General features: G+C 39.5%; 6 protein-coding genes and 1 long non-coding RNA gene across 15 annotated transcripts; 5 read left to right on the top strand and 2 right to left on the bottom strand.

The window, feature by feature from the left end:
* Nucleotides 1–2651: 2651 nt before the first annotated feature.
* abch1 (ATP-binding cassette, sub-family H, member 1) lies at nucleotides 2652–34644 on the bottom strand. 2 transcript variants are annotated; one of them, XM_061040266.1, is made up of 20 exons: nucleotides 34508–34644; nucleotides 30831–30979; nucleotides 28583–28742; nucleotides 26719–26873; nucleotides 24345–24452; nucleotides 23196–23289; nucleotides 19624–19698; nucleotides 19125–19305; nucleotides 18170–18266; nucleotides 17881–18049; nucleotides 17240–17340; nucleotides 12917–12987; nucleotides 12542–12591; nucleotides 11989–12045; nucleotides 11677–11747; nucleotides 11327–11415; nucleotides 10695–10798; nucleotides 8572–8731; nucleotides 7252–7356; nucleotides 2652–4824 (listed from the first exon to the last, which is right to left on the bottom strand). In XM_061040266.1, the coding sequence occupies exons 1-20, from the start codon at nucleotides 34577–34579 to the stop codon at nucleotides 4718–4720; spliced, it is 2175 nt and encodes a 724-aa protein (XP_060896249.1). In that variant the 5' UTR covers nucleotides 34580–34644; the 3' UTR covers nucleotides 2652–4717. The 2 variants fall into 2 exon arrangements, with proteins under 2 accessions (XP_060896249.1, XP_060896250.1); XM_061040267.1 differs by lacking the exon at nucleotides 34508–34644 and adding an exon at nucleotides 33944–34180.
* On the top strand, nucleotides 29420–29957 carry LOC132976038 (uncharacterized). Its single transcript, XR_009673361.1, has 2 exons — nucleotides 29420–29551; nucleotides 29749–29957. It is a non-coding gene; the product is annotated as an uncharacterized LOC132976038 (long non-coding RNA).
* Nucleotides 34645–37787: 3143 nt separating the features above from the next.
* On the top strand, nucleotides 37788–48025 carry LOC132975594 (galectin-related protein-like). Of its 2 annotated transcripts, none has more exons than XM_061040264.1 (5): nucleotides 37788–37996; nucleotides 38572–38655; nucleotides 38753–38841; nucleotides 39563–39749; nucleotides 42534–48025. In XM_061040264.1, the coding sequence occupies exons 1-5, from the start codon at nucleotides 37964–37966 to the stop codon at nucleotides 42675–42677; spliced, it is 537 nt and encodes a 178-aa protein (XP_060896247.1). In that variant the 5' UTR covers nucleotides 37788–37963; the 3' UTR covers nucleotides 42678–48025. The 2 variants fall into 2 exon arrangements, with proteins under 2 accessions (XP_060896247.1, XP_060896246.1); XM_061040263.1 differs by having other exon boundaries at nucleotides 37788–37999; nucleotides 38566–38655.
* Nucleotides 48026–50472: 2447 nt separating this feature from the next.
* On the top strand, nucleotides 50473–53389 carry LOC132975593 (gastrula zinc finger protein XlCGF8.2DB-like). Of its 2 annotated transcripts, none has more exons than XM_061040261.1 (2): nucleotides 50473–50553; nucleotides 50982–53389. In XM_061040261.1, the coding sequence occupies exon 2, from the start codon at nucleotides 51034–51036 to the stop codon at nucleotides 52099–52101; it is 1068 nt and encodes a 355-aa protein (XP_060896244.1). In that variant the 5' UTR covers nucleotides 50473–50553; nucleotides 50982–51033; the 3' UTR covers nucleotides 52102–53389. The 2 variants fall into 2 exon arrangements, with proteins under 2 accessions (XP_060896244.1, XP_060896245.1); XM_061040262.1 differs by having other exon boundaries at nucleotides 50476–50575; nucleotides 50987–53389.
* Nucleotides 53390–54707: 1318 nt separating this feature from the next.
* On the top strand, nucleotides 54708–65083 carry aftphb (aftiphilin b). 5 transcript variants are annotated; one of them, XM_061040258.1, is made up of 10 exons: nucleotides 54708–54935; nucleotides 56193–57667; nucleotides 58375–58538; nucleotides 58780–58936; nucleotides 60188–60244; nucleotides 60432–60554; nucleotides 60731–60791; nucleotides 63666–63755; nucleotides 63949–64072; nucleotides 64201–65083. In XM_061040258.1, exons 2-10 carry the CDS (start codon nucleotides 56228–56230, stop codon nucleotides 64343–64345), a joined length of 2361 nt encoding a protein of 786 aa, XP_060896241.1. In that variant the 5' UTR covers nucleotides 54708–54935; nucleotides 56193–56227; the 3' UTR covers nucleotides 64346–65083. The 5 variants fall into 5 exon arrangements, with proteins under 5 accessions (XP_060896241.1, XP_060896237.1, XP_060896240.1 ...); XM_061040254.1 differs by lacking the exons at nucleotides 63666–63755; nucleotides 63949–64072; nucleotides 64201–65083 and having other exon boundaries at nucleotides 54734–54935; nucleotides 58378–58538; nucleotides 60731–62993; XM_061040253.1 differs by lacking the exons at nucleotides 63666–63755; nucleotides 63949–64072; nucleotides 64201–65083 and having other exon boundaries at nucleotides 54741–54931; nucleotides 60731–62993.
* Nucleotides 65084–65419: 336 nt separating this feature from the next.
* Nucleotides 65420–78716, top strand: LOC132975592 (actin-related protein 2-B-like). Of its 2 annotated transcripts, XM_061040259.1 has the most exons (10): nucleotides 65420–65575; nucleotides 68701–68811; nucleotides 69194–69208; nucleotides 70428–70643; nucleotides 71196–71268; nucleotides 71425–71561; nucleotides 71882–72031; nucleotides 73647–73792; nucleotides 74309–74441; nucleotides 77048–78716. In XM_061040259.1, the coding sequence occupies exons 1-10, from the start codon at nucleotides 65528–65530 to the stop codon at nucleotides 77216–77218; spliced, it is 1200 nt and encodes a 399-aa protein (XP_060896242.1). In that variant the 5' UTR covers nucleotides 65420–65527; the 3' UTR covers nucleotides 77219–78716. The 2 variants fall into 2 exon arrangements, with proteins under 2 accessions (XP_060896242.1, XP_060896243.1); XM_061040260.1 differs by lacking the exon at nucleotides 69194–69208.
* Nucleotides 78717–83308: 4592 nt separating this feature from the next.
* LOC132975590 (sprouty-related, EVH1 domain-containing protein 2-like) lies at nucleotides 83309–110776 on the bottom strand. Its single transcript, XM_061040252.1, has 6 exons — nucleotides 110197–110776; nucleotides 95517–95709; nucleotides 95235–95403; nucleotides 94402–94466; nucleotides 87539–87697; nucleotides 83309–87348 (listed from the first exon to the last, which is right to left on the bottom strand). The coding sequence occupies exons 1-6, from the start codon at nucleotides 110220–110222 to the stop codon at nucleotides 86557–86559; spliced, it is 1404 nt and encodes a 467-aa protein (XP_060896235.1). The 5' UTR covers nucleotides 110223–110776; the 3' UTR covers nucleotides 83309–86556.
* Nucleotides 110777–121896: the final 11120 nt, after the last annotated feature.

The following is a 121896-nucleotide window of genomic DNA, read 5'->3' as shown; positions in this document are numbered from 1 at the left end:
CATGTAATTACAGAGTCACTAACTGTAATCAGGCAGGGTGTCGTCACTAAGTTCACCAAACACTGTCATAATTGGCTGCGGATAGACAACCAGACTCTCATTTTACAGTGAACTAGAAGGGAATTGAAATAGCAGCCTGTCTGTAACGGGTGTTATCTTTTCCCATGCTAGCAATATGAGGTGTTGCATGCCCTTATTTGAATGAAAGACTTAAGAACACAAAAGAGTTTTCACCACTGTAAATGAACCCACATGAGCTTAAGGACACATATGTACATTTGAAATACACCGGAGCATCACTTGTTTGTTGAAACCATTTGTGAAATGGTAAATGGACTCTGTACAGTATGGCACTTTACTATTTTTCTGACTACTCAAAGCGCTTTTTACAAAGCCGTACACATCTTCTTATTCACACAGTGATGGTAAAGTGTGCCATGTAAAGTGTCCATCAGTATTAACAAATGTCATTCATACACATTCAAACACCTTGGGGTTAAGTGTCTTGCCCAAGGACACATCAACATGTGGCTGCAGGGATTGAACTCCTTCTGGATGAGAGATGACTCTACCACTGAGCCACAGCCTTCCATGATGATTAAATGAGTGTGAATTAGTCTCTGTGCTTGAACTAAACCATCAGCTTCATTTCATGACAAAACCGTTTTTTTCAAATTTATACTATTCAACTTCAGCAAAACATATTTTGCTGACAGTAAAGTTTTCACCACTTAACTGCAAATACATTTACAAATACTAACAAAAATGCAAAACAACAAAAACAACAAAGCACACACAAGCACACACAAGCACACAAGCACACACACACACACACACACACACACACACACACACACACACACACACACACACACACACACATAAATTCAACCAGTCATTCAGGATCAAGGATTTATTTTAACTGAAGGCAGCAAGGTCATCATCATCACCATGGTTACAAGCAACATAGTGATGCAACTGAACATGATGTCATCAAATAAATCTGTCATTGTTGGCCTGCCGGTGTTTTTGTAACCACAGGAATTGTGGGGTCTTTTCACATACTATTGGTGTTGAGTAAAATCTGGCACGGCTCTGAAATGTAGCACGAGACAAAGAGGAGGATTTCTTAAGAAGGTTTATTTTTATTTTCAGACTTAATAAATACAAGTTTATCAAAGCAGGGCTATCAGAGTGAACACATGTCACAACAAAGCAGTGTAAACAATCTACATGCCTTTTGTGGAAAGACAGCAGAGATAATTTGGAATTCCGGGAAACTAAGACAAACTTTATAACGTGTTTACATGAACTTCAATATTACAGTTTTAATCAGATAAGGGTGCACTATAACTCATTATTTCAGCTGATACTAAATCTGATATCCTTCTTTTCATGATTATAAATAAGGTTGGACTTCGACTTGTATATTAGGTCAATGATAGTTCTTTGTTTTGGGATCATAAAAAAACAAACATTTACTCTGACAAAGTTTGTCCTTCTCATCTATGCTGAAAGTCAACCAGAGTACAGAGTGTGATATCATGAGCATATTAGCATCATGTGCTTCTTCTTCTCCTCCTCCTACTTTTTTTCTTGGTCTTTGTATTTCATGCTGCAAACCATCAAGTTATTAAAGATACATTTTAAATATTTATTTATTTACATTGTGTATAAGAGGAACTGTAAGGGCTGGATTCCCCCCGGGGATAAATACAGTATTTCTGATTTTGCTGATTTATTGTCACTGACTTTACCACAGAGTGTGTAGATGTTGTGCTTGTTTAAGTGAACAAGGCTTAATTTAGCCTGTCTTTGTCGGCTTTAACTTCATTTTTTTAAATATAGAATAATTTAATTTCCCAAATGATGCCAACACTATAATGGCTTTAAATGTATCTTAAACACCTAAATGGTACGGTAAGGAGAAATTTACTTGGGGCGCAGTATAGCCTAGCAGTTATGACGCACGCCCCATGTTCAGAGACTATAGTCCTCGTCAAAATGCCCCAAAGGCATATTTTTAAAAATGAATATGAACTTACAGTAATGGGCATTCTAGACTTGTATACACTTTAACGCCCCCAACGTTTAATAAAAACTTCAGATACTCTTCTTCATCAGGACTATTTCAATTTTCCAGAAGATGTCCAAAAGGTTTGCCCACACTACCAAACAATATATGTGTTTTTACATAAGAAATATCACTTTTTCTCAAGCTTGCTGAGTATATTACACTTATTTTATGAAAGGTAACTTGTTGTGCATTTGGAGTCAAATGAGGCACAGAGGTTATCCCACCAAGATCTTTTTCTTTCTGCCAAGGTAAGAACATAGACAGAGCTACAGTGTACATTCTCACAGTTTTATTCTATTAGGTCCATTAGGAGTTTGTGTGTTTTGAAGATGCTAAGAAGCTGTATTTGTGAAGGAACGAGGCTACTTCTCCCCTATTTCAGCCTAACAAGAGCACAAAGCCACCTAAAGTGTGCGTCATGAACACTGATGAATGTAGAGCAGAGCAACAGAAGCTTCACAAAGCAGGGAAACCAACATGTAACAGCGCATGCGGCATACTGTACATCTTTAACATTAGATCATGATGTCATCCCAGGGAAAAGAAAACAACCAGAGGAAATTAGTCATAGGAATTAATTATTAATCCTGTTTAATGGATACATACAATTTTCACAACATTGATACAATTGCCAATTGCAACATGTAAAATGACGGCTGCAAGACAGAAGGACCATTCCTGCCTCTTCCAAACACAGCACATGCTGCTATATGTGTTTAGTCCTACAGCCAAACTGGGTTAAATATTTGCTAGTAATAAAAAATATATTTTGATTTATTAGGCATTCTTCCATGTTCATGTAAACATTTAAACTTTTATAAAGTTGGCATAACATTTGGTTATGGAATGAGTCGACATGTTCAATCTTAAAGAAGTAGCTTAGTATGTTGGGAAACACTTTTTTGTTATTGATTAGCTTAGCTTAGCATGATGAGTGAAAACAGTGGCAAACAGCTAGTTGACAAGCACCTCCGAAACATACTTATCAATGTGTTACATCTCCTTTGTTAAAAAAAAAAAACCCAAAACACTGGACATTATTTAAGCTAAGCTAAGCTAAGCTAACTGGATGCTAGTTGTAATTCTTATAATGTTGTTGGCACGAGGGTGATACTGAATCTTCTCATCTACAGTATAATGGCAAAAAATATATATATTTACCAAAATATCTGTTTACTTCTAGTACATATTACCATTATCCATATTACCTTGTGTGTTTAATAAAAGGGAAAAACTTTTTAATATTACTTATAATTAATTTGGCTACTCGTCCTCAATTAGCTCTTTATTTCCCACCAATTCTACACTGATAACTACATGGCTCTTAGTTTTTATAATTTTTTATAATTTCTGCAGTTGTCCGCCCTATTCCCACAGTTTGGACACTACAACATCCCAAGGCACATCTCAATGATGAAATGTCAAATCCAAAACAACATTGCTGCCGTGTGTTTTTATTTTGTGTTATCGTCGGTTGAAGCTTCACAAAGTATAAAGTATAAGCAGTTTGAAAGGTTTGTGTAAAAAAAACTATCACAAGTTTTGTATGTATGCAGAAAGCTTGAATAGCATGACACGTTTAACCTGTGACAATAGACTGTCGAATATAATCCGACAGTCTCCAGTCTGACCAGCAAAGAGGAGAGTCATCAACAAAAAAATGATACAGTACCAATAAAATACCTCCCATCCTCGATATCGAACCCCAGGAGAAGCAGGCACAAAACAGAAACCATGGAGGACACCATCAACCTGAACAGCGACTGAGCACCAAGATGAGACATGGTCACCACTTCCTGTCCCACAGCAGACAGGAAGGACATAAATCTGAACAACGATATAACAAAGAAGCAGCTAGAAAAGATACTCCTGCTGTGGGGGAGAATTTCCTTCACATGATGAAGAGATCCGTTTTTTTTCCAAACCTCGTCTTGGTTCCCACGAAATAATGCAACCACTTGCAACCACCTTGAACCTTGAACTCTTCTACTGTTCTAAGTGTTTCCTGCTTGTATAGGAACCATAAAAAAAATCACATTTTCTTGTTGTGCTGACTCTTTTTCTAACATTTTTAAAGTGTACATTTACACATAGTTTCTATATAATAAAAACTTTACGTAGGCAACGAATACTGTACGGACAAAACATCTGTTCAAAATCTAAGGTCAGTATTTGCACACATCACTCTATATAGCATTAAGACCAAGGGCAACAAAAAAAACAAAAAGTGACCCTGAGTTGGTGCAAGGCCTTTTCCCTGGAGTGACAAGTTTCAAAAAGCTGCACAAAGACTGAAAACAAACACAAACACTATATACTCTCCTCATTCGTGCATGTTCATACTCTGCTTTGTGAACTTTATCTTGCAGCTTTTTGAATTTCACTCACACTTGAACAGTCCAAAGAAACTGTTGCAGAATCAGGCAACCGACTAAAGTGTTTGTGTGTGTACATGTTGATTATTTAGAGAAGGGAGACTGATGCATCCTCATCAGTTCATTAAACCACAGAGACTCCCTTCTCTCTCTGCTGCACCCGGTCCATCAATTAAACAGGAGGCCCCGGTGAGTTGTCGGCCGGGAGGCTTCACCTGACGACTCTGTCCCCACACTGAGATAAATTCTCCCAGGGGTGAGTTTGTCACGTCCTCAGCTTCAAGATAACCGTGGCCAGGATGAGGAAGAAAGTGTTCCAGCCCAGAGTGACGGCAAAGCCTCGCCACACCATCATCCGAGACAGACCCCAACCTGTCAGAAAGAGTCATGTTTACATTCACTGTTTGGACTCAGCAAATGTCATATATAATGTCTTAACACATGCAGCCATACAGGAGTTTTTGGCAATATGAAATACAGTTTTAAACCATAAGTTAGCTTAACAGAGCAAAATAACAGACACAAAGTTAGCCTGGCTATTTTAAAAGGCAAGTACACTCACCAAAAAGCGCATTTATAATTAAGTTAAGCATTACTGTTGAATTTATACAACAAAAAACAATGTTCACCTTAAGCTAACATGCTATGATTTCATAATTGTCTAACACTTGAGACAGCAAAGCTGTTTTTACCACAATATGATTTCTTTCAAGTTTTTCAAGTTTATGAATCCGACCAAAGCCGAGATTTCATAAATATTCAACATCCTTTTGAATTCATGTGTGGGTTTGTAGCCTTGTCTTTGTCTTATTTTCTATAGCCGTTGGTCTTTGTTAGCTACCAAACATACTTTCATTGTACTCCTCTTATGTGTCACAATAAGAGAGATCAACTGTAGTGTAAAAAGAAGGTTTTGTTGGACTAAAAGACATAAATAAGACAAACTGTTCAGCTGCCAACAACAAGCATCTGTCTACAAATACCCGATATAATCATCCACTGTGACTCTATAATATTCAAATATTAAAGTATGCTATTATTTAGTGTGGACACTAACTTGTTCATGGCATACTGAATCACATCAATGAAGTCTGTTATTGGTGTTGGTTTGGTAAATAAACTATACTGCACATTCTTTTAGGTGTCACATGTGCATGTTCGGTTAAATTCTTGTCACACTATGTTTCAACTCCTGGTGTTGTTAAACTGTACCATATCCTGGTGGAAAGTATCATGTCATATTTTGTTGAACTATTGTGTTGTGTCTTTTTGCACAAAGACTGCATAGAATTGTTGCTATGCCATTTACTTGTGTACCCGACATTCAAAGTACCTAAGTAACTTTAGAACAGGCAGATGAGAAAACAATACTGTCATTCCAAGCGAAAACAGCAACTAATTGTGTTAGCATTTTTACCTTCCTGATACTTGTTGTGATACCTGGACTTGGCCAACACTGAGCTATGAAACCTAAAATGAAGCTGTGCACCTTGAAACAAGCTAAGCTAATGCTAGACGCAGCTCAGATCATGGCATTGTCAAACAAAGAGTGTAAGGGAAACCTGGGTTTTTAACAGTTTTATGTGGTGTTTTTATCATTTTTAAATGTTTGGCTTCAGATTTAATAAAACGCTGTGCTCGCAGAAAACTGTGTTTCTTTTGCTTTAAAGGCTTTATATGCGATTTTTTGATCCAGCAGATGTCGCCCTTGAGCACCAGCATGAAACCAAAACAACTTGCGCTGCATTGTTGTGTTAGCATGCTAATGCTAGCGATCTTTATTATGCTCGTATCTTCACACTGCATGTAAATTTACCCGAAATGACCCTGATCTAGAAACGCTTACATGACATTCAATTAAGCAGTGAGTACAGTATCTTATTCTTCTTTTCCCTAGTCCCTCAATTAAACAACTTTTATACACAAGGTGATGAGCCGGCCGGCCGTCCGGGCGATGTAAACAAACTGAAGATAGGACTCGGAAAACTCGGAAAGCATCACAGACAGTGGGACTCGGGTGTTACACCCATTGTAGACAGTCATGACTCACAGAGTTATTTTCAGAGGATATACTTGATTTCTATTACATTTATGTTTGAAAAATCACATATTAAGCCTTTAAAGTATTAGTGGCTGATGGCAGCCAATACTAATTACTGCTGTGTAAGCTACAAATGAAGAAATGTCAGCTCCTGATAATACTGGTTTCAGTATCTGAACAGCAATGCTAACAACATGTTGTTATTATCTGGATAAAAAAATGATCCAGACTGTCATGAATGCAAGAAGCAAAACATGAACATAATACTTAATATGGGGTTTGACACTCAAGTGAATCCAATCAGTGACTTTCAACACAGTTGTAAGAAAGTTTCAGTTAATCTCCCAGATTACACTGTGACACTGTTGACATCTGCCCTTGTATCATCTTCCATTGCACTCCACTCTGTGGTAAGGTTTTCAAACAGGAAATAGCTCCTCGGACTTCCTGTGCTAAGTGTGTATCTAATAACACGGAGGAGCTCAGGCTGTCGTCGGGTTTATTGTTCGGAGTCGATGAGGTCAGGAGATGGAGAAAGATTGGAAAACAGAGCGAAACCACTACACCTTTCATTCCAGGAAGCTGAGCTACACAGGATCCAGGCTGATTAATGATTTAGACAACTGCCTGGCACACAGGATGTGTTGGATATAACAATCTGAGCCATGTGCACGCTAACTACACAGCAGACATGTTACAGCGGCTTGTATTATGCAACTGATGAGTGTTGTGTAACATGTATAGTACATGTGCATTACCTCTGTACATGATACAGCGAAGAGCTTCTGATGCGTACGTCTGAGGGAGAGCGAGGCTAATGTAGCGCAGAGGATACGGGATACACTCCACGGGCCAGATGATACCTGCAGCACAGGACAGAGAGGATGCTGGGTAAGACATCATTTACAAGAGCTTTTGAAATTCAGGAACTTGAGTTGGTCCATTTATTAACTGTCACATGGAATTCAGTAATATCACACAATCATCATCAGCACAGAGTTGAGCTGTTATGGTATTTTACTGATTATCAAATTTCCATGTTTGGATTTTAGGGTCAATAATAAACTTTGAACTCATGATGCTAGACTGCTTCAACTAAAATGATATGTTTAAAATCATTAAATAGTCTTTTGACCAGGCAACTGTTTAAAAGGAAACTGTAACGAGTAAAATGCAGGGTGTTAAAGTGTATATGTATTTATTGCACATTACTGTGTTCACTAAGGTTAAATATAAGAGTTCAGCAGCTGGATGGAGGCTGTCAAATGATAGCTTCAGTAGGTTTTATTTACACTTTGGCACACAGAGTCATCTGAGAGGGGACGTTGAGAGTCTGTGATTTATGTTGTTTGTTTTAGGACTACCAGGTGGTGCAGGTTCTGATCTGGCTCATTATTTTATATCTAATGATGCTACGTAGGACTACCTGGAGCCGTCTTTTCTGTGGTGTAGTTAATGGGTGTGAACGATAGACTGTATTGAAAGATGGACGTCATGACAGCTACCAAAAGGTGAAGCCAAAACATTTGGCGGCCCCCCTACAGACTGAATGAGGTATAGGTCATGAGCTCTGCCTCCTCCATGTTGACATATAGGATATATTTCTAGGATATATAGTCTGTTTTGATGTGGACTGATCTGATCTGAGGGATCTTTTCTGCTCTATGCCTGAGTTTAACGTTCAGTAAAAGTGTTTGGTTAGAAGAAGGGGTGGGACGTCAAAACCACTGCTCAACCAGCTGATCCATAATTTAGATTGTGCAGACGCTGTCTCCAAATGATGTCACCAGCACAGGATGTCAGCATCCTTCACAGGAGGTATTTCGACTTCACTTTTGTAGAACAGCAGGGGTGTTTGAGAAGGATAAAAAAATAAAAAGGTCTTCTGAAGCAAAAAGTTTAAGAGGTATTATAAGTATGATTTCCTGGTTAAATAATGCTTCACCTATTCCACTTTTTACATGTTTTCTATATAACTTTCAGGCTGCCTAGGCGGCTGGTTATACCAAAGGATAGACAACATAATGGTGTAACTGTACACAAGTTTTAAATGAACTCAAACAAACATAAAGTCCTACCACTGATGATGAGGTTGGGGTAGAAGACGCCCAGGGCGGCCTGGTTGGCATTCTGCTCGTCATCGATTGCGGCTGAGATGACGAGGCCAAACGATATGCCGGTGATCCCCTGCAGCACGATGATGGTGATGACCAGCACCAAGGAGCCTTCATTAGGAATCTGCAGCGAGAGAGAGAGAGAGAGGGAGATGGAAAAGGAACAGTGAGAAAACAAAGCAGGCTATTATTACCCATGAAGCTGCAGTGGACGTCATAGTGAAATACAACCAAAGTCAGAACTCATGAAATAGATACAAATAATAATGTCATATAAATCAGTAAGCTCCACATATTCCACACGTGCAAATCGGAACTTTTGTCATAAATGGTTTCAATTCATGATTAAATCCAACTAAACTTGAGTTTATTTTTGTTTGTTAGAATCAGATTTTTTGGCAAGAAAGTTCCCACAAACACGTTTTCTTTGTTGCCTCGACTGTTCACAACCATAAACAGAGAAATGAATGACAATAGGGAGCAAGTAAACAGCACTGCTTCAACCATTGAGGAACGTCTATAGAATTAAATGAATAGAATAGAATTGAATACAGTGTACAATAATTTGATATCACACATCTTTACAGTATGTGCAGGAAAGTGCATTGCAATAATATTATCTTATTAGCTCCAAAGAAAAAACTTTAGTTGCTTGATAATATACAGTAACATTAAAGAGTCATTTGTACTGAAGAAAAATACAAGGAACTGAAATACTCTCTGATGTTTTGCACTGTTCTTCAGCCAACACGAACTGGAAAAAATGTCACTGCTGATTAAGTTTGGTTGTAAATCACAGAGACAGAGAGGGAGTGGAGACAGGAAAGAGGCTTTACGAAACAGATAATGTTAAAAAAAAAAGTCTGCAGTCTCAGCTCAGAAGATATAAAGCCGATAACTCTTTTAAGAGAATCTGAATTCATAATAATGCATTGTGTGTGTGTGTGTGTGTGTGTGTGTGTGTGTGTGTGTGTGTGTGTGTGTGTGTTCCTGCACTTGCTCTCAGTGTGTTAACACACTATCTGTCTCCAGTGGCAACGTGCAAAAATAGACCTGCACTGAGAGGCCACATGACTACTCGGTTGCCACAGCAATCATGGACTGTTGTCGTGGCGATCCCACAGTGATCCCTGGATACAGGGGCCAACGAAGGAAGTGATTTATGCAGCGGTGGTCTCTTTGGACTTCGGCACCTTAATTAACACACACACACATGGATGCTATCACACGTGCACACATACATCCATAAAACCATGTCCCTGCGCAGACTAGACACAAAGATACAGGTAAAAACACATACACACACATGCATACTTACACAATATCTATCCTCCCATGTCTGAGTACCTTCTCCCTGTATTGATTCATTTCACACGTTTATTGTTAATCAATAATGAACAGAATTCCCTGCGTACTCGTTGGTTTGCTGTTCTCACAGTAAACATGACCCTGTTGACCTTCAGTCGGTACTTGACTCACACAAGATTTACACCAAAAGGACCTTTACGTACATGGTCAAGAACAAAAAAAAAACCCTGCTTCATGGGTATCAAACTAATTATGGCTCTAATGTGAAGTAGTTTAGGTCAGATTTTGGATGATGTTGTAAATAGGCTTCAGTCTGAACTGCAGCTCCTTTCCCTCATGTCATTCATCACTCTCTATCCCTGATTTCCAACTCTATCCACTGTCCTTTCCAAATAAAACAATCCCCCCTCGCCCATATCTATCAACTCTGTTTTAACCTAAATAAGAGTAAACAGAGCCTGTGGACTGTTTTCCAAACGCTAGGTACTGATATTTTAAACAACAAAGAAGAATTACAGTTGAACGTGTATCTGTGTTTAACAGAAAAGAAATGGTTCAAAAACACCGTATAGAAGTCTGCTGTCTTTTTATGATCAACTATTTTTTCATTGACTGTTTTATTACTTTATTATGTTTCTGCTGTGACTTTCCTCTCTGCTGCTCTTAATGTATTTATGCTGCTGCAAAGCACCAGCTGCCAGATCAATAAAGTCTCATCTTATCTGGAGAGTGTGTGTGTACGCTGTGTGTGTTTTATTTCGCATGTCAGGGGGACAAACCTTGAAGACAAGCAGTATGAAGAGGAGCAGCAGGAGGATCTGAACGCTGATGACAAACAGCTGAGAGAAGAGGTGAGCCAGCATGGTCTCCAAGGGGCTCACACCTGATAGTGAGACAAAAACCACACACACACACATACAGGAAAAAAGTGAGAGAGTTACATTTGGGATTAGCTCTGTCAAACCTGTAGACATAGCTAGAGGAAAATGCCACTGAACCAAGTTCAACTGATCTCATCGGATATAAAAAGCCATAACAAAGCATCCAAGTATATTTCAAGAAATAACAAAGTATTAAAGTATTAAATCGAAACAAAGTAACTCCTTCAGTGTGTGTGTGTCTGCTGGAAAACAGCATCTTCTTAATCAGCACCGATCATATAACTCCCTCTACTGGTCATGTATCACATTACACTTTAATAACCGTTTCAATTCTTGTGAAAATGTCACAAATTATTTAAATGGAGCTTTTGATTAGTGGCAGATATTTTTTGCAATATTTTCAAAAATATGACCAAAATAGGCTTCCTGAACTGATGTCATAATGTTTTTAAAGATGCATTTGAATACAGTCTCAGCATTCATTAAGTAGAGATGTGATATTACAAACTTGCAAAGAAATTTGCCCTCACCTGCGACCCAGCATCGATCCAAAAGCCCTTCCTTCCTCTCGATGACAAAGGAGAGAGCTGTCAGACCCACGGCCAGGTAGAAGGTGATACTGAAGGGCCGGAGAGACAGAGGGAAATCAAATGGGAGATTAATGGCAGGTTGTCATGTTGATAAAGAAAGACCGTCTTGTTAAAAAAAAAGGTTTCCTGAGCAAACACATATATTCAGTTACTCTTTGCAAATAAATTGTACAAGAATAAACAAAAAAGGGAAAAGAAAAGCCAATAAACAGTTTCATTCAACTTCTTAAATTCTCTTGCTTCTGTTTTTTCCGAGCTGCAGGACGTTAACCAACTCACATCAAACTGACCTGAGCACAGCTCCAGGCGTCACAAATGTGGTGAAGTCTGTGTTAAGGTCTCCATATATTGGCTCTTCAAACTACATGATGACAATTACCAAGAGATTCAAATCAACTTCGTTATCAAGAATGTAACATCAGCAGAAACACGTCAACACTTCAATTACAAAAGTGCATTTATTCACTGTTGTTAAATTATTTTATATTTTTAATAAGCATATCTTTTTAAATTACAGAACCATTTTTCAAAAAACATTTATGTACAGTATTACTCATACACTTTTTAATTCATACTTCAATTTAATTATCAGTCTTTCTCACCTTTATTGGCAGGGCAACCAGGTACGACATACTGCCCAACTTATTGTCCACAAAAGCCTGCCAAAGGAGTAACAATTAGTACAACAAGTCTAATGATACCAGTCAAACAAATAAAGTATAAGACTGTTCATGGCAGATTGTTATCTATATATACAGTATTTGGGAAGGGAGAGGGTTTAGTGATGTTGTTTAGGGTTTCAGTGTTATCTTAAAGCTGATTTGATAAGAAAACTGTAATTAACTATCAACAAAAGAAGAAATGAAAAAGCTTTTGTGTAACACACGTGATGTTTTTATGGATTAGAGTGTTATATAATGTTTGAGTGTTTACAGTTTACTGCACACAGTGTTGTAATTATTACATTTTATTTATGAGTGCCTTGCAAGAAACCCTATCAGATAAGGCAGTCATTGCATTATGAAGACAAATATGGAGAAAATACATTCAGCGTGTATCAGATCCAGCAAAGGTATACTGCACAATCCTTTATGTGTTTAAAGTTTATCCCTGACAGTGTGTCAACATGACAGAAAATTAAGATTTATTTTTCACCTGAAAAGCCTCGTGTAGTTTCTTCTGCAGCATGACGGCAATTTGTCTATCTGAAGAAAAACATTAACAGCAAAATAAACACCTTCAGATAAAGTGCAATGTGTTTGTTGTGTTGTGACTTTTACTGTAATTTTGTGCATGACCAAATGTTGTTTGATTTGATTAGAAGCATTGTATTTGTAAGCTTAACAATTCAATAAAATTTAAGGTGAATTTAAAGACGTAATTAAATAATCTCATGAACCTTTGAAATATTTTGTTCTGTACTTAAAAACGCTTGTAAATTTAACCAACAATCATTTGATTAAATTGTAATGAAATCGGCGTATCTTTGCAGAAAGACGATAAGAGTACATGAAAAAAAATGCATCTTACTTGTCATGTCGAGCCATACATGAGCTGATCCTCCATCAACCACCTCTTTGGAAACCTGCCGCTGCATCATCCTGTAAAAGCAGGGATATTGTCAAAGGGTGGGAAACATCCCTGAGCTAACCTCATCGCTGTAATATTCAGCAACTGTAAGACTTCAGCGAAGATGTTTCAAAACAAGCAAAAATCTGAGAAATTAGATGCAGTTTAATTAGATGCAGTTTCAGATAAAGTATTCTTTATAAAACAAGTTGATTACATTATAAGACAGGTTGTGAGATATAGTGACAGAGATGTAGCACTGCAGATGTATGTGATGATAAAGGGGGAGACACACTTCACTTTGTACCTTGGTATTTTTTGAAGGCGCCCCTTTTAGTGCCATTATTGAGGGGAAAGTACAGATGATGGAGTCAGAAACAGAGATAAGAGAGTGGGAGATGACTGAGAGTAGGAGTCCAAACTGTGGCTGCTGCTGCTTTGAGGGCTATTGCCTCTTGTTCATGGGACGCTTGATTTAAAGCACCAGTATGTACATTTTCTGTCTTAAAATCAGTACTGACTTGGATTTAATAGTACAATGACTTTCAACAGGGAGAGATGTGTCTCTCTCATGACCACATGGTCGCCTGTTAGTAGCACTATGTGACTTTGGCAGCGGGCCATGGCATAATCGTGAGAAGTGCGTACGGCTTTACGGCACTACAGTAGTTCAAAGCTGCCTTCAGCCTTCTCGGTACTGTTTGATACAGTGACAGAGGATAACAGGACTAGGACGGTAACAGATGAAGCTAAGAAGAGAAAAAGAGAGAGTGACCGAGCAAGAAGCTGGACTAGAGTAAATGTTGGACAGGCTTTAAAATGTTGGCGAGAGCTTCGTGAAACAGCAGTTATGCATAAACAGAATGTTATAATGTGACAAATTGCCAAGCAAGTAGGTATTATGATCTGTCTCAGGGCTAATGGGGAAGCAACAAACCAACAGCAGTGTGTACATTCCTGCAGATTTATTCACAACATAATGTAACTTTAGGCTCTGGTGTTATTGGTCTGTTGTTTAGCAGCTTAACCAGGTGCAGAAAGTCATCTAACCCAAGTGATGTCAAGGGCTTAAATACAAATTGAATACAAAAATAAATCCATCTAACGCTAAAAAAGTTCATGTCCATGTCAATCTTCAAGTTAGCAAGATAACTTTATAAGATTTAGGTTTCTAAGAATAAGCTTTACAAACCAATTCAAAACTAGCATACAATTAATTAAGCTTCTCCAATATATACATTTAGTGTCGACCATAGACATCATGGTAACAGTTAAATACATATACATATACTCCACATGCAAAGAGTTTGCAACTCAGCTTGCAGTCTCATATTTGCTTAAAATCCGTTAATATTACTGTACCCTGATATTCAACATGGTTCTTTGGATTCTTACTGTGTCTTTGCCCTCTGTTCATCAACAGATGCACATTGTCTATGATGGGGAGACAACAGCACGTGTGACATAAGACAGTGCAGTTGCACTCAGAGAACATGTGACGGAGCCAAAGCTCACCAAACCAGAATTCTACATATTGTTGCTTAAACCACTGAGCTAAACTGGCCCCAACTTTGTTTGTTATTCACATTCAGAAATCAGTCCCTGAAGAAAGTTTGACTCTAAATTCTCGATATTTTTGGTTAAAAGAAAAAAAGATTTCTGTAGGCAATACTATGAACATTTGTTGGACACTCTTTTTTTGGCCTTAAAAGAATCTACAGCAAGTCAAAGATAAGAGATAGTAAATGCCATCATGTGGGTTTATCTACAGAAGTGAAATGTAGCTGGCAGCAGATTTAGATGTAACAAATACCGTTGTTGTTGTTCAAATATTCATAAATATTTACTGACGGCTTCCATAAAACTTGGAAAGCGGGGCTGCAGCTAAGGGTTTCTTAATACTGTAGATTAATTTCCTAGATATTTCAAAGATTATTAAAATAACCACTCAATCTTTAATATTAATTGCTGAATTTACTGTAAATAATTAAATAGTTACTGTACAAATGCCTTTTAAGATTTCATGAACTCTTTGGGCATGTTTTTTTAATTGCAATTTCAGCAGGAGTCAGGAATCATTTATTGACCACTATCTCTATAAGGATGTATTTTATTTTACACAGCGTAGGGTTGCACAGACTCATTAATCATCATGCCTTGTCCAAAAAGATATTAATAGAAAATTACTGGATGCAAATTATTTTCTCAATTCTTTCTTTTAATTGAAGCAAGGATATCATATTGTTTTTATCTGGATAAAGATGTTATTGAGTTTGTGTAATTACATCATAAAAGGTAGTTATTGCAGACACAGTAGCTCTCAGCTTACGTAACAAAGAAATTAAACAGCAGAAATTATTTTTACACTACGAGAAGACTAAGAAGCAAAACCACCTTTTGTCTCCCTCAGGCAGATCAGTCGTATGAACGGCACATGATGCAGGAGGTATGAGCGTTTGTTTGGTCGTTTCTAAGCTTTGACCTGCTCAGGTGTGTTAAGGACAGGAAGGACCAGACGGTCTACCCAGTCATCACACACACACACACGTATACAAACAACTGTGATTCAAACCTTAAAAACAACTCATGCCTTTCATTCCAAGGGTTGACTCATCCTCACATGTTTCTGAGGTTTGAGCTGGCGTGGTATGTTTTGTGTTTGTTTACGTATGTTAAAGGTTAATATAGTGTGATGCATTTAGATTAAACTAGACTGTATGGAACTGAAAAAGGCAAGACAACAATACTTGTTGAGATATTTAACTAAATTATTTTTTTTTGTATTACTTGAAGGATCTGCAGCAACAGGACAGACAAACGAACACAAGTTGTGACGCTAGCATCATAAAAATAGTGCTATTTTGTTTAGCAAAGTCTTCTGTGTAACCTTGTGTCACCCTTCTAAATCTAAAGACATGAATCCACCTATATTTTTAAAAAGTTAGATTTTCATGTCAGATGTTATCTTTGGGTGCATTGAGGTAAAACATTTTGTCTCTGTGTGTTTATTATGTGTCTTTGTAAGATAATTTTGTCTCTGTGGCCAAAATGCTGTCTCTGTGTCACACAGGCATTTTGCTGGAGCCGGTCTGCTTTGTTGTGGTATCTGTGTGATTACTTTGACGCACAGAAACAGCCTTCTGCACTTAGAATTGCATTGCAGGTGCATAACAGCATGAGCATCTGTCTATGCTATGACATGAATAGAAAGGAACTATAAAAGAGTAGACACCAAAAAAACCCTGTGTGTTGGATGTCACCAGAAAAGAGAGCAGAGGAAACAGAGACAAATAATAAAAGTCCTATAACATCAGACATGTTGAGACATGTCTTCTCTAATATGGAAGAGATTATAGCTTCTGGCACAAGTCACATACAGTACATCATCAACTATACACAAAATCATTTTGAGTTTTAAGTGGATTTGGCAATTGGGGCTTCCATGACAGAAGTATGAGCTCAAAGTTTCAGCAGCTTCTGTGAAGGATAGTTTTTGTGTGCATCCAGTCACCAAATTCCCACAGTTGCCATATTGCTGAAACATCACACTCAGGGTGGAATCTCAAATGATGTTTATATGTGCATCTGTGTTCTTGGTATGAAAATTGTGTAGAACCTGAAAAATATGATAATTTACATTCTCTTGACTGATCAACAACTAATCTGACAGTTGATAGTGAACATTTGAATGGACATTGGATCATATGCCGAGCTAAAGCAATAAATCCAGTAAGAAATTAGCTACTGTTAGAAAATAGCTCATATAAGCATTTAACCAATTAGCTATATCACTGTTAACTATAGATGTACACCTCTCCTGTCGTATCCTGTAGTGTTATCACAATATAACAATTATGTAATCCTGAACCTTTTTACAAGTCTAACTTTTGCTCTTGTCAAAATCATTTCCTAGCTAACAGTGCTGTAAGAGCAGCTAACAGTGCTGTTTGTTTGCTAGCTAAATTAACTGACACCTGGCTTATATTACCCACCGCATTGAATTAATGCCTCTTCTATCCTATCATTTGAGGTTATCAAACAGTAACGTTAGCTAGGAGATGGTTGAATGCTAATGTTAGCATTGTCATCAAATATCTTGAATATCTATCTAAACGTGTCATATAGCTCGATGTTCTTTGGGATTTCAACATCTATTGGCTTTTCTGTTCAAGATCAAAAGTGTCATAGCATTCGAATGCAAACAAACATTAACATTTTAAATTTTTTTAATAAGGTTAATTACTGAATGATGACAGTGACAAAGAGAATAGTCTAGTTTTTCACCTTTTTGTCAAGTAGCTAGTGAAGTTCTTGCCAAAGCCGATGACACCCCAGTACTCTCCGTTATAGATGCCTTCAAAAGCGTCTGTATGGGACAAGGGCACCTGAGGATGAACAGACATCATTTAAATAATACCCACCAGTTCATCTTTTTTTATATTAAGTGGCTACTGAACTCCACTTAACAGTTTTTTTGTGTGTGTTTTGGTCATTTTACTTAAGGTTGTGTATTGGTTTACCACATATGGTATACCACATTTTTTACTTTCACTGATTTCCTAGAAAATGTGAGTCTTAGAGTTTGTTTTCCCAGTAAAAAGGAAGTGAAACTTGTTTGCTTAAAGGCAAAAGTAGAACAACAACTGTGAGAAAGGCAGAATATAGAACAGACATTCTAAGCTGCACAACTAAACCACTGTATACTCTGACTGTTAGTATCATTCATGCAAGAACATACATAAAATAATGATCAACAAAAAACAAACAAACAGAATCTATTGATAGTTTTTATGTATCTGCAACATCTACAACAACAGCTGGTGAAAAAAAGAACAGAAACCACCTGGTTCCTCTTTTGTTGTGACAGTACAGAGCTGTCTCATCCGGACTATGATCAACAATCTCATGAGACAGAATGAATGTACCTGGTGCACGCTGGAGTTGTCAAGGAAGGAGAGCAGTGATTGGCTGTAAGCTGAGGGAGAGGTCTCGTTGTTCACCACAGCGACCTGGATCCCCTGTGGGTCTCCTCCGACACACAAACAGATCAGAGAGACCTGGATGACGGGCAACAGGAACTGGAAACACAGCGAGCTGCCATGCACACAGGAGGGAAAAGCGGCACAGTCAGAGCAGCTGCACAAACATTTACTTATTGCCACTTCTGCTGTTAATTACTCGACATTAACTTCAACACTTTTTACTGCAACATACCCTGGCATTCTCTTCATCCGCACCATTGTCTTGATCATCAGGGCAGAAATGTTCCTCCACTTTGGCACCACATGTCGGGCTCGCACCTTCCAGTCCGCTAAAGGAACACAACCCAAAACACACTCTTAAAAGTAATCTTCAATCAAAAAAGTAACTCCATTTCTCGAAGTACACATTTGGTTTACTTATTCTTAATGTAAGCAACTGTATGCTTATACTCCTGTACATTTCAACTACAAATATTGCACTTTTTATTTCACTGCAATAATTGACAGCTTAAGTTCTTATAAACTGTAGATATTTGCGTGTTGCATATTTAGTGTTACTCACTCCATAAGTTGATCAACTGAAAAATAATTGTCAACAACTTTATAATCTTGTTAAAGCAAAGGCAATTCATGGTTCAAGATTTTCAAATATGAGCATTTGCTGCTTTTGATGTATCTGTGATAAATCCTGTACTTTATCTCAACCAATTCAAGCAGTTTTAGGAAATCAGTTTAGGCTCTGGGTATAACTAGGCATATATTTGTGGAAATTTAGAGACAATCCTATAAACCAACGGATAATAATCAGCCATTAATTAAACATAAAAAGTCATTAGTCATAGAACTTTTAGATGTTTAAGTTGTTGAATTGTTCACACTGTAATATTTTCATAATCATTTAACCAAAGGACCTGAAGACCACCTCCACCACTAAGTAATGTGGTATTTTTGTACAGCGCTTTATATTTCTCAAGCCACAAATACACTATAATCCCTCTTATTGTTTTGTGATATGAATCTTTGACTACTAGGCCACGTTTCTGACCAACTATTTCAAAGTTGGAGTTATTGCAAACAGTAATAATTTAAGTAACAGTGAAAACTGAAATAGTGATAATATATAACGGCCACAATGGAACAAAACGCAAAAAACCTGAAATACGATCAGGGAGTGACAAAAAAAGTACCCGAATATTTTGGAACTTCATCCGCAGCTCCTGATCCATCCCTGAGAATTGGTCGACTCTCGTCCCGTCCGCTCTCGAATGATTGGCTGTTCTCTAAAGGCCCCGTCTGTGGACTGGACCCTCGTTTAGAGTCAACCTGGTCTGAGGTCTGACACAACTGCAGGAAGGCGTGCTCCAGAGTCTGCAGTAGAGGGTGATTTGGGTAAATTAAGACTGGATCACTAATTTAGAGTATTTACACACTCAATAAAGCCTACTTTCTTTTATTTTTATGTCTTTCCTGTTTCCTATGATGTTTTATTCTATAATTCCCACCCCAATGTTTCTTATTCTGCTTAATACTCTTGATGTGTCAGAGATTATGAGGCACATGAAAAGGCCATTGTTTCTGAAATAATATTGCCTGGCTTATTTGTCCCATGAACAAATTCCCTATCCTGACGACCACAGACACCCCTGGGTGTCAACATGTCCAAAGGGGGGTTTTATGAGTACTCACTGTTGCACTGTGCTGCTTCATGACTGCTTCTGGAGGACCTTCAGCAAGCAAACATCCATTCCTCATGAGACCGACCTGAAAATATAACACAATTAGCATTACATGAACAGAATATTCATTCAATATATCTTATTTGTGGAGGATTTTCTTTTCTTTATAAATGAAAGAAGATGAATGGTTTTTGTCTTTTGTTTTATTGTAAACTGTTTTTTCAACCTCTGTAAAACAAGAGATGAAATCTTTGAATCCTATATTTGGTTCCAGCTCACACTTGATACTGATTGAATTAACAAAATTCATATTTTGTTCCCTAAGAAAACACTAAAAATCATGAGGGTAAAACATAGAGGACATATGGTAGACTAGATAAGAGTACAAAGCTTTAATTTACAATCATACTTAAACATCCAAACAAAACTAGCCATACAATACATTACATTTTCTCACCTCAAAAATAATAATAATGAATCTTGCTGAGAGGGTTATGGAGTGTGAAGGATTTTTTTTTTTTCATGACAGCCACATGTTCCTATGCACCTCCATCTCACACCTATTTTATTTTAATTATTTATTATTTCAGATATTCTGCCTAGCTATCTTTTAATTTCTATCCGGTGTCTGTGTGAAAGTCCCATTAAACTCCTTAGTGAGTCAAACAAGCTAGAAACAAATAATGGTATCAGTTGCTACACTATCAAAGTCTACCTGTTGTTAAAGAGAGTTAAAGAACAACAGAGCATGACCGAGTAGAAGCTCATTCTTTGGCACTGGAGTGATTCATTGTAATTGTGATTAATTTGTCTGTCCGTGAGGAATTCATTGTGACATGGGCACCAGAACGTCTCCAGTACACTGGATCCAGGGACCCTAAGATGTGCACTGGGGGGATCGCTTTGAAAACAGGGAGGAGTGCAATGCAGCTGAGGCAGTCCAGCAGGCAGAAGCTCGGCTGAAGCACTCTTCTTGGGAACTTCTCGCAGGGAAGGTCAGGACTAGAGAGTGCAACATCAACCTGTTTTGACACTGTTAAACTAGGCAGCAAGATAACTGGGAAGCAAATGTGAAGCATTGATCACCTGACAGACATGTATACACTGAAAGTAGCGAACCAGCTCAAAGCAGACACACTGCACCCTATTGAACTCTTGACTTCAGGGCACAGGTACAGAAAGCCCAGGATGAGGACAAAAAGAGGCGTGACTTCCTTTGTACCACACAGCATTCAGCTGCTTAACAATCTCGGATTATACTGAACTTGGCACTCTGCACTTTACTGAACATGCACCTGACACCCCTTACATGTAATCATGCAATGCTTTAATCATGTAGTTGAGTGATTTTTGTTCATGATGTCATTGTGTACTGTCCAGTATGGTTTTTGATGTCTTTTGTCTCATTTATGTTGTTACAGTATGCTCTTGGTGCAAGACAAATTCCCCTAGGGGCAAACAGGTTTCATTCATTCATTCATATATTCATTCAACACAACCTCCAACTCCATAGGCTAGATAGTGGCTAATGTTAGTAAGCTAGCTGAAAACATCAGCCATTCAAATAAAACCAATCTGGCATCACAGAAAGTAGTATTTCCCCTCTTTTTTATTTTGACCAACTGAGCTGGAGCTGAGAGTCATTCAAAGCTTTCTAACTTCCAACTGTTGTGGGTGACAAATCCACAGGACCAGCATACAAATGTGAAGCACTATACGTTCAAAGGACTACATATGACGAAGATTACTGGTGAAACAATAACTAAACTCATGAAATGAGCGGAATTGTGCTGAGCAAAGCATTAGTTTGACAGGCTGTGAACTTGACGGGTTTGAACAGTAAATGAACTGTAAGAATGTGGAGCTATAGACTTAGTGGGTGTATAGAGTCCATGCTGTTTATGTGAGGCTCTGTTGTGCATGTGTGTGACCATAAACCCTTTCACTTTTAGTTGTCAGTGGTATTCTGACATGGAATTTATAGATTTTTATGCTAACCCAAAGCACATTATAGCCTCTTATAGAGTCTTGGTGAATTCACCATATATTTTTGTGTCCTCTATATTTCCTGTTCTTTCTCTGTCTCTTGACATGTGAGCTTTATGGTGTTCAGACATCCAGACTTCCGCTTTCACTTTTGATCTGTTTTCAGTTTCACCATCGGTCACCCACAACCTTTACTAGCCCAGAGCCCATGTTCCTCTGTAATATTAGTTGCTATGTTGCTGTTACGTGCCGTAGTGTTGTGTGTTTATGTGTTTGTTTTCTCTCCCTCCCTCCTTCTCTCGCTCGCTCCTGTGTGCTCCCAGGTGTTGCTGATCAGCCTCATGGTGCCCAGCCACACCTGTGGCAACTTAGCAATCAGGGGCAGCGATATAAAGAGCAGGAGCAGCCAGTTGTCAGTGGACCATTAGGCTGTGTATTATTCTGAGAACCCTGTTGTAATCATACTCCTCCTGTTGAAGGAGGGTGTTTTTCCAGTGGGAAAGACTTTGTTCAGATAGTGTGTCTTTTGGTATTTTGTTAAAGATTGTTAGGCTTCTCTTCAGTTGTGTTTTTAAAAAGAAGCTTGTCCTTGGTTGTTTAGTTTTTGTGATTATGTAAATAGATGATTGTTAAATTTGCTTGTACTTAGTTCCTCCTTCTTTTCCCTGGGTTTTATTTTATTGTTACTTCCCTCATCCCCTAGCCATCTCGGGGAACGTAACAATTGCTCATGCCCTGTTCTCAAGTCTGTGTTAAGTCTCTATTATAATAACTTTAACTGGATTGTCTGTGTTTGAGTCCTTTTTGCTTCCCAAATGAATCCCCATGACAACATTTTGTATGTATGACACCACTTGACCATAACTTATCTGAACAAATTATACAAATCTGAAGTGTGTTTCAACACAGCCTGCACCTAAAGGAGAAGTAAGGCATTATTAAATATTCCTCTTTTAGAAAACAGATCCAACTGAAAGACCAAACAACATTGAGTCAGTCAATAATTTCCCTCTTTCTCTGACTTCTGACTATTTTACATTCCATACTAATTCTAAAAAAGTTGTACATCATACATTTGTTTGGAACTTTTTTCAGTAGCAGATTAATGCACATTTGTTGCTCTAGTGAGTATTTATAGACCAGGCTATATTTGTTAGTAGGTTCAATTATTTTAGGGTTTATGTTTGAGTTTTTTCATCAACAGACTTTGGAAAAGGAATGAACCAAACACCAAAGTTTTTGTTTTGACAGTAAAAAGACGCTACTACACAAATTCTACAGGAAGATTTTTGCCCATTAATTCTCGTTCATTGAGATCTATTGTTTCTGCTGTCAAAGATAATTAGATTAAACTTCCATCTCCCATGTTTACACAGCGCAGATATCAATGGACTCACTGTTTTTATAAGAAGGGGCGAAACATATGAAGTGCTTTGTTCTTTTGATGCATTCTTGTTTTTGTGTATTTATGCTTCATTTGTCCGGTGTTTATACTCATGTGTGTTTATGTGTGCTGTGGGCTGTGTGTGTGTGTGTGTGTGTGTGTGTGTGTGTGTGTGTGTGTGTGTGTGCCAATGCATGAATTAATTATCTCACCACATTGGCTTGCCTGGCCTCTTCGATGTAGTGAGTAGTGATGATAACAGAGACTTTCCCAGTTTTCACAATCTCCACAAGATGCTGCCAAATCCTAAAAAAGAGACCAAAAAAAACCAAACAAATTACAAAAGTTTACAGATGTTTTTTTGAATCAAAAAGGTGACATCTTCGCGAGCAGCTGTTTTTCCTGCCAACCATCTGCTTCTAACAGGTTACTTGGTGCTTTTAAAAAATGAGATTTCAAAAAAACCTACAGAGGGAACACAGCATGCTTTCAGACTTTTCACACTACTCTTTAAACACCAGTTCCAGTTCTGCTTTGGTCGTAAAGTTGTTATAATGAAGCAATCATCTTGTCATGTGAGAAACTTGAACACAGTTTAATGCGATAATGAAGCTGTGTTTGATATAATTTGAAAGAATGATCTAGCTTTCACATGCCAAAAGATTGAAAGATAACATAGAAATAGTAATGAATATAAACCGACTTAATTATCAGGTTTTCTTTATCTTAAACTTTGCTCCTGGTTAAATTAAGCTGAATGAAATGGAACAAAAAAACATTACACAAAAGGTTATTCTGCAATGATGAAGAGTCCATATAGGTTCCAACTTTTAATGTCACTGTTTGACGTTCAACTAAGCCAAGTTATTTCATTACTTTTTTTCACGCTTATATGAGGGGAAATTCTGGTTGTCAGAGAGAGACATGCTACTCCCACACATAGGCCAGTATGACACACATGCACGAACAGGACCTGTGGACATGCATTATTGGAGAGATGTGAGAGTGGGGCTGCTACACACTGCTACACAGGGAGCGCTCCTGTTGAGGGTTCGGTGCTCAAGGGCACCTCGACAGTACTTGGGAATTGACTTGCCACCTCTCCATCAGCCAGACAAACATATTTTGGTCCGCACTGGGACTTGAACCAGTGACCCTCCGGTTCTACAGACTGAGCTGCTGCTGCCCCTTATCTTGGACTACAGTAGCAAATCAAACAAAATGAAACTCACTTGTGAGAAATTGCATCATAGGAATACCCCACTATTACGGAAAGTATTGCCACACATATCCCTACAGGTATTAAGATTCTGAAATCGTATTTTGCCAGGATTTTACAGCTGTTCTGGTGGGTTACATACTTGGCCCTGAGCACAGGGTCGACTCCAACCGTGGGTTCATCAAGGATGAGCAGCTCTGGATTCTGAAGTAGAGCCGCCCCAAGAGACACCCTGCGTCTCTGACCTCCGCTGTAACAAACACACAAACACGAAAACAAGTGAGATACAAAACCAGGTCAGAGGTGAGTCTTCTCCCACGTCCCTACAGTTCATTACTGAAGTCTCACTCCAGAAGTGGAACAGAAAAAAAACCTGCAAGACAAACCTGTCAGACGACACAGAGGGAAACAGTGCGACCTGGCAATGGGAGGAAGGGGCTCTATAAAAAATTTCATTTTTTTCTGAATATATATAATTTTTCTATAGTGCATATTTTTGAATGTTTCACAAAAAAGAAATACAAATTTAGGATGATAGAAAGCAGAAACAGAGGATGAGTTTACATGCCAGAGTGTGTGTTTTTTCATACCAGGAATATCTTTCATTTTATGTAGGCTACTGGGAACAGTTTAACAACTTTTGTGTCACAAACAGCTGCAGTGTTACACGTGAGGACATCATTTACACATTTAAAAATTAATATAACACTATAATGAAAACCCTGAAACAAAATAAATCTCCTCTACATTGAATTTTCTCTTCCTGAAGGAGTTTTGTTGATCTCAGTACAACTGACTCCTACACCCATGATGATCTCAATAGTCCATGAACGTCTAGTGAAAGGTGGTTTGATTAGCCTCTTCAGGAACAGGAAGCTCTTTGTAATGATTCAGGGATTTAAATAAAGAGCTGCAACAAAAGATGCTGATTGTTCTTTTTTTGATAACAGCAGAATATTAAAAATAAAAAAAGTAACTGAGCACCTTTATTGGTTTTATGGGTGGCTTAAAGACTACACTGTCAGTTTTCTTTGACATATTACAGACTGGATTTGACATTTATGTCTTCAAAAATAACTCAATGTTTCAGGCTGAAATCCAACAAAAATATGTGGTCAAATCCCAAACACTTAACATTTAATTTCCATTTATGGTAAGAGAACAAGCCTTTTGGTCTTTGTAGGATGTTCCTTTGTTAAAAGGATAAAAATAGTTTTAGCTGATGTTAGAAAGTTTATCTCAAAAATTAGAGCACCGAGCTTCATGATGTCGCGGGAGCAGAATACTGGGGAGAGAGCTGATGAAGGCACTTCATATAAGATCAGTAGTTTAATGGGATAATAAACATGTTGCACATAGCAAACTGAGCAGCCAATCAGGTCATGGGTTAAAGCTAGAATATTGGGTGAATAACAAAAAAAAAAGAAAGGAGACATTTTTATACAATTTCTTAACTACACAGAATAAAGCCATCTAGTGAGACTTGATCGTTTCTTGAGGGGATCTTTGAAGGACTCAGGTGACTCAAAAAGCATGAAATCCAGTACATTTTGCACCAAAAGGGAGAAATAAAGCTTTTTTGTATTCCATCTAGGGAATTTCTCCTGACAAAAACTAGTGAAAGAACTCTCTCTTAGTTATGACATTGAGTTCACTCTAATAACCAACAAATCCAAGTTTCATTTTAGTTTATATTCTTAAAAACTTCTTTCCTATTGAAATAATGAGTAAGTTCAAACTCATAGCTCTCTAATAACCTTAATAATTGGTTATGATTTGTTACTTATATCTAATAAATTTTTATTTTCAATGTATGTTATTCATTAAAACTTGTTAGAGGTACCATCAATTTTAAGTGCTATGCATTTGACCTTCAATAAATACAAAAAAAAAAGAAGCACTTTATTTGTCATCTTGTATTCGTGAATTAGGTGATTTAACCAAATATCTTCCAAGCACAAGAAAAATCAAAATAGGACAGCTGAAGAGGGACATGATATGTTGGAAATGAACTGCAGGAAAGGGCCGAGTCTGGATTAAAACCAACTACCGCGGTGACGAGGACTATGACAAATTGTTTTATGAGTCCTGGGTTTACAACCTGCAGAGAAAAGTGGGACCATTTTTCAGGTAATTCAGGTCAAAGTCCACTGGTAGAGAGCAGTAAAAAACATTGATCTCAGTTCACCACACTGTAAACCAAGACCTAATCTAATATAACACCTCAATTACTGCCCAAAACAGATCTAATGTTGTGAATATGCAGGTATGTTTTCAATAAGTGGACTTCAATGAGTCAAAATACATTCTTAGTATCCAATCACTGAAGCCAGTTGATGATAGCTGAAAGTGCCTATGTTTAATGTATTTTTGTTGGCGTACTTTTGTCTATTGTTTGACAATGTTGTCCAAAGTTCACCTGCAGTAAATTAAAGACGTTTCATGTTTACACAGTTTAATGAGGCACAATAAAACTGAGTTACATTGCTCCTGCTATCACAAATGTGTGTTTTTACCTGAGATTACGGACCAGACTGTTCTTCTGAGGTAGATCCAAAAAGTCAACCAGGAAATCCATGCGAGCCTTCCTTTCCTTTGATGTCAGGCCATGGATTCGGCCAAAGAAGGTCAGGGTGTCGCTGATGGTGAACTCATTGTACAATGCGAGCTCCTGTGCAAGACAGAGAGTATTTTTTAAGTATTTTTTTTATTTTATCACAGTGATCAGAAGAGAAGGATATCACTTACTACATGTTTGATTGTAGTTTTTTTTTTAATTAACAGCCGTTTTTACCTCCCAAAATTGACCTTCTTATTATCCTGACTTCAACCCTAGATGTAACTTGCTGTGGTTGAAGTAATAGCCCTATTCAGACTGCCGTTTCCAGGTGCGATATTTACATCCCAACCCCTGTATTCATAGGTAGTAACGGAGACGTTACAAAAGCGAGATGGGATCAGCTTAGCCGGCGAGTGAGCACAACGTTGTGTGTGTGTGCATGTCTGACTGTGTGTGTATGTGGAGTTCCCGCTGTGCAGAATGAAAAGGACTATCGTAGCTGCAAAGCATCAACAATGTGCAAACCCTTGATCTCTTATCTGTCTATTTGATGGATTATAACGCCACAGATCACGTGTCTTCCACAACGAGTTTTAGTACAAATACAAAAAATGTTTGGCGCATGACTTTGAGAAATAACAACTTGATTCCCAGAAAACTTTTTTTATACCTTAAAAAAAACATGTAAATTCAAATGTTAAGCGTCCAATCACAAGACAATTTACAAGATCTGCATCAAAATGAAACACACACAAAAATGGTACACATAAAACTGCTTCATGACAGAAAAGAAACAGAAGATTACAATTCTGATAAAGTATGTCAATCCAACTTTTGCCCATTGACGTGTCTCAATACTGTGCAACAGAACGAGTTCATTCAGAGCTAAAACAGAATGCTAACCATTACCCAGCCCTTTGGTCTGCAGACATCTCTCCCCAATAATCCCTTGATGATAAATTGAACGATTCAAATTAATTATGGTAAATGTTTAATGATTTTTCTGGTAACCCACAGGAAAACAATATCCACCACAAAACAATGCTTCGGAAAAAATGTATAATTCATTAATATTTCAGATGAACATAATCTGCCGAGCTGCGTTCACTCTGCTGCCCTCTGAGACCTTTGACTTCACATTTTCTTAAGAGTTCGGAAGGATTACTGCCCAGATTTCTGAAGGACGTTTTTAATCTTAAAGGATTAACGGCTTAAATAGTGGTACATATGCACATTTGTTTATTGCATTGAATGAGTTGCATTGTATATTTTCTAGCGTCTTTGTGTGAGACAAAAGTCACGAGTCAGTGGAGTTTATTACATTGTGGCTCCAGACCGTGAGAGCCAAGTTCATCACAGCAGAGCGACAGTTGAAGAACAGATGAGGTGTCACATTTCCTCCTCTCTGGGTCACAGATCACTTCCGACAGAGATGAATGTGATGCTACAGGATACACACGGCATGTGTGTGTTATCAGGTTCATCAGATACCCAGTGTGACGATAATGAGAGTACAGGTACAGACCACTGTTTGCAGCAGAAGCTAAATTAAAGAAGTCCCTGAGTGAGACACTTCAGGCTGTATAGAGAGCAGCTCCCTGATGTGAATGTTGCGGTGAGAGTTTTCTTGAAAAACCCCGAGCTAGACAAATAAACAAGGCTTGCGGTTGAGCTGAGTGACGGAGTAATTTCAGTAAATTCTGACAAAGAGCAGTGAGTAAGAGCAAGACAGTCCTCACAAAGTGGTTCATTTGCATAAAAAGCACAAACTTTATATCTGCCTAATGTGTGAAAGACATATTTGAAGATGTGGTGTTTACCTGCGGCATGTATCCCACCATCCTCCCCGGCACTTCATGACCCGGAAACGCAGGTGGCTTCCCCAGCACAGTGATGTTACCCCGCGAGATTTTCAGAGTTCCCACCATGCATTTGAGCAGTGTTGTCTTCCCACATCCACTGGGCCCCAACAGGCCATAACTGCAACGCAGAATCAAAAGCAATGACCAGATAAAACTACAGCAAGTTCACGACAGCTTTACAGGTCTGATCTGTCAGATTGGTTTATTTCTTTAAAGAAAACTGCACAATCACAGACTCCAAATGGTATGCTTACTTTTAAACTTTGAATTTATATAAATAAGCAGACCATACAGGAGAGTTTTCTGCACACATACAGTATGCTCAAAGATGCAAGCAGCTTAGTGAGTTCCACAACGGAAACAGATACAGTCCATGTTTGTTTATAAGCATGTGAAGATAACCAGATGACCGTATTAGATAAAAGCCAACAGAGACTACATACAAAGGCTTTTAGAAGCCCTTCACTTAGACAATGTAAACGATTGTCAAGCAAGAGAAGTTAACTCTATACTTGTACATTTCATAGAATGTACAGCCAAAGTTTTTGAAAGCTTTTTGTGACATTTTTGGAGACACACTTAGCTTTTTAAGCTAAGACTGAAATGAGACTGATATACAACTCTAAACGTGGGAGTACTGAGCTGCTAAAGAGTCAAGTATTCCCCAGAGGAGTTGGCGGAGACCAAAAATAAAGCTGAAAAGAGAAGGATTATTGGATTAACATTCATCAGCTGACTTGAAATATGTTTGCTTATCTTTTGGCAAATGTAAATAGGCAACAGTGTGTTTACTTGGTCCCCAAAAGCCTGTGTTGATTTAAGTACGGACTGTGGAGCTATGACAAGAGAACTAGCTGAAGATCAGCTTAGCATGAAGGCTAAAGGAGAGGATACATTTAGCCTGTGTCTATATCCACATAAAAACAGGTCTATACTGGGGCGCTGGTGGCACAGTGGTTAGTGCACACGCCCCATGTATGGAGTCCCGGGTTCACATCCCGCCTGTGGCCTCCTTCCCGCATGTCATTCCCCACGCTCTCTCTCCCTGATTTCCGACTCTATCCACTGTCCTATCTCTCCATTAAAGGCACGAAAAGCCCAAAAATAAATCTTTACAAAAACAGGTCTACACTGCCTACGTCAGCACAAGAAACCGCAGCTATCAAATTCAATACTTGAGGTCAAAAGTTGTGGAAATATTTGCTGGCTGCCAGAAAATGAAAGAAAAGGAAGTTAAGTTAATGTATTGTGAGACTTTGGTACAACTAATTAAGTCTCATTAGCAGGCTGATAATGCTAAATAATTTTGGAATTCGAATTAAACAAACACCAAGCCTCTAAAAATGTAACTGTGAGCATTTCTGTGTAACAGTATAACAGATTTGTCATTTAACTCATTTTCCGCCTGTTAGGAAACATTGTTGTCTCTGAAAGACTCCTACAGGAATCACTTCCCCATGGTTTGTTGTGCACAGTTCAGGGGGGAAAAAAAACAATCTTTGCAGAGATTTGAATATTTCTGAGTTATGGTTTTTGTTTTACCCCAGTCTTCTTCAACTAGAGGGTCATTTCAGGAATGCAGGTATGTGTGAGAAAGGTGATGTTGTAAATGCCTTAGGCCACATAAATCCTTCACTATTAAGCTCACGTGCTGCGAGACCACATAGAAGGATGACACACATCGACAACAAGTTAAAAAAAAAGTAGAGTTGGACTACAATGTCCATCTAGAAACCTTACTGTAAATGTCTTTGCAACGTGATCAGAAACACAACACTTACTGAGGAATTTATGGAGAGTTAAACTGACCATCTTAAAGGACATTTAGGATTTGTTAACTGAACAGCCAGCCAATACATGACAGAGGCGACCAGACTGGTTCCAGCCAGGTCAGGCAAACTTCACTCAACAGTGCTATCCTGATTAGCAAGTGGACAACAAGTCCTCTGAGTGGGAAGGCTAAGTTTCAAATTTGTGCCTGATTAGAGCTACAAAGTGGTGGTATAAGGCTTTAAAACGACTTTAAGTATTTCTCATTAAAAGCCTTGTTCCTGCTTTGTGGTTATTTTTACATGATACCCTGTCAGTGTTTTCTGATGACTCCTCAGTGTAAAAATATACAAATGTCCAAAAAACAAGAAGAAGAAATAAAGAGATGTGGCAGTTAAGAAAATAGAGACACAGATAAATTCATAGCTTCACTCACATGTGTCCCTGTGGCACAGTCAAGTTGAGGTTGCTGAGGACCTTCAGGTTGCCGTAAGACCGGCACACGTCTCGACACCGGATCGCATACTCGTCCTGTCCAGCAGGCAGAGAAGCTTCCAAGTCAGCCTTCATAGTCCCATCTTTCAGCTGGAAGAGAAGACAACACACCGTTCAAGATCGATAGAAATCTTAAAGGACTGTCCGTCTATCCACCACAGCACAGAGCGTGAGATGCCGTTGTCCTACGTTGTCTCCTATATGCACATTCAGTGTAAAGGCTACTACTAATAACACTAATACTTATAGACTGCACCTCATATCTCACACTTTATCTTTGTTTGAATAACTTTTTCCTTTACTTCAGAACAAGCACCGCAGCAGGTACTCTTGTTTGTTTCGTGGCTTTAAGACGTGATGCTATGTTTGAGATGTATGTTTTGCAGGCCTTGAGATCGGTTCAGAGCCAAAGAAAGTTCACATATCAGCCACTGAACAAATTGATATATATCAGTGATGCAATCGCTCTTTACACTCTTCCTCCAAGAGGCATTTGTTGAAATGTTTAAATAGTGTGAGCTTGAAAAAAGTCACTGAATCAATAAAAAATAAGCTTCCTGAAACGATAGAAGAAAATCTTTGGAATGACTCTTTGTGTGGCAAAAAGATCAAAACGTCATACGATTGTATTGCAAAAAATACTTTACGCTCAACTGACCACTGTGATTTATTTAGGATCCAAAGTGAAGACAAAGGCATGGGGAACGTTCCTGAGATCATATTCTCATTGCATTTTTCAATCTTCTACTTCCTATTTATTGCGGGGGAAGGCGGGGGGGGGGGGGGGTTCAGGTTGTTCCCACTTGACGCGGTTTCATCGTAAACATGTAGAAAAGGAAGTCATAGTGAACTTCTTTTTTCTTTTTGTCTCATCAAGCAGTGCGCCTGTTTCTTTCTGATAAGAAAAAAACAGATTTGCACCAGCGGTTTACTGAAGTCATGTGGTTTCTTATGGTGCTAAACAGAGCGCTCTCCTAAAGTGCACTTCTCTGGTGGCTCAAGCTTCTTTTTGTGTGTGTCTGAAGTCTGAAGGTTTCATCGTAACACAGCCATTACTGAAGGGCACAGGTTTACTACTTTTCCTTTTTGTTTTTTTCGAGGATGCAACACGTTTCAAACATGCCTTCTTCAAGATATTATATATCAAGAGAAATTGATCTCAGACGAAGGCAGAATCAGGTTAATTAGCTGAATGTTTTTTTCTCCCTGCAATTTGGAGGGAATTTACCATTTCTTTAAAAATTTATGTTAAAGAAAAAATCTTTGTCACACATATTCTCTGGCAGTTCGTATTTTCCTGTGTCGAATATAAAGGAAAGAGTGGTGTATCAAATGATATCAAACAAACAGGATGGTACTTTAAAAGGAGGGTGTCACCTGCAAATAAGACTTCAATGGTAAATGGTAAATGGACTTGAGCTTATAAAGCGCTTTTCGAGTCTTCAGACTACTCAAAGCGCTTTTACACTGCATGCCACACCTACCAATTCACACCCATTCACACAATGATGGTAGTGGTCGCTATGTAGTCGCATCCATCAGAAGTAGCTAATCCATTCATACACCGCCACTGAAGCCGCGGGAGCAATGTGGGGGTTAAGCGTCTTGCCCAAGGCGAATCGGACATGTTGCTCAGCTGGAGATCGAACCCTCAACATTCCGGTTGAGAGGCGACGACTCTACCAACTGAGCCACAGCCGCTCAATAACAACAACTTGGGTAGAGATCCTACCGTGCAATAAATCACAGTAGTTGAACAACCAATAACACCTGACTTCAGGTGATCCCTGTCAGAGGTGTGTAGCTCCATCAGTAGGAGTGTTGGTGGTGTGAAATGGCTTCACACTACAAACCAGGTAGGCACTGGATTCAACTTTTTTTGTGTGAAAAGAAATGTGTTCGCCTTTTAAACTTCGAAAGTCCAAGAAGAATCTTGTTTCTGGCAATAAAAAAACAGACTGAAACTCTCTCTCATACTCTCCTGTTTTTTTGGGGTTTTTTTTTCAACTCTACATCTTGTCAGGCTGCAGCAGACTAAGTATTTGGGTCGTAAAACAATCCTTTGCCCAGTAATCTCTTATAACAGCATTCTTTTATGGGTTCCCCCCCATGTCTCCAACTCACTCCCGCTTTTAATCCAGCATCTCTCATTTTCCAGCGAGGAGATTAGGGGGCGATTGCATTGCGTAATCTGACACATTTGGTCTGCCTCACCTTTGGCACTATAGCCTACATCTGCAGAATACAAACAGAGAAATGATCTATGCTGGGATTACCCCATGTTGTGATATACCAAAAGCTAATTCAAGATCAGTTCAGATCTATCTCTAAGAAAACTCTTGGGCAGGACCGTTAACTTGATGGAGGATAAAGGAACAACGTAAACAAGCACTCACCCTGGGAGAAAATGGAGACCAAAAAAAGGGAAGAAGTAAAGAGGATGAAGAGCTGCTGATGAGTGACTGAGGACAAGGACTAAAAAGCATGTGAACATCAGATGACACAAACATCTCTGCCAACGCCATGCAAAGTGGAGGAACAGGTCCAGTTATGTCAGCAGGTGGAGAAATCATTAAGAATACCCTATAACTCATACACACACCCTCCCAGAATCCTCGGCTGTAACAGGTGTCAGAACTCAGAGAAGATTAGGAGGTGTTTTTTTTTTTGGAGCTAATTCATTTTTGCACAATACAAATATTGAACAAATGGTTACAACTTGCCTGAAAAACTTGCCATGACATAAAATGATGTCCATGTCTCCAAATTAAAACCTACTTTACTCTGGGTTATGTAAACTTCTGTTTGAAGAATTTAAGCCAAAACATTTAATCCAAACGCAGAATTGTTAGGTAATCAGCAAATGAAGAGACAGTCGCAGTCCCACGTTCCTGTAATTATAGAAACCATCATTGTGCATCCTCAGGCTCCTGCTGGACACTCTCCTCTGATAATGACCTCAATCAGTCCCACAAAGCCTCTCTTTCCATTCATCCATTCATTCATTCCCGGCTCTGCTCTGTTGATCAGGAGAGGGAAAAAAAATGCCTCTACCTTTGCCTGCCAAGTTGTTGCCAGCTGGCGTCACCGCCAAGTGGAAGAAAACGGGCAAAACAGGCGCGTTCAAATCCCTTACCGGGTGGGGGGAAACAACCAGGCGAGTGAGAGAGGCACAATCCGTTAAAGAACGGCCGATCTGGCGGTAATATGTAAACTGAGTTCCGGTAGCTCCACATCCACCGAGCGACCAGCTGCTGCCGCTGCTGCTGCTGCTGCTGCACTCTCACTTCTCCCCTTCACACCATCGCGTCACACAGACAGGATGTGAGCTCCTCCGCAGCTTCAGCTCTCCAACATCTCACTGAATACCAAACATCTCGCCCCCCCCCCCCCCCCCCACCCCTCCCCCTTTTTCTTAACCTTATTTCTTGACTTTAAAAATGCACACACAACAGAAATGCATGACGTCGCAGCGGCCGGTGTGCGTCTCGCTGCAGATCGAGTTTCTCTCCATCTTGCTGCTGCAGCAGCGTGTCACGGCAGGGCCTGCGTTCAAGAGACGGTCTGAAACCTGAGTTACGCTAGGACAAGCACCCGAAATGATCGAGGTCGACTTACCCTGTCCTCCATTTCCGTAAAGTCCGCAGGGCCTGTCGGCACATCATCCTGACCTGCAGCCTCCGCAGCCATGGCAGCAGGGAGAAGAGCGGACAGCCAGCTCTGCAGAGAGAGAGAGAGAGAGAGAGAGAGAGAGGGAGAGAGGGAGTGGGAGAGAGGGAGTGGGACTGCTCTCGACACACTGTGTGATTTAAATGCCATCAAGAACAAATACTGAATAGAACTCACTTAGGCTACATCTTAATGTTTTTCTGATCTGTTATACTTAATTTCGTGTCAACGCTGCTCCAGAATGGATAGTTCATCTTTAGCTGCTGTATCTTTAGACAACTTGAACCAACCTGTAGGAGGAGTAGGCCCAATTGACCTGTAGATGCAGAGTTATTTTCACACTGGGAACACACAAAAAAACTCAAATAAACACCAGATATATTGATCCTATAGAGTGATTTACCATGCTACACATGTTCGACTCAAATAAACACCAGATATATTGATCCTATAGAGTGATTGAATTGTCAGAAGGAGAGTGACAGCTTTCACTAATTTCCTTTATGGCCAATAGTAGCCTACAATGTGTTTCAAGGGGTGTTGTTTGCTTGAAATATTCCTTTGCCTCCTGAAGGTGTGAAGATGTGTCAGCTTGCTTTTATCAAGGAGGGTTCAATTTTCGCACCTTGCCATCAAAGAAATGTCCAACATTTCTCCTTTTTTCAAAAATTGTACAGCCTTAGATCCCCCAGAAAACCACTAGAGGGAAGCACAAGACAAGATAATCACAAGGACTTCAACAACGGGTGAATATGGTTTATTAGAAGGAAGCTATTTGAACTCGATTTTAGTACTCAGCATTCTGTTGAATACCTTAAACCACAGTTTATGTCCCATATAATTAAGTTTTATTATATAAAATACATATATTAAATTTAATTAATTCAGGCTAACATGTAAAAAAAAAACATTTAAACATGCAGAGACAACAGTGGATCAATCCATACATAAACAAGCAAAAAGGATGTTTCATGTTCCTCTGCATTTGAATTTTTTCACTTTCTCATGTCTTTTTGTTTCCTTTAAAACACTGAAGGTCGATGCATTTATGACAGAGGCTCGACTTCCTTCATGAAGCTACAAGTTTACAGTAGGCTATATTCTGTACTTCAGGCAGATGCTCAGGCTCTCACACTGTACAAAAGGAGTGGTTGAAGTCACTACTATGTTATCTATTGATGTATGTTATCAGTGTGTTGGTCACCGCCTTGTTTTTTTTGTTGTTTTTGGTTTTTGAGCCAGAGGTGCAGTAATTGAAATGTGAGGGGGCTGGACAGCAAGTGGAGGATGGAAAACCCTTAAAAATGTCAATGTAATTTCTGTTGAGCCAACAAGCCCTAACTTTATGCCTTAATTGCCTTAATTTTTTACTTCTTACTGTCCTTTTATTTATGGTCTTATCTCGTATTTATGCTCATATCTTAATCTCCTCTTGTGTTTTAACTTGGTAATTTCTTATCTTACTTTTGTCTATTTATGTTTCATATTTATATTTACTTTGTATTTTTATTAATATTATAGTTTTGGGTTTTTTGATCCTTTAACCACTTGTTTCTATTTCTTTTACTGCTCTTACCTTCTTATTGCTGTTATCTTTTTGTTTGCTTTTATCTCTTTTAGTTTCTTACATCTTTTTAAATCTTTGGTCCTCTTGGTCTCAGCTCGTGTTGTTGGGTTCTTGTGTTGCCTGGGTTCTTATGATGGTTCTTGTGATGGTCGGGTTATATATGTCTGTTGGGTATCGTGCACTTTGGGTTCTTTTCTGTTGAATTGTATTTAATTATTCTTAGTATTTTGCATGTGTTTGTTCTTACTGTTGTTAATGTTCTTCTGTGTTTGCTTTAGTTTGTTCTTGTTTTTGCTGTTTGTCAAAACACTTTGTAAACCTGTGTTTTTAAAAGGTGCTATATAAATAAAGTTATTATTATTATTATTATTATTATTATTAATTAAATTAAAAGTGAAATCGCATGAGTTACAAATTCATGATCACCTAACAATTTTGTACCATGTTTATTTCTGCTGTAAAATGAACATTTGATTAAAGGCCTTTAAGGGGGATGACTCCCTTAAGTCTCAATTGGCCAGTCAAGAAACTGCAGTTTTGGCACTTCTGTTACTTTTGCTTCATTTTTCAGCCCCAGGGGTTTCCATCTGGTCTAGCATTGCTTCCATTCAGATGGTATAGATTTCAAACCAGCCTGAATTGGGTTGGACCAATCTTAACCCTTTATTCTATGTCACTGACTGAGCAGCGTCTCTGAGGTTGGGAAATTAAGGTTTTTTTTTTCTCTTCAAGTGTCTTTTTTGTTCCCGTAAGCAGGACACAACTCTTAAGTCCAGACTTAATCAGCTAACAAACTATAAAGTTCTAAAATGTAAACATGAATTTGATTTTGACACTGTGAAGGTAGTGCATGCTAATACATCTGCCATAGTTTTTTACTTCCTGTCATATGTCAAATCAAGTTGATGTCGAATGGTAAATGGCTACACACGGACAAAAGCAGATATAATGTCCTTATAGGACTGTGTGATGTAATTGGATGTATTCAATCCCTGGTATAAACGGCTTTGAGAGCGTTTAATTGGCTGATGCATCAACAATCTATGGGAAAGGACTTTGAAAGGTTGCTTCTGGCTTGTAATACCTTCAAACACCCACAAGGGGGCAGAGTGGACCGGTCAAACACAGTCGTGCTGAGCGAGAGACATGCACACATATGGAGAGAGAGATGTTAGCACGCACAGGAACGGACAGACACACGGAGACAGAGATGGAGGGGGCGGCCTGAGCTAAAGTCAATGAAAGGGAGACAATGTGAATGTACACTTCATTCACTGGAAGGCAATTAATGTTCGGAAGCTGGTCTATTCATAGCCTCAAAGCCTGCAGTATTATTCAATCATTCAAATGTATTGAGCGTGCACACTTTGCCCAATTAGGCCAGAGCCCAACTGTGTCACATTTGAACATTTTTGGAGCTGACATACTAACCAGTTGCTGAATGTAAATTATGAATTTGACTGTTGTGACTGTAAATAGAAAGAGCAGATAAGGAGTGTCGTTGCTTAATTGGGTGAAGGGTTGGAGGAAAATCTGTGTGATTAGCCTTGTCCAACAGAAGGGGATTAAGCTTTTAGGCAGTAATTATTATAAAGCAAACGTCAGCAGATATCCACCCATTGCAGGCGGACAGAGGAGCTGGAGGGGGGTAGGGGGGGGGGGGGTGTCCTGCTCGGTGCGTGTGCTCTCTGTAGGGGCCCAGTCAGACGCGAAGAGACCAAGGAACAGAGGCAGGAACAGGAATATCCTCCTGTCAGTGCCACGACGCTGACACACCACACTCTCCGGCAGGGCAGCCTCTGCTCCGATAATAATCATCCTATGCTATTCAGCTCAAGATGGCGGTGCAGGCAGCGGAAAAGGACGGAATAGTGAGTATTTTGGAGCTGCATGGGGACCGGGTGGAGGGGGTAAGTGAAGAATAAAATTACTGCCGAGTGGATAAACGCACTTGGAATTTCAGCGTTGCGACGATTATCCGGCGCTTATTGACAATGCAGAGGGGGGCTACAGTGTCTACAGCGTACTGCAACGCGACTCCTCTTTCATGTGCAGCCGGAGAGGAAATCCAATACGTGCGAGGTGAAATGTACCGGTGTGTGCTCACCTAAGCTGGTCAAGCGGTGTACTGAACGTGAGGTTGATGTGTCACATTGAAACTGCAGATTTACGTGGCTTATTATGAGCTCACTTGGTTTACGACACGGATACCTGACGGCAACGTGACAGGTCCTCTCTGCCACCTCGTTATTGTTGAGTTTCACCGCGTGCAAGGCCACACAGTGTGTATGTGTGTGTGTGTGTGTGTGTGTTTGTTTGTATTGATATAAGGGCCTGCAGCCTTAAGGTGTGTGTTTAAACCAAGCCAGGTCACTTTATTCCTTTACCTAAGCACTCTATATAAACGACAGTCCGCATGCTGTGTCTTTTGTCACTGGTGTTGCAGACCGTTGAGGACGACCACCTGAACGACTCGCCGGGGAACCCTGGCCTCATCTCACCTGACAAGGAGGACATAGCACGTCTCCTGGTAGGGAATAGCCTCAACTACCTCCTGAAAAAAAAAGTGACCTTGTTTGGCGCTCGTCCCGGGCTGTGCGCTAATGAATTTAATGTACTTTGCGTAGACTGTGCCATTCAGCGGGCGGATCCGGGGCGGCATGCGGCCAGGGAAGAAGATCATAGTGATGGGCATTGTCGACCTGGAGCCAGACAGGTAAGATAACACTCAACAATGCATGAACACTGTCCTTATCTGTGGGTCTTGCTTTCTTTACACTATATTTAAATCACTATTATGTCATGCATATGCACAGATAATCCGGGCATGTGTTTTCTGTTCTGAAGGCAGTCAGACTTGCACAGCCACCCCAGGACCCAGTGAGTAATGTGTGGGCAGCCAGAGAGAGAGAACAGTGGCTTGTTAAGTATGCAGAGACAGGGCGTTCCCCCCCAACAAGCTGGGTGGAAAAAGGGTAAAAGGGGAAAAAGAAGACCATGCAAGGCAGGCTTGTTTGGGTGTGCCCCTTACACTACATGGAAACTTCTGTCAAACTTGGAAGAAACCCCCCCGCCCCCCCCCCCCCTCCAATGACCTCATCCCGCTCAGTGGCTGCTGCTGGTAGTGTTTTCATGGCAAAGTTCATGTGAACGTCCTGTCCAACAAAGCAGCGCCGAGGCTCAAAATACACAACTGTTTCCTCAGCAAGTTGGAGACTGTAATCATGTCTACACACTCGCACAAAGAGGGTTGTGTGTAAACAGCACAGCTGCAGGGGAGGGGGCGGTTAACCAAACCCAGCAGCGTGGATTATGCATAATTAACAAGCAATGGTTGGGTTTTACACAGCAGCAAAATTTGAATTAATCCTGATTAGTAATTGGGCTCATGTGCTATCTGTCGACACCTCAATCCTCTGTTTACCTTCCTCGTTCAGCTTCGACGTTAGCCTGAGCTGTGGCCGGGACTCGGAGAAGGAGGAGCCTCCACATGACGTGGCCCTGAAACTGACTGCCCGCTTCTCTGACCGCCAGTTCCTAAGCAGCGCCCGTGTCTCTGGAAAATGGGTTGGGGAGGAGGCATCCACCTCCTACTTTCCCTTCATCCCTGATCAGCCTTTTAGGGTAAACATCCTTTTCTTACTGAAGTGATTGTGGTGATCTCTGTGTGCAGGCTGAGAGTTTGTTATTTTTTGTTGTACTTTTATAAATATAGGGGGGGAGCGCTCGTTTCCTCCTGCTTCCAGCTTCTATGGTGTACTTCAATCTTTTTTCCTTTGGATCTGATTTGGCAAATACTTTATCATATTTTTGCTTTGATTCAGCTTTAAACAGCCTTGCAATGGTCCACCATGCAAAGTAAAATGATGTAATAACCAAAAGGACTAACAGTCAGAACGTTGTACTGTAGTGTGCTTGAATAGAAGTTGTTTGACCACATCACATAACCTCACGTGTTGTCATAGCTGTTTCAAGCACTGTTCTACTTTCAAACTGTTACAGCAGTGGAAAGAAGGCGATCATGAAATTGAGCAAAGGAAATAAAAACCATGCAAAATCAAAATGAGTTAAAAAAAAACAAGACACAAGTGTAAAGATTCACTGTTGGAGTGTCGGTGGAAAACAGTTGGCGGTGAGTTGAGATTGTTGGTTAATTAAAGAACATTGTACATAAGGGAGTCCTTTTTGTACTGAACATCAGCACAGCTGTGATTTGGCCTGCAGCCTCATGCTAATGAAAAATCTCAGTATGCACCATCATTTCCCTTGTTTATTTCACTGAGGCTTTTACATTTTTGATTTTTAAATGTGGACAGAAAAAAATGCCTATGTGGGTTATAAAATTGTAAAGATAGTATTTTTTTTTTTTTTACATTTATGGAACATTACTGATGAAACAATGAATTGATTACTTAAAAGGACATATTCATCAGTAATTTAAAAAACAAGTTATTTTCACCTCAAATAGGAATGTTGTACATAGTTTATGTCTTTCCTAGTAATTGCCCTTTGCATGTAGAAATAAGATAAAAAAAACAGGAGATGCTTTCCATGCTTCATTTTATCCATCCTCTGTAGATTAAGGCTGTGTTCTGTGTAGCGGTCTGTTAACCACATTAGCGGCAGCATCAGCTGTTTATGCGTGTGGATGAAGTAGACGACTGAGCATTATAATGCAGGATGAGTAGTTCTCATATGACCAGAGGGACTCTGTAACGTCATATTCCGCTCTAATAATTCTGAATATGAGTAAGACATATGGTGTGTGACAGTTTCTAAAGTGACGTCACTGGACTTCAATTCTACATTTAAAGTCATTCATGATAAAAGAAGGACGGTTTAGGCCGTAAAGAGAGCACAACGCGCTCAACAAAACAACCACTAGCTTTGACCTATTTTAGGAGTTGATCCCTGTGTCTGGTTATGTAATGTCAGCTCCCTGATAAAGTGTCGTTGTTTATTGTCAGAGCGTGACCACGCAGGTTAGCACATTCATGACTCTGCTAAAAAAAAGCTGGAGGCTGTAGATTGAAGCTACCGTGCAGATTGCTGCCTCACAAACTCTCAGGCATGTGGACGGACACATGATGAGTTGTGGTTTCAGAGCAGGACGGCGAGAGTTCAGTGAAACAGTCAGTGTTGGGAGGTGGGATCACATCTACAGGATTGGTTGTCTATGGCTCCAAACACACTGTAGGGAAAGTGATTTGGTTGGTTGAGGTTAGCCAGAGCTCTTATGGAAAAGTAACATATACTCCCTTTTGCTTATTTATCAGACAACATTTGGATGTCTGGATACAAAAAATGTTTTTTTAAGCATCAGTCTGGATTTTGATTTGGCTTTGTTAAGCCTTCGTAATAGATTACAAACAGGATTAGCAGCCGGCAATAAAATGTTCACATTCTTCTCCTTAAGCGTTCTGATTGTTTCCTGTATTAAGGTAAGGCTGCTGGGATTAATATTGTCACATCAACATTCAAAAGTGTGAAAAGGTTAGCATCCTGCTGTTGAAATGTACAAGCTAAATAGCAAGACATTTCTTTTTGGAGTTAGTGGCGATAAACAGAGCTACTGTTGAATGTTGGACTAACATTTTTTTTGGGTGGTGTGAAAGATGATGAATGACATTAGGAGGCTTGATCGTGTTTTTTTTTTTATTGTTGTGGTTTGGTCTTTTTATGCAGAATAATTCTCTGTTGGATTAATGTGTGAAAACAGATGTTCAACTAAAGCAGATTATCAATTTCACCCCATGCAGTTGCTCATAGTTTAAATAAATCTCTGATTTTTAAGTGACATATTAGAGTTAGCGCATCGTACATGTATTAGCTGACTAAATTTGCGTCGCTAAGTCATCATCATCATCATCAACTAATATCAAATGTGAAGGAGTGTTTTGGACACAAAGTGATTTCAAATTACAAAAAAAAAAAAAGGCAGAGATCTGCTTCAAGGAACGCTGCAGCATTTGTTGATGACGGCCTAATGAGATGATAAATATCACAATGCATGTCCTTTAGCTTTAATGCTACAGCAAGCGGTGTGTTAGCAAAGCATACGGATTAGAAGCCGAGGACCAGTGAGAAACTTGACATTTTAACAGTTTGTTTTTGAGCAGATTTAACTAATGTTAATGTGTTGAAAAACCATAGAGAAACTTGGCAGATGATTATTTTTTGCTTGTGAAGAAGATGAGAAGGCACCAACATTGAAGCTTTCCTTTCATTTCTTCGATGCACTAATGCTAATGTCATTGCTTCCTTATGCACTGATATTTTCTTTAATGTACTTTACTTAATCTCAGTTTATAGTATTGATGATTTCTGACGTCTAAGCTTCTCACTGTCTCCCTCTCCTTGTTTGTCCCGTCCTTCTCTCCGTCCGTGTCTCTCCTATCGTCGCTGCAGATTGAGATCCACTGCGAGCACCAGAGGTTCCGGATATTCGTGGACGGACACCAGCTCTTTGACTTTTATCACAAAGTAAAATCTTTGCCCTCTATCGACACAGTACGGATACAAGGTGATCTACAGATCACCAAGCTGGGTTAACTTCCCGCTCCTCCTGTTTCTGCAAGTGAGTGTGAAGCAAGGACTCGATCAAAGAAGACCATGCACACACACACACACACACACAGTACACGCCTGTTACGTCATTGTCCGTTACCCATCATGCAACACGGCAGAGACAAAGCAACTGGAAAAGGGCTCCGGCTGTGACAAGTTAGAGTTCATTCACTTCTTTTCATTCCTTTATATTTAATCGGGATCTGATATGATGAAGCTTTGATGGGGAATGTCTTCGCTCCATTTTCAGGTTTTTCCTCTTCGTAGCCCCAGTTCTGTCAGTTCAGGGATCTTATGGTTTATTAATAGCAACTTCATGGTGAATCCTTTTGGGATGCTCAGGCAGAAGCAGGTGTGAAGAACACTTAAGTGATGGGAACATAATGAGGATATCATAGAAACGAGTTCATCCGGAACAAACTAATATGATGACAAAATGTTGATTATGGAAGAATCTCAAATTCCAGTGGCTGATTAAAAGTTTGAACTCTGCACTTGGACTGGACTGTTACATGTCTGTGATTAAGATTAAAAGCAGAGGATGCTAAAAGAAACTGATTAAAGGTGACAAATATTCTGTCAAATGACGCAGTATTAGACTGAAGAGGTGCTTACATGATGAATCTTAGGTTCAAAAACAGGATTTTTCAAGTTCTACTTATTCCACTTATCTTCTAAAAGTCGTTTTCTGATCTGATCACAGTGGAGTGCAGAGTTACACCCTGTTTTCTCCGTAGGGTATTCCCCTGTGATCCCTTCAGTTGTCATGGCAACACGCCGCAGACTCATCGACCTAATTTCCCAAAATTGAGGATTACGTCATGAAGAGATGTATCTGAATCGTCCCATGCTGTACTCTCTATGTGTTGGTACTTATTTTAGGCATCGCTGCAGCCGCTTTCGTGTAGAGGGATTGTCCCGGCATGAAGTCGAATTCTGACTGTTTTCTTTGATGGGCAAGAATATTTTCAAATTAGTTTTAGAATATGATTCTTCTGTCACACTTGCTGATTTTTCATGCAAGCCTCATCTGAAATTGTACTCTAAACCAGTATGCAAGTTATTCTCATTTAAAAAAAAGCACTGGTTTTGTAGAAACGGTGCTGTCAAGTGTGTGCTGAGCAAAAACAAAACTAAAATCCTTAAGTCACATCCAGTTGCAGCAAGTCTTTTTGAGGCAGGATCAGATCCTGATGGTATTTTGAATGTAAAGTATCCATGTTTCTACAGTAGAATAGGAGATATAGTGATGCACAAAATGATGAAGTTAATGTCACAGTTTGTTGGTGGTCCGTTTTCAGTCCTACAGTATGTCTTGTGTGTTTTATGGCTTTTTAAAATTGTTTCCTGAATCATTCCAGGTAGATGTCATGGAGCAGGTCCATCTGTGTTTAATTCAGCCAGCAGGTCTAATAATTGTAATTTTTTTTGTGTCTTAAATTCATTACATAGTTTTGTCTCCATAACCCCACCCCCTTCACACAGCATGTCTTATCCTTTAACGAGGCAGAAAGGAAGTTATAACAAACACACTGTAACAGTCGAGATTATTTTGAAGCATACCGCACAGTATCACAAGTTCTGAAGCTGCTCTGTTTACACCTCAGTCTGTATCAGTGCTCAGTTTACTTTGAGAACATCTTAGAGTACTTTACATTAGAATTTCACTGCATTGATTTTTTTTGGTACCACTTTTCAACAAAGGGTTTATAAGATGTAACCTTTGGCATCATTAGGTCTGCAACTAACTTTTTTCCATTATCAATTACTGGAAAGGCTATTTTCACAATAAATGACATTTTTCAAAATGTTGATAGATTATTGAACTACATGGCAGTTACCTCACTTTTATAACATTAAATCAACTAGTGGTTGCAGCTTAAGGCTTTAGGAATGAATAGTAACTCTGTAAAATGATTTTCTAGGTTCTCTTAAAATGTGAAAATAAGAAGAACTTGCCTATTAGTTTTTTCCCTTGTGTTAGGTAATTATGCTTTCATTAGTGTTGGAAAACCTTTACTTATGAAAACCTTTACTTATGAAAACCTTTTCTTATGAAGCTATGAGTGGTAGTTATAACATAAAAGAATCTTGAATTTCTTACTAAACAATAATGGATCAACTTCTCAGCTGTCAGAGCAGGCTTATAAAACAAAAGACTTTCAAAGGCAATTGAGCATATCATTTTCTTACACAAAGTTGTTCCTGTAATTGTAATTTACATTATTAAATATTCATTAGGGTAGACACATTTTATCTGTCACATCTTATAATGCCTTTTTTTTTTCTTTTCATTTTTTTTTTATAGAGAGGTGACGTTTTAGAAAGCTAGAAATACCAACACAACTTCAACTGGGTATGAGAAACTGTGACCATATTTGGTTACTGAGGTTATCGTTCACATCAAGCAGAGAATTTGAGGCATACTTTTCAGTGCTGCCATGTTTTGGACATTTGTTCTTTCAGTCTTTAGCCAATCAGGGTTTCCCGTCTCGTTCTGCTGCTGTGAATTGGGAGTAAGCCATGACATCTTGAGACATGAAGAGGTTAAGTAATTATCATCGTTACTTTGATATAGCAATAAGTTTCACTGCTCCTGGACTGACGGCTCTGGAGCAAAACTTGTTTTCTCCTGGTTGGTCAGACAGGGTCTTCCTTGTTTTCGCTTGGCAGCCGCTGGTTTATTTTGGTCACACACAGGAAACGGGTACAGTTAGTTATGAAGGGAAGTGCAGTTTGGGAGAGATATGAGCCAGTGTGACGCACCATTACTCCAGTATTACATCCAAACAGAAGTGTACAAAAATCCAGTAAGAATTGTGTCTGAAGGGTGTGTTTGTGTGTTCTTTCTATAAACTGGTGACTCTACATTTGTAACACTACATTTTCTACAATCTTCCTTTAACAATATGTTAATATTACCCATGTTAAGTTGTGATCATTACTCAGCAGTGTGTGTGTATACGGTGTAATGTAGGTTTTTGGCGTCAGTATTGTTTTTGTTTGGAGCTTTGCAGGAGGGAGATGAACGATTCAAGACTTCTGAATTAAAGGGCTCTAATCAGGGAGGGTTTTTGTGTTTGTGTGAGTGAGTGTGTGGGGATCTGAGCTGCCTATGTGTTTACTTGACATCGAGCAGTGTATAGCAAATTATGTTGGGACTATTTTGAGTTTTCAGAAACGGTGTGTTTGAGGTTTTCTGCACAGGTGGTTGTGGTGCAGGTACATGAGCTGGCACGGTACTCCAGCTTACCTCATCAGGTACTGGCACACTTTGAAAAAAAAAAAAAAAAAAAAAAGGTTGTCCTTTTTAAAGAAGCAGAGTGTGGGATTTAGAAGCTACTCGTGGTGAACTTGCAACCATCTTTTTTCCCTAAAGTGCCCCTTTCAAGCTGAGGGAGAAAATTTGGTCGCTGCAAAACTTCAAAAGAATCCCAGAGATTCTCTATGGTGTCAGTCTTTGGTTCGGAAAGAGCTGGTGGACTCCATGGACGAGGACCGGTTCCCTCACACACACTGCCAATAGACGCCTCTAACTCCTACACACTGGTCATTTAAGGGACTCACATTCTAACAAAACACACCCAGCCTTGGTACATGTACTTAAAAAACCTCACTATGTATTAGAGTTGTTGTGGTACCAATACCAGTATCTGTATCGGCCTCATGATAATGCCTCAAATGTTGTATTGGGTATCCTTGAGTATTCCAGTCAACGCTGCAACCTGACAACATCATTTATCGGCCCTCCAAAAACTCACTGAATTCAGGTAAAGCTAGCAAAACGTCAACAATCAGTGTTTCTCCACCAGTATATTATGTTTATTTTTTTCCCGCTCCTATCGATGCAACTCTTGATATTGGCCAATAAAAAGTCTAAGAATCCGAAGCAGGAAGTAAAAATGGTATCGGAACTTCTCTAAAAACATTTGTGTTTCATCCTTTAAAATGATGTTTGAAACAACAGGCCCCAGTTCCTGATGTCCCTGTGATCCCTTGTCTTTTGAAGAACAACTCTTAAGAAATAATAATTCTTCTTTTTAACTCTTGTTTTAATTTTTCTCAAGCCATTTGGAAAGGCAACTGAATGTTATTCTCCTTCTGATTGTAATCTATTGATGAAATCCCAGCTTTGTGTGTGTTTTAATAAAAGGTGAAGCAGACCCACCCCCCTCTTCTTCCTACCTGAAAGTAAAAATGAAGAGTGATTTAAGAGGAACATGACCCTGATCATGGACTTTGGATGTACATATTTTGGACCTTGGTCTCCTTTTTACATCAGGCTGATTTACCAGCAGAAAGCATTTCGTTGTGCATGTAAGCTACCTGGCATTTTGTAAACATGAAAGGTTGAGGTTTTATATTGTCAGTGTTTGGTCCATTTAAGCATGCTCTTTCTTTAATGCCATCAACTGTGTAAGGCGTGTTTTGAGGGCGGATTCCCCCTTGTGGTTCCATTTTATGTTTCTTCTGTTCAGCCTAGTATTTATGGAGGTTACGGTTTACCACATGATGAACTTTGACCAAACTAACCCTTTATGGACCAATCGCTTAAGTCGAGCTTTTCTTTTCTGTGCAAGACTTTAATGACTTTCAAAAAAGTGCTAAAACATACATGACTGTTGTAAGAATGGCCACATCATGATATCCATATACGGTATGAAGTGTCTGAGTAGAAGTAGGCTGAAATGTTGCTATTGTGTTGTGTGGTTGTACAATCATGCTATTATTTCTATTTATTACAGTGTAACCAGCAGGGTTGTGTGTGGTAACGTCATACCTACTGTATTGGTAACGTACTCATTTTTGGCTGACGTTTATATGAAGGCATCTTGAGTAGAGTTTTTTTATAATGATGAAAGTGTATTTGGTTCAGGGCTGACATATTCAAATATAACATATTGTACTTTCCTGTATGACACGAGAAAACTTGATAAAGGTGTGTCAAAACGATAATGATTTTCTTTTAACCATACAGCAAGGCGAGCCATCGTTTTTAAAAAAAGATATACCAAGTCTGAGGATAACCAGGCTGTCCCAAAGCATCATGTTGTGTCTCTTCTATTTTTTTTTTCCAGCTGAGCAGCTTTCAAAAGTCTGCTTCACAAATAACAGAAGCACTCTCGTTTATGACGTGATGTAAATTCCCAAAATATCCTGAGCTGACCTTGATTTTGGGTCTCACTGAAAATGTGCACCGGACCAGTGTTTAGATGAAGACTACATTTACCACCCAGGTGAAAGACCCCTCCTCTCAAAAGTGTTTCTTTGTACCGCCTCATGCTTTTGTAAAAACAGCTACTTTGCAAAACCAATAAACTTCTCATCTTGGAGATTTTCTCGTGCTCTGTGTCCCTGACTGTAAACTAACTGTTATCACTAGGTGGCTGCATCTGTGTTTAACTAAGTTCTAAATGTTTCTTTAACAAGTAATTACCTGAAGTTAACTCTACCTTTACCGGCTGCATCACCAAAGTTAAATATACCTTTACACTAATGCATCAAGAAATGCAATCCAGAACTTGAATGAATATTTCCCTGAAACATGTGATTCTAGCCAATGAGTACACTTACTTTTTGCATTTTAGATGCTCTTACTTTTTCTCTTGCTTTAGAAATATTTTGAAAGCAACATGCATGAGTATTTCTACACTGTACTCATACTATCACTTAGGTAAAGCTCAAAATACTTCTTGCAACAATTCATTTTAAGGGGGAAATATAGCCCTGTTAATAGCCTACTACAGTATGACTTTTTATTCACTTTTATTCATTCACTGTTCCAGACATGTTCCAACTGTTTACATTTGAACTGTATACCATTTTTTTTTACCTTTAAAAATATATACTTTTTGACAATCATAACTCATAACTGGCAGCACTAAGGAAAATCATCCGCGTCAGCAGGGGGCGCTGTTGGCTGATTTGTGTTACTGTGCTAAAATAAGTCTCAGCTCGGGGATACCTTCCAGGAAACATTCAAACATCTAATTAAATCCTCAGAAGAAACATGATTATTTAGAGGGGGTCTCTCTCTTTATAATTATTTCAATAGTATTATTTGTTTATTGTTTTTTGTGCTATTGTTTACCGCTTCACACTCCAGTCCAGTAGGTGGCGGTAATATACCTTTAAGCTGTTTTGTCAACCTTAATCAAAACAAAAGAGGAAGAAGAATTGAGTTTCCTATTATCAGAGCCTTAAAATATGTTTCCTACGAGTTAGTTTGTTTTTTACATGTGTCCTTTCTACACTTACCGAACAGAGCCCACCGGAAGTGTTAAATGCGCTTGCACACTAAGTGGAAATAGAAAGGGTAAAAAAATTGCTTTTGCTATTAATATTTCAATACTTACCAACTATCAAGTTAAAACATGTTATATAACTGTAAAGCATTTAAATCTCTTCACTTAATTCTCTAAGTACTGAAAAATAAGTATGTTCAAAGTCACAATTTAAAGTATGTTCAACATTACAGTTTAAAGGCTGCATTGAAATGAAAATAAAGCTGTATGCAGCCCGGCATTCAGGCTTGTAATATCTTTGAATGGTTGCTGAAGGTTAATGGCAGAGGGGTAGGTGGAGACAGCTTTCTGGGTTTGCTTGTATTTGGCACCAGCAGTGACTGTTATTCTTTAGCAGAGCTTGGAGTTGGAGGCGGGAGCTGCACCTGTCTGCTCAAAACTGGACTGGAGGCTTAAATGAACAATATGTAACTTAAATATTTATTTCAAAGGTTGATCTAACCGGTAGGTTGCAATCCTGATGCCGAGCTGGATATGTTGAGAGTACATCCAGCAGATATTCATAACACGTTGGGACATATTAGGCTGTATGATATTGGTATGTCATCGTTGTCTCATGTTTAGCAGCTTTACAGGGTGCCAGAAAGTCATCTAATGCAAGTTATGTCTCAGGCTTGCATACAAATAAATAAATCCATCTCGTGCTAAAAAGTTGTGTTTTTGCTTGTCAATCTTTAAGTTTGCTTTAAAAGTTTAGAACCTTAATTAAATCAGGAAAGTAGAGGTGATGAAAAGACGTGAATTAAAAGATTAAGTGATACAAACGCATGTGAACTTTAAGATAAAGTGATGAATGATGAGTTAGTTGATTACTTTTAGGTCAATTTGATTTAAAAAAAAATGCATTTTATTTAATAAACATAGAGCCACGTTTAATCATCTTGATTTTCTCTTATTCATCATTTATCATTTAACTTTTTTTTCGTTTATCATTTTAGGAAAGGGGCCTCAAGGGTATATTCCCAAGTGTATGGAAGCCCATTTCCGCCAGTTAAAAAAATAAAAATGAAAACTTTGTTGAGATTTTTTTGAGATAAAAAGTCATAATTCTGAGATAAAAAGTCATAATTCTGAGATAAAAAACCCAAAATTATGAGATAAAAAGTCAGGGACACCATCTACTACACCATCTACTACCGTGGGTGGGGGGGGGCAGTTTTATTAACTGGCGGAAATGGGCTTCCATACAAGTGACATCATAAACACTGATGTTTTTATTATTATTATTTTACAGTTATTTTTACAGTCTATGTTTTTATTACGGCTCTCAGTCCTCCACGGCAGCAGGGGGCGCTGGTGAAGATTCGTTATGATTTTGAACAGGGACCAGTGAGCTCGGGCTGTTTCCTGTTTCCTTTTTATTTTAACTGCACTGTGCTGATTTCTCTTCCAATATTTGAAAGTTCGTGTATCAGTTTATCGCCAACATTAAGCCGAAGCCTCGTCGTGTTTAAAAAGCAGTTTTTAAAGGCTTTACCAGAGAGTCAGGAAGAGGCTGCACGCCAAAAGAGGACTCAAAAACGAGGAGCAGATCATTTCACATGCGAAATAAATGTGTAAGAGCAGGTTTAAGAGCAACTCTTAAGTTACATCCAACTTCGTCTGCAGGTATAAGACTTTTAACTTTCCTCTGCAGATGCATAATTACTTAAAAGTGGGCGAGGGGCTGAGGAAGGAGGAGAGTGGGGATGTCTGAAGTAGGAGTTAAATAGAGGATCTAGCTGATCACTTCACTGGGTGTTTATGAAGGATAAGGCAATTTTAAACCTCACACTTTAGGAAGAGATGAGAAGCTAAAAATGTTTGCTTTAATGCCCACGCCAAACCAAAGCTTTATGAACATGAATTGAAGTTTAATAAATGAAAACTGATTGACTGCCTTGGCAGATGAAGTGACGTTTTCACCTTGCAGACATCATACTTGTACTAGTTGTTATAATTGTGAGCCGGATATTTACCAGTTAATGTCTTTTCCTTGATTTAGACAACCAGCTCGTCTCTGAGGAACTGAGCTCCACACATTACAGTGAAGCGTCATGAAGGAGGAGACGGAGATGAGAGAGCACCCACGGGTCAAAGAGGAGCAGGTGGATCTGTTTATTAGTCCGGATGTGGAGGCTGTTGCGTCAAACGGGGCTCAAGTAAGACTTCCTAAATCAGAACCGACCGGTGACTGTGAGCTATTCCCGTCTACCACTGCTGCATCAGTCAGTGTAACGGAAAGCATGGGCGACGACTGTGATGAAGGATCATCGTCGCCTCCTCAGCGTCACAGCATTGAAGTGATCGTGGAACTGGAACAGCCTTCGAGGGATGAAAAAATGTGCCGCTTTTGTGGCAAATGTTTTAGGAAGGACTCTTTTCTTATAAGGCATGTGGACAGGAGTCACAAAGGCAAAAAAGCCTTTAAATGCCTTAAGTGTGACAAGGAGTTCGACCAAAGGCCACACCTTGTTTTGCATACAAGAATACACACGGGTGAAAAACCGTTCAAGTGTGATTTCTGCGACAGAACATTTGCGCAGAACTCAAGTCGAATTGTTCATATGAGGGTGCATACTGGAGAAAAGCCATATTTTTGTAAGAATTGTGGGAAAAGTTTTTCTATAAGCAAGCATTTAAAATTTTGCAAAAAGCAGAACAATTGCCAGAGCCCGCAAGTTAAAGTGCAAACTGAAGATGATTTAAAAGTGGAGAAACGCTTCAAATGCTTTGAGTGCCACAAAGAGTTTAGGTATAAGTACCAGCTCATTCAGCATTCCAGAGTTCACACCGGTGAAAAACCTTTCAGCTGTGATTTTTGTGGCAAGACCTTCACGCAGAGCTCTAGTCGCAACGTTCACCTGAGGGTGCACACTGGAGAGAAACCATACTACTGTAAGAAGTGTGGCCAGAGTGTTTCCAACAAAACGCATCTGATATACTGCACGGGCAACCAAAACAAACGGAAAAAGAAGGCTTTTCGCTGTGAAACATGTGGCAAAACCTTTTACACCAGTTCAGAGCTGAAGGTTCATTTTGAGGTTCACGAGCAGTGGAAACGATACGTCAGTGAAAGACAACAAGGACCAGAGGTTGAGGAGAAAAAACCTATAGACATGTAAGACAACAACGGTCTATCTAACACCAAATACTTTTTTTTTTAAAGATAATGACTATTAAAATGAATCCTTTGTTTTGGAATGGTAGGTTCAACAACAATATCTTGAATGTTGGTAATAAGAGTCAAACGCTGGAATGATTTGGCTGCTTCAGCTTACTCATTTTCCATTTTTGGTTGAGAAGCAAATAAACTATCTCAAATGGACCCCCCTGCCTCTCCGTGGACTCTGTGCTCCTGTATTCTCCTCAGATTTTATTAAGACTAGCACTTGTGCCAAATTCCACTCAAACTGCTTGTTCAGCCATACGCACTCATGTATTAGATTTAGACGATATACAGTTTGGTTGTAGCATCAATGCTGCTATAAATACCAGATTGTGTCTTAAATGTTAGGCATGAAGAATTAGGCAACATACTTCCTAGCTCTCCTATCCTTGTTTGACCTCAAGCAGGTTCCCACTCCTCCTAGCCACAAAGCAGGCGATGCTCTTGATTTGATTCCGACTCAGAACTGCTCGACGGCCAACCTGACTGTCACCCCTCTGCATCTATCAGACCGCTTCTTCCTTCAATTCACCGTCTCCTTACCGATACTCCCTCAGGCACGGCCACAAATGGTTTCATTTTAAACCAGTTTAAGGGATTGGATGTTTCGATGGTATGAAACCATTTTTGGCTCAGCTGTCTAACGAGGTCTTGGCTGCCATGGCTGCCCATGAGGATTTTGCCACACACTCTACAGATGAGGCTTCAGACACACTCTGCTCCTCTCTAGCCTCATCTTTGCTAATTTCCCGGAATTCCTCTGTTTTATTAAATGGTAAATTGACTTGAGCTTGTAGGGTGCTTTTCTAGTCTTCTGTCTGCTCAAGTTGCTTTATACACAGCTGGTCACCCCCAACCGTTCACACCTTTTCACACACAGACGGCAGAGGCTGCTATGTAAATTGTTCATCAGTATTAACTAATCCATTCCTACACATTCACACGCAGCAGAGGGAGCAATTTGAGGTTAAGTGTCTTGCCCAAGGACACGTAGACGTGTGGCTAAAGGAACTGGGGTTTGAACCCCCGACCTTCCGGTTCACAGACGACCGACTACCTTGATGAGGAGGTTAAGATTTTTTTGGACTATAGGTGCACTAAAATGTTGAGTAGATAGTTTGTCCATGTGATCAGAAAATAATTCATTTGTGTCTCTATTTTATGTAAACTGTATGTTGCTTGTACTTAAAGCAAAAAACAATAAACAACTGATAGAGGGGTCTGTCTCTCTCTCTTAAGGTCCACGCAACAATTCTGTGCCATCTTTTTTTTTTTATTATAACTGGCTGGATAAAGAACTAATTGTTTTAAGGTGTTTGTATGATGCAGATGGAAAGTAGCTCTAAGCTCACTCTGGTGTAACCTAATATTTACAGTTTATGGGTGTAATGCATCAAATGGCAACATTTATGTTTCAATTTAATGTTTAATGTTATTAAAATACATTTAATTTTTTTAATTGATACAAAGTGTTTTGTCAATTACATTTTCTATAGTGAATGTTCTAGGTTCCTAATAGTGAGGTGTAATGTTAAACTTAGTACTAAAAGAAAAGCTGGATATCCAGCAACCAAAGATGTGCTTGTTCTTATAACTGTTGCATATTTCCTTTGAGCTTTTTCTTGGGACATTTGGTTGGTGTGGTGCTTTAGAGATCTCTGCCACAACCTCCGATTTTTGCTGATTAAAAAAAACTTTATGTGAGACTTATAGCCATCAAGTTACAAACCTGTTACTTACAATATAAATTGCAAAAATGGGTTTCATGAACTGTAATAAAAGAGCATATGTCTTTCACAGCAATCCCTTTAAATACTAATGTTGCATCAATGTTCTTTGTTAATTTCCCAAAGACTTTGAGAACACTGTATTCTACCTACCTCACCCTGCCATCCAAACTGGATACATATCAGCATGGGGAGTAGTTCTTCACGTCCCAGCTCCATACAAAAAACCAGGCAGCCTCATTCCTTATGTACCCTTTATTAAACTTACATACATTATAAACACTGCACGTCAAGATTCCAAAACACAACATTTGGGTCATTATTTATCTAAGTGCTACTGCATACAGGTTGGATTGAATGCTTTACCTTTTTTGGCACAAATGTAAGGACATGTAGTGCTTCTCTCAGTAGTACCCAAGAAAGTAATAAAAAACACTGAAACATAACATTACTGTAGTAACTTGAACAAAAAAAAGTATATCATTGTTATAATATAATAAAGAATATAAAAAAGTTAAGTTATGCTGGTATATTTCTTTATTTATCCCAGTATATTAGTAGTACATTTTTGCATGCCAGGTTATTTTTGCACAGAAATACAACCAGATATTACCATATTATGGTAGCTTTAGTGTTTTTCAACACAAGTACAGATCTTTGATGGCACTCTGGTTAACTGTTAACAAAATCCAAGTCATAACAGTAAAGAAGCAGAACAAAGTAAGCAGAAAAAGTATCATCAAATCTCGATTTTCCCCCAGGAATTGAGAATTGATCTAATCAAGTATTTTTGATTCTGAGGTCTCTCCAGCAGATAGTGCTATTACACCAACGCGCTTAACATCAAAGATCGTCTAAAGAGAAGAAGCTTTCTAGTAAATGCAAAATGGACGCTCCCAAATGCTCTTCTTGGTACGTAATTACAGGATATGAAAAACGGGACGAAGTGATACCTCTTGATTTTTTTCCTGTCCCATTAAATACTTGGAGAGAATGATGACAGAGGATGGAGAGCAAGGCTGCGGCACTGACAGACAAGAAGTAAAGAGACGACAAAGTGTAGGTAAATAAAAAACTATAACTTTATGTTGCCATCTCGCTGTTTGTCCAGTTTAAGTAGCATGTCAGCCTTTTGTTGTTGTTTTTTTTTTTTTTTTTTACGAAAGCTGCCGTTTAGCTAGGCACTGGCTGTACGAGCTAGCTGCTGGTCATGTAAGCTAATCAGTCACTGTGAGGTATGAAGGCAGCGGGATGAGATGTGGGTTTCTCACCTCATATGAAACCCTGACGCCCTGGTAATGATGTACGACTACCTAGTTTTACTTCCAATACATCGTTAGGTAAACAAGTGTTCAGGTTTTATCAACAAGTTCTGCTTATATCCCGTGATATTCAGCTGTTTATGTCATGGAAACACACCTGTCTGTCTGTCTGACAATAATAGACAGGAGAAAATGGCATCAGGGCATCAGGGCTTGTTTTGGCTGTTTAAGTCAAACAATACGATTAAATAACCTGTTTTGTCAACAAAAAACAAAACAAAAAACTATTTGATTTAATGCAGCTTGTTGGTTTTCTTATGAAACTTGTGTATTAGTGTGGATAGTTTTAGGCAGACACTTATCCATGACCGTGAAGTGGCTGCTGTGAACTTGTTATCTAAGCAGTACAAAGCTGCGGATAAAGTTTCTCTATCAGTTTACTGACTGGACACTTTTTTTTTTTTTTCCACAACAGGATAAGTACTGGAATGGGGGCAGGCTGTGGTTTCTCAGATAAATATTAGCATTTGACTTGTGAGACAATAAAAGGGGATACGACAAAGTGAAATTGTGTTTTAAAGGTCAGATTTTACATGCGGAACGACCATGTGTTTACTTTGCAGCTTCCTCTATTTCTACTACAGTCTGTTGAATGTTTCAACCAAAACATAACAAATAAATGTGCCTTAACTATAAACCAGGAAATAACCTGTGACACACAGACTATTTGGAAATAAGTTGCAGTTAAGGAAGTATTATTCAATCCTGAGATCTTTTGTTCACTATGGGCCTCTTTTCCCAGTGTTGTGCTCGCCTGTCTTAGCTCCTAAGTAATAGAAGCAACCAGATATCTTTGACCTCATGCCCTAAACTATTTGGAATGAAAAAAATCTGCTATGTTCGAGCTCTTGTTTATTAATTACATTTGAGGATTGAAAAGATTGACAATATTGTGCTGAGTACATACCCACATCAACACACTAAAACGTTTTGCACATTCACAAAAATGAATCGATTGTTGATGCTCCTCTTTCTTTTGTCTTACTCTGCTCTTCTAGGTGCATGAGGCCTTCAGATCCCAACAGGAGAACCCATGGAGCCACACATCATGCCCCTGTACTCCTCCTCCCCTCCTCCACTGGATGATGATGATGGTGAAGCGGGATCAGAGGAGGACGAGTTTGGAGATTTTGGGGGATTCTCTTTAGGGGCGTCCTGCTCTCCCCCTGGCTTTGTTGATTCTTCCGGTCCACCATCCAGCCTCAGATATTCTTTTCCCAGCATGAAACCAGCCACCCACCAACCCCACTGCAGCTGTAGCCGCCCAGTAGGACAATCTCAACCCACTTTTACTGGGACCTCAGGGTCCAGCAAGGGCCATAATAACACGGAAGAGCAGAACTGTGACTCTAAGTCACTTTTGCACCTCACAAATGGGTACTCAGAAAGAGACCACAACTCTGCAGCCTCTGCAGTGGATGCATTCTCTCCCAGGGAGGAAACAGGCTTTGCTGATTTCACCGTGTTTACAGAGCAGGCTGCTCATCCCTGGTGCTGTGGTTTTACTCCCTTAGTTGGAATAGATGAGAAAAACTTTTCCAACAGCTTAGCTGAAAAAATCAGTGATCCAGATAAGGAGGTCATTATGGAGTCAGAGCCCAGATCTTATTGTAAATCCAAGGCAAAAGAAAACATTTGCACTTTCCAGCACTGTGAGAAAAGAGATGCAGCATGTGTGCAATCATCTCAGGACCAACAACAACCTCAGGAAGCTGCTGCAGCAGCTTTGGATTTTCCATCTGAACAGCCTCTTTCTGGAGAGGAGGACATAGGTGATCCTGGAGACCAGGAGACCAGAGGGATGCAGAAGGATGGAGAATCAGGTAAAGACGGAGAGGATCAAGAGAAGAGAATTTATACTGTCACCGAAACATTCAGTGGGTGTGAGTCCGCTTCAGACGTCTCCCTCTATGATGATTGGTCGTTTGACGGTCCTTCTGCTGACTTGGAACCAAATGTTTCATCTCTTGGTTCACCAGAGGAACAGACCGACTGGGACCAGACTGATGATGAGGAAGAACTTGAAAACTTCCAGCATTCAGACCCTTTTGTAAGTAACAACACTGCTGATCTTCGAGAGTCTGTCACAGGAAAGGGTTCTTATTATTTCAACCAATCTGCGACTCAGGAAACTTCTGCTACCTCACATTCTGGATCTCACTCGGAAAACAAATGTGCAGACTTTAAAGACAGTGGGTTTGAGCACCGCAGGGACCGAGGAAGAGTCCAAACAGCTGATGCAGGGGTGCAGATTCTGGGAAACCTCCCACCGAGTGACAGCTTTGCAGATTTTTGCTCAGCACCCACGCTGGAGGCTGGGGAGGAGGCGTGGGCAGATTTCAAGAACCCAGAGGAGGGAACAATTTTGAGCCGGTCCCAAGAGCAAGTCAACACCCTAGAGTTTGATGGGAGCATAGAGGAGGAGCAAGACAGGGAGGGACAGGATGGAGAAACCAGGAGGAACAGCTGTCAGGTGGGATATGTTTTCCCTGAAAACTGGCCTTATTGTTGTTGTGGTTGTTTTTTGAGTCAATTGGTGCTCACAGAGGATATATTTTATTATTGACAAGAAGCTGTCTGTTGAAAGGTTTTCAAAATGATCAGTACTTTAAAAGTTTTCAGTACCATGTGTTTTAAAATGATACAATCTCTGTTATTGTTATGATCAATTGAAAGTACCAAAGCTTTTTTTTTCAGTCATATTTTTAACCAAAGGTTGCCACGTGTGGAAGAGGGAGAACTTTCTAAAGTCCAGAAAAGTAATATTCCCTTTGAGATATACAATCTTTTTTTTACAAGGGAGTCCTGGCCAAGACAGCGGCTCAACATTTTCACACACAGCAAACAACAAATGATTAACAGAATGTACATCAGATACCAAGACCAAGATAAAGGAGCAAAAAGATTTTTATTAAGGAGACAGTGTGACAGTGCAGATAGCTTGCAGGAGTTTGCTTGCAATATTTGGTATTTCAAAACAAGTAATGACCCAGTATTGTGTTGCTTTGGTATCAAAACTGGTATTGTTGGATTTGATTAGTATCCTGTCTAATTTTCAAATTGTGGTTTTGTTACAACCCTGATCTGTTGTTTTTACATATCACACAGTATTTCAAAATGCATACCATAATAAACTAACAGGCCAGTAAGAACTCACCATATTCTCTTAATTCTTGCTAGAAGTCACTGTCCGACCGTGTCCAGCAGCTCCTGCTTGCCAGTTTCCCAGAGATGGAGGTCCCAGCTGTGGAAGGTGAGGTCGAGGTGCTCGGCCTTGGTGCTCTGCTTCACTCCCCAGAGAGTGAGGAGGAGGAGACACAGCCTCACTGTTCAAGATCTCAGTGGTGAGGATGACTTCTTAGAAATTCACGATAGCTGGAAGAAATTTGCAACAAAACATTGTCAGCACAAGTGACTCATGAAGGAGCAACAAAAACAAACGCAGTGTTAGGTTCAGTGACTAAATCTACCTGGATTTTTTTGTACGTTATATGGCCATCCTTGGCATTTCAGATTTACAGCAGTTCCACTTGTATTTTCCCTTGTCCCCTTTTTGTTTGTACTGCGTCTGAATACACCTTAAAGCTCTTTAGGTATTTCCTCACTCTTACGCAGGACTCAGGGGGGGATGTGGTGGCAACATCCTGACCTCCACAGTGCAGTTGGCCTCCAGTTTCAGTGGGGAGGTTCCCACACAAACACGACTCTGCTCCGGTGCCTCGGTGTGGACACAAGGAACATTGTGAGTTTGACAAAACATGATAATAACTTTAAAACAGCAGATATCAGCAAGCCCAAAAGCATCTTCACAAGTAACTGACCAATTGAAAGCCAGAGGAAATCCTTCACCGTTGGTATATTCCTAATGAACATAGAGCAAAATAAGCTCGAAAGTTGTAACGTTCTGTTGATTGTGAGACAGCAAATTATTCAGTTTTTACATGAATTACATTAACATTATTTATTCCAGTGTGGTCTGCAGATGTAAGATGGACTAGAAAAACACAAAGACACCAAAAACATCTATAGATCATGTAAACCTTCACTGTATAAACGAAACAACAAAATCTTAAAATGCAACATGTATTAGATAACATTAACATGGACACCTCAAGTAGCAATGTCTTTCCAAATGGCTCCTTAAAAAGTCCTTAAATACGTCATAAACAGACTTCTATAATCCCCTGTAACATCTATAGACATGCCTTTTTCTTTCTTTTCTTTTTCTTTTTTTTTTTACATTAAAGTCAGTTTATTTTATGTGTTATCAGCCAGTAACTCATTAAAAGATGAGTTTGACGTCTGTTACAACAAGTATTTCTTAATGTCATTTTTGCGCATGTTTTAGTAGCATCTGTCTTTGCTTTATTCTGTATTTGGGAAGTAATTGCCATGTCTTTCTAACATTTATTTCAAAGATAAAATAAATAGAAAATGTAACACTGACAGAGCAGAAGGCAGCAGATGTTCAGACTGCTGTCACCTATTTGTGCTCTCTTTCATTTACAACATCTGTGAACTGAAGCATACACTGTATGAGTATGCTCAAGATGACACAGGAGTGTTTATTCTCTTAGCAACGCTGTAATATATAGATTTGATGTTTTTTTGTTTTTTTACATTGAACTCACTTCTGTTTAACGCCATTGTTAAACAGAACTGCAGTAGCTCAGTCTGTAGGGACTTGGGTTGGGAACCAGAGGGTCGCCAATTCAAGTACGGACCGAAGTATGGAGGTTGGTCTGGTTGCTGTATTTGCCAAGGTGCCCTTGAGCAAAGCACCAAACCCCCCCACCAGCTCTAGCGCGCTCCCTGTGTAGCAGCCCCACTCTGACATCTCTCCATTAATGCATGTCCACAAATCTTGTTTGTGCATGTGTGTATTTTGGGCCTGTGTGTATGAAAAGAGTGTAAACCTAAATTTCCTCTAGGGGATGAATAAAGTATATAAAAATGAAAATAAATACATTTGTTGGTGTTTGCCTTTTGAAAGGTGTACATGGGGATGAAGAAGAGGCCAGTGGCCGTCCCTGCTTTTGCATCCAGCCTGGTGAGCCAATTGTTAGATTGAAGTAAATGAATTTGGTCTTATTGGAAGAAGAAGCATTGTCATGGTGTAGGATTACAGGTTTCCATTTGCTGTATATTTTACTCGGCTGCTGTTATCAATGACAATCCGTGCTACAAACCTTTTGCTTAGAATTGTTTAGAATTGTTCCCCCCTTTTCACTCACCAGGGAATGCTGGAGCCAACCAAAGACTCTGTGCCAGCCGTCTGTTCTCCTGGACACATGGTGGTCACAACACGGACATCTCCAGGGCCTCGGGTCACATCACACCCCTCAACAGATTCAGTGCTGGTAAATAAGTTCATTTTATTTGACAGATTAAATATTTCAAATGTTTAAAACATAAGATAATTCATGCTACTAGATATTTCTAAAAAAAAAAAAAAAAAAAACATGTATTCAACCAATAACAAACAAAGCTGTTGTATTCAATTGCTGATTTATTCAGTTTTCTTCTCTCTGTGAAGGAGGAACTTCCCTCCAGCCAGTTGGACTGGAGCAGGCGTGGCCTTAGCAGCTCTCAGGATGGTACGTCCCCTCGCCGAGCCCCTCACTTCTGGGGTTGGAAATAGACTTCAGTCTCAGCCACCCCCTATGTGGCTTCTTCTTATTAGCCAAAAATTCTTTAAAATCTCTTCAGAGTTTGCTCTTGACTCATCTGGACGACTCCTCAGTTCCTTTATGGCATGTTGTGCTTCTTTTTTTTTTTAAGCTTTGTTTCCCCTCAATTACGTCTGATATAAATGAGTTCCCTCTCATAAAAAACAACAAGTAATTTCATATTAATTTCTCTGAAAAAATAAACATATAATGATGTAAAAAATTCCTCATACCCAAACCTGGACTCAAAGTTAGACAGCCAAACAGATCTTTTCCCCCGCTGGTCACAGAGGATGAACAGGGGAAACGCTGAACTCTCCCTCCTTCAGCTAATCTAGTGTCTCATCTTTACCTATTGTTCCCTCTTTATCTCAAAATCTATCAGTTCCACTTGTTACGAGGTAACCGTGTGGTCATGTTAATGTGGTAAAAACGGATAGTGGTAAAGACTTCTTAAAAACTTATGTGCAGAAAAAATGTGCATAATGTTACTATGAATCATTCTGATATTAAAGTTGTGCTAACAAAAAAAAAAATCAGTTGTTAATGCCAAATTCATGTCACATTTTCAAAGCACCAAACACTGAACCAAATATTTGTTAACACAAGAAGCAGAGCAACAATATGTGCTTTGTTGATTGAATATATATGTTTATCTAAAGGAGCTTTTAGTTAAATTTATTACTGTGAACGCCAAACTCGTGCAGTGTTAATACTTAAGTCAAACGTTTGCCAAGTGCATGAATGTATTATTCAGCTAAAGTTATCCTAAAGATCTGACAGCATCATCTTTTTTTTTTAAACCCTTACATGTCCTTGTTTTAAAAGGTATTAATAGTTTATATTTACATGCAAAGGGTTTCATGTTCCCCTCAGTTATGTTAGACACAAGTTAGAAAAGAGAGATCAGAAGAAACCAACACAGTAAACAGTCATTCTCTAATCAGGAAAACAAAAAACAAATATTTGTTTAAAACAGTCACATTTGGTGCAGTAGTTTTTTACAGCTATAATAATTTAATGAAGTGTCAGATCTGACACTAAAGTATCATTCATTTCTTTTAAGGGAGAAACACTGTAGTGTATTAATTGCTCATAAAGATAACTCTGATTGATTAATAAATTTGTAGTTATGGTTTGGAGCATGCAGACCGACGCGCTGTTTGTCAGAGATCAGAAGCTTTACCTGTAGTTTCTTAAAGACACCGAGATGAGCTGGGTCTACAAGTTAAGACAATATTAATACTTAAATTGAATACAAGCACCTTCCCTCCTAGGTTTGGAATAAATACTCATTTAAAGCGAATTCTCATCTTTGCCAAGATTGGTTTGTTCAGTTTGAATAACCTAAAAAAAGTCAGCTATTTAGGGATCAGTCAAGATCAAGAAAACAATTACTACACATTTACAACAGTCAAGTGTTGTAATAGAAATGTATGCCCAGCAGAGGGCAGAGTATTTTAAGCCAAAAATCTTAAACACAGTCACAGTATTTACTGTAGGAACAAAGCAAAAGAATCAAAGTCCCTCATTTCTTAATTGTGCAAGTGGCCACTAATGCATTAAAACATTAGTTTTAGTCAGTTATATAAATTCCATAATGTTATTTTTTGTTCATATGACATCTGTCTTTGAGTTTTGTCTTCCTCTGTGACATGATTTGAAGATTTAAAGTGAACAGAGCAGAGAGAAGGCAGCAGATTTGCCGACTGCTGTCACTTATTTGACTTATTTATACCTTTTTTTTACTTTTCCGTCCACTGAAGCATACACTGTATGAGCATGCTCAATATGATAAAAGAGGTTTTATTTCCTAAGCACTGAAGTAAAAAGAAATGAAAGAAAGAAAATCTGCTTTTGAGCATTTCATTACAAACCAACAGTGTTTCCACAAGTCTTCTGTAACTGCATTTACAGTATTTCATGATGAGTTGTGCCTTTATACCAGCAATTCTTTAAAAAAAAGAAGTATTTTTTTGTTTCAAATGGTGAGATTCTCTGGACCTATAGTTTGTTGACAAAATTGTTTATTTATTTCTTCAGATGTACTGCTCAAATCCAGATTGAATGCACTGCAATTAAGACTAGTTTGAAATCCTTGTAAATACTCAAATAAACCAGTTGATCCTCTCGGCTTTGTTTTGAAACTTTCCTCCTCCGTTTATTTCTCTTGTTGAAGGCTGTATTACTTTTCTCTGTGCTTTAATGCAAAGTCTGAGTATTTTTTTATTCCAATGATAAAAAACAGTTCAGAAATACAAACTGACCTTTTCAGTCCTTACAGTTTTTCTAACTTCATAATACTGAATGTAACATTTTTACATTATAACAGATACACGTTGAACTTGTTGCTGTATCAGCAGACACAATATCTTCAAACATGTGGGATTGATCCCTCCTTTCTTAGAATCAGATGTATCCTAACTGTGTGTAAAATTGTTCTGTTGAAAATTGGTTTTAAAAATACTTATTTTATGCAGAGGGTTGAATCAAGTTAAATTATTATCATGTCAGACTTTGTGATATCCTTAAATATCACATAATTTGAAACAGAATGAATACTGTGAATTAGGCCCTCTTAATTCAGATATAAATGATATATGAAGTTTAATAACAGCAGCTTTGCATTAAGCTCCTGAGTTTTCTGTGCTGTGTGTGTCTCATCACTGCCTCAGTAAAAGGAGAAAACATCACGTGTGATAAGTAGATGCTCATTCTCCTTTTATGAATAAGAAATCAAGTCTCCCTGTCCCTCCTCAGCACACAACAAACCTCAGCCTCTGTGTCTTCTTGTTAGCACAGACTGCTCTGCACTCAACCTGGATTATTTTGGTCCTGAGGAGGAGAGTACTTCCCTTAACAGCAGCAGCGGTAGCAACAGTCCTCCTCCAGGTCAGCGTGTGATTGTGTAGAAATGCTAATTTTGTGTCATTTATGAGGTCTATGATTTGAAGAAAACAGCGTTGCATCCTTTGTGATTAAAAATAGACTGATGCTAAATTTAGCTAATATTGTGGGCGTGTAAGTCCTCTACTCTCATTGTCTCTTTGATATGTGTACTTGGTGTATACACTTATATGTGAAGGAGTTGACCGTGAGCTGTATGAGTTGACCATCAACAAACTGGAAACCAGCATTACCAGAATCCACATGGAGGACACTTTCAATCGCCTGATGTCAGCTGCAGAGAAAACTACCACTTCAGTCAGGTCAACATGTGCACATGTTATTATCATAGTATTGTGTGTTTTTTTTTTTTTTTTTAATAATTAACAATGTCATTGTCTTTTCTGTGTACCTTAATCTCTGAATATAATTTGTGTGTCTGTTTTTTTAGGAAACCTCAGAAGGATGAAGAGCTGAGTGAGGAGGCCAACAGGGTGCTCTCTGGACTGCCTAACCTGTCTTTCATGCGGGCCAAGGTCTTCATGTTCCCAGCCGTGCTCGTACCCAAAGAGTGCTGTTCACCTGAATTACAGTGAAGTGTGATGTTTGCACTTAAACTATATTTAAACAGTACGTAAACACTTCTTTTGGAAGCAAGGAATTATGGACTCACAAACAGAGGGCTGATCCTGCTTTGGTCAAAATACTCCACCTACTGGCCATTTTCAGCCTTAAAAATTCTCTCTTTGTAGCAGGTCCTTGCTTAAATTCAAATGTACATTAATGTTTTAAATGCACAGAAACTGTTCTGCAGTTTTACTATTGTTTGTGTGCACTGTACAATGTTCATGTTGAAGGTAATTGTTAAAGTATGTTTAGGTTTTAACTAACTCACACTCAAACTCTATAGAATCTTAAATCAAGCTCCCTGCCGTAAATTATGTTTGATTATTTATTGTTTTTATAAAAGAAGTCAGCTTATTATAAAAGGTTTAAGTACTAAAGGTGACCGAGAGAAGTTACCTTTTGGATGTTTTTGAAAAGTGTTTGGTTGTTTTCTTTTAAAGGTTATTTAAAAGGGTTCTTCCCTTTTTTTTAAAAATCTTATGCTGCTACTCGGCCATCAAAGCTGGTTACTTGACTTTTGATTCCACTTCTATCTTGCAACAACCTGTGAGAGATACATTTCAGCTTCTTTTGTCTGAAACTCTGCAAAAACACCTTTCTTACATTTATGGTCATTTAGTAGTCAGTCATGATTTTGCTACGCATGATCTTTCTGTACATCTTGTTACATTTATTGATCACTCTCTGCCCATTTATAGAACTTTAAACCTACAAAATAAAAATGCATAATCAACAAATAATCTTAAAAAAATACACTACAATGATTAACCAATAATGTATCTTTTTCAAAATCATAAATTAGGATTTTTTTTTTAGACTTATTTATAAGTTATTATGATGATCCAGATTGTTATTGGGGAAAGAAATTACATTTAAACCTCAAAACAAAGAGACATAACTCTTTTTGTATGTGCAACATTGGAAACACGGCCGAAGTCGTAGATAACTTTGAGCTTGTAAAATAAAGACTTTGAAGTTGTGCATTTATTTTTGAGTGAGTGACTGTCATCTGAAGTGCTCTGTCACACACACACACGCACACCGGATGAGCACCCTTCCCTTCCTCCTCTCTCGCCCGGGTTGGTGTGTCTTCCTTCCGGCTTGCTGAAGAAAGTTGAGGAAGGTTCAGCGGCAACTGGGGCTTTTACATAATGGACAGCCAGGGAAGGAAAGTGGTGGTCTGTGACAATGGGACCGGGGTAAGTTTACTGCTTTGCTTTGACGCGCTATTATAAACCGTGGCTTTCTTCAAACGGTGTCGGTTATGTCGAACGATTTGCTGAAACAGGAAGTGAGGCTGTCAGCGTCTGAGCCAGCGAGCTAGCCCTAAACTGGGTGGGTAGCTAGCGACACTGTTAGCGAGCTAATTTTCATTCAATCAGACCTGACACGGAAACAGCACATGTGGAGTGTGTACTTGTGGGGAATAGAGGTTGAACACGCAACTCTGACTATATCTAACACAACGACTCATCCATACAAATATAAGTCAGACCAACAACAGCTCATTATTAACCAATGGTTAGTTAGCTGTGTCTGCTAACTGGTTAGCCTGCTAGGCGTCTGAACTCACCAAACAGCTGTGTGGTTTAGCTCTGCTGTCTGCGTCGCTCGTTTCTGTGATTTCATTTGCAAACAATGCGGAAATCACATTTAATTCATTTCCGTACTGCATATGTTTGCGATTAAAGTATTGCAATGAAAATTGCCGTCGGCTAGTTTATGGTAATGTTATCTAGGACTTGTCAGGTTGATTGAGGAATCTGTTTTTATGTCACAAGCGGATCAGTGCATTTTATGGCTTTATGGGGAAACCAGCCCGTGTACCCTTTTCCACACATGCATCCATCCTTAACCAGCCTTTTATACAATCACAAATCTCGTACTCAGATACATTAAGTAATTATAAAAGTGTTTGTCAAGTGTTTATGTTCAGGGGCTAGTAGGGACTTTCTTTCTGAACCTTGTCAGCAGTCAAAGAGGATGTTGTCTCAGCATGACTAATAAGGCTTTCTTGAGAGACTATTTCAAGAAGAAGAAAACTGCCTTCTGTCAGGGTTGAATTGAGAAGTCAAGAGGAAATAAGAAAAAAAAGTTAACCACAACCGCATAGGTCGCTCGAATTTTTTTTTTTTCCAAAGCCTTTATATACACATACTGTTTCACATCCACGTCTACTGAGATATCTGACAGTGCAGATTTGCTTTGTATGCAAATACAACTCAGTCTGCTGTCATACTGTGCAATATTTATTTTATATTTCTGCATTATTTTACATTTCATACTGTGCAATATTTATTTTTATATTTCTGCAATATTTTACATTTCATACTGTGCAATATTTATTTTATATTTCTGCAATATTTTATATTTCATACTGTGCAATATTTATTTTTATATTTCTGCAATATTTTACATTTCATACTGTGCAATATTTATTTTATATTTCTGCAATATCTATTTATATTCTGTTATGCTACTACCTGTAAATAACTCCTAACATACATTGCCCATCTTACCTGAATGAGAGTTTATTTTTTATTTTTCTTTTGTTGTTTTTTTAGCTGTGGATGCTTGTATGTGTGTGCACTTTAAGGTGAAGTCAAATAATTTCGTTGTAGAATTATATAATGACAATAAAGACATTCTATTCTATTCTAAACTTTACAATCCTCTACCAAAAGACACAATAGAAGGTGATCTAGTTCTGTGAGATGATCAATCAAGCTGCAGCTGATTTGAGTGGCATTTCTTCACACAGGGGGTTTGGCCTCACCTGTTACTCTTAAAAATCTTTTTTAGGCAAATTCCCAGGGGAAACAGCCCAACATCGACACATTCTCTTTGCAAAGTTTACTTTAATTATTGAATAAGATAAGATATGTTTATTGTCATTGTACAAGTACAATGACATATTGTTGGAGCAAGCCTGTAGATGCCTAATATCAGAAATATACAAATACTAAAACCAAATATTCAAATAAGAAATACAATCTGAACTTAGTGGATATTTTTTTAGTTTATCCATTTACACTGGCAGGTTGAACAAAAGGTTTGACTCCTGTAATTAATTCATCTTTTAATCAGTAATTTTTCACACAAACATGTCGAACATTTGCAAGTGAAAGCTTCCTGAACTTTGGGATTTGCCGCTTTTCTGTTAGTTGGATAAATGAAGCAATTTGAAGACGTTTCTGTGGGTATGTAGGAGTTGTGATGAAAATGTTCCATTCTATAGACTAAATTATTAATTGATTATTTGTTAAAGTAAATGTATATCATGATAGAGTAAAGAATCCTCACTAGTTTCATCACTAGCTTTTTTGACTGTTGTCTCAGCACTCATAATTCCCCAATAATGCTTTGGTGCTTTTTTTTTTCCTGCTCTTAAAAACAGTCTTACAGTTCAGTGACTTTAATTGTCTGAGCTCTTGTAACTGTTTTAGCCGAGTGCATTGAACAGTAAGGGCCTTGACCTGCTCTGTCTTTCTGTCCATGCAGCACCGAGGAGTTTCTCTGTGACTGTAAATTTTCTGAAAAGTACTGTCTCACTATTTATATAGATCTCATATAACTTAATTAATATACCCTAGTCATATGAGGGATTTTAAAAATTAAAAACATTATCACAATTAAAGGCTTTATATGCGTTTTTTTCATCCAGCAGATGTCGCCCTTGAGCACCAACATGAAACCAAAACAACTCACAACATTGTTGTGTTAGCATGCTAATTCTAGCGATCTTTACTATGTAAATTTACCCGAAATGACCGTTATCTAGAAACGTAGTTAAGCAGTGAGTACAGTATGTTATTCCTCTTTTCTCTAGTCCCTCAATTAAACAACTTTTATACGCTAGGGGTCTGCCTGCCGTCCCGGCGATATAAACAAACTGAAGACAGGACTCGGAAAACTCGGAAAACATCACAGACAGTGGGACTCGGGTGTTACATGTCATGACTCAGAGTTATTTTCAGAGGATATACTTGATTTCTATTACATTTAAGTGTGAAAAATCGCATATAAAGCCTTTAAAGACATCAATAATTTGTCCAAAAACAGGCTTTGTGATTTTAGTGCCTGGATAAGATAAACTCAGTGCAATTTATTTTTTAACATAAAATGTGTCAGTTATTCTTCGAAGCTGTAGATCATCATTAAAAAAAGACTCTTGTTATCTCACACAATTAAAGCTCACCGTTATCAGCGGATGACAGTAAAGTTGACTAACTTATACTTCAAAGTTAATCTCCTCAGTATTTCAGTGTATTTCCTCTGCTCATCATTTCCTCTATGGTAACTGGTTCTCGTGTGTGTCTTTTAGTTTGTCAAGTGCGGCTATGCAGGCTCCAACTTCCCAGAACACATCTTCCCTGCGCTTGTTGGGAGGCCAATCATCCGCTCAACGGCCAAAGTTGGAAACATTGAGATCAAGGTAAGAGCTGGTCCACCTGCTGCTCCTGAAGTGAATGTTTCTTGGTCTTCAAAGTTGTGATTTTAAGGATGAATCTTTTCAGGAAATCACTAATGAGGCCCTTCAGTTTCACCAGGTTATTTCAGAGCTCCTCCTTGTGGAAACAAAAGTAACTCCAGGGCACTACCTCCACTAAGATATCTTTCAGAAGATGCTGTCATTTGGGTGAAGATCTGTGGATTACACAGCAGAGACCTAAATGTCTGAAATATTCCTCCTATTTAAGCACAAAGCCTATCTCTCTTTCTGTCTCTTGTTCTTCCAATTATTTTCTTTACTCATCTTTTTATTTTAATATCTACCTTCCTCTTCCTCCATGTTTTATTCCCCCACGATGAAGTAGAATGCCCAGAAGATGGTAAGTTCAGGTCGGTGTGTGCCTTCTAGTCCTGCCTGCTCCAAGAGTCATGTCATGATTTGATCTAAACCAAAGGCTACTTCTCTTTGTTTGAAATTTTTAATGTGATTTCTTCCATCTCTTTTACTTACAAAATGTTTTCATTCTTCTTCATCCCACATAGTTTGATGATTGAGGTGTTGTTGGACTAATGAGTGTCAGAGAGTCAGAAAGATGTACAGCTCTTACTTTACTGCACTCCTCTTCACAGGCTGAACGTGTTGCAGAAATGTTCTGTGATGAATCATAGGCCAGCTGCTATCGATGCGAGTACTAAAAGAGATTTTGGCCTGATTCCATTTTCACAGTCTCTCATCTGCTGGTTCATCCCGACAGCTACACCTCCCCTAAATCCTGCTGCTATTTTCGGAAATAATCAAACACCAAGCTAACAGAACTGAACATTTCAGCTGCAGCTAGAATGCTGGCTGTCAAATGATAAATGTTGTGTTAATGAATCACAGCTCTAACTGTAATCACTTTAAGAACATACTTGATATAAGAAATCTCCTCTTCTAAGCATTTTACCTATTACCAACAAGTCACCTTTTCAAGTGCAGAGGACGTGTCCAGACTCAAGGATGCATGATGGCAAACAGCTGAAAGTTGTAGACGGAAGCACATCTGCTTTTCTTTTTACTTTTTTGTTATGGAGACCACATGGAGGCAGAGCCTTTGACTGGTACTTTGTTTAATGCCAAAGCACACAGGATGAACCAATAAAAAGGCTGCCTCCAGTCGTCTTTTGATGTCTCCAAATGGAACGTGATATGCTTGACTGTGTGGCTAACACTGAGCTCTAACCCAGCCGTTGTTTACATTGCAAGGCTGCCTTGCATGCAGCTAGTTGAATGGTGCTAAACTTAGTGGTCTACTGGTGCTAGAGGGAAACACAAGTGTTTCCACGTGTAGTCGCATGGAAAATAATGGCTTGTTGTGCATGCTGGGTAACTGAGTTTTAAAGCACAATGGTACTTTGTGTAAGAACACCTGATGGATAACTTGATGATCTGATTTTATGGGATCAGCAGGCCAAGGGGGGAAAGTTAAAATGCCTAACTATATTGCCCAACAGTGATACTCAATGATCGTCCCCAATCTCAGTGACAGTGAATGATCCAGTGGGTTCACTGCACTGCAGTGCTTCTAAATATTGTTGCTCTTTGACCTCTCACTCCAGGACCTGATGGTTGGGGATGAGGCCAGCGAGCTACGCTCCATGCTGGAGGTCAACTACCCCATGGAGAACGGCATCGTCAGGAACTGGGATGACATGAAGCACCTGTGGGACTACACCTTCGGCACGGAGAAGCTCAACATCGACTCTCGGAACTGCAAGATCCTCCTGACCGAGCCCCCCATGAACCCCACCAAGAACCGCGAAAAAATTATTGAAGTATGCTCGCATTGATTTCTGTCAATGGATTCAGATTTATTTGTTAAAAGGGGTCTTACAGTATTTTGTACTGTGCATCACTATTGGATGTTACAGTACACACAAGTCAATCTCTCTCTCTCTCTCTCTCTCTCTCTCTCTCTCTCTCTCTCTCTCTCTCTCTCTCTCTCTCTCTCTCTCTCTCTCTCTCTCTCTCTCTCTCTCTCTCTCTCTCTCTCTCTCTCTCTCTCTCTCTCTCTCTCTCTCTACATACATGGTATGTTCCTAAAACTGTGCACATCTGAGATATATAAGCTATGCACGGGGTACAGGTTGTTGCCAGGCAGAGCAATAGATGTCTGCGTTTGATAGCAAAAACATGTGTAGTTTTTATTTTATTTTTGATGCCACTTTTTAAGTGTTCTTATCGTACATTTAATTTTAAGTTGTTGCAGAAGTGCTATTTAGCTAAGCTTCATAATGCGTTATTTATTTTTGTGCTGTATTTGTTTCTACCAATAAAACAAAGGCCCTCACTGTTTTTTTATTTTTATCCGGCTTTTTTTTTTTCAGGTAATGTTTGAAACCTACCAGTTTGCAGGAGTCTACATTGCTATTCAAGCTGTGCTGACACTGTATGCCCAAGGTAAGTAGACACACATTCAACAAAACACTTGTTTATATTTTGCCATTCTCTTTGAAAGTTTTCATACTAAACCTCTTCTAGACATGTCCCATCAGAATGATGCTGGTACCAGAGTTATATTTGTTATAACTAGAACTGATGGTGTGTGTGTTTTAGGCCTTCTGACCGGTGTGGTAGTGGATTCAGGTGACGGTGTGACACACATCTGTCCAGTGTATGAGGGTTTCAGTCTGCCCCACCTGACAAGACGCCTGGACATCGCAGGCAGGGACATCACCCGCTACCTCATCAAGGTAACAAAGAGCATCATGTGGCCTGCTCTTCAGATATTATCTGCACATGATTAAGGCTTATTGGCGCCATTACCTCCAAAGTAAAGTGTTTAACTGTTGTTTTAATGAATGTTAGGTGTTACAAACTTTATAGAGTTAAGTAACTTTGAGTTAGGTTGTAATTCTATCCCACAATAATTTGGCATGTTCATATTATAGCTTCTTTAATTTTGAGAATACGAAGGTGTAGCTTTACCATTAGCTCTATAAAGGTGTTCCAGTAAGTAACTTACCCCTTCTGCTTTTTTTTACCATTCCCATGTCCCCTTTCTCTTTTGCAGTTGTTGTTGTTGAGGGGTTACGCCTTCAACCACTCTGCAGACTTCGAAACGGTGCGCATGATGAAGGAGAAACTATGCTACGTTGGCTACAACATCGAGCAGGAGCAGAAGCTGGCGCTGGAGACCACCGTGCTGGTGGAATCATACACGGTAGATATTGGCCATTGTAACAAAATAAAACCCAATTAAATCCAGAATGATATGTGATTTACAGACATGAATAAGATGTGTTGCATCAGAGCACAGGTTGTTTATAAAATAAATCTACCTACATAAGCAAATAGGAAGTTTCTTTTCTACAATCGTTTCACTAAACTGCTGCTGAGCTCATCATCTGGTAATTGTCTTTCATCCAGTGTGCAGATTTTTCAGCCTTAAAATCAAGTTGCTGCCCTCACCTGGACAGGCTGAGCATTATTGTCTCAGGTTTGAAACCAATAGAGGAAAAATAAATTAGAGAGACAATAATAGATAGTGCCAATATTTAAACAATCCTTTGTTCAATCAAGGTTCCCCAGCATTCCTGCACACGTCATTTCTTCCCACTCACCGTCCCCTTGTTTCCTGCCACATTTGATGTCACTGCTCATGTAAATATGCTACAAATGATTAAAATAAGAACATCTGGTTTCTCAGAAAAAGAGAAATTATCTAAATCAGACTCATGAATTCAAAATGAAACTTGTGTGATGTGGTTTGAGGATACAGAGGGCAATGAATGATTTTTTTTTTGTACTACGACTGTGGAATAAAAGGTAAAAAAAACCCATTTAATTTACTCCTCTTTATTTAGTTAGACAAATTAAGCAGCTGCTTTTAAGTTTAGCCATCTGTACATAAAAAAAGCAAAATATTTCCAGCCCTCAAAAGATTCTACTTTTTTTTTTACACACCACACACACGCGTTTCCCATTTCTGCTTAAAATAGTTTTGTAGAAAGAGAGTCCTCCCAAAGGGTTTGTTTCTCAAAAGTGGCAGTATTTTAAAGTAATCAAAACTAACAGGGTAACTAAATCTGTGTTTGTGCTGAGCTAAGTAGACTAGCATGTGCCAGTTGTTGGATCTGTTGGCAGCTTGAGGACAGGGGAGTGCTGATTAACTCACTAACTGTTTTCTCTGGGACTCAAACATATGAGCTTGCAGCGCTCCTCCACCCAGCTTGCTTTTCTTTCCAAGGCCCTTTTTCCCCATAGAGGGGACCACAGAATCTAAAAGCAGGTCCTGAAGTCTGTGCTACTGCACGCCTTAGCGAGCACATGTTGTGTCTCAGAGCTCACTGACCATGAGTGTTTGGGTTAGTGTAGGCGACTATGTGTGTGTAGGTGTATGAACATGTAAGCAGTAGTATCGTTTAGTGTGCAAGAGTGTGCCGAAACAAGGAGGGCAATGTAACTGTGGCCGAACAGGCCCTGAACTTAGCGTTACATCATTTCCTGCGCAGCCACTCTGTGGCTGGGCTTCACTTCCTCTCACTGCCCTCAGCTGAATGAAGCCTTTTTATAGTCACACACACACACACACACATGCACACTCTGCTCAGTTTGAAGTCCACACTCTCTGGGCTTTAACTTAATTTCCAGTCTTATCAGAGCCTTCTTGGATGTTTATTTTCAAACACAAGAGGTTGATTGAGAAATGTCCTTGCATACATTGCGCATAGATTTCTGACTCTCCGTTGAGTCATCCATTAAATCCTACCTCTTTATGTGTGTCACATTTTCTTCTTTCCTTCTCTTTTCATCTCCTGCCTCCCACACATCTCCAGCTGCCAGATGGTCGTGTGATCAAGGTGGGAGGAGAGCGCTTTGAGGCCCCGGAGGCTCTGTTTCAGCCCCACCTCATCAATGTGGAGGGCGTCGGAGTGGCCGAACTCCTCTTCAACACCATCCAGGCAGCCGACATAGACACCAGGTGAGGCCAGCCGAAGTTCACCCAAGTGTGGTTGTGTTTCAGCTTGAGCACACACACACACACATATATATATATATATATATATATATATATATATATATATATACACACACTCAACATTAAAAAGCACACGGAACAGAGAGAAATGTGCAAAATTGGTTTGTATTTTGGCCAGCTGAGCTCTCACTGGTGCAAAATAAGGTTTTTAGACATCAAAGTCAATATTGCTTGTGCCGTATGGAAATAATAAAAATTGATCCTTGGGTAAGAAAAAGAGTGGACATTTCCAAGAAAATGTAATGTTGGAAATCTAGTCAGTCATAATTTATGCCTTGTTTGAGCTGAACAATCTGTATTTTAGATATCAACTCAATAAACTGAAATACTTTAATATGCAGTGTCTATAAAGTAAATTCTAAACATTTGTGGCGTTAATAATGGAGAAATGTGCCCTTCGCATAGTAAACACGAAACATTTCTTGTAGGATTCATGTCTTTCTGTCTCCCCGTCATCAGGCCTGAGTTCTATAAACACATCGTGCTGTCAGGAGGATCCACCATGTACCCGGGCCTGCCATCCCGGCTGGAGAGGGAACTCAAGCAGCTGTACCTGGAGCGTGTGCTGAAGGGAGATGTGGACAAGCTTTCGGTGAGTACATGAACATTTACAACTCTTCTTTTGACTCTGCGAGAAGCTTTAAAGAAGGACTCTGAGCTAAAACTGGGCAGATGTGGTTTACAGTGTGAATGAAAACTGTCCAAACTACAACAGATATTGTCCTTAAAAATATTGGAGTCTTTTGAACATTTAGATGAGACAAAAGTTAACTTTACAGCACCTGGCCTCTCAGTTGATGTGGATCAGTGTTTCCATCTGATTCTCTGGGTTTGTTTAAGTTTGCCTGGGCGGGGTTTCCCATATGTGAGGGAGCAGTAAAGGACCAGAAAGGGAACATATTTGAGTCAGTTGTAAACAATGACTGACACCTGACAGTATCTCCTTTGTCCTGATGAGGTTAAACCCCGGACTCTGGCGGTTCATATTAAAATAAATTACACATCTTGAATTATATGCATTCACTACACAAACTGTCTGTCTCCAAAACATCTGGGGCTGTATTCACAAAGATTCTTAAGTACAAACAGTTGCTTCTAGTAACACAATCCTTAGAATCAAGACATTTTCTAAGAATTTCCCCTTACAGTTAGGACCTGATCTCTGAAAAAAAAAGTTATTCACAAAACATCTCAGCCTTTTAAGAGAGCTCCTAAGGTGAAAAACTGTTAGGAGTATTGAGGAGGACTTTTAAGAGGCTTAAAAGTTTGTCAGGCTGAGGAGAAATCGGAGAAATGTTTTACAAACAATGAATGAAAAATATTTTTATTAAACCACAGTTGGGCTGAACAGACAAAAAATATTTATGCAGGCATTTCAATCCATCTTGGACTTTCTTTAGTGCGAAGTGAGACATGCACGGCGAGTCTAAATGTGGTTTACTCCACAGGTGCATCTAATCACTGAGTAAAGGCTCTCACATGCTGTTGCAACTCTCAGCATGTGAAGAGTCTGTTGCACTACTGGCCATGTGTTTTCAAACATTTTGTAAAGTACGGCTTACAATTTTTTCAACAGAGACGTTAATTCTACAGTGGTTATAATTATTACACAATGTCTGACTAGATTCTATGATTGAGCCCAATCAATTTCACTGGCCTTCTTCATCCATTATCAATAACAGCGCATCAACGGTTGATCCGGTTTGGATCAACCGAGGGCTTCTGCAAAAAATGTCATACCAAGCAAATGGGTCGACTACACCTCCTCATTAAGATAAAAGTTTCTGATACTTCCTTGCTCAGAGTTGCCCTGAGGAGGTTCTTGAATCACTTCTAAGCCAGGACAGCTTAGTAGGATTTTTTTAAGCTACCTTAGGTGTTTCCTGAAAGGATTATCTGAATTTTGTGAATACGTGCTGAAGTTTATCATTGATGCCTCATAAGGCTGCAGTGTATTCAGACAGCCACCAGGGGGTGCTATGTTAAAAGCCATTCGTTTAACTTAAACAGGGGACTTTAATAACACCATATGAAGGGTTCACCTCCAAATGATAACTATTTATTATGGAAAACTTTCACTGATTAAATGTTCCAAGACAGCGTCCCCAAAGACAGATTATTTTACACAGAGCCTTTCTGTAAACAAAAGGTCTACAGATGACTCATAAGTTAAATAACTCATTATGTGCTTCACTTTTTCTGCCCACAACTGCAGCTGACTTGAGTTTCTCTTTAAACAAACTTATTTCAAATAAAAGTCTCTATATGCAATGAAGGTGTTTTTTTTTTACATTATGCAGGAGAAGATGTAAAAAAAAAAAAAAAAATCATCCAGATGGATCCACAAATAGTTTTGATTTGAAATACTCAACAAACCTGTTGGATTGAAAGCTGTCAGAAGAGGTCCTAAAAAGCTCCATTAAAACCTTTCACTCTAGTCCAGTCCTGTGCTATTGCAAGTGATCTTATTGTCCAGAAATCAAACTATAGCCCAACACACATCATTCACTCGTAGCTCGCATCATTTCAATATTTGTTTGTTTATTGCAACTACTTTGAGAAAGTTTCCATGTGAGCGAAAAACAGAAATCGCGTCTTTTGCCATATTTAGTTAAGATGTGAGTATTGAGACCTCACAGCCTGCTTACAGCACAGACAAACGAAAGAAGAATTGATTTGAATGGATAGATCTGTGGATTTTTAAAATAATAAATTATTCTTAATTTTGGAGAATCAGGTGTTGGGGTGCTGGTTCCTTAATGGTTAGTTAACGTGTCCCATATACAGAGGCTGTCTTCACTGAAGCGGGCGACACGGGTTCAATACCGGCCTGTCGCGGCTTTCCCATACGTCATTCCCCACTCTCTCTCTCTCATGATTTTCCAACTCGATCCACTGTCTTTTCTCTACAGTAAAGTCATAACAAGCCCAAAAATAGATCTTTCAAATTGAGAGAGAAACTGGTGTTTCAAATTCTTGTATGTGGTTTAAATTTAATTGAATTGTCCATTTTTTTGACAAAAATTTGAAGCGTCCATTTTTGGTCCAGACTGAAACTGTAAATTGAGGTTCATTTTGACAACATATATGTATGTATATATATATATATATATATATCATATCAGAGCCTTGGACTGCATGATGTTTCTTTGTTACATGGAGTCCTCTAATATGTCTCTTTGTGCTCTTGTCTCTTAGAAATTTAAGATTCGAATCGAGGATCCTCCCAGGCGAAAGCACATGGTGTTCCTGGGTGGAGCCGTGCTTGCCGACATCATGAAGGACAAAGACAACTTCTGGCTGACCCGGGAGGAGTACCAGGAGAAAGGAGTCCGTGTGCTGGAAAAACTCGGAGTCACCGTCAGATAAAGTACTGAACGGACAGACCACGCACGCACACACACACACACACACACACACACACACGTGCACACAAATGCACATATACGAATACACACACACACACACACACCTACACAAACATGGCATATACATATTTCTCTCTTGCCCTCATCGCAGAGTATATATCTATTTATCCCTCTTCTTCTCTTGGGCTCTTGATCCTCGTCTAACATCTGAGGAAATCAAGCCTCCACCTCCCTGCTCTCCTCCTCTGTCCTCTCTCTTCTCTCCTGGTTTGGGATTGGCTCACACTTTCTCTTGCAAGCCCCCAAGAACCAGTTCCTCCTTCACACTGAACCCCCTCCTTTACCTAAACTAGGAAATGACGGGGTTAATGCTGCCCTGCTGGTGTATTTAGGAGTCTATTTTTCACAGAGTGCTGTGGTTCAAACTCTGCACATTTACCTGCTCATAGGTTTTGCTGTGGGTTAGATTCTGCAATTAAACCCAGTGACTGCAGTGAAAAGCTTCTTTCCTTAGATAAACCTCCGGGGGGGGGGGGGGGATAAATTGATGCAAATTTTCTCGCAAGCATCTTTAAAATCACAATCAGGGTCCACAACAAACAGCCACGGGCCGCATCTGTTCCAGGTCAGCGAGAATTGATCACATTTTTATGTCGATTTTATAAACGATATCATGACTTTTCTTTTCTGGGGGAGGGACGACGTTTTTGTTCTGCTTTTTTTCTCATTTTGTTGGATGTATGATTTATATCTTAAAATGTCTTTCTTTAACTTTTTTCATTGACTTTGTTGCTGTGCACTACTACCATCGTTAATACGAAGTGTATCATTACAACAGAAGTTCCTCCATGTTTTTATGAAGAATTGATGGTTGATTCATAAAGGGACAAATACACAGAGGAAAAGAGCTTGACATCAGGGGCGTGTGATGGTACTTTTGTCTTTGCGGGTGGTTAGACAATGATGGGATGTGGGTTGGGTTCGGGTGGGAGTGATGCTATTTGTTCCGCATGCGACAGCCTCCTCTCTTTGTGTCAGCTGATTGAAGGGCTATGAGCTGGTGTAGCAATATTACAGGCCATGACATCGCCATAGCATCTAATCCATAGCATTCCTTCAGATGCACCCAAAGCTCGGAGGCAGTCCCGGGTTGTCTATAAGATAGATTTGAATCTGGGCCCAGCAGGGTACCTCAAAACCGGCGAAGTAAAACGGTATTCCATGAAGTTAAAACTCTGCGGAGACCATGTAGAAGTTATCCGGTGTTCACTCCTAACGGTTGACTTAAAGATTACTGGAGGCACTTCTATTTTTGAGTATGACAAATGTGTATATTATTTTCCTTCTTTCCATGAACGCCTATCCAGTGCCAAGTGCAGTTAATGTTAACTGGATCTCATGTTTTATTGTCTTTCTTTTTGTCACTGTTTTTATCTTCCTGTGTTGTTCATAGCATAACTGCCTAACGCTGATTTAAATAAAGAAAAGTGATTTATAAATATGTGGAAGTGGATTTATTTGTATAATCTGTAACGTCAATGTATGAACACAGTGACATAAAAGAACTCTGTTGTATACTGAATAGGTTATTTATTAAACCTACTCCCTGAATCGGCCTTTTAAAGTACAGTTCACGGCAAATAATATGATTATCAATTAATGTTTTCATAAGGCTGCAAGAAAAAAACTGTTTTGCCTGGTCCAAAGTGAATGTATTTTCAAATACAAAGCTTCAAAGATGTTCCTTGGTCCACTCTGAACAGTAGCCGAGAGTGATAAATGCAAGCTAATGTTTAAAGACGTCTTTCCTCAAACGACCACAGTATGAAACTTTACTGTGTGCACATTGCTATATTTCCTTCCAGCTCTGCAACATGCGGACTACCTTCTAACTGACTGTCAGGAGGGTCTATTTTCTGCTTAGGTTGTTCATTTCAAATGTTTTTTTGTTGAGCAGAGGTTTGATATCAACTTATTATAATCCAAATCTGTAATTAGAGTTATCAAAAGCTTTGGTTCTGGGTTGGTTTGGAATAAAACGGGTTGTCTAAATATTCAGGAGATACGCGTTTCTTGGTCCTCAACCAACAGCAGTTTAATTCACCAGTTATTTCTTTGATAAATTGATGGATCATCAAGAGCAGAAAGGACTAAATTGAAAGCAAAAATAAACTCTCATGTAAGGACTTGGTTACATCACAAATAGGACATTTATGTTTGACTGTTTTAGAATAACCTGTCACTATATCATAGCATAACTAGTCTTTTGCATTTGAGCGAGAGATGAGCTGTGTTGACGGATGAACTGCAGCACTAGAGGAGAGGATGGAGCCATGGAGATGACACGGAGGAGGAGGAGGAAGAGGAAGAGGAAATGGAACAGTCGCAGAGCACTGGCGCCACCAAAGGAAGAGGCTCTCTTTCCGTGGCCCGAAATAAAGATCTCACCCAGACCCTTCCGGACTTGTTCCATTTTAATCCCTCGACTCTTGCCACTTCCCTCTTAACCCTGAACTGTTACCTATGAAGCTGCGTTTGATGTTTCCTCCCTGGCTGAGCACAAACGGAGGCATCAACAGGTTTAAAGAGAGCTGGTCCGAACAAAGAACATGAACTACAATAATATACTTTATATAAGATTTAAGAGAATCATTCTTTGCTTTAAATAACCTTAACTACCTCCCTGGAAGAAATATTGTACTTTAACATATTGAATGTAATTTCAGATATAAAAGCCTTATCAGGTAAAAATCTCACATTTGTTTCTCCACAAACTCAACCAAATGATCACTTTCCATGTACCTCAGTTTGGCAATAATTCTCTATGATGGTTGTACTTTCTCTTTTAAAGTTATGTTTTGGGCCTTTGTTGGAGAGGACGGCTGAAGAGTGACCAGAAATGTTGTGAGGAGAGAGTAGGGAATGACATGCAGCAAAGGGCCGAGGTCAGATTCAAACCCACAGCCACTGCGACGAGGACCGTAGCCTCTGCACATAACCCCGAGGGTATTAGCCCTCCCGATGGTTGTACTTTAAAGTCAGGAATTCTTGACTGAGTTCTGACGCCTGGTTTTAGGGCTAAGTGCATGAAGAAAAACATCTTTGAAAACCTGCTAAGCTCCAGGGGCCGTATTCCCAAAGCTTCCTAAACACTAAGAGTTGCTCCTAGTCACAAAATTCTCTGAAAATTATTGGAATCAAGACATTTTCTAAGAATTTCCCCTTAAAGTTAGACTACATCCTTGTGAAGATGAAAGTTATTCACAAAGTATCTTATCCCCTAAGAGAGCTCCTAAGGTGTCAAACTGTTGGTAGTGAGAAGGACTTTTAACAGGCTACTCAAGCTGAGGAGAAAACAGAGAAATGTTCTGCAAACACTACATGAAGAATATTCTTATTGAATCGAAGTTGGGGCAAACAGACAAATATGATTTGTGCAGATCATTTCAATCCCTCTAGAACTTTTTTCAGTGCCAAGTGAGACATGCATGTTGAGTTTGTCTACGTGTGGTTACCTTCACAGGTGCTTCCAATCACTAATTAAGACTCCTCAGCACGTGAAGGAGCTGCTGCACAAGTGGGCATGCGATTTCAAACATCTTGTAGGCTGTATACTTTAAAAGTACGACTTACAATTGATCACACAGTTAATTTCAAAGTGTTCTTTTCTTTGAGACAATTCTTTTGGATCAACCAATCACAGCTTCTGAAAAAATGTGTCATACCTAGGAACGGGGTCAACCCCGCCTCCTCACTAAGATAAAAGTTTCTGTATCTTCTTTGCTCAGAGTTGCCTTGAGAATGTCCCTAAATCACTCTGAGGCTAAAAGATCCTTGCTAGGAGGTCTCTGAGAGGATTCTCAGAATGTTTGCAAATACTGGCCCAGAACCGTAACTAAATAGACCTTGTGACATTGTTAAAGAGCTTTAGAGAGTATTATCTTCAGTCTTTTTTCAGACTAAGAAAGAAAAAAATGTCCCTCCCTCTAAATGTTCCTAATCTTATATCTCAAATGTGGAGGTTTTCATTAGTTATATATATATTACAAAGTGGTTTACTCGTGTTTAAAATACATTAGTAAGCCGACACAAGATTCTAAATTCTTGACAGTGTGAGTTTAAGATTTAGGGCCTGAGTGCATTTCCCCACTAACAGGTTTAACTAAGATATTAAAAAGAGGACTTTTGTGACAAAAGGAACATTTATTTGTCGTTTTTTTCCATACTGGTGTCGCCTGAATGTATGTTTTCTTTTTTTTTAAGTTGCTTTTGCAAAACCCGTTAACACAAGCTAAATCCGTTTCCACAGGGTGGGAGTAGAGAGATGTTTAACTCTGCAGCGGTTTTATCTCAGGTGCAGGGTTTAAACTCAGGCAGGCAATGCTTAAACAATTATCTTTCTCCTTCTAATGCCTCTGCTGCATATCTACTCAACATGAGTGTATCGGGCAATTTAGACCTGACAAGAGAAACAAATGACAACAACTAAAAAGGCCCTATTGGAAAAGTAACGCTCACTGGGCGCAAACAGCACAATATAAAAGTTGTAAGGAAGAAAGCGGCACAAAAAAAAAGTCCTATCTGGCGGAACGAGCCAACCCTTTCTCTAAACTTCACTGGGAAGTGAGCACTGGTTCTCCGTGCACCCAGAGAGGGGCCACGCTGACCCCATTACACGAGCAGATATCTTAAATGTTTGCACATGTGGACTGTGATGCTGTTTGCAGCCGTTGAGCTGCTTAGCAGGCCCCCAAAAAGCCCTCAGGGACCTCCTTTTTTTTTTTTCTTCTCTTTTTCTCTCTCCTCCTCCTCCCCTCTCTCTCTCTTGCGCTCCATCATTATCGCCCACATGCTTTTCCAGAGACATCCTGAGTCAAACAGCTCGACGTCCTCGATGGCTATCACATGTTCTTGCTGAGGAGGAGGGCAGCTGGGGAAAGACATCTTGAAGAGAATGAAATGGTGTACTAGCACAGGATTTTTTTTCTTTGTGGTTAAATACTTTACAAAGAGTTTTGTGCACCAAAATAAATACGTTTCAGAAAATTCAGGCCTTGATTGATGTTTTTCAGCCCTTAGCGATCATCATGGTTGACATCCTCCATACTTTAATTTGACATTTAATACTTACATACCAGAAAATTCTGCTTTACATTCTGTTATTGAGTGACATGCTTCTCACACACATTGGACTGAAAAAAAAAACACAAACACAAACAGGACCTGTGGACCAGCATTAGTGGAGAGAAGTCTACACGCTGCTAAGCAGAGAGCTGTTGGGGGTTTAGGTGCCATGCTCAAGGGAGCTTCAACAGTACTCAAGAAGTCACCTGGCACCTCTCCAGCTGCCAGACCAACTTCCACAGTTTGGTCTGATTTGAACTGGCAACCCTCTGGTTCCGACCCCAGTTCCTACAGACTGAGTTACAACCAACACACTCCATGTGTGTAAACATGTTTTACCTGTTGGAGCTTTATTTGTGGCTTCAAACTATTCAGTGACTCTCTTCAAGTCTGTTCTTATACACATTTTCTGTAGCTAATTTAAATGACCCAATTACTTATTTTTACCCTTTAAAATGCACCTCATTACAATAAAACATTATTACATTGGTGATTACAATTCCTTAGTTTTAATCACCAAACATTTTTGATTTGACTTTCTTTTTTCTTTTCTTTTTCATATAATTGACGAAAAAACAACATTTCTAGGAACTTTACTTTGTGTTTATTAACGGCAAATGTTGACAGCTGCATTTTGCTTAAAGCACTGCTGCGTGTAATCACAAACCCAGAAAGGAGGTTCTGTGATTGCAATTTTTACTCTTCTAAAAAATGATGACGCACATCTATGTTTCTTTTTTTAAACTGGTATCCATTGACATGAATCATATGGCACATTTCTTTCGTTTATGCTTTTATTTGATTCCCTCACAAAAATGGGAGTAACGCAGACATAGTTCACGCAGCAGAAGAGCTGTGGTTTGTTAAACAAAAAAAGAAGCATGGTCCCCTTTATCTTTACAGTACGTGTTTTGGATGCATGTACCATCATCGTAAGTGTAGAATTAAGAAGCTGAGTCTTGTGTGGTTTCACTGTTTTTTTCTTATTTTATTGGAGGCGGAAGGTAAGACACACGTTTCATTTTAGTTTTCTCACAGACCTGGCCACCCTTCAGTATCTACAAAGTACTTCCTGTTCCTTCTCGAAAAAAGCAAGAGCTACATCCATCGTACATGTTAGAAACAGCAATTAAAAAAAAAACAAAATAGAAATAAAAATGTACAACATACACTTGATATATATAATATAATTTTTGCTCTTTTTTTTTACAGAGGTAAAAATACTAAGCGTAAAAAATGGGTCTAATTTAGTACAGGGAGTTGTTTCTTTAATTTTATCAATTTAAATACACAAGGAGAAAAAGAGGATGTGTTCAGGCACTTGTAAATGGCTCTGACATGTGAGAACACACTCAACACCAGACGAGACAGAGAAAACAAACGCTGACACACACACACACACACACACACACACACACACACAAATGCACGAACACACTCTTTAAAATCTGATTGGCTCTGTCCCTGATACATTAAGGATCATCTTTAAAGGATCTGATTATACTGAAAAGGTGTTAGTGTGTATTAGCATACTCAGCTGATCCTAGTAGCTTTGGATCAAGGAGCAGGAGAGGGGAAAGGGATGTGGGATAAAAACACGCGCACACACACACCAAGGACGTACAACTGGTACACAGGACAGGATGTATGAAACAGACACAACCAGGGGAGGAAAAAGGACATCCTCAGGCATTCTGCATTTCAACTACAGTAAGTGACATTTCCTTGGCAAAACAATCAGGGATGGATGTTTGTCTTCAGGATTTCAGCTGTTTTTTAAGGCTCCCCTTCTTTTCCAATGGGGCCCTACTCAAATCCTGCTTCTTTTTTTTCTTTTTTTTTTTAAAAAGGTAACTGTGTTCCTGGTCCCATGTGTGCAATGACCTGGGATTAAACAACACAAAAAGCACCGAAGCAGCTGTCAGTTGTGTGTTGTCCTGTCAGTGTGAAGGGTCCGATTGGTCGGCTGTAGTGTCACTCAAACGGAACAGGCAGATACGGATAGTGTTTTCATGTTCCTCAAATGCCTGAGTTTGAATATAAATACACCTACTATAACCCTGAATGAACACAATTTAACTGTTACTTTTGCTTATTCAAACTAGCTGTTGTCAAACATCTGATGTTACTATTTGTAGGCATGATGCTGTATAAGAAAAGAAAATATAAAAAAATATTTGAAAGGAAGGAAGAATGGAGCGCACCAGTAGCATGTATCTTTGGATCCATTCGCCTATAAAAATTAGGGGCTGAAAACATCCGTTGACACTTTTGGAAGTACTTGCTTCCTGAAGCCTGAAGCTTGGCGATGTCCAAAGGCGAGAAATTTTTTTTTAACCCAAAAAGAAAATTCTAACCAGTAGAGATTCCAGGAAGTCACTGCACCCAGCCATGAAGTAGTCCAACGAATAGCCTCCTATAAAACCATTTTTTTTGTTTTAAAAAAAAAAAAAAAAAAAAAAAGACAGACTACATAATTTGAGTTAGTAAGTGAGCTTTGGAGGTGCTGTTAGATTTTACAAACTTGAGACAAAGCCAGACTAAATTTCCCCTGGTTTCCGGTGTTAATGCTAAACTAAGCTAACTGACTGTGGTAGCCCACAAATTTCCCAAAATGTCAGATTATTACTTTTCCAACTCAGGAAGGACATGTATACTTATAATAAATATGTGTGAAATAAGAATTACTACATAACTGTAGTGACATTGAACACGTCAAGTTCAGTTTTTGTTCAATTGGCAAAAGGAAAGAAAGCAAATGTTTCATACGCATTTTCCAAACTACAGAGAATCTAATGTTGTTTTTTTTTGCCGGGAATATGGACATTTGATCATAGTCAGAAACGTATTTCTTTAAACTATCAGCTGAGACTTTGCTGTTCCACATATATGACTGGTGGGCTCCATTGAATGGCAGGGCTTAAAGAGGGGAACTGATTGTACATCGCAAGCACACTGAAGTCCTTCGTTTTAGACACTTGATGAGTTTCTTTTCACCACAAAAACAGTAGAAACCCGAGTTTTAAAGAGTATTTGTTGAGGCTGATTGCTCTGAGCCGTAGCTCTGCTCACGCATTTCTCATTAAAGAAGACATCTTCAGACGAACAAGGGCGAAGCTTGGAGCGAAACCCCCGCATTTTAAGGCATAACGGGCACCAATTTCAACTGTATCTCTGATTGATTTGTCAGTGCTGGCCTGACCTTACACGGACTGCTGACTGAGGTCTAAGACTGGATGAGTTCCTGGTTTAGGTGAAAGTTTAGGCACTGTTTGAAATAACATGAGAGGAGAAGGGAGACGGGTGCTACAGCATCTCAGTATATCTTGAAGCACCGTCTCGTTCAGTGAGAAAATCACAACCCAGCACCCTTTTGCTGGTAGATCAATTCAGAGAGGAAAATAAATAAGATAAAAAACACAAATCTTTGGGATATTAGAAGTAGATGAAGATGAGTACCACATTTGTTTCAGTGAACAAATGATGTTGATGGTGGAGCTATGCAGTCTATAAACATTAGCCTTACTATAAGCTGCAGAACAGACAACAAAAGGCCTTGGCGCAATTTTCTAAGCATGTACATATACCATACACACATTCGCACACACACACACACACACACACACACACACACACACACACACACACACACACACGCGCAAGAATGTGTAGTGTTTGATTTCTCTTGTAGCTGGGGTTGAGCTGAGCAGGCCTGATATTGGAAGAGAATATAAACAAAATGGCAACACGTACATCAAAGGAGAGAAAAAAATAGAACAAAGGAACAATTCAAGTTCTTTGACGCCGAGTCAGTGTACAAAGTATAAAGTACCTGCATAAGTGATACATGACATATAGGTCAGCTATAAAAAAGGCCCCCTGAAAAAGAGTGCTCTCTCACTATAAACAGAGCATGAAATGGCCATGTGGAGAGCTAAGAGAACTGTCTGCCGTGAGGGGGAGCTTATCTTCCCAGGCCGTTTAGAAAATGCACCAACAGTTTTTTTTTTTTTGGCTTATTTCAGTGTCTGGAATTTGTAGAGAAACCAAGAGTAACCAAGGCAAGAGAGCCAGCAGCCGTGACCACTTGCCCCCTCTGTGTATTTCCACGTCCTTCCCTTTCCCTGTGCTTGCGTTGGGTTTTAGCTATTCATTGTTTCCTCTCAGAGGCTTTTTTTTTCTTTTCTTTTTTTTCCCCCCAAGCGCAGCAGCAGCTCAACTCAGGGCCTTGTGTCGGCCTCCGCAGCAGCCGCACCTGAGCCCCGCCCGGTGGCAAGCGTGGAGAGGCGGGTAGAGGCAGAGGCAGGGCGCTACCAGAGACAAACCGAGCAGCGCTAACCAGCGAGAGCCTAGTCGGCCTCCCCCGCTGCCCTCGCCCCCATCACACGAGCACGGGTCTGAGTAGTCTCCCTCTGGGTCGGACATGCAGTGGTAGAGCATTGTGTCTGCCAGCCACATGCAGCTGACTCGCCGGATGCAAGCCCGGACAGGATCCGGCGCATCCTGGCACCGGCCTCTTCGGTTGTCAGAGATGTAAAAGGCCTCTCCGCAATGCTCGCACTGAGCACGCTCCATCCCATCATCCTTCCGCCCCTTCCCACCATTGGTGGATGGTGACGAGTTTGGGAGAAAGGAGCAGGGCTGGCTGGACACCACAGAAGGGAAGCCTTGGCGGTACGACCCGCCCTGGCCCTTATTGACCATTAAGGGTCCAAGTGCGGGGTCAGAGTCTGAGGGCGACAGGGCTGGTGCCAGCGGGTAGGTGTAGTCATGTTTCTGTGCCTCTGTCTTGGCAAAGTGGACGTAGGACTCATTGTCATCCATTTGGATAAACTTGTCACGTACAGTGGCGTGGCGGTAGTCCTCATAGCCTGTAAGCCAGGAGCGATCTGACTGGCGGCCATGATGGCGCTCGGTAGTTCCTTCCCAGCTGCGCTCCCGAGGGTTGATTCGCACGATTTCCTCGTCTTCCTGAAAGGTAACATGGCGAGGAAGCCGGCACAGCGGCTAGGGAGACAGAAAGAGAAACTTGAGCACCGCTGGCAGAACTCGACCCACACTGCTAAAACAACTATGATAAATTAAAAGTAAAACTAAGACTACCTGAATACCAGAATCATTCATTTAGGAACGAGAACCTGTTTCTCCAGTCTTGTTAAAATCATTGCGTGATAAAAACCAGCATTCCCTGTCTCACCTGGTCCAGGAAGTAGTGGTCCGACAGCCGGTAAGGGTCGTGGAGGTCGTGGCGATGTGTCAGCACGCACTTATGTCTCTGCGGAAGGGGGGAGGACTCAAGCTGCTGCGAAGAGCTCTCCAGTCTCTGGGAGGAGTTGGACGAGCTGTCTGTGGTGTACTGAGGGGACAAACAAACACAGGATGCAGGCTGAGAGCGGCACTCTGATTGAATACGCCAAACAAACAGTTAGTGCGAGAGGACGACATAATTGGACAAACAAAAACAGGAAGCTGCAGCGCAACTTGGATTCGACAAAACAGGAAGTGTGAGCTATGTTGCTAAAGCCACTTGATCCACATTTTGGATCAATGTGTGTGTAAGTTATTAACATCTGCCATAAATCATCAACAACAGCAGACGAGAAAATATATAATTACCATCACTTTGAATAAGACCACATTTTGTCCCATGGTGATTTATACTGTAATTACAATGGGTATCATTCATGTATTACCTTCAAAAAGGAAGGTAACTGATTGCAAAACTAAAGTATTACACTCAGTGAGTTTAAGCTAAGTTCATCTAATGAATGTAAAATAACTTATCTTCCATTTACATTGCTCTATCTTTTGAGGTAATTTTGAGTTTTGACTGTTTTTCCACCATTGCGAAAAGAACCCTGCACATAGTCTAAATGCATTCATACATTAACGTGCTGCATTTCTGGACTAGATCAGGCATCAGGCAAATTGAACCGTAATTTTAAATGTAAATGGTACCATTAAACAATGTTGTACACCTGATAAAACAGTGGACAGGATTTAATTGATATTGAATCCCATCCATTAGAGAAGCTAAACCAGAGAAAGTTTTGTGGTTTTTGTTACTCAACGATGACTTAAATGATTAAATCTTTGATAAATAATGTTACTTCAATATGACGTTTTACGCTTTCACCTGTATTAGGCCTCTCCCCATCCTCCTCCTCCTCCTCCAACCTGTCTTCCTTCTCCCAATCTCACTTTCTTTCCTTCTCTTTTTACAACTCTATGTTTGTGTGTGTGTTTGAACAGTATCCTGTCCCCCTTTCCGCTAAAGTCGGTCAGGGCTCCACTCCAACTCAAACCTTGGCCAGACACTAGACAGTCAGGTTACTCGCTGTGCAGCACTCAGGCACACACATTTCAGTCGTGCACACTGGGTGCCAGACTCACCAGGGCCAGGTAACAGCAAGTAAGAGGAGTACATACTGGGGAAACCAAAAACATAATGAATCTGTTTCGTGATGTATAGTGATCAGAACCAGTCTCAAAATAGAAACATCATCACCCTCTTCCACTCACATGCGGTGAATTTTCATGAATATTACCTGTTGCATTCACATACCATCCGGACAACACACAGAGATGTTTTCACATATGCACTCCTGAAAATATCTAGATAATTCCAGGATGACTGCTTTGGAAATTCTCCTAATCTTGCTGTTTACATATGCACCTCACAGCGGGAGACTATTACTGTCAGATGGGATGGGTGGCAGGGGGGTCTCCTGAGGTAAGCAGGACATAAAAAAAAAACAACGCGGAAGTAGCGGACGAAGCAGACCGCTATACGACGCTATAACGGCAATACTTGCCTTTCTATCAATACTACTCTGTATAATATCCTGCTGTGTTCTCACATCTGCTCACTCTGACTTGCTGAGGGAAAAGTACTAGGGGGTCTGGCAGTAGAATGTGGCTTTTTGTGTTCACAAATCTTCAGGAAGTGTGAAGCAGCAGGACACTGGATGAAAATTTTCAGGTACGCTACTGTCATCATTTTACACATGCAGCAGCAAACCCCAAAATTGAGTGTTGCGCATATTTCGATGGGGCTTATGACGCTGTCAACATGCTGGTATTTAGGAGGAAACATTCACGACTATCGCTGTTTTAGTTGAACATGTGTCTGAGGTTGATAGAAATGTCATAGGTTTTTTTTTTTTCTGTAATAGACCAAAGTACTTACATTAACATATTTCAGTCTGAACCCTTTAGTAAATGTGTTGTTGTGGAGCTACTTTGCTTTGGAACAAAAGCTATGGGTTCAATTAAGTCAGTAGGAATGATCCTCTGACAATTCCCTTCAGTAAACTGCTCTGGATGACACCAACTTTTAAATACCTCACAGAAATGTTTTTTTTTTGCACTGTGAACATGGGTCATTTTCAGATCACACATATCCCTGGAAATCCTAACTAACCTAAACTTTAAAACAATGTTCACCCTGTGTAAAATCTGGAATCCAACAAGCCTAAAAACAAAGCTATTTATTATAATACCCAGATCTGCTTTCTGTCTGTCTGTCTGTCTGCTGAAGCTATCCCTATTATATCCTACTCCCCACATGGATACCGCCATGCTGAGAATTTCCCCCAGCTTTCTTACAAAGCCCTCAGAGCAGCCGGCCAAAAATAACAGAACATGCTGCCTCCACTCCAAGCCCCGCCCCCCTGGAGAAGACATTACCGGGGGGAGGGAGGAGCTGATACGGTACAACTTGGGCCTCCACGGCTGCAACTAATCCAAAACACAGACCAGACTTTTTGCTGAAAGCAGAGGACGGTGAGACAGAGAGGAGTTGAGGGGGAGAGTTTATATTTCTGGACATCCTCTCCCATATATTCTAGCCCAAGGCTGCATGGAGGGCATTTCAAGTTATTTTCTGACACAAAACATGTCCAGACTCAAAGCTCAAGAGAATTCATCCTTCAACAGGCCTGCCTCACTCTCCTGGGATGAGCCCAGAATTGCTTCAATAGCTTTTTACTCCCCCTTTTGTGAATGAGCCAAAATAGAGACAGAGCAAGAGACGTGCTGGGGGTGGGGTTGGGGGCAGAGGAAGGGTCGGGTTATGTTTAGGTTTGGGGAATGAGAAATAATTTTGGGAAGTATTAACATCCTTGCTCTTCCCCCCCCCCCCCCCCCCCCCCCCGCCCCATCCCCCCCACCTCCACCCCCAAGGCTGTAAATCTGCTGCAGCATTTCCCCCTGTCCACAACCTGCCTCGCTAACTCTCCTGCCACCGCTAACTTTAGGAAAGGTCATAAGCATATTCTAGGAGAAAAATAAGCTGTGCGTGATCATGAATGCATCCAGGATTTCTCAATTCATTGTACAAATGTCGGACGACAGCTAAGGTTTGTTGAATCACCATAAGGAAAATAAATAAGCATTAACATTGTTCTAATTGGGTTTTGTCATTTTCCTGCCAAACAGCTATACTGCCCCTGCTCATCAGTCAGGTCTGCCATGCGCCTTATTATCAATAACTCTTATCCTTCATAAAATCAAAATAGATGAGTTATTAAAAATGCATTAAGTGTGTTCCGATAAAGACATGAGCTATGTAGACCAAATTTGTTTTTTGAACCAGACTGTAAACATGTTTATTTCTGTTGTAAAAACAGGCACTTTTGAATTGGTGTGTCTATGACGACTTGGGCTTCTGCAGCCAGCCTCAGGTGGAATGCACTTCAGCATTTTCAACACCAGAGGTTGCAGCTTGGCACACACATGTGCCTTCGAAACTTTAACCAGAAGAGACGAGGGATGTGTCAAAAATCACACACTCATTCCTTCACTCACTATATAGGGAATTATATGTAGTAGACTATATAGCGCACTGATTTGGGACAATTAAAAAACATGTTGGACACTAATCGCTCACTCGCCAGCTTATGCCGTCCCATAAATAAAATGTGCAGCCTAACACCCGTCAAGGATCAATAATAATGGTAAACAGTGGCATGAATTTCAGTGATGACTTATATTATACTGACTTTATTTTCACACAAAAATGGTTAGAAATAATAGTTTCAAATATTTAATCTATTAAATATATTGAAACACGTTTCCGCACCAAGCCTCATTCTTTTGTGCTTATAGACGATGGTCTCGTATTTGCATTTTCATTAGGAAATGTTACTCCAATGAAAATCCTTTACTAAATTTCTGTAAAAATGTGCCCAAAATATTAACGTTTCTGTTTTGTGTATTCATGCTGGTCCCTCATGTTGTTCGTCTCAGAACAGTCAAACGCCATTTTCCATTCATTTATAAAAATAAAAAAAAACACGCTAAAAGGGGATTATGGAGTTTTTCTCTTTTTAATCACTTTCTGTAATATAATAGATGATTTTAGAGTTTAAAACTGAGCAGTGAGCAGTTTAGTGCCATGACTATGGCAGCTTTTTAAGCATAAATAAAAATATATCACCTCTGACTTGGTTAACTTGGAGGGTCCACTTTCCTAAAAAAAAAAATCTAATGCTCAATATTTGTGGACTGCTCCACCCTCTGACAGCAGTGTAGCCTCCCTGCTCTCCTCCTCATGTGATGTGTTTGTATGCGTCTCTGTGGTGGCTGTACACTCCCAGCAGAGCACCTATTAGTCTTGGCCCTTACAGACAGCTTGAGTCAAAGATGAACCACGAGGCACTTCCTCTCGTAAATCACTGGCCTCGCACTAAGCTGGGAAACAGCTGCTAGCTGCTAGTTTGGTCGCGAATCTCTTTTTCAAATGGGAGGCTGGGGTGGGGGCAGGGGGGGTCACCAGGAGAGAGCACAGTGGTGGGATACAGGAAGTGACCCTGTGACCCTGCCTGCTGCTCCTGGTGTCAGGTTACAGGGTGGGGGGAGGGGGTCCTTCATGCTAACTTAAGGTAGAGAGGCCTGGCACATAAAAACCAAAATACACACAACACATACAAACGTTTGCCATGTTCACACTTGCACAAAACTCCTGAAAAACTCCTGACGTTTTCAGGTCGAGCTGCATGTGTGAACGCAAAATGCCAATTTTTTTCTCTTGGACGTTATCTGGAGTTCCTCCTGCCAGCCCCCTATTTTTTTCACATGAAGTCCGAGTGAGCTGATGTAAGTATGCAGCAGAATATAGTCAGGAGAATTCACCTCGAGCGATGGGGAGATGATTAGGGTTGTGTTAAAAAAATCAATACAGCAATATATCGTCATGAATTCCTTGCAAATACGTGCACTGATGCAGATGCTACCGAATCCATATAGCTGCAAAGGCTGTGATGGCAGTTTTCAAAGACACAACGCCTTTGGTGCAGTTCAAAATGAAGCCAATAGGAGGCAGTGGAAGCCAAACTACATCAAGAAGAACTCGTTCAAATCAAACCAAACAATCATACATGAGAAACTCCACTGACAGCAAAACTGAAAGCAAAGATTAAGGTAGCATTTCAGCTTTTAGCAAACACCAGTAGGTCGTGAGTTGGACATGAGTCATGCAATATGAACCGTTGCAAAAGCAAGGTGGACTACTGTATCAACACGACCAACCTACATCTACACATGACAGGTCGTTAGCAACAATAGCTAGGTCCACTATACAGGGACAGTGTGTGCTGTCCCAACCAGCTCGGACTGGCTCTTTTGTCAATATTGTAATTCTGTCGAACTAAACATGATATAAAGGCAAATATTATCATTATAGTGTCATATAGGGGACTGGGTTACTTAATTAGCCACTTCCGCATTGTTTTTTTCTAATGTCATGTCTTGCCTCAGGAGATCCCACACCCACCCTTCGGACAGGGATAGTCTCCCACTTATAGGTTCATATTTGAACAACCAGATCAGGAAGATTTCAAGGGAGGTCCTGAAATTCTCTAGAAATTTTGAGGACTCAGGAGTGCATTTGTGAAAACGCTCAGTAATTGATAAGAATTTGGAACTATTTGTATAAAGAGAAGATGAGATAAACGTCATTGATCATTTGTTGAGGGAAATAGAATTGTAGACACCTGTTCATAAGTACGTTTTTGAATATAGTACTTCAGAGGTGGAAACTCTGCAGGGGGACTACTTTAGAAGACTGAACGGTCAAGATGACATTTACCAAAGTCTGGATTTCTATATATAGATTCTTAATATATTTGCAGAATCTATATGGGAGGGACAATATTTTTGGTTGTGGAAGCATTCTGGTTACCACATAGTGCAAGTTGTACTGTCTGATAGCTTTTTAGAAAGCTTTGGTTGTGTGCATGAAATACATGTTGATGTTGATGATATGGATGTTTTTTCAAGTTATCAAGTTGAAAAAAATCTAACCCAGGAGGACTAAATGGTAAATGGTAGATGGACTTGGACTTTTCCTAGTTTTCTGACCACTCAAAGCACTTTTAAACCACATGTCACATTCACGCCACATTCACACACACTGTGATGGCAGAGGCTGCTACGAAGTGCCCAGCAGTGCTATTCCATTCACACACATTCACATACTGCTGGCATAGCAGCGGAAGCAATTTAGAGTGCCCAAGATCACGTGGACATGTGTCTGCAGGAAATGGGGGTTAAAACCCCCAACCTTCCTGTTTGAAAGGTTCTGACTGACTTTACCACTGAGCCACAGCCCCCTTAGCCCGACGTCTGGTTTGTGCATTTGTGTAATGATTTATGAATTTATTATCCAGCCTTCCGTGATCATGAGAAATCGTCTCACTGGAAAATGAGCAACTAAATAACGTAGCCATGCAGCCCACCAAGGCAGGTTCTTGGCATCGTGTAGTGCAGGGCTGTTTGAGGCTGAATGCCATTCATTGAGAATTCCACCTTGAAATAATATCCTGGTACTGCCTAATGTGTGAAGAAATATGTGTGGAAACATTGCGCAGAAATTTAACTATTAAGTTGAACATGTTATCTTTATATCTGTAATGGTCCCATTTCCAGCACATCTGACAAGAAACACTCATTTTTGTCTTACTATGTCAGGGAATTTCACATAGCAAAGAAATTGATCAAAGTTACCTCAAACGAGAAAATTCAAATTTTAACTTGGATTATATGTAGATAAATGCTTACGGTAAAGACGTCGTCGTCACCCAGCTCGCCCTCGTTCTGGAGTGCTGTAGAGGAGGTGGTGGAGCCTGCACAGAAGAAAACAGTAAAAATTTTCAACACAAGGACACAAAACTTTAATGGAAGCTGTCTCTATCTGAAAGTAAAGCCTCGAGGGGGACTTTGTAGCAGTTTTAACAAAAGACAGGAAGATACTATGGTGATACACGAATCATCTTTGACTTTTAGCCTCTAATGATCTGTTTTTGTCAACTGTAAATTTCATGATGTGTTCACACGGGCACAAATCTCCCGACATTTGGGGTTGAGGTGCATGTTTGAGCGCAGATGGTCAACATTTTCATGACCAACTTTACCAGGTTACTTCCTGCCAGACACCTAGAAAGATAATGCTTAAGGCGGCAGGTAATATTGATGTACATTGCATCAATATTACGTACTGCAGCCAATGGGAAATCAGCACAACTCTGTGAAATGAAGTGACTTCATACTCTTCTCTGTGTGCCAATATGTATTAAACACTCATTCATTAAGTCCAATTAAATGTAGCATTGATATAAAGGAAAAAATGGTCAGAATAATTTCCTTGATACATCATGCCATGCCGTCTGAGACCCCCAACCCGCCCAACAGGGAATGTCTCCCGATGGGAGGTGAGTGCTTAACTGGCCAGTCAGATAGATTTCAGTGACAGCCTGTTTCTAAGTCTCTTCTTGCACCTTATGACAGTATCCTGATCGCCTGCTTAAAAAAATGTATCTTCATCTGGTTGACTTGGACTTTGTGAATCCTGACTGATCTGTAAAATGACAATTGTTGGGTGCAGCAAAGCGTACCTTCAGCCAGGTCTTCAATTGCTTTCCGAACCCCTCTGTCAAATGCTCTGGCATCAGCTGGACTCTGAAAGGACAGGCCACACTTCCTGTCCTCCACCTTCCAATGGTGAAATGTGGGTGTTGCTATGGTGTACTTGATGTCCTTCCTCAACGGACAGTCCAGGATCACCTTTTAACCAATCACATGCCATGTAATCAGAGCAGGGATACATTCTCCATATTGTTTCCTTTAAATATCAAAGTATACTCTGAATGAAATGTTTGTTTGTGTGTATATTTTACCTGTTTGTCCCGCAGCCTTTCACCCCTGATGAGAAACTGTGAGCTGCAAGAGGCTGGAACGGGGGCCAGCTCTGGGGGCAGGAGTCGGCACACACCGACTCTGCTCAGAGCTCCGCCATCCTGGGCCAGCCACCCGCCGCTCGAGTCGTCTCTCGTCATCACCACCGCTTTCACACGCACGATGTAGCTGTCACTGCAGAGAGACAGACAGAGACAGACACATGAAGAGTGAATAGAAAGCAACTAAAATATGTTTGTATTACGACCTTAGAAATCCGGTTTTGTAGCAGAAGGTCTCCACAACACATTATTATGGACTGAACATTAACACAGGATAAAAAACTTTCACTTTGTCATTTGTATCATCTTATTAATAAACACATTTAATGATACTTAGATTTTTTAAAAACTTAAATCATGTTAAATGTTAATTGCAAAGAAAAAAACACTAATTTCTGTAGTATAACTTCAGAAAAAACAATTACATTTTTAGAAGACAATTTCTAGTGCAAGCTTAGTGTAGCAACTACGCCATAAATGCACAAATTTGAGGAAAAAAACAAACAAGAACAGCACACAGGGCAGCAACAGGACAGACTATGAAAATGTGTATTTAAGCCTTGGAACAAATATTTTCCGTGCACAACATACAAAAGCTCTTTAGGCAACAAAGATTCTTCCCCAGGCAGCATCTACTATTCTTTATCATAGTCTAAACTTGTAAAGACACTGACTAGACTCAAACTTGTTTAAGAGTGTGTTTATGCCACAGCAGGTTATTATAGAACCAGATTAACACAGTGCCAGAATGTTGGAGGGCGTCTCAAGTCACGACTTTGCCTGGTGGTCGCTGTGCTGAGGTGGGAGGTGTTGCACCAGGACAAATCAGCACACACACACACACACATACAAACACATTAATGTAAATCTAGCTTTGTTTTCTTCCTTTGGTCTTGGTCAAAACCTCCTTAGAAAAAAAGGCAAATGTAAGCCTGGGAGGATGATTAATTATTAAAATTCTTACGGCACGCGCGCCCCATGTATGGAGGCTGTAGTCCTCCAGGTGGATGGCCCGGGTTCGAATCTGACATATAGCTCCTTTCCCGCATGTCATTCCCTACTCTCTTTCTCCCTGATTTCCGATTCTATCCACTGTCCTATCTCTACAATAAAAGGCACAAAGTGCCCAAAAAAATCTTTAAAAAAAAAATCTTGACTACCAAAAAATGTATTGATTACAGATAATGAAGTCATGGTTGCCTGCAATAGAGAATGAAGGCCGTATCACTAACATTAGAAAACATGTCAAATATTTAATGTACTGTTGTTTCTTTGGTTTAGGCCAACACGCAACTATTTAACTGATAAGGAAACGATATAAGTCACATCTTGGCTAGACACTTTACTGAGGTGACCATGTAACTATTTGTGAAAATGTCCCACAATGGACCCTAGCAGTTTTATGTCGTGGCATTGTCCGTAGTATCATTGCTTAAAACACATGTGTCCAAAGTGTTTATTACAAGTGTGAAGATTTAAAGATGTTAACTTCATTCGCTTTGATCAAACAAATTCTGAATAAATAGAAAGTATTAAAATGTCTGTCACAGGAGATTTTATTGCTTTACCCACAGGTTGTTTAAAGAAAATTCCAAATGATCCCTGATTGCAGAAATGTCAGATTTGCTTCTTTTCTCTGTTTGACTACGATACAGAAGACTTCACCTTTGGCCCTGGTGGGTACTTATTTTCTGTCACACAGACTTTTAGATACTATAGCTACAGTTTAGTCTGTACACCAGTGCAAAACAATACCTGACAAAAACTCCCTCTGCAGTCAATAGAGTCCTCAGTCCCATGAGACAATACAATGGATGCTGAATGGTTAAATACAAGACATTCTCAAGCATTAGCATGACAGGCCACCACCCTCACAGGGACACAATGAACATGGCCACAATCCTCATGAATGATCTGACAATAACAGGATGTACCTCTGTGTATTCCATCTATGCCTCACTGTGTGTGTGTGTGTGTGTGTGTGTGTGTGTGTGTGTGTGTGTGTGTGTGTGTGTGTGTGTGTGTGTGTGTGTGTGTGTGTGTGTGTGTTAAGAGTGAGTGTCTGCGTTTGTCTGTGGGTTGGATGAAGGGAAAAGAGAATCAGAGAGATACTGAGGGAGGGAGGCAGAGTGGGAGTGAATGAGAGAGGTGTTGTTATATAATTAGCCTACAGACCGTCCAGGGGATTCGCACTACACACACACACACACACACACACACTCTCTCTCTCTCTCTCTCACACACACACACACACACACGCGCACACACACACGCGCACGTACAAACACACATATACACACAGGTGGCAAAACTGGTTCACCAACTCCCACCCACACACATTCATAAAACTGACTGAATGACAGACTGACTGACTGACTCAGTGACAGCAGAAAGATAGAAGAGAAACTACAGATTCATCTGAGCTGAATTTTCTATTCAGATATTAACCCAGTCGTGTTTTAATCTAGTCAACAAGAAACAAGCCTGGACATTCATTTACTGTCAATTGTAGAGCATTTTGCAAATAAATTACATAATAAAAAATTGAAACATCAACATCAACTGGTTGATTCAATTTTTTTCTGCAGAGTGGAGCTCAAGTGTTACAGTTCGTAGGCATAGCCTAATCATGCCATGTGTCATGTCAAACCACAATGAGAGCAGGCAAATGAGTCATTGAGGTTCTATTTAGCCACGTGGAAAACTTGAATGGCAACAAAGAAAATAAAATAAATTCAAAACAGAAACGTCAATGATCTATTTATATATCCATTATTTTTCGGAGGGGAAGGCTTGCAACTTTGACGACCTTGCTAATTAGAGGCTACAATGCCTATAGCCTATTTCATATTTAAAGTCTTAATATGCAATTTTTTGATCCAGCAGAAGTCGCCCTTGAGCACCTAGCGATCTTTATTATGCTCGTATCTTCACACTGCATGTAAATTTACCCGAAATGATCGTGATCTAGAAACGCTTACGTGAATATTCAGTTAAGCAGTGAGTACAGTATGTTCTTCTTCTTTTCCCTAGTCCCTCAGTCAAACAACTTTCATACGTGAGTGGATGAGCTGGCCGGCCGGGCGATGTAAACAAAGTGAATCTACGGCTAGGAATGCTCGGAAAACATCACAGACAGTGGGACTCGGGTGTTACACCCATTGTAGACAGTCATGACTCACAGAGTTATTTTCAGAGGATATACTTGATTTCTATTACATTTAAGTGTGAAAAATTGCATATTAAGCCTTGAAGGTTAGCTTTCTGGTAACAAGCTTTCAAATCACAACTAATTAATTTCAATATCATGTCCTTACAGTTGTTGACTGTTCAATGTTAGAAAATATTTCATGTGGTATAAACTGGTTATAGATTCTTTTTTGGAGCAGCAATTATGCTAGCACTCTTGATAACAATGCATTCAGAACACTGGAAACAACTTGTGAATTAAATTTAATACTCAGAAATATAGTCCCCTTGTTCCTTGTATTGAAATGTTGTTGTTGGATAACATGTTGGTAAGCAGCTAACCACTTAGCATTCTTTTTTACAAAATATTGTAAAAAGCAACCACTGAACAGACACTGTATTCATGTGCAAAGTCGGAAGCCTTTTTCACATATGCACGCCAAAAGATTGTCGGATAATTTCAGGCAGACTACCTCAGAACTGTTCCTGAATTGCTTGTTCACACATGCACCTAAAAGCAAAGGCTAACCCTGTCGGATAGAAGAAGCTAGGACATTGTTGTAAAAGACAATGTAGGAATAGCAGGCGATGCAACACTGTCCAATGTTATGTTTGCCTTTTATATCAATGCTAAGAATGCACAATATCAACACAAATGCAGAAAAGAATATAAATAATACAAATAATAAAGCTGTTTTATTGACTCTGTAGTGCTGGTCACAGAATATAAGCCATAACCTCCTTCCTCTTGCTCACTGTTAATTATCCGGAGTACTTCCTGCTGCGTTTGAGAAACATTTACTAGTTTTGTGCGTTTGTGAAAACGCCGAGAGTGTGTGAGTGGTTGTGTGTCAAGAGCCCTATTCAGGCTGCACATTTAAGGCACGATATTTATGCACCTGTAACATCTCGCCTTCCTTATGAATGTCACACAGGCATAATTCAGGGACCAAGTAGTCCCACCTCTGTAATACCATTGGAGGTAGTAACAGATGCGTTACAGAGGCATTCAAGGGGTTTCGGGCCCAGCAAGGGAGAACGCTTTGGGATGTATGTCTAAGTGTGTTTGTACATGAAGTTCCCGCTGTTATTTTTCAGGTCTTACTCAACTCTGTACCGTAATGGGAATACACAGACTGGGAGACCAAGATTACACAGTTGTGTTTGAAAGGATAAAAGTAATGCTGGCAACTTTTGCCTGAACAGCAGCTGACGAGATAACAACAAAATACTGGACAACAAAATGAAACTAAGAATTACATCCCATGAAGTTATTCTGCATGTAGATTAGTTTTTTTTCCACAGAGAAAGGCTTGGTGTGAAGATACAAATCCACATGTACGGCTAGCTTTAACACGATCAAGTGTACAACACAGGGAATCTCACATCCAGTTTAACCACACAGAAATAACAAGAACTTCTAAGCATGTGAGCATTTAGATACACGATACAGGCTCTCTGTAGCTCTCTGAGATGAACCTGTCACACTTTGGGCCGTCTTGTGACCCATGTTTAGAGCCCTGTTTGCTGACAGGCCCTGTAATCTGTGGTTGGAACACACAGACGGCCACAACCAGCAGCAACACGCTACTTTAATACACTTGGGAGAGACCATCCATTCTGGCATAAATAAACACAGACACACACATGCATTTGGTAGCTGTGAATCTAAATCGGTCCCCACAAATGCAGCACGAGGTACCAATGCCGAAAAGGGACTATGATGCCCACTTTAAGAAAAGGCGGGTGATGCAATATTATAGTCAAACAGTTTTGCAGGTATTCACGCCTTAAACTTTATTCGTACTTCTTCAACAGTGTGACTGTCTAGCATTTGAACCAAAAGTTATGCAGACATTTGTTAAGGGTTACGAGAACTTTTTATGGTTATTTTTTTAGGTGGCATGAGGATGTTAAGTCAAAAGTTGAATGATGACTCAGTTCAGAAGCAAGGTAGGGAGGATGCATCAACACCAGGCTGATAAGGAAAGTGCAAACAATTGATGCATCATATACTTTTATAATTCGATATGAGCTCTTGCCATCAGGTCAAAGGTGCTAGGTGTGTTCTTGCTTCTACTTCCTATGACAGTCTTTATACTCTTGTTGCCATGTGGCCAGACATCTTGCAATAGCCTTGGCTGTACCACAGTGTACTGTTGCCTGTCGGTGGTTATGTCTTGTCAGTCGACATTTTGAGTCTTTCGGTTACGTTTCTGATTAACTGCCTTCTGCCCAACTCACAGGAACCTCCACTTAGTGTATAGGCCATAAATATATTTATTGTTTTACTATTATGTTAATAAAATAAGTACACAAGAGTATTGTTACGATAACAAACAGCAGCAAATTCAGCAGCTTGGTATGCAAAAATGCCAATAAAGTTTCATTGACCACACATGTACAAACTTTAAGGAGGCCTTTTATCATGTTCACAGCTACTTGAATACATTTGCTGAAGAATATAATTATGCTTGCTGCCATGGATTGGATACAATTCAGCACTATTAATACCATGCCAGTCAAATATAAATAAATATCTGTGGCCACTTGGGGCAGCAGTAAATAAGCTGTAGACACAAAGCTAATATAATACCACCATGAAAACTGTTGTAAGTTACACTAGCAGACACAAAGCATCACAAGAAGGGATTTAGTGTCCTGTCTAAAGCTAATTTGGTGGATAGGAGCAATATTTACTTTTCTACAAGCTCTGTTTTGGTCTCAATCAGCTCCTGAGGGATATATTTCACTACTGTAAGCTTTCTTTTCCTGTATCATCCTTCATGCAGAATGCTTCTTCATCGACAACAGCTTCCTATTGGGCCTGACAGTTGTAGGCTGTAATACCAAAAGAAATAAGATTCATTGTTCAACTAATATGTTCATAACAGTTGCTTTGGACAAAAGCTATAGCCAGAATTTAAGAGAAAATATTCAGATATTTTCAGTTTGGTTACAATGTGAAAACAATTAAACAGCAATATATACATTATATGTATAATACTATATAAATATCAAAGAAGTTGTTCTGAAAAAACTGCATTGCATGCTATTTTGTGCTTGAGGTGCACCATAAGCATTGCAGTGTCTTCCTGTAGTCACAGTGATGAAAAACACTGCTGCATCCCATCTTATGACATCAAACATTTCCCTTTTTACTGTTCCTTTCAGCTGTTATCATTTAGTGTTTGATTCGTAACGGGTTTCTTTCTCTCCATGGTTAAGTTAATGCCGTAATCTAAGTTCTACCAGAAGGCCCTTACTTTATTTCAAAATAAAAGCAGGATTGAAATCAAACAGCAAATAAGTAATCTCTGCTTAAGACAGTAAAAATATTCAAAATAAAAGCCTGACCATTTTTTTAAAATGCAAAATAATGGGATTTCGAAGATGCAACTGAAATTTAACGAATGAAATTTAGCAAAATCGCTAAAAAAATGTAATCATTTGGCAGCCCTAATTATATATATATATTTAATCTATATTTGTCTGTATACCTTATACACAACTTGCAAACTGTGTAATCCGTGTAATGAGGGCATGAGCTGAGGGTTGAGTACACACCTGCAGATTTTCTGCCGAGTCACATTGATGCACAGTGAGTGAACTCTTTAAGTTCCATTTGTTAGACTCATTTGCCTTACAGCATTCTATCAAAACACCCAAAAACTATAGCTTTTGAAAATTTAGTGCAAGAGCAGTAAGAAGAGCTACACTGTATTCTAGCTCCTGATAATACCTGGTGTGGTCTGTGAGTAGCAATATTGCCATAAAACAGTAAAGGGGGCAGGGAAGCGGTCTGATTATCAGGTCTGGAATCCAGCTCATGTGTGACAGATAAAGGGCCAGTGAGGGCAGCCCAGCCATGTGTGATAAGGGCGTTTATACTTCCTCTGATAAGGAATGACTGGCCGCGCCTTTGCCTGATCAACAGAACCACACACACACACATTTGTGTTCAGGGTTGATCTGTCCCTGTAGAACACACATACACACACACAGGCGCACACACACACACACACACGCACGCACAGTATACTACATATACGCCCAGTCTTTGGCAATCAAGAAGAAGCTAGTTTACAATCAGGGTTATTTCCCTATTGAATTTAGCGCATGTTTTACTCAGTAGTGAAGGTGGTTAGAGCAATGCGACAAACGGAGATGGAACCTAATTTAATAATTTTTTTAAGTAAAATGAATGAAATTTTTCACACTTAAATGTAATAAAAATCAAGTATATCCTCTGAAAATAACTCTGTGAGTCATGGCTCATCCACTCGCGTATGAAAGTTGTTTAACTGAGGGACTAGGGAAAAGAAGAACATACTGTACTCACTGCTTAATTGAATGTCACGTAAGCGTTTCTAGATCACGCTCATTTCGGGTAAATTTACATGCAGTGTGAAGATACGAGCATAATAAAGATCTCTAGCATTAGCATGCTAACACAACAATGCAGCGCGAGTTGTTTTGGTTTCATGCTGGTGCTCAAGGGCGACATTTGCGGGATAAAAAAAACAGCATATAAAGCCTTTAAACATTTTATTACTTGTTTTATTGTCAATTAAATGACTGTTGACTTATGGACTATAGTCTGGCCTATATTTACAAAACGCATATTAGCCCCATTCAGACGGGTGCGATATTTATGCAAATGTAGCGTCTTGCTTTCACTATGAAGCCCTTTTTAGTGCAGTTCCGCAACAGCGCCGTAACAAAGCTCTGTTATCATCATGTCTTTTTACATTCACAAAGATTCCGCAATGGCATAATATTGGTGTCCCAGTCTGCGTCACAGTGTTGCAGAAGTGCGATAGAGCATGTAAATCCACAGTGGGAGCTCCACATACACACAGAGTCAGACATGCATACACACACAGCGTTGCTCTCTCCCACTGGCTCTGCCCGCTCCTGTAATGTGTCTGTTAGAAGAGTTATCACTCCACCCCTACTTCTGTGGCATTTATGGTGAAAGTTTAACGTCACAAGTGCGATTCGCGCCTTGAATCATCAATCTGAATAGGCCAAGATTTTGGTGGATGAAGTGATCCCACTTCTGTGCAGCCTTTGGAAGTAGTCACAGTTGTTGTGTATAGGGGGCGAGCTGTGTGTTTGTCATACAATCTATTACATAATTAGCTTCTAACTGTTCATGTTTCCTGCTAAATTGAGTTGTTCAAATTAAATCCCCTCAATTTTGGCTTGGGAATATACAGTATATATATATATCTTTTTAACATTAACAGAACATAAATTCAAATATTCCAACTTTCTAATGTATGTGCTAGATTTTTTTGAACAGCAATCTATGGAGCTTTTGTATAGATAGCTCAGTGTATTTTTTCCTAATTAATTGGTTCAAGAAGGAGGTAAAATAGGAGATAAACGTGGGCAAAGTTTTTAAAAAGAATTGAAAATCAAGTAAAGCAAGGATTACAAATAAGCATATTTTTACTATGTAAAATAAACTACGGAAAGGTCTGACATTTTTTGTTAAATTATTAACATACAAATCAAGGAATAGGGTCTTTTATTAATTCTCATTTTGTATTTCACGTTTTCACTTTAATACAAGAATGTAAAATAAAGGGGGAGGGAGAGAGATATAGAGAGAGTGAGAGAGTGTGGTGTGGCGTGGTAGGGCAAGTTCATTCACAACTATTGACTCTGGAGGCTCCTGAGGGGAAGTTTGATCGGCTTTCTGTCAATCAGCAGTAGTTATATGGAGTGCTCACATGTCTGGGCAGCACAGGGAGTCATGCCTCTGTTTGTGTGTGTGTGTGTGTTTGTGTGTGTGTGTGTGTGTGTGTGTGTGTGTGTGTGTGTTTGTGTGTGAGTGAGTGAGTGAGTGAGTGAGTGAGTGAGTGTGTCAGTTGACCTGACACTGATACCCAGAAGAACTTTTATGGATAACATCCCATACTCAACTGGACAATCACCATGAGAGTTTACACCTATGCATTACTAGATTACTAGACTGTATAAGACATGGACATACTCTCACTGAAGTCACCCGTTGGTTTCTGAGGCTGACTTTTAGAGTCCAACGATGGTGGTTACTTTCGATATTGGAAATGCTGCCTCAAACTTGCTCTAGGTCAACCCAGCTACAGGCAAAGATGTAGAGCCGAGGCAGACCCGAAAGCCTGGTTTAAACTTCTGACCCAAATAATTGTTTATGCCAGGTTGCAAACGTGCTAATTTCTGCTGTGTAAATGGGTGTGTGTGGGACCTCCTGGTGGTCGACTACAGTTTTTTGTCCATCTGCATTGGCTTAATTTTTTTTATCACCAGAGGTTACTGCTAGATGATTACTATTATCTGTGGGAGCAAAATTGCTTTATTTCTGTTTGTTATTTTAAAATGAATTTTAGTTCAGCTCCGACTATATGCTATACAGTATATCTCCAAATAACTATGATTGCAGCCTTGATAACATGTGATAATAGAAGATAACTACGATCCAAAATCAACTTGAATGAAATGACATGTTCAGGCTGTATTTGGTTGCAGCTATTACACATTATCCAACAACCTGTAACTGCACTCCAATGGTAAGCATCCGTCCCCTAAGGTGACCCTGCAGCACTTTCATTTGTTTAAAGTTGGAAACCATACTGGAAAATAAGCTGATTGGCTCTAAACCTCTTAAAAGCCAATCAAAACCCTCTATAATCCCTCATATCCTCTTGTACTCTGTTAGGCTTATCGCTTAGGGTCAAATGTAAATGATCAGACATCCGTCAAAATGTCAACCTTGGTGTGTTTGATCAGGTTGTATTCATTTACATAAACTGTCAGATGTCAATGGTTTATCTTGTAATTGGACGGCCTGTGGACCAGCTCCAGGGCAGCAAACCAACTGAAAATGATTTGCATAATGGACACTAGAAAGTCTGTTCTCTCAGGGCTTTCCTAGTCTAAATATGCTGGTATATTTACCACTACACATGACGGGCTGCGCTGTTTCCTGATGCTATTTGTGGCTAGTTTTAAATTGCCTGTAGTCTTTCTCTACTTTATGTTGTAGGAGAAGTCTAATTTACGGTTAATGACAAAACATTCAACTTCTAAGAAGCCTCGGTCTGAAATAACTTAAGAAATATGCACAAAAGAACTGTTTTAACTTTTTTTCTAAACCAACTTCTCTCAGAAAAGTCACTTTACACAAACCAGGACGAGGGAGGGCAGAGACTGACCTGTAGGATGCAGGCATACATATTTCTTTCGGGACAGCAAAAAACATTCCGATACCGTCAGCCAGGTGATCAAACTCTAAATGTAGCCTTAAAAGAAGAACCTCTTTTTCTTTAAACGCCACACAATGAAAACAATTGTTGTCTATGGCGATGAGCTAAATTATAAGCTAGGGGCTTCTCAAACAGATAAAACGAAACAACAGAGTACACAATGTACAGTTTTGTAACAGTTGTCTACATAAGTAAATAATTGATAGAAAATCAACTGTATGTGTTGATTTAAGCAAAATCAACCACGTTCTGTAACATCAAACTAAGGAAAAACCTGGACTGTTTTCGGAGGAAGTGAGAGTTCACACAGTTCATCAGCAAAAGAACTGAATGGAATTTGAGTCGTCAATAACTGGCCCAATGGATTGCTATACAATGTGGTGAGAACTGAATAAAACTCAAGCTATAATCTTGGTAAACTAGTCACTTGATGTGATGAGATTTGTATAAAACAAACAAAAAAACAAACAAACAAGCAAACAATCTGGGTCCATTGTCTCCTGATATAAACAGCTTCATTATATAAATGCTCCAGACTGCAACCAGTGATGAGCTGCTCTGTAAAACACAGGAAATACTGTGATCAAGGATCTGTTCCACATGATGCATCTGTGCATGTGCGTGCTTGTGTGCCTGTGTGTGTGTATGTGCGTGTGTGTGTGTATGGAGAGGGAGTACAGAGAGACATAAAAATGAAAAAGAAGTTAATTTGTGGAAATGTTGTAGTAGTCTATATTCTCTTAGGATGTTTATAACACTGTGTGTGAATGCATGTTACTTACAATCTGTTTACACACATCGGTCCATAAATATTACCAGACTTTCCTGTGCATTTGGATGACATATATAGATTTATTTTGGCGTCGTGTCGTTTTTTTTATTTTCAATGCTCTCCTCATTTCCTTTTGTTTTTTTAAATAAGTGATCACCCATCATAGAAATGAATGCAATTTAAAGTGTAAACACAAAGCAGACAAGCCACCTCATCACGTCTTGTAAAAAGTTACCCATATACACTCTTCTTACAGTAAAATTAAAATACACTGTACTTAAACAACAACACCGGCTAGCGACTAAAATGGTTTGACAGCAGAAAACTATTCAGCCGTCTAAACCTTCAACAGGAAATGTCAGCTTTCATGATGAGTTCCTCTTAACCATCACAGTAGAGACAGTTGGTGGGACCTTTTTTTTTTTTTTTACACCACACGCTTAGTCAATAGACCTAAATGGAATCCAGCCCCAACACATGTTTTTTAATTGACGTCAGGGCCCACACTTTGACTACAAAAACAACCTCTTTTTCCCTTACACTGATCAATGCACACTGATTAATGTGCAGCGTACAGATGGATGCAACACATTCATGTTTTTCTGCCAATAGTACATCATTTTAGTGATGAACTTTTCCACGGCCCTGAAATTTCAGACCTGTCAAGTTTATAGTATCAGAACAGAACAGTCTTGCTGAGGGAACATGCAGACCTGCTAAGTCCATGCTGCTGTGTTTGCCAGTTAATGAGTGCTTTTGTTCAGGGATGGATTATATTTCGTTTGTTAAGTTGACCTTAGCTGAATGTCACCGGGCATCTCCTGTCCAATACTGACTGTGCACATGCTGACCCTGCAGCAACACACACCAGATCAATACAACCTCTGCTAGCGATGTGACTATGCAGGGTGTACATGTGCAACAGAGATCTTCTATTAAAAAAGGGCAAATGGATGACCTCAGAAGGACGGTGTAAAGACACATGTTCTCCAAATTTAGGACATGATGGCTTCAGCTTTTAGTCACGTTAAATGGCCCTCACAAACAAATGGTGCCAGCATTCACTTATAAGATAAACTGGTGCATCAAACAGAATTTCCTTCTTAGCAAGTAAAGCAAGAAAACATATTTGCGTGTGGCTTAACCTTCATAGCATATCAGCAGAAAAAAGGTCACTGCTACCAGACTACAGATGCAATTAACCACTCAAAGTGAAAGAGGTAGTGAGACATCTAACATGTGACATGGCTACATCATGGGAAGAAAAGCAACACTGCTGCACCCTTTAGCGTAACACAAAATGTAAAGGTGTGCCTTTTATTTCCTGAACCTGCCCTAGTCCAATATAAAGCCTTTATTTACGATAAGAAAACCATAAAACACAAACGAGCAGATTAATGCACACTGATTCAGTTCATTAAAGTAATAAGACAATAAACTCTTGTCCAATAATATGCCAAGATATACAGTAGGTCTACAGGCCTTGTTTGTTTTAACAGTCAACAGCTTGTTTGGAAATGCTTTTTTTTAAACCACAGACTGTAGAACTCCCCATCAAAAGATAGAAATGGATCTGAAGGTCAATAAAACGTCGTTCATCAAGTAGACTAGGCTACATGGTTGATGTTACCGAAGTTCACCCCATGAGAAAGAATGACTAAACATCACCATATAAACGCCCTCTCACCCGGAAGTAAGGGGCAGTTAAGATTTCAACTGATTATTTAGAAATATATCACTCAGAAGGCCAAACAGATACAGCCTAGTTATTGGCATGAGGGGGCGTTGAAAGCATTTCAGATAGCACAAGACACACTACTAAGATTGAATTCTATTTAGTTATAACACCATGGCCTTAATGATTGCACTACCTAGTCTTTCCCATGTATGAGCATTATAGCTACATTTCGACAGAACTCGACAGGAGCAATGTTTCAGTCCCTTCTCCTGTCTCTGCCCCTCCATAAGACCGGGGACAGGACTGCCAGAGAGCCCATATCCACTGGCTTCTTAATGGCGAGAACGGTCAGTAAGCATGAATGGGGACGCGCTGAAGGTTAGAGGCCTTTTATGAATGAGTCGGCGTCACGCCACGGCAGCGCGAACATCCCCCCACGGTGCCCTTCGCCCTTACACCCCCCCCCCCCCCCCCCCCCCCACCAACAGAGATCTGCAAGGCAGACATACCAACCGAGCACAGCCCCGTGTGGGCTAGTCTGGGACAGCGACGACAGGCTTTATCGATACAGCCTTATAGCGGTGTAAACCTGCACTGTGAGCCAGCGATTTAAATGGCTATATGGCATGGCTGCACATTTCCATTTAAGACTTAAAGAGATTGGCTTTGACAAAGGCCCCTCTGCATATACCTAACATTGAATAATTATAAAGTCTGTGTGGTCTATTCGTGTTGGATTACACAATATCATTCCGACTGTTCGTGCTCTGCCACCTGCTCAATGTTATTCACATTTAGCTACAGTTTCTTCTCGGTAGCTAATTATAAGCTTCAAGCGCTTCCATATAGGCCTATGGGTGCCGTGAAACAGGTCCGTGGGCCTACACATTGTACTGCTCTATATTAGCTACATTTCGCAAGACGCTAGCCGACAGCACAGTGCACGGATATGTCTGTCACACAAGGACACGGAGACACGAGTGTAAAGGGGACGAGTTAAATAGAAACAGACGCGTAGTTTTTCCAGAGCTAGTCGTCGTTTACAATCAGTATTTTTTTTTTTTTTTTTTATGAATGGAGCGCGGTAGGCTATGCAAATGAGGGCGATTGAGAAAGAGATGGCGGATGAGGCATATCGGATATCTCATATCCTGTGAGACTTCCCCCTTCTGTTGGAAGCAAATATACAGATGTGGCCAAATAACGAAGCCGAAGTGTCTCTGTAAGTCGCCGTTGGGTTTTTCTTTTCTTTTTTTCCGCAGAACAATGCACAAACAAGAGGTGCGCGAGCTCGCTGCTGTTTGTGTGTTTATAAAAGGTGTAACTTCGGGGCGTGTTTGAGTTTCTAAGTTACGCTGCAACAGGGCCTGCTCTCTCGCTTCAGATCCTTTCAGAAAATGTTTCCGATCCACCCACGCTTATTCCCCCTCCTCCTACCCTCTGCTTTCTCTCTCCTTCTCAAGACTAGTCCAATACAAAGTGGGGGCCCTAAAAACCCTGTTCCACACCACTGTCAATGCATTGCTCCACAGACGCATCAAGCACAAAACCAAACAGAGTCCATGATATTAAATAAAAAGCAAAACATACATTTTAAAGAAGCTTTGTGAGGGGTGTTTTTGGGCTGCACATTCCACCAAGTTGCCCTAACCATCTACAACCTGTAGGCACTGAAAATGACGAACGAAAGACAGAGAGAGAGAGAGAGATCTTAAAGCCACTTACTCGTTTGGGTGTGTTTCTTCTATCATTTTCTCGTTTCACCTCAGGTAATGTACCACGGCGATTGCATACTTTTCGCTCGTCATTCTTTCACCGCGGCTCCTCCGATTCTGTCTCAAATTCCGCATAAATCCCCCCTGCGCCTTTGTGCGATTGTCGGCTCTTTGGCTTGCCTTCGACTGGCTTTGCCTCCGTCTTCTTTTCCTCGCGTTTGCCTCTTTTCTCCTTGGAGGCACCCAATATATTCTGGATCGCAAATATCCTCTTTCCTACAACTTTAAAAACCCCATCGCCTTCAGTAGGTAACGTAACCTAAACAGAGCGTTTAGCAGCCGATTCCAGCTCTTCTTTTCGCCTCCCCTCTCCCCAAACACACTCACGCACGCAAACACACGGACACACAAGGAACACACTCCGTTTTTAAGTCCTAAGGCGCATGTTTTGACCGACGACTCCGGTTCCAGTTGTGCGTAAAAGCGCGTCGTCGCTGTTGTTACCGAGGGGTGGCCCCGCTAGAGCCCCATCACTCTCTACTCCATGTTGGATTGCAGGCAGCCAAGCTGCTTCAACGACGCCGGGGGAGGGAGGAGGGAGAGGGGAAGGAGGAGGGGGGTGGGGGTGGGGGTGCGGGGCGGAAGCGGTGACGTCGGTCTGCATTTTGGTGGAGGGTCCACGATGGTTGCAAGCCTTTAGGGGCCCTTGATAAACGACCCCCTCCCATTCTTTCCCCTCTCCGGATCCTTGATTTCAAATCCGGACATGTCACCTTTGTTCCCAAATGGAAATCACTTAACTTCCTGTTGGTATGTTATAGATATTGCATTGAAAATAACAAAAATATCCCAGTCGTATGATAACATTACATTTGTGCGTAATTCAGATTCAAATTCAAACTTTGGGTTTACATCTTAAAAAATGCAATTGTAGCCCATATTCGAAATCTTAACTTAACTATTTTGCATTGATTGACTACTTTAGATTTAAGGGTTATTTGTTGAATAACAAAAGACAGAAAAAGAACAAAACATGTAACTGAAAATGTGTGTCTGATGAAACGAAACAGATCAAAGGGCTTTCCTGGATAATCCTGTTAATTTTTGACTAATCTATCTCCGGTAATCCATGTCAGATGGGACTAATCTCGTATTATTTGTTAGGTGGACTTTTCCGCAGATTGAGCACTTTGACACCTATTGATCCTCTAAAGTGCGGGAAAGTTCGATGATTAAACCACTTTTGTTTTCGTTGAGTGCTGCCAGATTTATGTTCCTGCCTTCAACAGTTGCCAGCATTGTTTTCAGGTTCATGCCTGGGCGAAAAAGAAACACATGGTTGAGACTATGGTGGTGTAGCGCCCTCTTCTGGTGATTTGTACACGCTACATTTTCTGAGAGAAGGTTTTGACCAGTGGATTGTTAGAATAAAGACAGCAACAAAACAAGCGTTATTTAATGATTATATACGTCAGTTATAGTAAACACACTACCACAACTTTTTTTCTATGAATAGAACTAAGTTTAGAAAAATAGGGAGAGGCTTAGCACATGGTGATTGTAGTCTTTCAATCAAGGAGCAACTGAGCGAATCACATGCTCAAAACGCCCAACTTCATTTAATTTTCACATCTCTATTTTTTGAGAAAAGACAAACCTTGATTTTTTTATTCTTTCACACAGCACACTTTACTTAGAACTACACCACCCTGAACTGTACTACCCTTCGAGAACATTACGGTCCCAGAATGCAGGCCTGCTCGTGGTACCTACAGTCTCTAAATGTACTGTGGGAGGTAAAGCCTTCAGTTATCAGGCTCCTCTCCTCTGGAATCATCTTCCAGCCGGGGTACGGGAGGCAGACACAGTCTGTATTTTTAAGAATAGACTTAAAACTTTCCTTTTTGATAAATCTTATAGTTAGGGCTGGGGCTGGTGTAGACTGCAGCTCCTAGTTATGCTGCTATAGGCTTAGACTGGGGAACTGGCACCTTGAGCTTCTCTCTCTTGCTCTCTCTCTTGCTCTCTCTCTCTCTCTCTCTCTCTCTCTCTCTGTGCATATACAGTACATCATATTACTGCATGTATCTATCTGTAAATCTCAGTCACTAACCACCTACTTTCCTGGGAGCTCCTGAGCTCTCTTAGGCTCCACGGGATCGTTGATGGACGGCTTGCCTGAACAACCCCCCACCCCCTTGCTCCCCATCCCTGTTCCTGCATTTTATCCCATCTCTCCCCCTATCCCATTCCAAGCCCGGCGCAGTCTAGTTTTTGTGCATACAAATCCAGTTTTATTATTCTATTGTTTAAAAAACAGTTTCACTTAATGACCTCCACCTGTTTTTCATGTGAATCAATGTGTTTCCCCTATTTTAATTAGTTTGAGTATCTTTTGTAGGAAAATAATTGCATGTAATATTTGTGTTTACAGTCCACTGAAATTACACCGGAAGTTGTACCATTTTAAAGACAGCTTACTCCTATTGCCAAACCATAACACTCTTTATCAGCCTTTTTTTTCAACAGAAGATAATTCAGTGAGTTCAATCCCTTAAAGCAGCTGTCCATTTGACCCCACAGTTGCTTATTTAGCAGAAGACCATATCGATTGAATTGTTTTTTCACAAACTTAGGAGAATACCGAGCGCTGTCTGAGGACCTGGGTGCTGGTGTAGAAAGATCTGTGTATTGGAGTTGTTATTGAGCAACATCAGATGCTCCACAAAATTCTCATGAAAGGTAATTTCTTAAAACGGTGACCCTGTATCTGAATCTAAAACTGCAGAAGTTGTTGAACATCTAATTTGTGATCGCTTGAGGATGGACACTTTTTTGTCACAATAGTGTTTAAGTTTAAGCACAATAAGGGCTCACTCACAATAGGCCCAGTTGCCCCGTAAGATACAACTTGTTACATTCACATGGTAAATGTAAAGAATGTAAAGTTGCTGTATTTACCAACAACACAAGAAAACAAATCAATTACATAAAACAAACAAACAAACACAAAGCAATACATTGTTTTTGTGTAAAGCAAGATCATGTCCAAAAATGTTCTTCATATTTGCAATAATTATAAGGCCAACAGAAATACTTTAGTGACAAGTAAGACTGCTTTTGAAATGATCTTCTCCATTGTAAGTCTTACCTCTTCCCACAACATTTCTTTTACATGAGACAATGTTCCTTTAGTCTCAGTACATTTAGAGCAGAGGTCTGATATGTTGTTGTTATATTTACATCCACTGGTGGACACAGGTCTACATTAACCACTTACTGTAGTTTCAGACATGTATCTGTAGACATAGTATGAGTATGAGCTTCTTTCTGATCTCCATCAGATATTTCAGATTGCAGCGTTTCCTTCCAGGCATTTGGCTCATATACTCTGAGTATTCAGGTGATTTAGAACAGTGGTTCTCAACTGGTCGAGGCCTCAGGACCCACCAACTACTCCTTCATGAAAAATCCTGACCCAAATTTTTTAGATTTCACAATCAATCATATTGATTTTAAAAAAAATGGTGCAGTTTGGACCTCAGACAGTACAAAGTGTTATAGAACAAATCTATATTTTTTCTCTTCTTTCTCTTCTTCCTCTTCTTCTCTCCCTTTTCTTTTAATTTAATGTAATTCTTCTTAGTTATATTTATCTATCTTTTCAACCCTCCTTTTCCCTCCTCTTAGTTTAAAAAAAAAAAAATATATATATAAATATAACCAATTTGTTCGTTTTTCCTTCCTTAGCTGTTAAATATTGGCGAGAAAGGGGAAAAACCTTGATGGAGGGAAAAAGTCATGAATTTATGGAATACAGAGCCAAGCTATCTGAGTTTGATTTCAATATATGTTTAGCAACTGTAATACATGTTTCTGTATCGTAAGTCTTATTTTTACTTCAGTTATGTTATTTTCTTTAGTATTTCCACATATCACTGGGGGACACAACCTTTTCACACCACACCACTTATAAAAATGTAAAATATTGTCATCTTTGTCTTGAATATAAAATATGTGTACTGTATGTTAAGACATGATGACAATAATTAAAAAAAAAAAAAAAAAAAAGAACAAAGAAACAGAATTAACAAACTTGTTTAAAAAGTGCTTAGACTACTTGATAGCATTTTTATTCCAGGCACACATTCACGACCCACTGAAAACGGCTCCGCGACCCACTTTTGGGTCCCGACCCACTGGTTGAGAACCACTGATTTAGAAGTCCACATGTTATATATTTCTGACATGATACCTTTCCTCAGACTGTCCTTTATCGTCACCTTACTAAAGGTGGTAGTGTGGGTCTCTTAAAGTACAGTACTTTGTTTTACAAAATTTCTCATTTTGATATGCTTGAAGAAATGCTTTCTACTGTTGTTGTAATCAGACATCAGCTTCTCAAAAGACATCATTGTGTCTGAGTCTGTGGTCTTAAATAATTTGAACTCCTTCAGATTCCCATTATTTAAATGTTGCATCTGCTCTTGCTGCTAGAATGGACTGGTTACCCCATATTGGACTATTAAGAAGGACAGACATTTGAATCTAATCAAATATCATCTTTAAACACCATATTGGGATCTCTTCTGCCACCATGTGGTTTTGATGTGAAAATTCCGACTTTGGTCAGTGATAATTACTGAACCATTTAAATAAAACGTTTTCTCAATGTGGTATACGCTGATTAGTCTTCTTCAAAGAAACTCAACATATTGCATGTATGACTTTGTCTGAAGTATGTAAAAAAAAAAAAACAGTTAAAAAAATCTCCAGTCCCTGTAAACGCTAAAACTAATTCTTAAATTATCATTCTGAAAACGTATGAGATTCAAAATAAAGGTAGTGTATGAGCTAAAAACAAAAAACAAAATAATGTTTTTCTATTATCAAGGAGCATCTCAAGTGTAGTTTTCTGTTTGCAGACTTTTTTTGTCACCAGTACAGCTGAGTGTGTATTTATTTATTTAACTTAGGTCTGGTTTCTGTCAGCGTATGTTGTTTTAGTATCATTACACTGTTCTAATATTTGCTTTTAATTCTGTATGTACTTCATGCAGCTGAAATTTCCCCATAGGATATTGAAAGGTAATTCATCCCTTGTGTATATAAACAGTTAATGAGTCCACACACACACACACACACACACACACACACACACACACACACACACACACACACACACACACACACACACACACACACACACACACACGCACGCCAGCTCTTCCAATTCATCAGAGGCCTCCTGGTAGAGGTGGCCAAATGTATTATTTATCATAATCCCAATTTCTGTGTGACAAATATCACCGCAACTAAATTGGCTGTTACTGTAACTGTTAAATTTACCGCCACTTTTTGGAATTTGCGATTTAAGCCTCTGAGATGTTCTGACTGTAAATATAACACAGATAGACATTTCTACCATTATTTTTACGCAAAAATGTGACACAGAACCTGGAAAATGCAGTTTGACACACACTGGAAACAGACTTTTTAATCAAGCAGAGGACTTATTGTACCACAGTCAGTCACTCATATCATTAGCCTACATCTTAAGTAAGAAGAAACTTAAATACAATGTTGAAAAGGTCCATTAACTTCTTGTTATACGGCCAGTTGCTCTTATTGGCTAGAGTAGGTGATTATAAAAAAGTTGTTTGGAATGGATTAGTTTATTTTTCACCCCATAAAGAAAATTTAACTGAGCATACAGATGTGTTGTCTCCAACCACCTGTTGTCAAACCTTCATATGCTCGCTCATGTTAACAAATGAAAACAAACAAAAAAGTGAATTATGGTCAGTTGACCAATGTGGTAGTTGCTAGTATTTACACTTCCAGGACTATGAGAGTAAATTGCCTTTTTGGTATTGAAACAAAATACCTATCAGTGATAATATCTGTTAACTCATTCAAAGACATAAACTCATGGCTCAATCCATCTCTGATAACTTGTTAGAACAAATAGCCTATGTAGCCTACACTAGCAAAACAGTTAGGCCTACAATCATGTCAGTAATAAATGTCCAGGGGCTGAAAGAAGGCTAATATGAAACAGTAAAGAAACAAATCAAAGTTTTCTTTAAGTAGCCATGTACATTCATACATAAAAGTGATAAATACATATAGGCCATACATTGTTTTTTTTTGTTGCCATATGCCAAATTCCTTGATAAAACTATAAAGGCCCACTATTGTTATTGATCTCGGAAGTGTCATTATAGCTTATATGCTATTTAATATATTCTTATGAGTCCGAACAGATGATTTTGCTTTATCGCCTGTGTTTTGAAATGGACTGATGTACAAGCAGGCTAATTGTCATCTAGTGTTGGGCAAGAAGGGCTGCTTGTTGAAACTATGGTTGAAACATTTCAGACGACTATTATACAATCTATGCTGCAAACACGCAGGAGTGTTCAAGACCGCAACTGTGAGACTTGGTTGTGTGTTTTGTGTGGGCCAACGCATCTTTATTAACGGAAACAATATTTTGGTCAACAGCAGTCAGACACGAGCCATGACGACGTGACAGAAAGGTAGCCTAAGTGTTCACGCCACGGTAATACCATTTTTCATAAAGTGTCCAAAGTAGGATTTTAACTAATTAGTATAATTTCTGGAGAATAGTTATATAGTTAGCTAAGTAGTTAACCAGAAGTGAGGTGGACTATCTAAGTAGGCTACCTAACCAGACGGCTGACCTCGGCCTGTTTCAGCTGAATACTTCATTTGGAGTTTTAAAATTTACATAAATGAACAAAGTTGTGAACACTGTCATAGATTATTTTAAACAATGTCCCCCTTTAAGATGTGTAATTAAATGTAAAACTAAAAACAAATGAGCTATAGCCTATTATTGACTAAAGTAGCCTAAATGTTTGTTGCAAATTTATAAGAGTGTTTTTCTGGGTTTGGCTAAGTTTATTGTAGTCCTTTATTGTTGCCCTCTAAGTTGTATTTTAGTGAGTTTTGAACTCTAACCCCCCCTGGCTCGGTGTTGGTTCATAGGGCTTCAGGTGTTACAGACTTGTGTTTTTGCTGCTTGAAATGATGTGTTCACGTTCGCTTTTTGTTTTGCTGTTGTGTGAGAGTTTTAAGAAGTTAAGGACTTCTACTTGTGACTTGTCCTGATTATGTTTTGTGTCTTTATACAATATACTGTAGTCTACTCAAGAAATGAAATCTATAGATAGTATTTCTACACTACAGTTTTTTGTGTTGGTTAAAAGAATATCAGGAGTGCTTTCTCGAAGGCGCAATTATTGAAACCTGAGTTGACTTTGATCCTGCATTGCCTCTTTCAGAGCAGACATTTTTGTTGGGTTATAGTAAGAAATGACAAGGATCAAAGGTGCATTATTTAAGTGTTTGGTAAGCCATGTACCGTGTTTTTTCTATGAGTCAAAGTTGATGAAAAAGTGCTTTTATTTGCTGCTTTTCCTCCCAGTCTTTTTGATGGTGATATCCTGGACCTCTCTCTCTTACTCTTTCATCATGCAAACTCTAAAGAGTTAAATATCTTCGCATTCCAGATGAATGAAATGGCGAGACAAGTTTCATAGCTGTGCCCTGGTGCATATTGTGGCCTTGAACACTTAACTAAATGAGGAGTTTAGTTTTTGTGTGTCACATCTGTTACACCACACGGAGCAGCTGATGAAGTACCATTTTAATTTATCTTCTAAAATATTTCAGTTTCAATTAGTTATAACATTCAGAATCTTTAAGGGAATGATGTTTGTCTGGATTTGACATTATCTCAAGTTGTGGAGCTGTTACAGGTGGAAGAGACTTGTTGCTTGTATTGACAGATGTTATTTTCTGTATCTCTGACTGTATAAGTGATTTAATTTTACTTTGTAATTGAGAGTTTTTAACTCTCAGGTAATGACTAAAGATATCAGAGTATACTTGTATTTTGCAATTCTTTCGTGCCTCAAAAAGTCGACTTTAGATCAAGTAGAGAGGAATCATTACTGCTCTGACCTCTTTGGGTTGAAAGAGCTCTTGTCAAAACATTAAATACATAGAACTTTTAAGGGGGTCAATTTGTCTCTAATTCAAACCACACTACACTGCACCACTCCCCCATCATAGAGACCCCTCCTGAGTATCACAAAACATTCATCAGGCCTGACTCCTGACCTCTCTGCCCCCCCCAGCCAATCAGAATCAAACCAGACAGCGTCTCTCTGTCTGTAACTTTTGTACATGTACATAAAAGCCCCCTTTCCCTTCAAGAGTGCTTATACCCCAAAGCCCCTCTTCCTACCCCCGCCCCCCCTATCACAACACTCCACATCCAGGTGATAAATGAGGTTGCCCCAGTGTGTGGTATTGGGTCAAAGGTCAACCTAACAGCTCTTACGGGGATTTGGGGGCAAATTAAAGTCACTTAGACGGGGTTACCAGTCTGGTCAAACTGCTGCCTTATTCCCTTAATCACCACTACAAACCTTTTCCACCAGAGGGAGACAGATATGCATGTACTGATTCCTTTTCAAATATCAAAAAAATCCTTCTAATTTTGGCATCATATAGGTTTACATGTCATAACTGTTATAAAAGGCTACTTTAAGGGCTTACTTGTAAACTATTGCATTGTTTAAGTCAGCTAACGAAGCTGACATGATTGGAGATTTTTTTAGACTGTCAGCTGACAAAAAATTAAAGAGTAAATCATTTTAAAGCCAAAATACCAGACACCACCAAGACCCAGCTTCTCACTTGACCTGACTTGTTTCTTAATCTTTTAGAAATTAAGTGCATTTTTAAAACATTTTACACATTTGAATAATCAGCCGATGGATTAAGAAAATACTTGGAAGTTCTCTAAAAAGTGAAATATTCATTGAAACCTAATTCTTAGAAAAATAAAACATGTTTTAAATAGTTTATTTAATGCCTAATCATTATGAAGAAACAAAACAATATAGACAATAATATAACTTAATCGTGGTCCTTTGCCAAAAGCCAAGTTTGTTAATTGATCAATAAGTACATTAAAATAAAATTAATGAAAAATCTATTAATCATACAAGTCATTGTTATTAATGCTCAAAATATGCTAATAATTGATTTGCTGTTTTTTATCATTACCTAGTTAACTTAATATTTATTACTTAAAGATAAAATATGTTGATTTCCCACCCGGTGAAAACGAACTTTGTGTTGATGTAGTGAAGACGAACAGGCGAAGCAGACTTGAGGAAAAGATTATGTTTACCGACGATGTGGCCAAGTAGAATTTACATCACGTTTTTTTATCAAAGCAGCACATACAACAACTGTACTGCAGCTTTCAGTAGTTTCCTCATTTAGAGGTATTTTACGTAACATCCGGTGTTCAAAACAGACCCTGTTTGATGATACCGTTTTAGAATTATGACATAAGAGTCAATTCTAATAACACATAAAATATCCTTTCTCGTGTGCTGCACGACCCACAAAGCCAGCAGTACAATCAAAGCACACACACACAGCTTGGCCTCTCTGGCTCCAGCAGGCTTAGTAATGGTTCTGGGAGCCAGACTCTGTCTCCACCACCAGGCCTCGGCCCCAGCCCCTGTGTGTGCGACAGCAATTTCCTAAAGAATCCACAGCCAATACAACACTTCTCCTTTTATTTTTTACTGAAACACCACTGACCCCCCCATACACCCATACACACCGAAAACACACTCCACTTCTGAGAAACACAGAACAGTCACTTGCAATTACAACTCATCCAAGAGTATGATATACAGTCCTGTCAAATAGCCAGCAGGCCCACAAAAGGGGAAAGAGGTCATTCTTTTCTCTTTGACCATTCTCAGTATTTGTCTCTTTGTCGTAGACATATGTAACTATACTCTTTATCAGACTGGAAAATAGAGCAATGCTTAATTGTATAAAGGAAATTTAGGACCACATTCAATAAGTTGTCAGAAAGTTTGATTTTATTGCTAAACTCATCTTTGGTGATGAAAGTGATTTTCTCTATTTCACAGGCTTTTTTTTTTTTTAAAGTCCTTATCTAGCGGCAGCTTTCCAGAAAAGAAATAAAGTTCTGGATTACAAAACTTTTAGCAGCACATGTTTAACATGGGGATAAAGAATTGCTCCTCAGAAGTTTTCAACAAATAACCAAAATGAAACTGGGTGATTGATGAAATTTGAGAAGAAGTTGTTGGAATTGGAAAAAAATTGCAAGGTCAGTATTTCCCACAATTGATGATGATATACTCGAGCTGGTCTGCCCAGGTATATTTATTGCTGTATATTTCTGACCTTTAAAATGTTTCTTTAAAGAAAATTTCCGCACTCATGAGAAAGAGAGAGAGAGCGCTGATACTCTGAACAAACACTGAAAGCATCCGGACCTCATTGAGTGCACAGATTTGCAAAAGGGCTTTTTATATTTTCTTAACTGAGCCTTCCCGGGCCCCTTGCAACACACAAAAAAATCCCTTTTTAAAAGGTTTCAGTATGTTCTCACAACAGGTGAGCCGTGTGTGAGGAGGCTTGTGCAGCAAAACCAAGAGAGAGCAGAATCCCATCAGCAGCAGAGAGAGAGAGAGAGAGAGAGAGAGAGAGAGAGAGAGAGAGAGAGAGAGAGAGAGAGAGAGAGAGAGAGAGAGGCCAGCTGTCTGTACGTCCATCCCGTAAATGCACTGATTGAGATTCAATGCTCAAGTGAAGACTGAAGCTTCTCATGCCTTTGTTTTGATATTCTGCAGCTGCTTGCTGTGGTTGCTGTCCTGCACTCGTAGTTTATGATTGTTGTTGTGATATGCATCATCATCAATAAGTCTCCTCATACGCAGATCACCTGATGTGATAACGGACCTGAGTGGAACTTTTCCAAATGCGAGTAATCTTATTTGAGCTTCTTTTGCGTACTGCCTGTGTGTGTGTGTGTGTGTGTGTGTGTGTGTGTGTGTGTGTGTGTGTGTGTGTGTGTGTGTGTGTGTGTGTGTGTGTGTGTGTGTGTGTGTGTGTGTGTGTGTGTGTGTGTGTGTGTGTGTGTGTGTGTGTGTGTGTGTGTGTGTGTGTGTGTGTAGATAAGAAAATAGGAGGGGAACAGAAGTAAGATAAGAGATTTAAGTTCTTTGTTACACAAAATAAGTTAGATAATCAAGCACAAGTATACAAACCTAATATTAAAATAACCCCCTTAGTTTTTGACATGGTTGAAAAAAGTCTGGATGTTACAATAAAGCATTGCAAAACCAGGGTATTTGTAAAAGGAGGGATGTTGGTTTAGTGTCAAATATTTATGCTTTAAGTAATTAAAGTGTCTTCAAGAAAGATATGATTGCTGATTGCTTATCTACACTAGTGGAGAGCCTCATCACATGTTGGCTATCATGTTACCCACATCAGAAGGCCCCTAACATTTGCAATTATTCATGACAGATCTGACATAAACAGCTTATCATCTCTGTCTGAAGCCAGCTATAAACAAACCCACTGGTGATCAACCAACCTGAGTTAATCTTCCCCTTGGATTTCCAAACAAACCCACGCAGACCAACACAAACACAGACACACATGCATTATGGGAACACACACACGCGCACACGCACGCACGCACACACACACACACACACACACACACACACACACTAAAGCATCACAGATTTTAAGTCTCGCGTCCGTCAGAAGAGAACAAGCTGAAGTTTATGAGATTAGACGTTTGGCATCAACTATCAAAGAGAGCAAC

The sequence above is a fragment of the Labrus mixtus genome, chromosome 6 (assembly GCF_963584025.1).
Source record: "Labrus mixtus chromosome 6, fLabMix1.1, whole genome shotgun sequence".
NCBI lineage: Eukaryota > Metazoa > Chordata > Actinopteri > Labriformes > Labridae > Labrus > Labrus mixtus.
The sequence above is the reverse complement of the archived record's forward strand: the minus strand, read 5'-3'. Positions and strand labels throughout refer to the sequence as shown.

Coding starts and splice junctions, on each gene's coding strand:
- abch1 (XM_061040266.1), bottom strand. CDS start 34,579: ATGGCTGCGGAGGCTGCAGGTCAGGATGATGTGCCGACAGGCCCTGCG. Junction 17,341..17,880: donor ACAACTCCAGCGTGCACCAG/GTACATTCATTC, acceptor GTTCATCCTCAG/GTGCCCTTGTCCCATACAGA. Junction 12,988..17,239: donor ACTAGCTACTTGACAAAAAG/GTGAAAAACTAG, acceptor CTGCTTTTACAG/GATGATGCAGCGGCAGGTTT.
- LOC132975594 (XM_061040263.1), top strand. CDS start 37,964: ATGGCGGTGCAGGCAGCGGAAAAGGACGGAATAGTG. Junction 38,000..38,565: donor CGGAAAAGGACGGAATAGTG/AGTATTTTGGAG, acceptor TTGTCACTGGTG/TTGCAGACCGTTGAGGACGA. Junction 38,656..38,752: donor AGGACATAGCACGTCTCCTG/GTAGGGAATAGC, acceptor TACTTTGCGTAG/ACTGTGCCATTCAGCGGGCG.
- LOC132975593 (XM_061040261.1), top strand. CDS start 51,034: ATGAAGGAGGAGACGGAGATGAGAGAGCACCCACGGGTCAAAGAGGAG.
- aftphb (XM_061040258.1), top strand. CDS start 56,228: ATGGAGCCACACATCATGCCCCTGTACTCCTCCTCCCCTCCTCCACTG. Junction 63,756..63,948: donor TAGCAACAGTCCTCCTCCAG/GTCAGCGTGTGA, acceptor TTATATGTGAAG/GAGTTGACCGTGAGCTGTAT. Junction 64,073..64,200: donor AAAACTACCACTTCAGTCAG/GTCAACATGTGC, acceptor CTGTTTTTTTAG/GAAACCTCAGAAGGATGAAG.
- LOC132975592 (XM_061040259.1), top strand. CDS start 65,528: ATGGACAGCCAGGGAAGGAAAGTGGTGGTCTGTGACAATGGGACCGGG. Junction 70,644..71,195: donor ACCGCGAAAAAATTATTGAA/GTATGCTCGCAT, acceptor TTTTTTTTTCAG/GTAATGTTTGAAACCTACCA. Junction 71,562..71,881: donor TCACCCGCTACCTCATCAAG/GTAACAAAGAGC, acceptor TCTCTTTTGCAG/TTGTTGTTGTTGAGGGGTTA.
- LOC132975590 (XM_061040252.1), bottom strand. CDS start 110,222: ATGATAGAAGAAACACACCCAAACGA. Junction 95,404..95,516: donor AAAGGCTGCGGGACAAACAG/GTAAAATATACA, acceptor ATTGGTTAAAAG/GTGATCCTGGACTGTCCGTT. Junction 94,467..95,234: donor AATTGAAGACCTGGCTGAAG/GTACGCTTTGCT, acceptor TCTTCTGTGCAG/GCTCCACCACCTCCTCTACA.